Source organism: Pagrus major, chromosome 24 (genome assembly GCF_040436345.1).
Source record: "Pagrus major chromosome 24, Pma_NU_1.0".
NCBI lineage: Eukaryota > Metazoa > Chordata > Actinopteri > Spariformes > Sparidae > Pagrus > Pagrus major.
Window position 1 is genome coordinate 10,670,706 of NC_133238.1, and position 135,173 is coordinate 10,805,878.

At 40.8% G+C, this 135,173-nt stretch overlaps 3 protein-coding genes across 3 annotated transcripts; 2 read left to right on the top strand and 1 right to left on the bottom strand.

The window, feature by feature from the left end:
- The first annotated feature begins 17,026 nt into the window (after positions 1–17,026).
- On the top strand, positions 17,027–89,051 carry mgat5 (alpha-1,6-mannosylglycoprotein 6-beta-N-acetylglucosaminyltransferase). The gene is made up of 16 exons (XM_073462576.1): positions 17,027–17,456; positions 24,134–24,298; positions 40,195–40,271; positions 43,008–43,097; positions 46,468–46,539; positions 48,975–49,136; positions 50,966–51,135; positions 52,565–52,699; positions 59,166–59,299; positions 66,043–66,176; positions 77,749–77,898; positions 82,549–82,695; positions 82,783–82,899; positions 84,249–84,323; positions 84,976–85,133; positions 85,466–89,051. The coding sequence occupies exons 1-16, from the start codon at positions 17,216–17,218 to the stop codon at positions 85,662–85,664; spliced, it is 2,226 nt and encodes a 741-aa protein (XP_073318677.1). The 5' UTR covers positions 17,027–17,215; the 3' UTR covers positions 85,665–89,051.
- A 2,809-nt stretch (positions 89,052–91,860) lies between these two features.
- Positions 91,861–112,826, bottom strand: LOC140992276 (transmembrane protein 163a-like). Its single transcript, XM_073462575.1, has 8 exons — positions 112,579–112,826; positions 110,461–110,580; positions 103,625–103,668; positions 103,424–103,515; positions 99,281–99,377; positions 93,906–94,017; positions 93,312–93,453; positions 91,861–93,006 (listed from the first exon to the last, which is right to left on the bottom strand). The coding sequence occupies exons 1-8, from the start codon at positions 112,799–112,801 to the stop codon at positions 92,946–92,948; spliced, it is 891 nt and encodes a 296-aa protein (XP_073318676.1). The 5' UTR covers positions 112,802–112,826; the 3' UTR covers positions 91,861–92,945.
- Positions 112,827–115,826: 3,000 nt separating this feature from the next.
- LOC140992072 (cyclin-T2-like) lies at positions 115,827–124,136 on the top strand. The gene is made up of 9 exons (XM_073462310.1): positions 115,827–116,025; positions 116,600–116,681; positions 116,774–116,902; positions 118,115–118,175; positions 118,492–118,554; positions 118,736–118,781; positions 121,527–121,690; positions 121,926–121,996; positions 122,079–124,136. The coding sequence occupies exons 1-9, from the start codon at positions 115,868–115,870 to the stop codon at positions 123,141–123,143; spliced, it is 1,839 nt and encodes a 612-aa protein (XP_073318411.1). The 5' UTR covers positions 115,827–115,867; the 3' UTR covers positions 123,144–124,136.
- The last annotated feature ends 11,037 nt before the right edge of the window (positions 124,137–135,173 follow it).

Genomic DNA, 135,173 nt, shown 5'->3' on the forward strand with positions numbered 1-135,173 from the left:
TTTCTGCTCACAGTTAATCTGCTTATTAAACCCTGATAATTTCATGTCATGAATTTTCTTTTTACATATGTATTATTAATAATAGGAAGCATAAAGCAGGGTTTGATTGTTTCTTCTGTGGCTTTTGTTGTATTATATATATTGCAGGGTCGAATTAGACAAGAAAGGCTTGTTGGATTATACTGTTAAGAATGTGTTTCAGCCAAAGTAATTTGTCTTTTATTGGTGCAGTGTAGACTTTATAGACACAGCGCCCTCCATTTCTTAACGAGGCAATGACTGACCTGTTCAGCTTTGTGCTTATTCACCCGCTTCGGCTGCACAACGAAGATTACCAATCTTCTCCAAAATCACACTTTTACAACTTCACACCACAGTTTATGCCTCACGCTATCACACTCTCACAGTATTTTCCAGATTAACAGTCCACAGTTAAGTCATTCGGTTTGATGAGAAGAAAAAGCACCCAAACAACCCAGTTTCACCCCAGCTGTTGTGTCGTCATGTTATTTAATGAATGTAATTTTAATCACGAGTGCCTTAGTGGGAATCAAGCTCTCTCTCTCTCTCTGTCTCTTCTGCCTTCAGCTCTTTGTGTCTGTACAGTAAATTATGTTTGAATATAATATGAATGTGAATTATTGATGTCACCAGAGGGCTCCTCATGCCCCATGGAGCCGTGTGATTATAATATAAATTTAATATTTCTGTAAATGATTGTAGCTCGACTATATTAATATTCTTCCTGATGATTAGAACCATGAACCCACTTGTGTATATGCTTATTTGAATAATAAATCTATTTTCTCAGAGACTAAGCTTGGGATGTTGTGTTTTCCTACACTGGAAAGTGTCTCACTGATGTATGAATGTGGTTTATCCAGACAAGAAAATGGATATTGACTGTGTGTCTCCCAGCGAAGGCGTTATTGTGTCACATAGTGCAAAGAAACAGCAATATGAGAAACCCTTCTAACTGATTTGTTTATGGAAATGCATGCAAAGTTATCTAAGGCGTGTCGTGCTGATAAGTAAATCTCTCTCATCTATGAAATATGCTCATGCCGAGACACATGCATTTAGCAATTTCCTGCATGTGACCTCTCGCCATCACCGGTTCCCATAAACAGACACACACAAAGGGAAACCCTGAATGCAAAGACCTGAGGATGAACAATGCATTTCCCTGAAGGCGCTGCGGTGTACACAGCTTTTCCTCCACCTTTTGCTTTCAGTGTTTGTTATCTCCTCACAGCAGGTCCCTTCTCCTTCCTGCGGTGGTTGAAGCAGAAGCTTTCTTGTATTTGCACCTCACAGTTATCTATTTCTTATGGTCTGAATACAGCTTTATGTAGTGGCATCAGTGGACCATCTGTAAAACTTTAGATCTACTTTTCACAATAATTACCAGTGGAGGCAGAAGATGAAAAAGCATGCAGAGCAGGTGTTAAAAAGTCAAAAATGAACTGAAAGTGCCTGTAGCATCAGACAGCCAGCAGATGGCAGTAAACACAAAGCTTTTATTGGTCTGTGATGAACTGAATACATAGTTAGGGATCGTCCTGTTTTATGTCTCCTCTTTCTGTTTAACAACCTTGATGTGGCAAGTGTTAGTGAATCAGTCACTATGCCACACAGTTATATCCAGCACTCAGGCCTGGTAGTGATCAGAGGTTAAAGCAATCTTCAGATAACAAAATTAAAGAATAGCTCTGTTTCAACTGTCTCTAGTGTCTGATTTCCGTCCGTCCTTCAGTCGGATGATTTGCAAGTCATCTAAAATGTTGTGTTAGCCCTGCTGCTAAATCTTGTTGTGGGCTTATCATTATGAAGATGTAACATTACTAATATAATGTTTACCTTTCAATCAAAGTATTACAATGTAAACATTCAACCTCTTCGTTCTGCAAATACCAAAATTTTACAATTTGATATTCAGCTAACTGCTCATGCATTCTGTCCCAAAAAAAAGATTAGGATGTCAGGATGTGGTGAAAATAATTAAAAGGGCACCAGCTGTATGTGGTGGGACAACCGTGTGCAAAAAGGGCACCTGAGAGGGCACTTTATTGTGTTTTATCTACCATAGAGGCATCCAAGTGGGCACTTTATTGTGTTTTATCTACCATAGGGGCATACGAGAGGGCACTTTATTTTGTTTTATCTACCATAGAGGCATCCAAGTGGGCACTTTATTTTGTTTTATCTACCATAGGGGCATACGAGAGGGCACTTTATTTTGTTTTATCTACCATAGGGGCATACGAGAGGGCACTTTATTTTGTTTTATCTACCATAGGGGCATACGAGAGGGCACTTTATTGTGTTTTATCTACCATAGGGGCATCCGAGAGGGCACTTTATTTTGTTTTATCTACCATAGGGGCATCCGAGAGGGCACTTTATTGTGTTTTATCTACCATAGGGGCATCCGAGAGGGCACTTTATTGTGTTTTATCTACCATAGAGGCATCCGAGAGGGCACTTTCGCATTGTTTTTTGAACATGGGGGCACCAGGATGTGTAAATTCATCACCATACAAATGAAACCTTACTCTTAAGAATCCACCGCATGGATAAATATTGTTAATTGTTTTGAAATTGATGTCTTATTTTAGGTAACAAATAAAAAGACAGATATCAAGTTTATTTTAACTTTGATAGCGTCCAACCCATGAGCCCTTTAAAAAGATAAAACGTTTTTTGTAATTAGTGATTTAAAAAAAGTATTTATTATTTTAAATTTAAAGGCGCAATATGTAAGAATTGGCCATCTCTCGATTTCATACTCCAAACAAATAGGGGGCAGCATATCATCAAGTAACCGCTAACTGCTGCTAATTGTAGGTTCTGTTAGATGGGTTGCTCACTTAGATGTGCAGCTAGCGATCTGGACCCTAAAGTAAACAAATTCAAGTAAAATATCATCTAGTTTTGTGTGAAACTGCTCAGTGACCTACATCGTCTCGCTCAACAAAGGTCATCAACGCCAAGATGGCTGCCAACCTCTCATCCAAGAGGCTTCTTCAGTTCTAACTAACTGGAGGGGAGTTGCAGGCTTTTAAACTCTGTGTGGGAGTGTCCTTACAGAGTCGTTAGGGACATGCCTGAGCTCTGAGTTTCAGAGTCCTCAGGGCCACTTGTGTTTACCTCCGTGATAAAGTGTAAAAACTCCTATTTCTTCACATTCTGTTGATAATTTTGAGTATGTATTTAAAATGTTAAATGTTGCACCTTTGAGACATTAAAACTAAAACTGCTCTTTTCCAACTTATAAAAACGCAAATACACTGGTAGACAATAAATTAACTTAATGATTTCTAGCTTCAGAAAAACAAACAAACAAACAAACAGCACCTAAGAATATGCACATTTTTAAATATAAAAACCCCAAACTCATTTTATGTACACTGGTGTTCACACTTCTGTTTTCTATTCGTTAATCATCTTGTGTTTAAATATTTTTGTCTAATCTATTGTGTGTTTTACACAATATTAAATGCATTAATAAAAGCTGGTCAAGGTGAGGCTATTTTTATTTCAACGCTCTCCCTCGACGTTATTCTTCGTTTTTCTGCGGGCCGCGAACACGCACACGGTCCCTTCACTGTCACTCTCGCGCTGCAAGTGGGCAGAGCGAACACATACAGAGGGCTCGTGCGCTGTGCCTGGAATCTCATCTTTCCAGTCCGCCCGACACAAACGACGTCTCCTCTCGCCCTCTGCCCGGATTTTAACTCTCGTTCCCACTTTGTAGCACCACCGCGGGCTGCCGACGGGAACCGTTACAAAAGGTAAGCCCCTTTCTGTCAGCGTGACCGCTCCGGAGCTCGTTTTCTGCCCCATTGTCCAGGAAATAACGCTGGGAGAAGAGGCGCAGCATTTAGCTGTGCGTGCTCGGGGAGTGGGCGACTTGTCATTGCGGCGGTGTGTGTGTGTGTGTGTGTATGTGTGTGTGTGTGTGTTTTGTTGTGAAATGAGTGGTGGTCGACCGAGGCTGCTAGTTGAATTAGCCGTCTGGAGCCTCAAAACAAAGCTAATGCAGCCAGAAACTGCGGTAGCTGCCATGCGAGTGTGTTAGCCACAGTGGTCATGGAGCTGGATAGCTAACGTCAACGCTAGCTGATGTTTGTCTTTTAGGGAATCAGACATTAATCGCCGCAGCGAGCAAGGGGGTCCCATTGTTATTACACGGCAGGGTTAGCTAGCTTAGGAAAGAAGTGATAGTATCTCAGTGTGATAATGCAACAAAAAACCTGACTGATATTGATTATTATGTCCTCTGGCAGTATAGCATCATTCTAGCAGGAATATGTCTCGAACAGGTTGTTTAAGAATAAACTCCAAGTCATTGCCGGCTACTTGTGTCCAGGTGCGTGTTTACAGCAGTGTTAAGTTAATGATATACCTCAGAGCTATTATCTTTAATACACCACAAATATAGCTCCGAGATGTTTACCCCAACCATGTGGTTAATATTCAGCAAGGAGGAAGCAGGTATCAGCTGCAGACAGTCCCTTGACGGTGTTGCACTTATTTGAGTTTCAACGGAAACAACTGGTGAAACAGGAATGAGGCATTTCACTGGAACTGGGAAGGCTGGTTTTTTTTTCTCCCCTCTCAGCTCCCACAGATGATGTTGCGTTTAGGTGGCACAGTCTCAGATAACAGGCTGTGGAAGTTAATCGTGTTAATTTCATGTCCTGCAGGCCCACAGTGCTGGGGAAATGCTTAGCTGGAAAAATGGTAGATCTGTATTTTTGGCTAGAATTACATGAATTAACACCTGTTTTTTTAAAAAAAAAAGAATCTAGGTTGAATATGAAAGAAAACGCCTTTGGTACTTTGCTCTAACTTATGTAGTTTAATTATGTGCCTCACGTTTTCCAACTGGTTGTTTTAGGGCTGCAACTAAAAATGAATCTGCTGATTATTTTCACTATTAATCGATTCATCATTTGGTCACGTCGAAAAAATTGTGAAAAAGTCTCATCACATTTTCCTAGATCGCAGAGTGACATCCTTAAGATAGGGGCCAATACTGATACCAATTATTAGTAATCAATCGGAGACAAACAACTGATATTTAGAACAGATGTACATTCTTAGTAAAAAATAAAAATGTTAGTGTCACAATTTAGAATAACCAGTGATAGAAGTCCAGTTTACTCAAGTTTAATTTTGCAGGACTTTACTTTAGTTTAGTACTTTATTTCCATTTTCTGCTTCTTTATACTTCCACTCCGCTCCATTTATTTGATAACTTTAGTTACTAATTATTTTGCAGTTTCAGATTATTCAGTGTTGATAGGTTTTTACTTGTGACGTGTAACCAATTGAATAGTGTTCCCCGTCTGGTGACTACAGACAGCGAAAGGATGCTACATCAGAGCCAAAGTTGCACATCAAATTATAATCAGAGAAGAAATAAACAAACAACCTGACCTTGAATGACAACACAATTTCATATTGTTTTACTTTGTAGCTTTGAACAGTGTTCTGGACCTTACTTTCCTCTGAGAACAGCTTGTTTATTCAGTTATGAAAAAAAAAATATTTATGAGTTTGTATTATTACCTCATCAATATTGTAAATATTAAAATGTCATTGAATTTCTTCTCCAAAACTACATAGTGTCTCTTTAATCAGAAAAATGCTGAATATCTGCTCAGGCATTAATCTGTCTGACTCTACTTGAAATTGCATCTTTTGTCCAACCAACAGTCCAGCACCCAAAGACTCTTCATTTACTATCGTAAATGACAAAGAATAACAGCAAATCCTTACGTATAAGAAGCTGGAACCAGCAAATGTCTGACATTTTTGCTTGAAAAAATATCCAAAAACAATTAAACGATCATCAAATAGGAATGGCATCTTATTTTTTGTTGAACAACAAATCAACTAATTGTTGGAGCTCTGATGTAGATAATGAATTAAAAGGGGACTGAGGATGGGCCCCAGGGGGACCCCACAAAAAGCATCAATTATTCAACTAATCGTTGGAGCTCCAGTTTGTTGAGGACCAGCCAGATTAGTAAAAGTGTAATCAGTCAGTAACAAGGATAAAAGGAGAGTGAGACGCTTGATGTTCTGCTCCGGTGTGTATTAGGTCACTCTGGCTCATTGCTGAAACACTTAACTCACCAGTGCAGTCCAGTAATTTCCAGTCTGCGCCACAAGTAGTCTCATGTAATCAGGTTATGACATGCTGATTTGATTACATGAGATGTGGCCTATCCTGTGTCATTATCATGCAGGGTCCAAATGCGATTTTGTGGAATTTCAACAAGCAGCTTGTCAAAAGGTCCTAATGTCTTTTTAAAGTGGTTTTGGTGGGTGATCAAGAACACTGAGTTCAGGACTAATTTCCCTACAGTGCCAGTAAAGTCTATCGCATCTAATTCAATGTGAAAACTCCCTGCTTATGATCATCGACTGTAGGCTGCAAGCTAATGCTGAGTGTAGTGACCATCCCGAGGTGAGCCACCAACTGCCCCTGGCTTTATAAAGAGCTCTTTCAGCCACCTTTTTGCCGGAGCCCTTTGGGATTATAAATCCTGAGGAAAAGGAGCTTTGCTTCGGTGGCATGCTTCACTGGCAAGAAATCGTTTGGAGGTTGTGTGTGTGTATTTGAGGGGGGGTGTGTAGCCAGCAGAGGCAGTGGAGGGGTGAGGAAGGAGGGATTGAAGATGGAGGGATCGGGGGAGAACTGGACTGTGGTGATGGATGCCATGCAGAGAAGTGGAACACTTGGCCTTTCTGTGATTAAAGGGCCCCTGTTCTTTCAGCACAAACACACACATACACACTCACACACCTGTATTCTCTTACTTGAGGTCAGGCTGAGGTAAAAAAAATCAGCTTTTTGGGAAGAACATTGTGCCATGTTTGTTGCACTTTAGCCAGAAACCTCACTCCACCTTGGCACTCCGCTCTGAAGAGGCTCTCTTCCATCACGCAACACACATTCGCTCCTTTACAGTCGCTCTACTGTTTGCAGCTCTGCAGTGTGAAGCACTCATTTATTCGTGCTGCACATCTGAGCTGTAGAGAGATGTTCATTGGCAGGGCAAGTCACAAAGCCTACTGTAAATCCTCTTGAAAAGCTGTTTTTTCACATCCAGGGCAATGACTAAAAAACTGAAGAGGTAATAAAAGGAAGATTAGGGATTTTCAAAGGGCCTTTAGTGTAACCTCAAACATTAATCACATCCTCAATTTCATGCCTGTTTTTTTGTCTCCGAGACTGTTGAAAGATTCACTCATAGGTGGAATATTGAACCGTGAACTGCTGCTCAAAACTACATTAAAAAGGCAAAATGAGGGTGTGAGGCATTTAATATTGTAATGCTGTTGCCTAGTTAGCGACCTCTAAATTAGTTTGACAACCATGTTGTTAGGACAGATCCTGTTGTTGTGCTGATAAAGTGTGTAATAACTGTGTGATTCAGTTATTCTTCAGAACTGTGAAGCTGTTGTGTTGAAGCAATGTTTTGCCTGAAGTGTGTGATGTTATTTTTCATGCCACGAGGATATAATGTGATGACATTTAGCCACTCCTGACTCCTTTTTAAGGGTTTTAAAGGGTTGGGATTGCATGAAGAGTGAAGATCGGTATTAGGATTATTTTTATGTTTGGAGAGTGTTTTGAGTTCAGCAAGTCGTGCAGAGATTACAGTTTAAGATATGCTGCCTGATTTTTATTTCATCATAAGTGGTCATCTTCTACATCATGATAAGGCAGACTTGTGATATCAAAACAGGAGAGCTTTTATGTGGTGGTGACAGGAAAAAGGAAGCGCCACGTCTGCCGTCAGCACCTCATAAGCAATTCCCACCCACACTTGTTGCCCGGCTTGTCTTCAACATGCAGGTCATGTTCTCGGTGGTCTCGTCCTCTCCCTCTCATCTCATGGCATGTTGTGGCAGGTTTAACCTGTTGGAGCTCAGCCTGAGAGAAGTTATGCCTCAGCTTTGTCTTTGGCGATGACTTTAGAAAGTGTTTCCAACAAACATGTCTCAATCAGTGTCCTTAGGCCATAAAGACATCTCAAGTTTTACAGTTGGTAAAGAGCTTGAGTGTTGTTTATGCGTTTGCCAAATGTAAAAAGCAGTTCCTGTGGCGTGAGTGCTGCAGCTCATGAGTATTCACCAAGAAGTGTTGGTCATCAGTGTGTTTCAGAAATGGTGACTACCTGTCCGAGATGAGACCTACAGTAAATGGTTCCGCCTGTTGTTTCCTTTGTATTTTGGCTTTATGTCTTGCCAAAAACAAAAGGACTCTGAACTAAATTCTGCTCAGTTCAAACAAGGACTGTATGTCCACAAGAACAAGACAGCTACAGACACAGTACGAAAAATGAAAGAAGATTGTTGGATCACCTCCCACTTGGCTTCCTTTTCTTTGACAATAGAGTGAAATTCAGCATTTTTTGTTTCTCCCAACTCCCAAATGTGCTGAGCGGATTCCTTTTGTGAGAACAGTCATGAGTTCACTGGTTCTCACTGGTTTTTGCAGGTACTTTGAGTGTTAAAACTGTCCAGGGACTCAACCCTCCCCTGCAGTTAATATTGATAGGATTCAGGCTTCCAGGATGGAGCTGGACTTCTTGATGTTGAGGTCAAGGTTGTCAGGTGCTGTGGTCCACAGTGATGAGTGAAGTGAGGACGTGTTGCCACCTGTAAGGATAACCTGCATAGCAGTTCTCATTTACTTTTTTTGTGTGATCATGCTTAAAATGTTGTGGATTATGTAATTTAACTCTTTACAAATTTAACTAGAATTTTCACCAAACACATTTTTCTTTTTTGGACTTCTGAAGATGATACTTTGCAAACACCAAATCAACTGGGTTGAAATGAAGAGAACTATTCACCTAAATGTGTCCTCACAGTAAAAGAACAGGTTTTGTCAGCTGACAGCACGTATTCCTTTTGAGATCACATTTGTTTTGATGTCTCTTGTAAATGAGGGTGTGCTTGTGTTTATGGAAATGAGGGTTTTACATCCTGTAAAAAGCTTATCAATCGGTTGCTCTGGCACATCACCTTCCTCCATGATCTTATCACCTGATTTACTGAATAACTCACCAACCATAACTAGTATATATTTTTTTCCATTTCCTTCACCGTCCACCAAAGCCTTTTTGATGTTCATAGCACTCTCACGATCAGATGTATGTTTATTTATGAAGCTTATTTTGTCTCTGAAAAAATGTAATATGTGAACATTTCCATAACAAAACCTTGACATTGGTTGCCTTTAAAAACTATTTGAGCCCATCAATGACTCAATAAACTACACATTAACATTGATCTTGTTTTATCTTACATTTGAGATTAACTTCCTGGACTTAGCTGCAGGAAAAGCCTGCCACAAACCCCGGCATTTGCTCCTGATATCTAGTTACGAGCTGGATTCACACCAGTAAGGTGGTGAAGCTGCTGCAGCAGCAGTGCCTGTTCCTCTGGAGGGCCTAATGAATAATTAAGAGGCGGGGCATATGTGAAGAAGGCCATTAAGATGCAGAGTCACACTGGTCTCCATGGTAGCAGGGCCATATTATCAGGATCACGTCTCCTTTGGCCAGGCAACAGGCGAACTATCCCAGCCTTAGTGTGGGAGAGGTGGACGTCGACTGGAAGGAGGAATTTCACTTCTCCTGAATGAGTTTTTGAAGTGACGCTTGAAAATAATCCCAAAGCCTTAGCCTCTAAGTGCCAAATGGACGGTTATCACAGCATCATGAAGACAAACAATGTCTCAGGTGAAGTTGTGATAATGCAGAGCTTAGTAGAAATGATAGATTGATAGAAAATTACTCTGCAACAGTTTTGATAATTAATATTTAAGGCAATTTATGAGCAAAAATGTAAATTATTCACTGGTTCCAGCTTCTAAAATGTAAATATACTTAGTTTTTCTGTCCTCTGTGATTGTAAAGAGAATATCTTTGGGTTTTGTTTGCATGAACCCATTTAGAGCTGTTTAGGTTGGTGATGATCTAAACATCTGGACCAACATCAAACTTCTCAGGAGGCCTTGAACCTTGGTGCAGATCGTTTTTAACCTACTAAACTACTATTAAATCCGCATTCTGGCCGTCTGTTGCCATAGACGCTATCTGTATAAGAAAAAAATATATTTTATCAAATCATTGAGTAACCACGATGACAAGTGTGTCAGTATGCGAATTCAGAAAGGGAATAGGGGTTTAAACAGTTTGTGCTTTGATCCTTACTAAGAAGTGGCTGCAACGTAGCAACCATGCAGTGTTATTACAATACAACATGCCTCTTGTCATCATTGTTTGTGATACAAAAGGTCTATTTGCAGTTTAAACTAATAATACTTCAAACAAGTAATTTCTTCAATAGCTCTTTGTGACATCAAAGAAAATAGATGCACAAATAAATCTTTGAGATTAGCTTTCAGAGGTCCCATCTGGGCCCATGCAGCGCTGCTGATGCAGGTTGACAATGGGTTACTGTACATGTCAGTCCGTGTGACTTCATGCCCACAGCTGTAAAAAGCCAGTGTGAGCATGAGCAGGACTGAAGGGGAACAATGTATCATTTTCACCAAATGAACTGAACCACAGCAGATAACCACTGTCTTTATTGGTTAATCTGCTAATTATGTTTTCAATTAATCAATTAATTATTTGGTTCATCAAGCATTCAACAACGATCGAAAATACAAGGAATGAGTGAGTACACATTATCTATCTGGATAACCAACCAAGTTATTATCGTAGCCATATCTGCAATCAGAATGAGTGTGGCATAAACCAGAAGTGGGTGGTGTTTAAACTGGAAGTAGTTAATTTAAACCCAAAACTGATTTGGGTTGATTTGAAGTTGCTGTATTTATTTTTTTTATTGAAAAAGAAGGATTTACAGAACAGCCTCAGAACTGAGCTTCAGATCCATATTGTTGATCTTTAGAGCAAGATGGCTGTTTACAAAACCAGTTTTTATAAACTTGAATTGATGAACTTCAGCTAATAAAAAGGGACTCTCCTTCACGAGTACAGATATAGCAACATTTTCCTGGGATGTAGAGGTGTCAATAATTGTGATTAAAATACTAAAAAATACTAAAAATATATGATAATATCATGTAAATAAAGTTCATCTGGTTGCCTTTTCACTAGTAATTGAGCGTAATTGTCCTTTCTGTACACTTTTTTGAAAGTAATGGTTACAGACTCTCTCTCCCTCCGTACACTTTTATTTTTGAGTTATTTATTTGCTTAAAAAAGAGACAAAACACACAATAAACAAAATTAAAGAGAGATTTGATTGGCAGCAAAAATGGAGATAATTGTCTGTTGCAGAGTGTTTCATACAGACTGACAAGTAAGAGTGATGGTCATCACCAGCAGAGAAGTCTGAACTCACCTGAGTGTGGGAAGCTCAGCTCTATGAAAGCCTATTCATATTCAGGGGAAAAATGGATACTTTTTCCAGGCTAATCCATAATTGATAACTGAGGCTACATCTAGAGCTTATTTCACTGCTTTCTGTGGTTATGCAACAAGCTCTTAGTGTATGTTATTTCAGTTCAGTAGAACGCTCTCTCTTTTGGACCTGGAGTAATGCACTGGAATTAATCTGGACGTCTCAAAGCCTGCTTCACCTTTATAGAACATCTCCTAAACTGCACTTTTAAGGAAGTTATTTTCAGCTCCGATCACAGATGCAAAGCAAATGGACAGAGTCTTTACCTCGCTTCACCATCTGGCCCCGGTCTTAACAATTCAGCATATGACAGAATAAGGGCAAAGGTTGTGTGATTAGGACTCTGCTGGAGAGATATTAAAGCCTGAGATGATTATTTTGACAGTGATGCTATATCATTGTTGAGTCTAAATCCCTGCAACTTCACCGTAAACCAGTTTCATCTGCATACACAGGGAAGATAAACCAAGTGTCCCTGATAGCTGCAACATAGATGGATACCGCTTGTTGGGAACATTCATCCTAGATACTGCTACTGTCTCGAGCAGCAAGAAATTGACTTTACTTTGTCTGGAATTTTCAGCCAAATAATAAACTCTGTTTATTTTTGTTTCTTGGCCATCAATACGTCTTTCTCCCACTTTGCAGAGACTGTGAGTCACTTTTGAGTTATTGTATTATGAGTGCCATGGAAATCTTCATGCATCTGTCCCTTGAATTGTACGTTAAGCAACATTATCATGTATTTATTTCCAATTTTTGCATTCATAACGCAGCTCTTGACAGGAAAACGACCCACCAGCTGTTTGACCTTCCAGATCTGTGTACTTAATGTGTAAATCACTTGTCATACCTTGATAATAAACAGATGTTCTCCCTTTGACTTATTATGGGACCATTAAAAAGCAATCAGCCATAGCGGTAATGATTTATGTGTGTTTTAATATATGTATTTAATTTAGATTAATTTATTATTTCACTTTAGGTTTTTTTTTGCTGGTTGGCATTTCACCTAGGTTTCCACTCACAAACACAAAATTCAGAAAGAGCACAGCGTGAAAACTGCAAAACAGGACCCAGGACATCTTCCATCTTCCATCTCCACATTTCCATCTTTTCCTCATTATGGGTTTGAATTCCTTCTCCAAAACTACATAGTGCCCCTTTTTAAATGTGTTATGTGAACATTTTTTGTTATTTCTAAACAGATCAGAACCTCCTCTTTTCACGTCTGGTTGGTCGTATCCATACCACAGTGTAGTCGATACTAAACTGAACAGCAAGTGCAGTTTTAGAGCGGTAATTTCAGCTCTGTTGTCCCAAACAGGAACCAGACCTTTCTAGCAGAATTGGTAGGACAGTAATTTCTCCCAGGCCTGAATGATTCAATTGTTTCTGTCTTCACTACCTCTTGAACCTGCGGGCTTGTGTGTGCCGATACTTCTCCCAACAATGAAAAAAGCATTCAGCAGGTTGTTACGTTATCATCCCTGGTTGCAAAGGATCATATATTCTGCAACCTCAGCTGGCTGTCAACACACTGGGCTGTTGCTGCTGAGAGCCAGAGGGCTCCCTGCCAGACAAATTAAGATCCTGAATTAGAAACCAGAAGGTAACTGAGAGGATATGTGTGCACTGCTGGAGGGGCTGAAAAGCTGCATCGCCCCTTTCTCTCTGGATCTGGAAAGTTTCCTAACAAAGGAGTGATGTTGCATGATCGGTTACAGCGTTAACAGCGTTAAATAAGACGGATGGACACAGGAAATCAGGCCAGCTCCGACTGAGATTGTGTGTATTCAGAAGCTGAAGCGGCTTGAGTCAGTGTACTGTGTAGGTTTTGGCTCGTGCATCTTCCAGCGATGTACCACAGGGCAGTCTTAGCAGCGTTCCTCTCTGATAAACAGCCCCAGAACCTCCCGTCCTTGCCAGCCTGCTCCCGCTCTACTCCTAGCGAGCGATTCCCAAGCAATGAGAGACATCCGATGTTATCGGCGCTGCAGATTGCGCGGCGCTACTGCCAAGGGCTCGTCTCATGATTTGACAGTGCGGTGCAGAGATTTTTTTTTTTTCTCCTCAGCCTTGTTTTGCACACATCATAAAGCAAAATAGTGTGTTCAATGAAAAGAAAAGAAGCAAGAATCAGTGCTTTGTTAAAATGTATGATCTCTGTCCGATTTAGCTTTTGTCTTAAATGGCTGAACAATTATGGTGTCATAACCTGCTGTGAGATTCCAGCCCTGTTGGAAGCTGCTTGCAGCTGTCTCTGACCTATTTCTGAAGCTGATGGATGTAAGGTGAAAAGAGTCTTTTGTGTCGCTGCCTTTTGTGTTTCTTGGGAGAGCGCAGATGATTTTCTGATATGAACGTCTTTGCTATGCCTCGTTCTCAACACTGACCTCTGAGATCAATAAATACACTGATAGAAATAAGGACAGGTGAAAAAAGTCCATTGTAATCGTGGGTTTTTCACAGTATTGCATCCATGCAGGCGGCTGTGGTCTTGACCTGGTTAGAGCCGCTTTGAAAGAGCAGAAGAGAGCCGCAGTTCAAAAGCAAGGCTGCAGAAATCCCCTCCCCACACTTAGCCTCATTTACAGCGACAGCGGTTGAATGCAGATGAGAGAACATCTTTTCCTTTTGGCTCCATTGCGTGTCAGAAAGTTTTTTCTCTCTCTCTTTTTTTGTTTAATGCCTAAAGCCAGAAGCATTTATTTAACATTGCGTAGATTGCCTTCAGGTTGTCAGTTAAGGCTTGTTTAACTATTTAACAGCTGCGTGAGTGCTGCAGGGCTGTCGCAGTCTATGTTTGGGGCAAAAGTTTAGACGGCTGTCTTGTCATTGCCGTGGTTGTGTTCATTCAACATGTTTGGCTTTGTTCTCACATATCAGAAGCTGGCACACAGTTGAGAAATATGGACGTCTTTCTAGGAATATTTATCTATTTATAGGTATTTATGAACATCCTCTGGTCAAACATACAGATAAAGTTAATAATATGTTTCTGTTGCTCTAAATGTGTGTAAACGTACGCAGTCAAGCAGCCTTAAAAGTTTTAAGATTGTGTTGAGAAAAAAGGAAACCATTCACTGCCACCGCAGAGCAGACAAAAAGTTGCAGTCTCAGGAAATGAAGTAGAGACCTTGTGGTTTTGTCATTTTTTAAATGACTCAATTAGTAACTGCGTGGCTGTTTTGCAACTTTACACTTTTACACGCATTTCAAGCGTCTCGTATCTGCACAAATTCCGGATGATATTTACGACACCTTCATTTACACTGAACCCCAAGTAATGCTCAGGCTTCAAGAGTTTGCATGAGTGGCCACAATGTAAATTTTGTCATTCATGCAGGACCTTTCAAGTCTATATCTCTATGTACTACTGTTATGCTACCTCACCCATACAGATAACTCGATGGTTAAACTGATCAGGGATTAGAAAAATGGCACCACAGCCGGGTGCACCTCCTGTATGTGTTGAATTTGCCAAATGAAATGGGGGACAGACACCAACTTCAATGTTACTGCTGCTGATAGAGGGTATTTCCATAGACTGTTTACTGACAAAGTCAAAGTTTGGCTTCAGGGTAAAGGTGCCACATCCGATAGGTGTAAATGAGTCTGTCTTTCCAAGACACATTTGTAACCTTTACTCCAACCCTGTCAGCTTTATAACCGAGTAATAGTTTAGGTTATTTTTCAAGAAAATGCTAAATATTCTTTGGCTCTAGCTTGTATAATTTGAGTTTTCGACTATCAGTTGAACAAAACAAGCGATTTTTCAACATTACCATGGACTCATGAACAGTTTAATCGATAATTAAAAGAATTGTTGGTTTCAGTCCTAGTTTTACTTTGGCTTGTGCTGCTGCTGTGAAAAACAAATTAAGTAAAACTTAGTTTCACCTTGTTTGTGACCTTTTGCCTCCTACAGATTTATTTCCTTAAGTGGGAGTAAATGAGTCAAACTTTGACCTTTTGCCACATGCTCAACCACACAGTCCAAGAGGGACATCTTCCTTTGTTTATCTTGCAGAAAAGCCTGTTGAACATTTGTGCAAGAAACTAAAATGTAATAACAGAAAAGGCAGGCATTTAAAATTCTGTTTGTGTTCCCGCTTGTCAGTGAGGAAGACAAATGTGGGCTATCCAAATGTTTATATTTTGAGGGAACTCTAAACCCCCTTGCATAAACTCCATACAGCCCCATCAATCATGAAGATCACAGTGCGTGGGTGAGACGAGGCTGTTATGTGTAGCCTCTCTTTCTAGAGTAAGAGAAGCATTAAACTTGAAATTACTGATCTTGTTTTTAGCCAGTGTTCTCGCTTAAAGTCTGTATTGCTTCCACGCCAGATATATTCTACACCACCACACTCCATGCACTTATTTCTCCTTTTTAGAAAGAGAAGATTTAAGTTGGCCCTGTGCTGTATGTGTTATTAAAATCCAGATTCATACATTATAGAAAAAACAAGATGAGTTTTCACTCGTCTTGGCTCACTGCGTGCATACCGTAGGAGCTTCCACACACAGCGACCTCCAGTTCAGGTACACTGTGCCTCTGGAGATTTGAACCACACACCTTCCCCTTTAATATCTCCTCCACCCATCTATGGCTGGTTCCTCATTTTGTAAAAACTGGTTTAAATGAACTTCATGAAGCTTAACTGCAGCTGTAGTGTCATGCTTTATCTCCTCTAGTGCCTGGTCTTTGGCTGTGAAAGTGTTTGTCACCCATTTAAAAATCCACACCATGCATGCAGTACCTTGTATAGCAGGACATGAGGCTTTGTTTCTGTTTGAAAAAAATGTTTTGATTTCATATCAAGATATTCAGACTTTACTGCAGGAACAGTTAATAAATAATTAAGTGATTGACAGAAAATTGACCTTCACCAGTCAAGTGATTGTTGTAGTCAGTTTTGAAAGGGGTGCTATGTAGTTTTGAAGAAGAAATTCTAACTCAGAATTTTAATATTGACTATATAAACCACATTGTGCACCTATATATCATTGTAGATGTAATATTTTTTGTTATCATACAGTTTGTCAGAAAAAATAAACCATATGACGATGTTATTCTGAGGTCGTGGTGCTTGTACGCTACAAAAACTAAAAATCTTACTAACTTTATTTGTCCAGTTTCTAGTCAAAATGTCTTATATTTAATACAAGACACAATCACCTAACAGGTTATGTTTCAGTGAGATACAGGGACGTTTTCAGACACATTATCTACAATATTTAAAGAAATATTAACATGCGTATATTCATTCTTTTATATACTTATTTGTGATGCGGCATTTTTAAAGTGTAATACGCTTTTTTTTTTTTTTTACTTTTGTACTTTCTTCAGTGTACTCGGATTTATGACTAACACTGCTTACTCACTGTCTAATTATCAGTGTCTTTATTGTAATCATGTCCATGTGGGATTGGGTTGGGAGAGGGAACTCCCTCATTATCTCTAATTAGCAGACTAACCCCTCATCTGTCTTTGCTCTCTGTGCTTTCTTCGGCAGGATGCAACAGGTTGGACTCAGTCCACTGAGGACGAGGATGGGTCAAAGAAGGAAATCACGCCGGTGAGGCAGACGAGCCATACACCTTAACCCAAAACCCAAAGCAGCTACACCAACTGACACAGCCATGCCCCACCTGCCCTCCTGATTCTCCTCCCCCGACCCCTACGCCTTCCCTCGGTCAAATCCTAGTCACAGCAGCCCCAACATCCCCCTGTCAAGTCAGCATGGCTACACCCTTCCTGTGGAAGCTGTCATCCCAGAAGCTGGGCTTCTTCCTGGTCAGCTTTGGCTTCATCTGGGGCATGATGCTGCTGCATTTCACCATCCAGCAGCGAGCCAGCCATGAGAACAGCGCTGTACTGAGGCAGCAGATCCTGGACCTCAGCAAGCGCTACATCAAGGCCCTGGCTGAGGAAAACCAAAGTGTCATGGACGGGCCCTATGTGGGTACCATGACAGCTTACGGTGAGTAGTCTCTAGCTGCAGCGGTTTTCAAACTGTAGGGTGGGAGTGGCGTGAGGCAGAGACACTGCATGAGATGGAAAGAGTTGCATGAAGGTATTCTAAAAGATACAGGAAGTTAGTTATTCTACTGATTCAGTTCACTCATCTACATGGCAACAGTTGGAGCTGCAGCAGTGGCAGTGACACACAGCTCATGGAGGCTATTAAGATACACAATTGCTGCAATTTGAATCAACAATCGTTCTCCCTCTCTAAGTCATTCTCAAATCTGAACACAGAAGTGATACACAAATAATTTGTGTCTGTGTGACAAACACTTTCCGAAGATCATTATCTCCGTGAAAACTATTGATTTTTTTATGATTATATATTGATTCTGAATATTTGAAACGGCTTCAATACTCATTTTCTACAATATCGATATACCAATACCAGCTGCACTTTCTCTCGCTCACCTCCTCTCAGTCACTCAAGTTGCTTCTTCTCATCACTCACTATTCACTTTGTTTTGTGATGGTGTTCTCATCAAAGATGGCAAGTGCAGAGCCTCCGTGACTGGTCTTGGTTGACAAAGAAAACAGCGGAGTGCTGTTAGGAAATACTTTGCATTTGAGGCCAAGGAACAAGTAAAGGCAGAGGTTACAAGCCTGCCTACATGCAAACCATGCTACAGATCAGTGCTCACAGAAGGTGCTAATACAACAAATTCAGCAAAGCTAAGCTGCTCCCCTTCAGGGCTATCAGGCCAGAGGAATCTCAGACAGTAGCTTTTCAGTTGATTGGATAAAACTTTGGCTATGATGCGTAACACACAGCACACAACAACAGTACCTTGTTAAATTACATTCTTATAATTTAACATTCTTATGCCTTTTAATGTTGTGTCAACTTTTCCCTGTCCTATTGCAATTGGTATTGATTATTAATATTTTTCAAGCCATTGTATCGTCGTTAGAAATTCCAGTATTACTCTGTACTGCTCTGTTGTCCATTTCAAGTAAGAGTCCATAAATTCACTCAGAAATCAGAAAAAAGCTCCTTATGACTTCAACAGAACTTACCTTAGAATCCTCAAGACTTTTAAGTTTTCTTCTGTATTGAAGTAATCAAGTGATAGTGATGTGCAGTCATAAGTACACTGCAAACTGGAACTGCTAATAGCCAGTTCAGCATACTTTTAATATACTTATTTTAATTTAATATACATACTTTTTAATGGCTTCACATACGTTTTTACAGCCATAGAGGGTTCTGTGATCTGCTATATTTGACGTAGTCCAACTTGGGAAAGCTCATTAATTGCCCTGATGATACAAGCAAATAAGTAATAATTGCCTGACATATCTGGAAGGAGCTAGAGGCTGGTGAATGTGAAGTGTACAGGTTTCTTTCTTTTTTTTCTGCTATTATCATAGCAAAAAGTATTAATTGATGTTGCTAGGCCACAGCGTCTTGGTGTGGTCTTTCCCTCTCTTTTTACATCTTCTTTAAATCAAATCAAAATGGTTCCACTCGTCTACCTCCTGAGCAGGCACAGCATTACCTATATTCAAGAGAACGTGTCTGGGAATGTTAACGCTGATACAGCTGCATCGGAGCGTAATACTGTAATAGCACAGGTCCAGAAGAGCCATCAATAAGTTATTCATGCCATTAATAGACCTGTACGGCTCGATGGGAGGCTTCATTAGAAACCTGAGATTGGAATTGATTGTTCTCTAATGCTCAGAGAAACAACAGGATACAGTAAAGCTCCCGGAGATTAAATCAGCTCCCGCAGAACAGAAGGAAGAAGCTGAAGTACACAAAGTAACAAGGTACATGCAAACATGTGGGAAAGCCACTATGCAAAGTACCACCAGCAGACTGTACTTTTTCTATTTAACTCAATGGTAGTGCTCGAGCATCTTGAAGGACATCCAGCCTCAACATCTGTGCATATAAAATCAATTAAGTACTAATGTGTAATTCACTATGACCTGGTGTTAATAACTCAAGATGAGGAATACATGTACAGACATATAACAAAGAGGAGAAACTCTGCCTAAATACTACATTTACATATGAGTGTTCCTCCTCGTTAATCATGTGATTAATGTGATCCGAGCTCAGTCCATATAATCTCCTCTAACATCATCCACAGTTTCCAGGGACCAGCGTCCTGTCCAGTTAGTTTTGTCCCCTCATATGATGGATTGATTTTTCACAGTGCTGTCGGAGCAGCAGCTGACTGCCGTCCAATATCATATCAAAATCCATTTCATGTCCTTGATTAGATCGGGAGGCAGCAGGATACTTGGGCTTCCTGCGCTCACTCACTTGGCCGATGATTTGCCCTGATACGATTTGTAATGAGTTTAAGGGGAAACGGGGTTTCCTCCACTGCTACCCATAAAATCTTAATGGATCTGAATTTAATATTGTCTCCTGAAGAGACCAGTTGGAGCACAATTGGGACATTGCTTCATTAGTTAGGGCAGATTGTAAGGAAACCCACCTGTTGAAAAGCATGAAATAAATGTTTATACACAGTCCGTATGATGTGCATGAAGTGTGTCTCAAGCTAATTCCTTTCATTATCTTTATGTTAGACATTGTGTTATCACCTTTTTTATCTTTTTAAGTCTCACAGATCGTTATGACCCAAATGCATCTTATTGATAAATATTTTAATGCACTACGACTTCCTGCATCCTCTTCAGTCTTCTCTTTTTCAAGATTATAAATCTTAGGAAATCAAAACTGCCAAAAATGTGCCTATTTATTGTCATATTGTGCACAATTTAAGAAATATTGGGAGAGCAACCCAACAAGTCAACAGAAGTTAGCATGCAAATCAGCTAGCCCTAGCCCATCCTTTCTCATAATACCACTCTGAGTTTAGACCACTAACTGCACAGCTAACTGGGCTAAGTAACTGATATCAGCTACAGTTTGCAGCAGTGAGTGGTTACTCTGGTGATGCCCTCTGTTTGTTTTTGTCGGAGTATGAATTTGAGGTGGTCATTTCTAACATATTGCCCCTTAACCTTGATCCGTGACTCATACTATCCTGTACTGTAGTTGTGGAAATCTTGGTCATTGAGTCTTGAACCCAAGCTGACCTGGATGTATCAAAGTGCTGTCAGTTTCATCTCTTATCACAGTACATCATAATCATCACCTGAGGAGGAAATGTATTAGGGAATTTACACAGGAAAACAAATGCATGCTATCAATGGTTATTACTTTTTGGAATTTGATTCCGAATATTAAATTGGATAGAAAATCACCTTCCATCTTTCGGTCGCACAGTTAGCTACATAAGGTTTTATTGTCAATGCAGCAGGGAAAATAGGACTTTCAATTAGTCTTTGAAGCATGAAAACAAATTAATTTTGGAATTGGTTTGTCATTTTGTTCTCAGGACGTTGTTATTATATTGCTTCTCTTTTTGTCCACGGCTTCTTTTTAAGTGATAGCACATCATGCCGGTGATGATGTTGGTTTTCTCTCTATTAAAGCTTGCTAAGGATGACCACATTTTCGATTGGGCCTGATTATGCTCGGGTCCTTGTCAAATTGGGTCTCTTTTCTTTTTGAGATGATTTTGCATTCAGCATGTGCTCACAGTTTGAGGTGCTGGAGGACCATTGACTAATTCCATTGAATAGATTCCTGTCTGTGCTACATTTGCACCGCAGACATCCCTCTCCCTGAAGCCTCTCAGGGCGCTGTCATCCCATCTCCTTCGTTCTCGGAAAAGTCAGACGTGTCAAAGATATGATCTTTCCTGTCCCACCCCTCCTGAAACTGAGCCATGCAGCCGGGCGTAACCAGCCACCTGACACGGCGCCTTATTACCACACACTTCAGCGGCTATTGTGGATTTCTTTTGTGGAGTGGACACACAGTGCTCTTGTACTCTCTAGTACTAGGGCTTTTCTGTAGGGCCAATATCAGAATTCAGAAGAATCCAGCTGCCCACCGTGGGGTCTGGGTGTGGTGTGAGCTTATATTTCTGCTCTAATCCTCTCCGTCCTCTGTGGGGTGGAAGGTTATTGTGCGCTCCTTCTGCATCTGTCTCCTCTTTGTTATATTACGTTGGTGAGATATGGAGACAACTGCTAGGCCGGGTGGAAGCGTCACAGATGACAATAACCAAAAGGGATCAGTGATGAATGCCTTGGGCTTATTTTCCTCTGTAATCACTTCTTTCTCAAACTCAAGGGTTTAATAATAAATCCCAGGTCGTTGTGCGTCTAGATTATTATCTTTTATGACGTTATTATTATTAAAAGCAAAGTGAAGTTTGTGTGTTTTCCGCTCCAGGATTTGTTTTGTAACTGCATCACCTTGATAAGGTGTATTGAGACAGGCAGAAATGCGTCCCTAGGTGTGCTATTACTCATCTGGTTACCTGGCAGCACTGTTAGTAAAGCAGCCATAGCACTGTGAATAATGCCTCCACTTGTCCTTCTGTACACTAACACACAGACTAATGAAAAATGCTCAAAAACTCTCATTTGATTATAAGAGCTTTGTTGCTTTCAGTGTCACTTTGGGTGATATTTCTCATTCGTTGTCTTGATTTGGTTCTTGATTTTTATAGAAGCCTACTAAGACTTGACAGCCCACACATACTGATGTGTTTCCACCAACAAACACAGATTACAGATAAAATAATCTCAACCCTAAGGCCCTAAGACCATTTTGGAAGGCAAGAAAAGTAATATCCTGATGTCATTGTTTTGCAATGCACAACAATGGACAATTAGCCAGTCATCTCGGGAGCAGGCCTCATGTCTCCGCAGATGTTGGAGAAAATGTTCAAAAAGGCGTTAACCACCTATTCTAAAGCTGTTGTAGAACAAAAACAAGCTCATGAGCCAGATTTAAGTCCACCCAAGTCAACTGAATAAAACTAAAAAAAAGAAATATCTAGTCTGGGCTGGAATGTGGACTTTGAATTAGAACAGTACTTGTGCTTCGACTGAAGAAGTATAACAAAGCCATAAGAACCCAGGCTGATAAAGGCTTACTGTGTTTTATCAGAGAAAAATGTAGTGCCTTACAAGTCTTTAATACAAGATCAGTAGATCTGTTGCCTTCAAAAAGATTGTGTCACATCAAAAGATGGAAGAAAGAAATGAAGCCAATTATACATACAAGAAGAAGTTGACGTTGGCTAAGATATTAAACAAGCCGAATGAACCTCTCAGATGTACAGCCTGGAGTCAGCGGGCACAGGCCTATGTGCCAGAGGTGAACAGAGGGGGGCATTAACTCTGGGCTCACCCTTTTTTTTCCTAATTATGTTCAGCCCGATAGCTTGGCAAGGCCGCCGATCCAAAGCTTTCCGTTTGGTTTCTTCCCGGTCTCGCTCCTCCGCTCCCTGTACATCTGCTCCTCCCAGCACACACAGCTCGTCCAAATCAGACAAATGCTCTGGCGTTTTCTCTCTGCACGAAATCAGGCTGGTGCGCTCTGCCAGGCCTTGTTGTGCCCTTGCCAATCTCGCTGACGTGATGAAAGCTGGCGTGTCAAATGCAGCACGGTGAGGGAAAATGTGGCGCTTGTATGCGATAGACAAGCTGCAATTATCATCATCTGAGGAGAGCAAGCGTGATGCACGCGAAATCGATTCTGCACACATGAAAGCCAATGCATTGATACATCATACACTCTTGAGTTTCTAATATTAAGATATTAGATATTGTACTAACAGTTACAGCAGCTTAAACTTCACATTTCTCTGTAAATGTCATTACAATCGCTGCAGGCTACAGTATCGGACAAATACCACAATGCCATGCCTTAACATTTTGATGTATGCCCTATCCGTCTCTCCCTGTCCGTTCCACCATTAGCCGTGTCCTATGCAGCTAGATGCCCACGGAAATGCAAAGACCCAAATTGAACAGTGAGGTCACTCGCAAAGACGCCGAAGGCTCCAGTTTTGCATTTAAATGAGCCTCAAGCTGACTGCCTGGAATCCAGTGATTTGTTGTAGTGGAAGATGAAGAGTCCCCCTATTGTACATGTTCAGATGCTCGGTGATAATAAAAGAAGTGGACGCTTTGTCTTTGTCGGAATTAATTGCCCAGTTAATCAGACGCAGATAAGATTCTATTTAATAAGTCTCACATGCTCTCTTCAGAAGTATTACATGAACATCACGCTGATGCTTACATGGTGGAAGACTAAAACTTACTTTTGTGTATCTTATATTCCTTTTACCGCACATTTTATGTATAAAATATCAGACACTGTTGCCATGAATGCTGGGACTTACTAATATCATGGTAGTGAATGGGAAAGATCTAGAAAACAGTGATTTCTGTCAGGTAGGCTTTTAGCTTTTGGCTAATCAGAGGCTACCTGATGTCATGCTTATATTGTTTTATTTTATTGTACATATTGTTCAACTGTTTTAAAGATGTCTTATACAATGTAAATGTAAGGCAGCAGTGCACATAGTACGCCAGACATTTCTTTATGTGTATATTTGTTATGGATGGCTTGAGCTCACTAGTCGATAAATTCCCAAATCACATACCTGATATGTATGTGATTCTGGAATTTATCGACTAGTGAGCTAGCAAAACAGAACCAGGTGCAGAAATAGTGCTGCTGTCAGATGTTCCACTATTTTGGTGGAGAACTAAAAAAACATGATTCACATTCCTTTCTTGCAGACTTGAAGAAGACCCTTGCGGTGCTGCTGGATAACATCATGCTGAGGCTGGGCAAGCTAGAGTCCAAGGTGGAAAACATCTACAACGGGACGGGGGGCAACCTGACCAACGGCACCAGCACTGCCACACCCAGCGCCACCAACTCTGAAAAAGTTAACGTGGCAGGTATGTTTTGCATCCTTTTTGTTTTTGCTTTATGAAGTATTCATGTGCGTGTTGTGGTGAGAGGGTAGGTTAGGATTTGTACACATCTTTGGTGAAGGCAGAAATCTAGTCCTAAAGGATTGAAGCTCTAAGAGAAAAGGAACAAAAGAGCGGTCTCTCTCCAGTTCCTTAGAAGAAGTCAGGAAGCCTTTATTCCCATGAAATGTGACTCATGTTTGGGCAAGTTTCTACATTTTCTTCCTCCTGAAAAACCCTGTTATTTAGATATGAAAGTACACATTAAGCATATAGTAGCTGAGGCCAATTAAAGAAATTAAGATAAGCAGATTGTGGCTGCTTTCTACAAGCCTCGTTTCATTTCAAAAACTCCCTTAGTGAAAAACATTCCCAAGGCATACAACCAGCTAAAGTCTGCCAGTATTGCACACTGCACGCCAGGCACTTTATAGGACCAGACCGCATCCTTGGACATAATTCAAATAAGGCCTCCGTTCACGCTGCATGACCCTTTTATTAGTTTTCATTGATTTTCCTGCCAGCTTTCAGATGATGAATTCAGCCCAGTTGAGAGAGCGAGGTGTTGGTTTTTCTGGGATTCTGGGAGTTGCTCTCAGCTGTTTGAGCAGCATTAGACAGTAGGAATGTAGAGTCTGTGCTCTGAAGCAATATATGTAGACTTGGATTAGGCTGATTAAATTGTACAAAGTCGCATTTGAATGGATCTAATCCTAATGACAGCTGCTGTACTGCCATTTATTATCAGATATTTATGCTGCCTTTGTAACTTCTTCTCTTCAAAGACCTTGAGTTGAATAGCAATAAGTGTAATGAATGGATATGAAAAGTGATCGTTATTAAGAACATTTACGTTATACACTCATCCTTCTGACTCATATCAAGACTCGGTATGACAACCTGACTTCCTGTTTTCCTAGAAACGCTTTTCTATTACTGGCAAACCAATAGTACCACATCCTTTCACATTCTTTGTAGCACCGAGCGTAGTGCATATCTAGCTCTATCTCGTAGACGCTACAACACTTTTCTAGTCTACTGATCACTCAAGGTGCTTTACAACACGTCACATTCATGCATTCTTACACTGATGACGGAGGCTTCTCAGGAGCAATTTGGTGTTCAGTGTCTTGCCCAAGGATACTTCGCCATGCAGCCAGGTGTTCCAAGGACTGAATCACCAACTTTCCGATCAGTGGACAACCTGCTCTACCTCCTGAGCCACAGCCATCCCACTGCTTTTTTAGTTTGGGTTATTTTTTTGTTTTCTTCTATGCCACATTTTCGATGGTTAAGTCTTAATAAAGTGTCCCCGGTGCCTTTAAAACCAGATCATTTTCTGTAAAAACAAGTTATGACTGATAATCATTCTTCCAAACAGAAACACCAAAAATTCATTGATTCAAGTTTCTCAAACTTAAGTATTTGCTGGGTTTCTTGGTCTTCTATCGCAGTGAAAGGAATATATTCTAACTATTTTCTTGAGTGTAGTCTCCTCAGTGTGTTCTCTGCTCCTCATCTGGCAATTGTGGACACTAATCTAATATACCATTGTTGAGGCACTCTTGGCTTGAGCTCCTGTGTTGTGGACTGATAGCACCTGGACCTGTGACACATGTCAATAGACCTGCAGTGTCCTGCTCACTTAAATCTTCCAGCACTTCTCCTGAGAGACAACATTTGGATACTGAATGCAGGTCAAGCTGACAAAGCGGCAACCACATCTCTCTTGGCAATGAACTAAAGGCCCCATCACTCCGGAGTCTCTACTGGAGCATGTCTCCTGTCTTGGAGTGGGTGGCAGGCAGCGCCGTTGCCAGCTCCGCTATCCTCCTCCCTGACTGGAAGGCAATTACAGAGATAAGAATCGGGACAGTGAGGGGAACACGCCTGGCTTTCAGAGAGAGAGCTATCAAGATGGAGCTGAGCAGCAGCCCAGGAAATGCACTGTTTTCACCTCGATTGTATATATTTTCTGAGCCAAGGACTCTTGCACGGTAAACCACTGCAGAGGAGAGGGCGCAGTGAGATTTAAGAGCAGCGCTGAACAAAAAACACAAAGAAAACGTGATGAAAATATGGCATTTGATGTATTGATTTGAAGAAGGTTACATTCTTATCACTCCTCTCTGATCTGATGTTTTGTTTTGCTGCCATTTTTCATCTCTTCAAACTTGAGTGGATGTTCAGTTCTCACGTTGATAAAGACATGATATACCAGCTTTCCAGTATGGCCACGCATAATGACATTTTTGGGTGATGGCTTTTTGTGATTATTTGAATTAATGAGGTTTTTTTTAAATGCACATATCGAAGTGAACAAAAATCCATCTATCAGTGGTGATAGAAATGCTTTCACTATAGAGTACAATAACTTTTTTCGTTGGATTGACTTATTGTAAAACAAATGTCAGTAAGTTCACTTGAATACTTCTAGGATTAAACAATCTCTGTGGCAGAAATGCCATATACTGTACATGCACAGTTGGGTGACAATCCAGTGTATTTCTTTCTTAAGAAATGCAAAGTAAATTGTTGATACACCTCTTTATTTCCTCCCCCGTGCTAGCTCTCTGAAATCCCACATTGCACAAATATGGTTGAGGCTATTTTGAAAGAAAAACATTAATGAACGCTACAAATGTTCTGGGACTCTTCCCAGAACCTCTGATGATTTGCTTACAGTGCTGGAACGACAAAAATCAGAATGCATTTCAAACAAAAGTTTTAGATAATGCATTGAATATCCTTTCACTTCATTGTCTGAATATTACAGCTTGGTTCCCCATTTCATCAGAAGCTCAAGCTCCACACTTTCCCTCTGCTGATGTGAACTAACAGCTGTCCACACATTGTAGAACACTGCTTTTTTCTTACGACTGGTCATCTCACAAAAATGTGGCCCGCTCATATTGCTTTACAGTCAAGTTCAATTGTGTGTGCTGTAAAGTCTGCATACATGGTATCGACATGTGTTTATTGCTGCAACGTGAGCTCCGTCTCTGCACTGAATTATCTTCGGCCTTGTGTGTTGTTACATTTAGCCAGAGGACAACAGGCACTGAAACCCCTTTATAGGATGAAAACAAGTCGATCTGGTCTTGGTTGCTGCTCAGCAGGAGGCAGATGGGACTCGCTCCAACAGCAGTATGTGATGCCTTGTCTTGCCATGTCTCGCTGATGTGGCTAATCAACCTCCCCGGCAGTGTTTCATCTGTGGGCCGGCCCGTGCCATGGACATGTAATCTCCTCCTACACACACACACGCACAGGCGTAGAGACAGATGTAATGAATGGTCAGGTGGTGATTTGCAGCCACCCTCGCTTTCCTCTTTCTCCATTTTTGTACCATCTATGATGTATTTCTCCAGCCCTCGCGACTGTTTAAAGTTATCAACGTCTCTTACATCTCAGCCACGCCACCAGTGACATTTGGCTGATTTGCTGTGTCCAGTCTTTCTGACACGGTTTGCTTTTTTGGTAAACAGAGACCTGTGCTTTCACAGCTCAGGGCGTCTTCACTGCTTTGTCTCTTTCAGCTATTGATCCGCTCGCATCTCTGTTTGCCGTTCACAGTGAAAGATGAGATCCAAGGTCTCAGTGTCAACAAAGGAAAGGGACAAGGACGGGGTCTCCGCTGGGGATTGCAGTTGTCCTTTTTACCTTGTGATTTCAGTGGTGCTTGCCCTTCATTTTCATTTTAAACGTTCAGCTGATGTCCTTACAGTATCAAACATAAATTCTGTGTTATACTCAAGGATTCTTTTCCTTCAAAACCTGAACAATTTAATCACCATACAATTACCATTTTAATACTGAAAACATGTTGAGAGACTGTGGTCTCCATTATGTTCTGGAAGGCTTGTTTACTTCTTCAGTGTACAGATCAATACTAATAAAGTACACACAAACACACAAGCCCACTCAGTGCTAATAAGTTGCTGAGAGCTGCTGTCTGCTCCCACACATTTTCAAACACTCATCACTCTACAGGCCTAATGTACATTTTTTCAGCAACACAATTGGAAGCAGAATTAGAATTAGCTTTGTAGCAGTAGTGATTTATACTTTTATACCAGTGTTTTATTTTCACCTTTTGTTCACGTTGTTGTTTTGGCACTGCAGCGGCAAAGTTACTGAAGTATGAAGTTGATTAGAGGAATTATTTATATCTGTTTTTATTTTTCGTGCTGATTAAAGTTGAAATCTTGAAGCGTTTTAGTCCTGGTTGATCTGGCAGGGTCAGCTGTGACAAATGCAAAGCGTTTCCTGTGGCTGCTTCATAATTAATGCCACCTTGCATTTTGCTCGTCGAATGCTTAAATTTAAAGTGGTTCTTTTAATCAAAACGGTGAAAACAAAAGATGTAGTTTGATGATATCTTGGAGTAGGATGGAATTATGGGAATTGTTGTCTTCATTGTTTAAACAATCACCATTGCTGATGAAAATCTATCTGACATGATTCAGCCAGTGTTATGCATTAAATCTCTTTATTACTCACTCTGACGTAACACAAAATCAAACTCTTGGTAACCCTGAATAAAACAATGGATTACTGTGGGTTACTGTTGGAAACATTTGGGTTAATGTAATACACAACATGATATATAACATGTTTTTTTTTTGTCATTTTTAGGCATGTTAATTCAGAAATGTCACATATTATGTCTTGAAATCTAAATGGAAATGTTATGTTTCCTAAATCCCTTGTGTGTGAAAGCAGTTTGAATCCAGTATGCGAATGGCGGACCCTGCCACTACCTATAAAAATTACAATACAGAGAAGTAATATATTGAATTGCTGTTGCTGAAAAATGACCATAAATAATGTTCAAAAAAGGGGTTGAATATCATGAAAATCTTGAGCACAGTAAAGTGAGAACCTGTAATTAGATCAACCAGACCTGAATCTTGATGCCTTTGATTTCAAACTTTGGAGAGGAAGTGTTTCTCTTCTCCAGATCTTCCACATCTTGTGCTCACCTGCCTGTTTGATAGCTTGACGTGACGCAACAGGGAGGACAAGCACATACAAGCTATTCCACCGCGTCTGTCAGAGTGTGTGCATATTTTCTATTTGCGCATTGAATCCGCCGCAGAAAACCCAACCGTATATACAAGAGCGAATTGGTGCCTGAATCTTGTGTTGTGCTATCACAGGTCCCCAGAGACCCCTCCCATATGGAGAGTCTCTTATAGTTGAGTTGTAAACAAACGGCAAGAAAGTGCAGACAGCTTTGCTTTCATTAAGTTTCCTGCCTGGCGCTGCGTAGAGCCTGAGAATGCTTCCTGAGGCGCTGTTGACAGGGCTTGTGTTATTTTTCACACTTTAAAGCTTAAATCACACCCCTCCTGGAAGTAAAATTTAAAAACATTCCTTCATACCTCAAAAATGTTGGCACAAGAATCTCAGTATATACAACATATTTAAAATGTAGCTCTGCAGCCGTGTTAGGTGGTGTTGCTTATCTTGGAGACAGAAAGGTAAACTGAGAATACATACTATTACTGGCAGCCTCTCATTCATACAGTTCATACCAGATATACCGGTATGATTGCAGTTGAGCAGATTCACTCAGATTAAAGGTGTTGAAGTGATTACAGATTCTTGTTGCAATACTCAGTCACTCTCCAGAAATATACTTCCTGTCAGCCATTTGAATATAGACGTGGGTTTCACTTTGTGTAGGCCCTTATCTCGTTGCTTCACGGCTTCAAATCAGCAACTGGAAGTCTGGAAAAATAATAGTCCACGGAGCCATTTTCATGTTAAATCATATTTTATGCGTTTGAACAGCGGAAGAAAAATTCCACTGACCCATTGTTGCAGAGGACGCTGCTCCTTACCATAGACCAAATTTAACAGTTGAACCCAAAGAATTAAACAACACTAAAACATATTTCCTACTCAATAACACACACACTACAATAGATATTGCCTTTAGCCAGAGGTTATTAGAAATAGTATTTTTATTAGAACATTTTATTAAAGGAGCATTATGTAGTTTTGGGGAAGACATATTAATCACAAGAGAATGATCTTCATAGCGTAAAGACAGTAGTTTATTTAGTTTTAAACACACTAGATAAACAACTGTCTTTGTTTTCATGACTGAATAAACTGAAAAAAACAAACTTCAGACAGTGTGATTTTCCTCTGAGAACAGCTTGTTTATTCAGTTATGAAAAAAATAAATATTTCTCAGTTTGTATTATTACCTTACTCATATTGTAAATATTAAAAATCTGAGTTTGTATTTCTTCTCCAAAACTACATATTGCTCCTTCAACTTTTGCATTACATTTTGTACATAATACGCCCAGTGTGCTTGTGATTGTTGTTTGTGAACAGAAACACTGGCCCTAGACTCACCTTACCTGCTGTATTTTAGAAAATTTGAGGGTGTCTGAACTTGTTCCTTTGCGTGTGACATAATGATGTTAAGCCCTGACGCTGCGGTGTTTTGCACTGCAACAAAGGGCCGGAGCTAGCCGCAGGAAAAACAATGCTAATCATCTGAAAAAATCAATTTGAATCAGTCAAATCACAGGTGAGTTGAGGCCACTCCAGGAAAACACACACACATGCAATATGTCCATCTAGCAGGGCTCCTTGCCACCACATCCAAACACACACACATCCTCTCTCTTTCCCCACAGGCAGGCTCGTCCCTCTCGAGGTTGCGGCTGATTGAGGAGGCAGGGTTGGGATGGGAGGAACATCTGGGGTTAAGACACCATTGGCTGGGACACGTGCACCCCACTTTTTCACCGTGTCACTCTCGGCTTATGTTTTCCCTCCTTCCTAAGCTCAAGTCGGTGACTCTTTTGCAGGGAATTTCAGAAATATTGTGCAATTTCAGGGTGTGTTTTGGACACGGAACGTAAGGGAATCCACACTAATGTGTACCACTCTTCCCCTCATGCACTCTTTCTCATTGTATTCCCTGCCACCCTTCTCTGTCCTTGTTCTCTGCATACTGTATGGCTCTGCTTCTCTTTGTATGCTGCACTCAAACTCCCTCTGCATCCACTTTCCTCCATTGTCTCCTCTTTTCTCTGTGCCAGTATTGTTGTCGTGCTGGTTAAAGCCACAGCCTCGCTCCTGTCAGAATGTAATCTGCATTGCCTCCTTTTCCCAAATATCAGCCATTTCCCCAGGAGTTTTTTTTTCACTCGCACATGTGAACATAACATACACAAACATCCACAGCACCTCCAGCTTCATTTTTACATTCACTGCCGATGATTTTTCTCCAGGATCCTAAATTGAAGGATGGAGAGCAGCGGGTGAAGGTGCACTTGAACCGAGAGTGGAATGCAAAGACGCATTGATGCACAGACTGACAGCTGTGTACCAGCACATAGACGCATGGTTTTGTTATAAGCTCACACATGTGTTCACACTTCACAAGGAGCTTAAGGCTGAGAGTGAGATAATATTTTTGGTTCTGCATTATGCAGCTCTGTGTCTCCTGGGCTGCTTCGCTAATGACAACACGTGGAATATTTTGAGCTCCACTGCAGTGCCCGAGAGTTAAACTGAAGCAGGTTGAGCGTTTGCTTGTTTCGTTGTTTACAGGAAACACAAATGTCTCACAGGTGACCGAAAAGGTCTCTCTAATTTAAGCCCTTTAGGCTGGAAAATTTCTATAACACCTGCATGTAGCTGTTTTTAGTTTAGAAACGCTGTTCACTATTCTCAGTTTCACCCACTGCCCCTCTCATCACAACAACAAGTTCTGTGGCGACACAACACTCAAAAGTCCGGCATGTCTCACAGCTTAAAACCACAGCTCTCCACCATTTGTCACAAAGCAACAGTGGAACATTAGTCATAGCTCTGCAATGATGAGAGCTAATCAAGGTTCTCTGGCTGCCTCGTGTGTCCTTGCACCACTCTTGGTGCAAAAATTTGAATCTTCCCCTTCGGAGAGAACAGAGGGCCGATCAGATTGCATTGAGCACAAAAGAGGGATTGATTGCAGCCAGACAACAGACGTTGTGCTCTTTGCAGCAGAGGAAAGGAGAGAAAGAGGAAGCTCGATGTGGGCTGGAGAGCGAGACTACATGGGGAAATTTTGATTTTTCTTGCCTCCAGGATTTCACTGTTGAACACTTGTGTGGACCAGAGGCAGTGTGGAACATGTGTTTTGACTAGCTCCAAACACGTGCCCCTCATGCTGAGAAGCCCCTCTGGTGTGTGTAACACTGCTGTGTGCCTTCAGGTGGCAGAGCCTGGACCAGTGGTTTCCAGTGGGTTTTGGGTAAAATTAAGTCTGGCGGTTCCACCGAAATGTGAACAATAAAATCTCGGCACAGACACCCATGAGAGAAACAGTAAGGCTGCCGTGTGTTTTTGCACGAGCTATCTTCATGTTCCTCTCCCCTCTGACGAGGTGATAAAAGTGACAGGGAAGTTGAGAAGTCATCTAGTGTCTGTATGACAAAGGGAGATTAGTCTGTCAACTATCTTTGGAATTGGCTCAGGTTTTCGGCTAACCTGCTCCGAGGCAGCTTCAGTTCAGATAACAGGTTTTCAAGCTGTAAAAGCTTCCCTTATTTTCTGCCTGCCTCTTTCCTGTCATTCTGTCCAAAAAGGTGAAAATACAAATATAATAATCATAGAAAAAAGATGCTCCTTGCAAATCCAGAACTTGCCTGAGAATCGTCAAGTTTTCGTTGGTATCAAATTAAATCAGTAATGGTTGTCTGTAAATCGATGGGTACACAGGTGCAAAATTGCCAAATTGTAAACAAATATAGGCTAAAAAGAAGTTGTAGCTCAAAACTTGAATAACTGACTCAATGGCAACATTATACTTCTTGCTGGAAAAATGTAGTCATCATTCCTAAAGGACACCGACATGGACAAAAGCACTGAGCTTGCAATGAAAGGACAATTGAAGAGAAATAAAGACATTATTACACATCAGTAAAATCACTTATTGTGGTTATTACATCAGTGGTGGAAGAAGCAGTTTCTTGCACAGCCGTGTTTCCACTCGGGCTGCAACTAACAATTGTATTCATTAATTCTGTCGATAAAATATCAGAGAATAGTGAAAAATACCTACTATACTTATCCACAGTTGTGTTAAAATGTCTTGTTTTGTAACTACCAAGAGTCCAAACCTCAGTTTAGTATCGTGTATCACAAAGAAAAGCTGCAAATCCTCACTTTGGAGAAGCTGTTGTTGTTTGACTAATCCGTTAATTAACTAATCAGGGCGGCTCTGGGTTTAAAACAGGGCTTCTTACTCAAATTTGCCACACTAACAGTCTAATGATAATGAGTTTATTAGGGAAAAAATCCACTCATTATTAATAAGCACTGTACATTATAAAATATTAATGCAACATGTTGGTCACATGCACCTCGTCAAGCCTTGTTTGGACAGACTGTTGTTTCTTTTTGCTTCTGCAGCAGCAACTAATTTACTCATTGTGTCACAAGAAAGCACCAAAATGTCACCAGGGAAACCATTACTGCATGTGTTGAAAAAGACAGCTGTATGTAAGTGAAAAAAGGCCTATGTAATAGTTATTCCTATAGATTTTCTCATTCTGCGTCAGAAGCGTGACTATCTCCCCACCTCCTTCCACCTGCACAGCTGTTGATACCCTGTAGCTGAGAGGAGATCGTCCATCAGCCGGCCTGCTTTCAGTCTAATTGATGAGCTGCTGCAGAGATTCACACACACACACAAACTCACACTCTAATACACTGGCTTTGAAACGCTAATTTTGGATGCACTTTGCAAGAAGAGGCAGAGGTATCGGAGTACACAGAGCTGAGGAAAGCTGAACTTTTCACCTTCGATTTTTCCGTTTTCTCATTTGTTTGTTATTGCTGAGATTTCTCTGTTAAGAAAATTGTCACACTCATTTTGTTTCTGTGTCATCGAACCCGGCTTTGGCAGATTTCATGTTATTTGTGGGAATGTTTTTTTACTTCAGTGTACTTGAGAATAAAACCAATGAGAGCCAGAGAGAGACGAGGAAAAAAGGACGCCAGAGAACTACACAAGAGAGAATAACATAAACCAGATGTCCTCAATCTAATTCGGGAGTTGTCAAATGTCAGATTACCTCATGGACTTGGACAAACACACTCACATGGAGGGAGAGGGAAAAATTACCCTGTGTGTGTGTAGTATCACTTATTGTTCAGAGATCGTGCTATTTAAGGGCTATCAGATGGCCAACAGTGTGTGCTAGGAACTGGCTAATGGTGACCTCAGTACTGTGAGAGGCTCTTGGACGTCTTACGCAACTTTGAATGATCTCATCTGTTTTCTGCCTCTGGTTTTCTCTGTACATTTCAAGTCACTTTTTAATGCGCATTGTACCTCATTATTTTTCCTTTTATATGCTATTCACCCTCTGTTATAACATAACATATCATTCACCTTATGGTGGTGTCTTTTCTTTACAAACTGAGCACAAACTGTTATTAGAACTATTTGAAGACTTTAGCTGTAACTTCTGTTTGCACCTCCTTACCGTGATTTCTTTGCTCCCTTGTTTGCTAGAGCGAGGTGTGGTTTGGTCTCAGCTAATCACCTCCTATCATCCAGGAATGTGTTGGTCACACCTCACATCACCCTATTCAGTCACACTGTATGTCGATGTCTCGATGTGCTAATGCTGCTTGACGCTCTGCCAGGGTGTTTTACTTTAAACATAAAGCAAAGCAGCCAGTGATTGGACAAGCCACTGAATGTAAATGGATATGAAGGGAAAGAGGCAGGTGAAGGTATGGCCGGATTGATGTCCATCTGTGTCGTAGGTGAATGATGAGGAATCGTCTCCCTTTGAAACAGCACCACCTCTGCTGCGTTTGATTATGAAGGGAGCTATATTTAGCCGCTCCTTGGCAGCAGCTTCTTCTGCTTGATTAAAGCTAGGAGAAGATTTGCCTGGTGGCTTTGGCGCTTGCTGGACAACTGGCTGAACGACAGTGTGAATGACAGGCTGCCTGGTTTGGTTGGTTGGTCGGTTGGTGGACTGACTGGATGAATGTGTGTGTGTGAAGGATGACATAACAGCAACTCAGTCTTGCGTGCTACAAAGAACAGCCACTTTACCAAATAACGAATCGCAAGTCAGGTCTCTTTCAATAAATCACCACAATTTGATTTAAAGAAAAACAGACGACACGAAGGCAATAAAAACAAAGAACGACAAAAAGAACAGGTTGGGACAAAAAGAGCTAGAGTCCAATCCAATACTTCTATGTACCTAAATGTTGATTGAATATGACTTGATTAAACATGAGCGGTGGCTTTAAAGAGAACCTGCTTCCTGTTTTGTTCTTTGCTTACGAGAAAGACAGAGGACAGTTAACACAGTCGTCACCATCAAAGCTCAGAGAATTTTTGACACACCGGGTGTGAGAACAGAGACGGTAACAGATGCAACCAAATCATTTTCCACATTCATTCTCTCACACTGTCAATTTTCACTTTCATGGGCAGCAAAATGCTTGTTCGTCTTGTGACTGGCTGACTCCATTAGGAATGGCTTTACTGGCCTCCCACCTCTTCTCTTTTCAACCCCACCTCATTCAAATCATATTACTCACCAGGAGTGTTAACAGTAATGGAAAATATAAAACACTTTTCTTTTTACTCAGTTCAAAATTGGTGTTATTAGTTGGCTTGTTATAGCCCTCTGCTTGGACTGAATTTGAGATTAGTTTTCTATTGTCCCTCCAAACTTGGCTATCGTGCCCATCAGTAATGGAAACAAACAGTGTTGACGTCTGATGTACGTGTCAGCTTTTTGATAAAATCAAAGTAGTGGGAGTACTTCCACTTTTCTGTCATTTCCTCTTTCTAGCAGAGGGCGTATTCAAAGATAATAGACACAATTGATTTTCATTACGCAGCTGCTATAATACACAGCATTGAACAGTGTGTGGGCCAGGATTGTCTGGAAGGGGGTCCAGTGAACCTATTAGGACTTATCTGTGGGATTACTGATCCATCCCAGGGGGACAAAACACAATACCGTGAAAGCTGTACACCTGTTGAGTTCTATAAGTAGTACTGATAGTATTGATATTCTACATACTGTATTAGACAGATAACCATTGTAATTATTTGACTGCACAGACGAAATATGAATTCATATGAAAGTTATACAGACGAATCCCTTTGTTTAATATAAGCTTAATTATGCCACTTAACTGAACTTTAAACTTCATCTGTAGCAAGAATGCCAGACTAAATTACTGTAGCTTACGGTGATTGACAAATATTACATTTCCGTGATATGTAAAATTACTTTTAAATTACTATTATTCTTATTAATTACGAAATCATCATGGCCTTTCATAGAAAACATCAGAAAAAAGATCCGTCTTGTAACTCCAGAAATTGCCTTAGAATCATCACATTTTTCAGTTAGCCTCAGTATCAAACCAAATATAAACAAAGTATTAATTTCTTTCCCAGAACTACACATAATTTAAAGGTATATTATTTAGTGTTAACTACACTGCCACGTAGTTTTCTTCATTATGTAGGCAATGTTTTGTTGCTATGTAGTCTCCTCTGACAATGTTAGCTAAACATATCAGGTATCATGTAAATTGGTCCCATTAACAGCTCTCAATGTCCTCTGTGGCTGAGCTGTAAGCACAGACTGTAAGGACGAGTTGCTGCTACGTTGTGATTGCTCAACATATCCTGATTAAGGTGATTAAGATAGCAGTATGATGTGTTTAACGTTAGCTTTAATCAGTACTTTGCTCAAACTTCAAAAATTACCGGCAGGCAGCTAGCACTTGATTGTTTAATGACAGGAAGACACAATCCTCCCCATGTCAAGATGATGCAGGGTGGCATTTCATTCTTTAACAAATCATCTTGGCAGGGCGTACGCTCACGATATGTTTACTAGATAACAGCCACCAGTTTTATCAACTTTAGTTTTGTAGCCTGGCTAACCCACCAAATTAACTGTAATTGACTACAGATGAGGAAATCTAAACATGAGATGATTGCAAACATCATTCCCTGATCCTGCTCTAGATTTATGAACGCATAAAGGTCATAGTCAACACATTTACTGCTTGTTTTGGAGGACATAAAACCCTCATAGAACCAATAAATGGACTCAATATCCCCTCGTCTCCTTCCCTAGATCATGACCGAAGCAGAGGATGGAAATGTGTTGGTGGCTTTCCATCTAGCTGGTGACATTTTTAAGTTGCAGTACTCTGTGGCGTGTCATCACCACTTATTCTTCCCTGATACACACGGCTGAGGGAGCGAGCCAGAGAGTGCCAGTGAAATATGTTTTCCTCACTAATCTAGGTGATAGAGGCAAAACAGAAAGGGAGGCAGAGGAAAAAAAGTTTACCAGTAGATTATCTGTTTACTGCAGCAGCTTGTTGGTGCAAATAAACAGAATCACAGATGATCATCAAGTTGGAGCCTCCACCCTCCACCCCCCCGACAGAAGCCTGACCCAGTGCTGGATCCGCTGATTAGTTTCATACACACACCTCTAAAACACCACCCACCACCTAATTACATCAGTCTGGTGTTTGCCTCTAAGCTTTTATCTATTCACCGCACAGTCTACCATGATGCATTATTTATATTCTGGCTATAAAGGTCAGTGGTGATGACGTTAACGTCTCTGAATGGGGATATCAAAAAGGTGATTATATGGAAGGGAAGCCTGCGTGCAAGCCTTGAATGTTAATCTCTTGGTGATATTGAAAGCAGTGAGGAAAAGATACCCAAGTGACTCTCTCACTGTAGTTGTGTGAATTTTGTTTGTTGTAGAAATATCTTAATTGCTCCTCGACCTGTTTTTGCATCATTGCGGACTGGACTGGCCAAGCTCTCAGCTCTTTGTGGTTTCCGTTGTCATGGAGTTGAGATTGCCAAGCCAAAGGTGATTCTGTTTGCTGACAGTCATCCCTGACCACAGAGTAATGGGCAGTCTCCAGCTGTCAATCCCAGACTTACGTATGAGGACCGGCCTGACGTGCAGAGATTTTACCACATAGTAACAGCCATGCTAATAGCTCTGGAAGGCTGTACTTATCCATAGTGCTACTTTGAGCTAAATGCTAATGTCAACATGCTCACGATGACAATGCAACATGCCCGAGGTTATCAGGTGTAATGGTTACCACAAAAGTTTGTTTAGCTTGTTAGCATGCAAACATTTGCTGATTAGCACTAAACACAAAGTACAGCTGAGTAATTATTTACTGACAGGTTAGTCATAATATGATGCAGATATTGTGTCCTGAGGGGAACATGAATTTATGAATAAAATGTAAAAGCAACCTTTACAGTAGATACACTCAACTCAAAGCCAGAAATGTCTACCTCACAATGGTGCTTCATCATGAATATAATTATAAAACTTACTGGCAAACCATCCAATAGTTAGTGAGATATTTCAGTCAGGAACTGACATGGAATTGGTGGACCAACAGACTGACAAACATTGCTATACCTTAAGCCAATCTGCTAGCATTGCTAAAAACAACAATGTAGCCTCTGTGATGAAACCTACAAATCTAAAGATGTTTTGAAGCCTCAGTTTGGCTCTGGGGAGGTGCTCGTGCTAGAAAATCTGTCTTCGTGACTTTTTAAACAGAATTCTGTGCAGCCTGATTTTCTTTGTCTTTGTTATAAAACCAATATTTAGTAGCCATTAGATAAATGTAACTTTGTGGCACATCCTTATTAACCTCTCTCCATTGCTCAGTTGTATCCTATTCATGCGTTTGTATGTCTCTTTGTTATTTCACAAGAGGAAACACATGAGCAACTTCCAGCTTTCAAACCACAGTCATGAGAAGAAAATACTGAGTTATCAAGCAGAGGCTATCACCTTTGCTTTACACAAACAGCTTTAAAATACCATGTCCTCTATCTTCTGCTATATCTGTCTATTGAGCTGGACAGCAAATTGACACCATCGAACAGCCAAATGACCCTATATCTATGCCAGGGGATGGCAATTTTTTTCTACAAGCTGCTTATGTACAAGCTACTTTGGCAGGCAGCCACTCTGTATGTTTGGAGGTTCCTTTCAGTTCTAAAGAAAGCTATTTAGCTGATATACTACTAATACTGAAAATGGCAGGTGAAATTTGGATTTCTTTATCCCAATCGATCAGACAGCTGTTCAGACCAAACTGTGTGTTGGATCAATAAAGTCAGCTCCTCATATGAAAGCTCATTGTATCTGTTCCTTCTTGTCCCATTAAGCTTTACAAGACCAAAAAATTCACAAAATGGCCATTTGGTAGACACTTATACATTGAATGGCTATTGCTTTGATTTCATAAACTTTATAAGGGTTATAACATAAATGTGTTTCCCAGGAAAGCTTGGTCAGTTTAACAGCGAATTAGTCAACAAAGTGAATAAAGGAATTTTTCTTGGGAAAATGGTGGAAGCTGGAAGTAAATATGTGACACAGCTGCAGTGGCTGCAGTTCGGTCCAGTGCATTTTCATCTGTTGGGAATTATTCTTCAGCACACTCGCATAGAGCAGCTTGAAGTTTTTTACTGGTTGATGGCCTCATTGGCTTGAAGTGGTCCCTAACTCTAACCTCAACACTCATAAGTGCAGAGATGTTATGCACACATAATATTTAGAAAGCCAGTCACTGGACTCTCCCCACATCCACACAAAGATTCTTTAAACCTCTGAAGGGTAAGACTCTGTGAACTGCAGAGTAGAAATGTGTGTTCCTGAAATGTTAAAGTTGCATCTGCCTCACTACTGTGTGAGGCTCATACATCCTGTAAAAGCTACAGACAGTTAAAGAATTTTGCAGCCGACTGACTTAACCTTATTGATTTTCTCTCTCTCTCTCTCCCCGTCTTTGTCCAGACCTCCTAAATGGAGCCCAGGAGAAGTGCGAGCTGCCGCCTTTGGAAGGTTTCCCTCACTGCGAGGGCAAGCTCAAGGTGAATCACATACTGTGCAAACACACATAAAGACAGCCTCTCCATCTCACTCCGTGTCTGCCTTTCACACTGCTTTCATATCCGCGAAGAGGTCAGCTCGGAGTAAGTCAAAGAAGAACTAGGTAGGCAGCCTGAGCAAGAAAAGAGCACCAGCTACAGCAAACTACTTGAATAGAAATTGTACCTAGACGCCCACACAGTTTGACTGACAAATGATCTTCTGGGATGAGAAGAGCAAAAACAGCACAAGTATAAACTAGGATTGTGTTTTTTACCACCATATCACTCGAGCATCAGGAGTGTAGCCTCTGCACAGAGCGGTAATAAATGGTGTTGATGTGATATGCAGGAGTTTTCAGGAAAGTGGTGCAGACTGTGGGTTTGTAAATAATGCTGCAGTTTGATATTTATCAAAATGGAAGGCAGAATTCTGCGTAGATCTGAAACAATCGGGTAGCATGCCAGTTCTGATCATATAGCAGAAATGCAGGTGTTTGGAATAAATTTCAGAAGCTGACAAGTTCAATTAAAGTGGTATTGAGATCTTTTGGACCACTTGGAGGAAGAGATATTGAAAAAATAGGGAGACTTAACAATAAGACAAGTATTAAAAATGTAAAAAAGAAGTTACATAAGCTTGTTTTTGTGATGGTGGTTTCATTTATTTATCTACAATTTATGTAAATAATTTTAATGAATATTTCATTAGGGTCTAATTTTCATTTTTAGGACGCCTGTCCTACTTAAAGGTACGCTGTTGAGTTTTCATATAAACAAACACATTTTTGTTTACATTCATCACTCACCAAAACACATTGTGTGTATCCTTGAGATTTAAATGGATTTCAATCCTCATTAAACATTTTCAAATCCGATACATTCATTATTGCTAGCTAGCTGTCTTCTTCTTCTGTGCCTGCTATGTTTTTACATGTCGATCAGTGTAATAGTAATCTTTTTGTAGAGCCCTAAAGCGCATGTACAGCGTGCCTCCCTGTGTTTGTTCATGAAACAAACAAATCTGGAACCAACTGACAAAAATATTGTTCCATAGCGCTAACAGTGGTCAAAAACTCCACATGGCACCTTTAATATTTATCATATTTACTCCCTCGCCTCAAGAAATGAAAATGTAATTCATCTGATTAGCAAATTATTACCCATTTACTCATCCAATGTATTACTGCAGTTAATTTTCTGGTCACCTGACTGATATGTGACCCATATTCACTCACTTTTTAGCTCCTGAGTCACCGCACAAGTACAAACAGCCCTGTAAAAGCAGTTAATGTGCGGAAAGTCTAATGTCAGGCGGATTTAATTTCACTTGTCGGGACAATGGGGCCCTAGCGAGCCTACAACAGATACAGGTGCACACTCACAAATCACACCCACGCTCACAGATGTATGCACAATTTCAGTCCAATGTTTCTGTTTTTCTGTGTGCGGCGGGTCTCCCTGGAGCTGATAGGGCCCTATCATACACACCATCTGCTCAGCCAGTCCCAATCCTCCACTGATACTGTCAGCATTTCCAACTGGGCGCCAGCCGATGCCAAAGCTCACTCTCCTCACACACCAGCACACACACAAAACTGTACATGAGCCGGTTTCAGAAAGGCCTTATAATTCAGTTAACTGGTTTTCCACAGCAGTTTAACTATGTGTACACAGTTTGTAACATCTGACGAATCCATTTCCCAGTTTAAAGAGCTCTTCGCTTGTCGTTTAAACAAATAAAGGACAATCTTCATGCCTTAGCCATCCAAGCGACTCCGATCCAAGCCCATCTGCCAGGTCTCCCTTCTGTGAACAGTTTGAAAAACTCGACATTTCACATTCCCCTGGGTGCTGCTCCCTTAGGTTACTGTAAGTCAGCATGCATGATGTACTCGAGTCTATGAACTAAGCAGGATAGCTGTCAGTCCACATCTTAGCTCAGCAGCGCTTCCACTTTGCATGTCTCCCAGCATGTCATTCATGGCAGTGTCACGGAAATCTGTCATGTTAGGGATCAAATTGGAAGAGAAAACATAGAGGGACACTTTTCCTTTCAGGGTCCATGTCCAAATGCACCGTCTTCTTCTATCCTTTTTGATGTTTTTGAGTAAATTTATTGAGGATGCATGTTCTTCCTTCTCAGTCAAGAAGGCCATTTTCACATTGATATATTCCCACACAGTCACACTTGAGTGCTACTCCAGAACAAACTCCCTCTCTTCCTGTTGGCCGCTGAGCAGCTTCACTGGATGACTTGCACATGTGTTTGATGAAAGGGAAATTATCTCTTTTATTTTTAAAGCCCAGATTTTCCATTTGATTCTCGAGAATGAAGCTAATGATTTATAATCCTGCTTCTCTAAAATCTGAGGCACTAAAACAGAGTATTTTCATGAGGATAGTGAAAACTAGACAGGTAGCTAGTGCTTTAAATTTTACAACTGTGCATTATGTATTCTCCTTGCATCTCAACCTGCTCACACACCACAGTGTCTGGAATCAACCAGACTTTTTTTTGTATCCTCAGAAAGAGCTCCATTATTAGAATGAAAAAAGCTCCAAATGGCAGTTGTTTGGCTGTCAATGTGATTGCCTGAGTAGAGTTACTTTATGGTCACTGATAAAACTCACAGTGGGCTCGTATATTTTACTGATATTAAAGTTTGGGTGAGCTGAGGGGGTGATTTGGGTGAGAAGTGGATTTAATCTTGCCTTTTCCTCTTTTTTTTCCCTCAGTGGATGAAAGAGATGTGGCGCTCTGATTCGTGCTACGGCAACTACGGCGTGGATGGATCCACCTGCTCCTTCTTCATCTACCTCAGTGAGGTGAGCCCCGAGTGTGTGTTCATTGAAGTTAATGAGCGTCTAATTTACATGTGTACAGTATGTCCCCAGAAAATACTCATAGGAAATCAACCAGTGTCTGCATTTTCCCTCATTGTCCCAATATTCTGAGCCATCACAGCATCAATAAGCACTTCTTACAAAGACTGCATACATATGTTTAATAGTAACACTTGTGTATTAAAGTTTTCAACATTACATTAATAATTCAATTCAGTTCAAACCTTTACGTAAGCCTCGAAAATCATTGAGGTTTCTTACATTTGTAATGATGCCGAGATACAACAAAACATTTCAAAAATTCTCAGTGAAAACAATTGAAGAGCGCATGAAAACATGAAGTGAGCGGAAGTGTTTTGAGATCATCATCTTGAAATATCCGGGGGTAGTGAGAGTGTCGATCTTGAGAGTGTTTTGTAGATAATTCCATGTGTAAAGATTTTCCAAGGTCTGAATAAAAAGCAGCAGGTGTTTGTCACACAGTACATAGACATCTTTGAGATAACGTCAAAAAAGTTTCTTTACGGTCTGTTTATGATGATTGTTAATTTTTGAATGTTATAAACTAAAATTCATACATATTGTACCTTTAACGTCATTCTGAAATGTCTCAACCTATCAGTGGAACATTTGCATTTGGAAACATTTCCATTTAACATTTTAATAATTTACCCCGTTATGGTGGTAACAGTACAATGCGTACAAAATCAGAGGATGCTGGGATTTCTGCAAGTTACTGGCACAGACAACCCAGAAAAATGGATGGTTCAGAGGCAGAGCGCCTTGACAATGCTGCTGTAACCTGAGAATGATCACATAAGAACAGAGCGCTAAAAATAAGATAATAAGAGAGGTAGAGGGGATTTCATTTTTAATGAGAGCAAATTAGAGTGTGTTGAGGAGGACGGTGTGGGAGAAGAGGAGATGATTCAGTGGGAAGGGAGGGGGTGTGAGGTGCTTCTTGAAGAGATGAGTTTACAGCCTCCGAGGGAAGACATGGAATGACTTTGCTTCCCTGTCTTAGTCTCCACACATCCTCTGCAAAGAGGGGAAAACAGCCAGACCAGCAGGGAGGAGTGGTGCATTATTGACAAGCACTAACATATAGAAGCTTGTGTTCCTTCAAGGGACGTTTTGAGAGTCTCAATTTTGCATGATTTTTCTCTTCCAACATGGCCAGAATTCATTTGTAACGATGAAATGAATCTTATGGAAATGGATCACGTTGGGGGGAAAGGTTTTAATATTGTCCTTTAAGCTTCTCTGTAACGGCTTTCATTCTTCCCTGAATCTAAATGAAAAAAAAAATCTGATAACGATCTGACATCACACATTATCCATCACCATGTGAATACAAAACACATGCTCATGAGACTCTTTAAACACTCATATTCTCAGATGTGTAAAAACAGCTCTGCTTCCCACTGTGATTTATCATTTCAAAGATCCTCCATAGATCATAGCCTTGATTACTCTGCTGCTCGAGTTTGATTCGTTAGCGTGTTCCTCTCTTCTTGCGGGAAAAAATGTTAATAAGTTGTTCCATCAAGTACTGATTTAAGTGAGAATATTCAGTTGGAGAGCTTCTTGTTGTTTTTGTTAAAAGTTAAATTTCTGTCATGGCTTAAGCTCTGGAGAGGTCAGTAGCCTGTTATGAATATTGTATTCGAGCTGAAAGCTTTGAGGTGAACTAAGAAGAAGCTCAGAAAGCCTGGCCGGTGCTGTATGAAAATAGAATTGAGATGGACAACAGAAAAATCCATTAGGAGGAGAGAAACTTGTCTATCTAGTGCTCAGGAAACAAACACAAACACATTTACTGTAAAGACTCGAGACAAATGCATTTTCTATCTAACAGTTCTCTGCCTCCACTCCCGGTCATGTGATCTCACAGTTGCCATGGCAATAAGCATGCATTTCCATTTAGTAACAGCTGCGATCGGACTTGTCTGTTAAGAGCGCAGACACACATGCACAGGCGCTCAAATACGCACGTTTTTCCATGTATAATTCATACTTGTCGACCACTGCATTAACCTTGCAGAGGGGCAAACTGGAGGGGGCAGCATATCATGATGGATGTCAGCTGTAGAAGGTCAGGGCTCAACTAGCATGGCGTGAGTGTGAAGGAGAATAAACACACGCACCTTGTCTGTGGTAGCTTTTCTTTTAGTCTCTTGTTGCTGAGATAGGCGAAACACACACTTCTCCTTGACGCTCTCTGTGGTCAAACTGCAGGAAGGGTGAGGTTTAGGCAGAAGTTGAGGAAGAGAGGGACACGCAATTTACATGGATTAAGTAAGATGTCAGGAATGAGTGGTATTAAACAAATGAGCAACCTGGGATTGGATGTCTTCCACCTTTTGTCTTGTGTGGGTGTTTATAATGGTCATACTGGCACTGAGCCACGCTGACGAAGCATTTACGTATTTATTTACCTATTATTTACCTGCTGTTGTGTTGACATTTCCTTTAAAAAATAAATTTAATCCACTGGGTCTTTACTTCCTGAGATGGTGGGAGTAGATGAAGACTATTGTGTTTGTTCCTGCAGACAACAACATAGAAATTAGGGTGCTTTGTTTACGTTACCAAGGTGCCATGAGCAAGGCAACAGAAGTTGCTAGATGTAACTCCAGTTCTATATGTACAAGTTAAGCCATTTAATTGCATTTTGTCTTTTATTTTGCTAAAACAGTTATGATGGCAATGATGGTATTGAAGAATCCATGTCATAGCAGAGCGACTGGTGACAGAGATGAAACCGGCATACTGCTGGTATCCAGAAACAGAAAAATGCCTAAGTGACTAAATAGCTCTCATTTCACAACAACAGGAACCTCTTTTCCCTCAGCGGCCTCCTGCTTAATAGTTGTGTTTTTGTCTTGACTTTTAATGGATGGCAGCAGGTCCAGTCCAGTAAGATCTGACTGCTGCAGCCTGTACAATGCTTTCCTGTTTCCAGAATTAATCAAGGCTTTGATTTTTCACATCATTCAATCTTTGGGCTATATAGCTAATATTTCCTCACATATTGCTGCCTTCTTGCAGTTCCATAGGTGTTTCCTCTTCAACTCTTTTTCCGAATTCAGCAGCAGAAAACAATTACACACACCAAAACATCCTGAAGTCAGATCTTATTTAGCAGCACTTCATATAAACCGCAGCTCAGCAAATATTTGCACCTCTGGCAGTAATTTGCAGCAGGCTTACTAAATATCCTCTCATGACTCTAAGAAGGCTGGTTACTAAACGTGCATTAGCAGAGTTAGTCCTGTGTGAATGTTTGTGTTGTGTTTTCAGTTTTGCCTCGAGTAAACTAAATAGGTTGGCTTTTTCTTCTGTTGTTTAGGTGGAGAACTGGTGTCCCCGTCTGCCCTGGAGGACAAAGACCCTGAATGAAGAAATAGACAGGAGGGGACAGGTGAGAAATACAGCAAACGGCTCCTGTTAACTGTAAACTACAAAACACAATGGAGTCTTTGGCTGCTCTTTCAAACAGCAAATGTTGTTTTCACACGCTGCTGTTACATAAACAGGTTTGTTCTGATACTTGCAGTTGCTGCTTTTGTGAAACTGTACCTACTGTAATGTCCAAAATCAATGCTTAGCAGCAAAACTCCTATTGACAACGAAGCTTTATTTCAAAAGGTGTCAGATTACATTTCAAGTGTCACAGTTGCCGTCCAAGTGGCTTGAATGTATTAATTTCAATTCAAGAGACGCTTGTATGTGTGTGTGTGACAACTCCAGACTTTGTGACAGCAAGTTTGCCATTAGCATAAATTTTTAAACTTGAGTCCCTCTCGACGTTAAGTCCCACTCCATCATCCTGTTTAATGTGCAGACACCACAGCCGAAAATGACATGTAATGGGATATTTAATTTCAAGCAACACTCGTGCTAATATGAGTATAGTTTTTAATATTTAATTGTTTAAAATATCCTCAAATGGCAGTAAAGTGTGAGTGGTAATTTCCCCTGCAGTGTATATGATATTTTAAAAGAGCAAACGAGCGAGCAGGCTGAGGCTGATCCACACTGTCAACGTGCCTCGACGGCATAAAAAAGAGGCGAGCACTTCTCGCAGACCAAAGCCGGAGTGACGGGACCTTGGGACAAATCTGGAATAATGATCTTCTATCCCTGCCAATGCGGCAGCTCACTCAAATCCCACTTTAGAGCGCATCTCCAGGCCGATAGGCTCGCGCACAGTCCTCGAAAACACACCCCCTTCCCTCTGCTGCGGGTGAATCAATATTAAGCACTCTTCATCCCCCTCTCTGGATGCATCAACAGCGCTGAGCCCTCGCTGGTGGGGAGATGCCATTTGACAGGCTTTGGAGATTTTAATTCAGGCCCAGATTTTAATAGGTTCAGTCTGTGGAAGTGATTTCCTGTCGTGATGAGGGATGCTAATGCCCTGCAACAGCCTTGTTTCAGCCACCTTAGAAGCTGGTAATGGCACTGTGGTTTCTCCTTCGCTCGCTCTGTCTTGTTCTCACTGGCTCTGTCCCATTCACTGCCTCCCTTTCAATATCTGAAATGAACAAATCAAAACTTCTCATATTTTCACCTTAAATAGTCTTTGCTGCTCTCATAGCGTGACCCAACCAATCCAGCTTTAACCTCAGTTTCATTTCTGTATTTTGACTTCCAGTTAGTCACCAGTGTTACAACACAGGATGGGTTTGGTACAACACACAGTTGGATGTTTTACAGCTTAATTTGTTTTCCATCACATCTCATTGAATAAACATTTGGACCTAATGTCCATTGAAGTATCCCAATGTTACTCATAAAAACCTTTTTCATTTGGCTCTCTATAAAATAAGAATCTCCTCTCCTCTCCTCTCCTCTCCTCTCCTCTCCTCTCCTCTCCTCTCCTCTCCTCTCCTCTCCTCTCCTCTCCTCTCCTCTCCTCTCCTCTCCTCTCCTCTCCTCTCCTCCATAAAGCCTCCTATTGAAAACTGTTACTGATGTATTCACTCCTTTCAGGCCATACAGCTTGAGCTCACGCTGGCTCGTAACTTCGAGACGTTCCGAATGCTTCAGTATTTGTTGTTTCTGTCACCATAAATACAAAACCCTTCTGAATTCACTAGTTTTTACTCTACAGATTTATGCTAAGGTGGCTTTGATGTCTCGCTCTCAGGAGACATCTCAAACATTCGTTGTCGGTACAAAGACACATTTTTGTGTGCCCTCAGCGTATAATTTCCTCTGCAGATGCCTCTGACAGTTTATGATGGTTATTATCACCTCAACGGAATCACTTCAGTGATTATAGAGAGAAAAATGGGACACACATAGGTTGACAAATGGTGCGACATATTTAATGCTGAACATTCATTCATCCGTTCACGTATCTGTAAGCCATTCCTGCTTTCCTTTCTCTATCCATTTAATCCATCTGCCAATCTAAGGTGGTAAGATCGAGGATTTAGGCAGTTTTATTATGAAGCATGAACTGTTGACTTGGACAGGCCTTTTGGTTTCATTACAACAACTCCTCTAGTGGGGTCTTTATCCAAGAAAACAGCCCTTTAGCCATTTAGGAAGTGCAGACGTCAATATTACAAATTAAAATGAGATGATTAGATACATTTTTAAAGATCCGGATGGGAATACATCATAGCAGCAGCAGAAAGGAGGATACAAGCAGAGTTATTTATGATAATAGAGCAAGCAACAGGATAATAAAGTGAAAATGATGTGACAGTGTCTCACAGCTTTGAAATAAATGGCCTAACATTATCTGATGCACAGATGTAGGAACATACTGTTCTTTAGCAGCATGTATACATTTACTGTTCGGGGTCACACTGACTGACTGCGTCACTGTTGCATGGCGTGCAGGCGGAGTTCCGAACCAGCTTTGAGGAGCTTTACCGTGTGATGTCACAACGCGAGGAGTTCCGCTGGATGATGCTGAGGATCAAACGCATGGCTGAGCCGTGGGTCAGCGCCATCCGCTCGCTGGCTGGCAAGCAGAACCTGGCCAGGCGTCGGAGGAAGAAGGTGGGCGCAATACATACGATACATCGCAGTGTACTTGAGAGAGCAACAAGATAGTCTGCTCGCTGCATTTGGGTGGCATTTTGTTGACATTCTTTCATATTTTGCATTTATTCCAAACAAACTATTGTTGCTTCCCGAAACATTGAATGTGTCATTTCCAAAACTTTTTAATAAAATAAATAAAAGGCTTCTGTGAGCTGAAAGTTCATGCTAACCAGCGAACCCCAGGCCTGAAAACCTCTCTCTCCCAGCAGTCCAAAGCTCCTGTGCTGGTGGTGTAAACACTAACACCCCCCTGCTAGTCTGGCTAGCTGTAAGATGACTGAGAAAACTAGCTAGCTGTAGTTATATTCCTGATGGTATAAATAGAATATAGTTAGCAGGTAATCTGGTGATATGCTACCCCTGTTTGTTGGGAGTATGAATTCAAGGAGGACAATTTTTACGTATTGCACCTTTTTAACCCTCCAACAGGCACACTGCCAGCCATAAAATCAGGTGCAAGTAGATACATTGAGCGAAATCCGAATTTAAATAACTCCTACTGTCACGCAAAATATCACAAGTGAATATTAATAAAGCTTTAGCTTAAATTTTTAATGTTTATCCTGCTTAAAGTGAGAGGAATATGGACTTTCTGAAAACACATCCCCTTAGCTTTCAGCCTGTTGAAATCCATGCACCCACACTCATCCACACATTCCTTCACACTTGTAGACTGCTGCTAGGGGAAGAAATGGTGGTGAGAAAGGACTGACATGGATATTCCATTGTGTCCCAAGCTGGTAGCAGCTCCTAGCTCTGAATAATGTACTCCACACTTTCCACTGGCCTTGTGAATAATTCACATCACATTCCCACGATACCTTGGTGCTGATGCAAAGCAGCATCCCCTTTAGCAAAGCAAAGGATACAAGAAACAAGAACCCTCATCTGTTCATCTGTCCATGGTATCTTATGTATCCTTGTTGATGAAGGTTCTCAGTCATCCAGGTCATGGTAATTACCATGACTTACCTATCCTTGTTTCTTAGTTTAATCTATCCAGTCTATAATTAAACAAAAAGCGTTTTTCTGTCTAAGTCCAGATACTTTCAAAGCCAGCTCTTTATTTCAGCCGCTAATCTCTTTTGGATATTAATCCGCACATATTAATCCTTGACTAGCGTGCTCTGGGACTGGGGCTGGCTGTCAACAATGAGAAATGTGTCGGTCACTTCAAACAAAGCCTACTATTACTTCCTACGCCTGCTGTGGAACACTGTGTTCCCCCTAGCCACTGAAAATCATCTGGCATTTGTGTGTTCATGTTTTAGTTAACTTGCATGAGGTTTTCTCAGCATGTGCACTGTGCACCTGAGAGTATACAGGGGAAACAGTGGAACCGCTTTAACAGTCCTCTACTAGGACAAACATGTTTTTTATACTCCCTATTAGTCTTTTCAAATACGAAACCAGTGGAGTGTCTTTGAATTATTGGTCAACATTTTTGATTCATCTGTTAAGGAAAGTAAAGATGACCAGATGTCAGAGGACCCTGCCCCCTTTCTAGATTCAAACAGTGTTCTGGGGGCCTTATTTTCCTCTGAACAGCTTGTTTATTCAGTTATGGAAACAATAAATATTACCTGATTTATATTGTAAATATTAACTACATATTGCTGCTTTAACTCTAACTTTAGCTGCTTTCAAGCTAGCTTCTGTTGCTCCAGCCTTGACCAGGCATGTATTTTCCCATAGGAACCCTTCCAGTGAGCAGCGTTCTCATCTCTGTTTTGTTTCCCACAGTAGTATCACTGATTTATGTCCATATTGTTCCCTTCTAACAGATCCTGGTGCACTTGGGCCTGCTTACCAAGGAGTCAGGCTTCAAAATAGCAGAAAACGCCTTCAGCGGTGGCCCATTGGGCGAGTTGGTCCAATGGAGTGACCTCATAACCACGCTGTACCTACTGGGCCATGATGTTCGCATCTCAGCCTCCCTGGCTGAGCTAAAAGAGTCAGTACCAAACACACTGAGTACCATGATATGCCTTAAGTGCACTCTGTATTTTCTATTGAGAGTGCATTTAGTATACTGTATATGTTTTGTTGTTAAAAGTGCAGTGTGTAAGAATTTAAGTTTAAAACATTTGAGAATTTTCTGAAATTATAAGATTTTTTTACGTAATTTTAAAGACCTTGATGTATTGTGTTGGAGAAATACTTAGCATAGTTGGCATGCTTACAAGGTAGCCACAGCCTGTCCTCCAGACCGCAAGCTGTATGGCTAACTGAGCTAACTAGCTAACAGCAGCTACAGTTAGCAGCAGTTAGCACTTATTCTGGTGATATGAGTTGGAGAGATGGCCAATTCCTCCATATTGCACCTTTTTAAGAAAACGTTTAGTGTCTGATTAATTGCCTCAAGTGATATAATTTGAGTCTGTTGGGGCTGTAAATCTGGGCTGTAGAGTTGGAAAGAAATTAGCTCAACTATTCTCTTCTTGAGGCTATCATCTTGAACACTACATTAGCTACTACTAGCATTACAAACCCCAAACCTCTGATTGAGCTGTTGGTGTTTACGTTGCATTGTGGGTAATGTAGGCACAGACTTCATGCAGTGAGTAGAACACGCGATGTCTTTGGTCCTTGGGGCTGACAGTATTCTACTTTTTCAACACTCGATTCCAAACAACCGTTTTGCATCATTTTCCTGCACTCGTGCTGTAAAATCCAAATGTAACCACAAGTGAACATAGCCCCCAGTCAAAGCACATTTTGTTTACCACCTTTCCGACTCAGGTAAACCACCTCTCAGTATTTGCTGACGGTTATTTGACTGAACAAATACAGCTCCCATGTTATTTGTCTAATATGCATTGTTGGCTTTGGGCTGTTTGACATGGCCTCTAACGCTCCTTGACTGTCCTCACTGTGTCAGAGATGATATTTGTCTTTGGCTCCCTGTTGAGGCACAAATGTGCAGTCAGGCAGGAAGTAAATACGTTTTGTAAGTTCAAAAGTCATGGCTGGGGTTTAGTTGGATATCAACACATATCCTATTACATTATTATTTTTCCACCGCTTTAGCTGTACTGTATGTATGATCACAAGGCCAAATTTCAGCACTTTCCCTGAGGTGTGTGCTTAGAAATACCAGTAAATATTAAAAATTGCATCAGACAAAGAAGATACTACTGGCCTTGAGTTTTTTTTATCTGTTTAAGTTTTTAAATATTTAGACACAAAAGTCTGAATTTTTCATGTAAGATTAGAATGAACAAAATGCTCTGTACAACAGGGGTAGACAAGTGAAAAGTTACTGTATGCGACTGTGCTTTAACTCCTGAGCTTTTGTTGAAAACTGACCATGTCAAGTGAAATAAAATGCAGAAAACATTTGTTGATTTAAAGTCGATTTTAATTCTAAACTTTCTCCCCAGGATCATGCGCAAGGTCATGGGGAACAAGTCCAGCTGCCCGACCCAGGGTGACAAAGTGGTTGAGCTCATCTATATTGACATTGTTGGCCTCACCCAGTTTAAGAAGACGCTGGGACCATCCTGGGTCCACTACCAGTAAGTAGAATTATTTTATCCTACCTGAAAAGTTTCAATCAGCTTCCGACTATGAGTAATGGGTGCCTTACACAACTTTTCAGTAATCAAATTGGGTCAAACTACACCCACACAGTTCTGATGAAGCTAATTAGCTTCTTTTTGTAACTGTTAATAACTACATTAGATTGGTGCTTACTTAATCATGACTTTTTGATGTTCTAGAGAATTTGAGACCAAGGTGCTTTCATTCGTTTTCTCCACAGTAGACGGCCATCAGTAAATCACTCCTACAATGCCAAAACAAGTACAGAGATCTTTAATTATCTGATATGGGAAGCAATTAACTGTTCTTGATACTGTGCGGTAATTTCAGTCAAACACTCCTCAAGGTCTGCGTGGTTAGAAGCATTTTCAGTCCGTAAGTTCTGCTGATTTGATCAGGGACAAAACCCACTTGCTGCAAGACAGCTGTGGACCCTGCCAAATCAACACAATGTGAAATTGGTGACTGCTGTAATTTGATTTTTATCTGTAACTTTATGTATCGAGGGAGTTTTTGCTGAGCGTGCACTGTCTTTCAAAACCCCCCGGCTTCCCAGTGCAACCACAGTTTACCAAAAGTGGCTGTTGACAGTTAATTTTCTTTCCCTGTAACTTTTGTGTTTGAGCAAGAACCTCCTTCAAATTAGCATGTCAGCACTGTAGTGAATTCAATAATTTGTACAGTTCTCTGACCTTGTGATGCCACTGCCAACTGTGGTTTAACAGCTATCTCTCAAAGGGCATTGGGTTGTGGTTTGTCTGGCTATTGGCGGGAGATTGAGTCTATTTTCTGCACATACTTTACCACAGTTTCCCAAAAGGCCGCAGCAGCGTCTGTTGATTGTGATATTTTCACCCGCTGAGTCTATTCTGCCTCCGATTGCTCCGCTGAGGGCTATAGATGAGGCCCTCCGGGTTTGTTTTGAAGAAGCTTTCATCAGCTCCGACTGACAGGAAAAGAGAAGGAACAATAAGTCTCGGCGCACTAATGGCCCCGCTGGTTCCTCCTGCTTGTCACCAGGTTTTGTTTGTCTGCGACATAACACCTTAAACTGCATCCGCTCCCTTTGTGCCCTGAGGAAATTGATTCAGCCTCGGGTGTAATGTAAGGGCCAGATGCTATTTTCTGCATTATTTTTCCTACCATTATCTAACACTTATGTCAGTGCACGTTAGGTCACTGTGTGCGTTGTGAAAGAGGACCTGTACTGCAGGGCTTTCTCTCCTCTTTATTCTGTCACTGGATGTAACCCAGTCAGTTTCCCTGCGTCGCCTTTCTGCCAAAGTGTCTTCTACTCTGCTGTCTCCTGTAAGTGAATGACTCGCCTTTGTGGCCTGAGAATCCCTTTGTGAAACCTTCTCATTCTTCTCTTGACTTTATTTGTCATACAGGAAAGCAGGTCATGCCAGACTTGTTTGTATATCAGACCCAAAATTCTTGCAAACAATAAACTGTGTCATTATTGTTCCTTTTTTCTGTGTTTGGGGACAACGCAGCCAAGTCTGTCAGGCCTGCTGGTGATTAATGTGTTTTGTTATTGCCCCAGTCTTCTGGCTATCTGTCTTACAGCGCTGTGTCACTGTGTTTCATACTACTCCGGAGGAATTGCAAGGCTCTGAGCTGTTGTTTTCTGGGTATAAACTAGAGCCAATGTTGCCCTATTGTTCCGTTTCATTTAATCCTTTCATCCAATAATGTAATCGGGCACAGCACTGTCATCTGCATGAGCTGGGCTGCAGAAAATGTGCTAGTGTGAACCAGTTCTACATTTGGTGTCGACAACAAAAATGCAGAAATGAAACCAGACAAATGCAAAGTTAGTCACCAACGGTGTTCCACAAGTTTGATTTCATCATTCTGCCTCATGCCTTTTATCTTTTTGTCTCTTCTGGGTTTTTTAAAGAAAAAAACATGTTTTCACCACAAACTTTGTTTTGACACAACACTGTTCTCTATATATTGCTTGTGTGTGGGTGTGTGTGTGTGATTCATGTCACAGACTTTGTTTTCTCTACAGTGGTGTTGATGTTTGTGCTGCTGTCAGGACAAACACTTGCTTTGGCAATTGTGTGACTGCATCATATAGTGGTAACATGTAAAAGTCAATATTTCAAGACGTACCATTTTCAAATTGTGTCTATAACTGAAGACAGGAGTAGAAAGAAGCAGACTTTTTACTTCTGGTAAGGTAACATCAATTTTTCTGGCTGAAATGACTGCTATCGCCAACCGCTTTTATTAGCTTAAGCTAGTTGACTTTTTAATCTCGTATGAAAATGAGAAGATTGTAAAAGGATCTTCTTCAAGCATGTGATGGCTACAATCATGATACCATGCTAACTCAGTCCCGTGTGATGCTGCTACAAAACTGAAGCTAATGCTGCATTTCATTCCCGGGCAAAGAGATAGCATTCTTTCTAGGTGATGATCTGTTTTGAAGACATGGAAATAACGAAACAGCATTATTCTTCTTTTTGTATCGCAGTGTAACTAGTTAGCCCTAATGTAATAGTATAATCTTAAAAGAAAGATGTAACATCAAAACATAACATTCATTTGATTACCAGAGAAATACATAATAAGTTACTTGGACAAAGAAGAAGAGGTTAGATTAATTGCAACAGTACATTGTTTCCCTTTGAATTAAGAAAAACACTTGAAATTGAGAATAATCTTACAATACTTGTAAAATTGTTTCAGATGAACTTTCTCAGGACAGAGCTGCTAAAGTTAGCCTAAACTCTACCGTTAATATAGCAGTTAGTCACATGTGGGACCTTAAACTTAACATAAATCCTAGAAGGGTTCTGTCTAATGTAACCTGTAGCACTGCAAAATGATTAAACTAATAATGTAGCTGGCTAATCATATGCTAACTCTTGGCCTTGGAAGTAACCCAAGGTTACTGCTGTAGCTAATATATACAAGCCAGCCACGCCAAGTTTTATAGGTGAGGTAAAAAGGCTGACAACACGTTTCAGGCTAAAGTCTGTTAGCTAGAACACATTGTCAGTGACATCGAGGAGGAATTATAATCCAAAAGTAGCTGACAATAATCCAGTGTTAATAGCGATGAGGCAACACCAGTAAAATAATCATAACATAACACAATAAAGTTTATCTTGTCCAGCTCTAAACTGAACCCTGATGGTGGGCAGTAATTCAGCTTAATGCTTTTATGAGACAGATCATTAACACATATGTCAGTTTATCCAGCTGTTGTTGTTGGCCTCAGGGATGTGCAGGCATGTAGCAGAGCCTCAGGTAGTTTCATATAAAAAAAATTCCCATCTGAGATTGCTTGTATCCTAACGACCCATATGGAGCCATTTTATTTATTGATGATCTCACGCGGGAGATAATCACAACAGGAGAGAAGCCCCTCGTTTATAATAGCCATTGTTACACATTATCCATTTGGGATCTCTTCAGGTGGATTACGTTATAGTGAAATTACTTTGACAACAACGTCCCCACTCAGCGCAGCTCGATTGTGATATTACAGCTACTAAGTGCATACTTGTTTAGTTGGACAGCCTCACCTCCTGCCACATTATGACGCCCACTGTCAACTCACCGGACTCCGAATATGTGCTGAAAGCTATGGAGCTATATTAACAACATGTTATGGAACCAACAGGACTTCACCCATCTGTTGAAGATGCATCTACTGGAGACAGATGAAGGTTGTTTTTCTCCGGAGTGGTTGGAGATGGCATGTGGGCATGTTGTTGTTGTTGTTGTTCTGCTTTCAGTCTAAAGTTTCCTCACGGTGAAAGTGTTTCCCAGTTCTGCGCTCTCCCAGGGCCTTTCACAGTTCACACAGCAAGCTGTGTAGCATCTGCCGGGGCGGAGAGATGATCACTGAGAGAGAGGGAGAATTTTTAGGTGCAGATGTCTGTGTATGTGTGTGAGGCTGCATGTACTGCTAGAAAGCAGGTGTAAACAGACGGTATGTGATTAATGCTGGCCATTCTACCTTGACCCAAAGTGGGAGTCACTTAATTTTACTTAGCGACAAGAAAATAAAGTCTTGGGCTCAAGATGGCCGATAAAAGAGGCTCATCATTTTAGAATTTTGTTGCACAAGACAGATTTTTTTATAAGAAAAACACATCAGTGAAAAACATTAGATTGATAGTTTAAGAGGGAGAGATAGATTTAGTCTTTTCTAGCCAGACTACAGATTTCTGTTATTGTCCTTTTGCCCTCCTAATTGAAGAAGGTAGATGGTGAAGGACAGGGCAGGCCGGACAGCATCTTGAAAAGAGAAGTGAGTAAGAATGAGCGAGTTAGTGAATGCAGCTCATGAAGTTAAAGGTCACATGTGAGTGCTTCTCTGCATTTACAACATTCCCTCTCCTGGTTGTGGTCTAATTAATCCTCTGCTGTGACCTTTCAGTCAGCCATGATGTCCTTTCACGGTCTCCACAGGACAGGATTTGACTCTGTCTGAGAATGGGGGCTTTATCTGTGTGGTTCCGTCATCCCATATGGAGCTGCTTGAAAACTGTATAAAAAGACATTTCATAATGCCGCATATACATATATTATATTGTATGTGTTACTGCATAAGAAATTACTAAAGATGTTAGTACAGTGTGGTTTTTTTCCCCATTTCAAACCATTGTAATGATCCATACACTACATGGGATTACATGACACACAATAATACCACATTTAAATAAAGACCAAGTAATAGTTGTAATAGTTGTTGACATTGTTTTGTAAAAGAACTCAAATGGCACTCAGTAGAACGTATTCCTGAGCCCGACAGTCCTCTTTAATGCAATCAAGCCTAATCAATATTGGTATCTGTCTGAAGTCCCATTATCTCAAATGCATTGGTCGGTGGTAGCTGGAGATTTCTATCTCTATTTGTTATTGTATAGTGGCTGAAAAAAACCTACCTGCTAGGAAAACTTATTTAGATCCCTTAGATCTCGATTTTTATTAGGATCCGTACCAAAGTGTACCCATTGGTATGCTTTCATGCATCAAAAACCATGCATTAAAAAAAATCCTGGATCCATCCCTTTATCCGGTTCCACATCAAAAGTTAATAGGGGCTATTCTGGGCCGAGAGCCATGCTCCTTCCAAGTTTGGTAGAAATCCATTAAGTAGTTTTGTTTAATCTTGCTGACAAACCAAACAACAAACAAAGAAACAGACACAGGTGAAAGCATGACCTCTTTGGTGAAGGTAGGAAATCATTGCTGCAGAACTGTACATGATTCCTAAACCAAAGAAAATAAGATAAAACATAATTTATACAGGAACAAAGTATCAAAAAAACACAATACCAATGATGCAAGCCTCTTTATTAGATCATGATATAAACACTCACAATTTTCTATTTCATTGACCTGTAACAGACCCTATCTTGTTTGTCAATACCAACAACGCCCTGTTTTTTGATGTAGTGGAACCAAACCTCAGATAATAAACACAATATTACATCTTCTTCAGAATTAAAATACATGTATAACTCACCTTAAGCTGCATCCAAAATATCCAAAAACCTCAATGTTTGTTTCTTTATCTAAAGCCTGGTCTAACCCTATCTTCTTAGGAACAGGTTACAACAAATTTTCTAGTAGCGATGCACTTACTGAGAAATTCTGGGATGACGCTGGTGTTTTGCTGTTGTTTGTTTTGTTTTTGATGTTATTTATTCTCCTTTTCTTGCCAGGGAAACAAATAAATCCCCATTGTTAGAAAAAAATGTCGTAGTCATTCAGCCCTTCATTACACTGTCTTTGAAAGTGCAGTTCAGTCATAAAATAGATCTATAGCAACCCTAAATATAACTTTATTCTTCCAATTTAAAAATATTCTTCTTTATTTTTGACTGCTATACAACTACCTACTCATTGATAAGTGTTTCAGTACCTATACAGCCTTACAAACTGATGGCAGTTATGTCACGGGCCATAACTCATACATATGCTCGCGCAAAATTGATGTGACACAACAGATAAACATCAGTCACCGTCATTGGTGAATGTCATCTTATTTGCTTTCTTGATGGATGGCAGTCAACAAGGCAAATATTGGCCGATGCATTGTTCAGTATCCATGTTCTTGGTCTTCAGGCTTACAGGTGTGATTAAAATGGGTGTAAAATTAAGTAACCTTTCGGCTTATTTCTTGTTCTTATCTACTCACAATTTTGTGTAAAGTGCAGTGTACAGAGGTTCACTTCACTTTCTCTCTTTAACTGTAATTGTGTGCACAAAGTGTGAGCAATTTTTCTTGCAGCACATATAATAACAACTGTGTGTCTGTTTGTGTAGAGGTGATTTATTATGGTGTTTTAAGGTTTTATTGATTTTGCAAGATACAATGCAAACTTAATTGAAATGTACAGTTTGGTGTTCTTGTTGTGCTTCTGGCATGAAGCAGCCATTAACCCTCTCGTCTTTGTGTGATTGTTACAGGTGCATGTTGCGGGTGCTGGACTCTTTCGGGACGGAGCCGGAGTTCAACCACGCCCACTACGCCCAGTCCAAGGGGCACAAGACGCCCTGGGGGAAGTGGAACCTCAACCCGCAGCAGTTCAACACCATGTTCCGTAAGTCGCACAACACACTCTCTTTCCAAAAGCCCCAACTGGCAGCCATTATTAAAGGACTAGTGAGCTTTGGCTTAAAACCAAAGCATTTGGCTCAATCATGTCTGCCTGTGTGCAGGGTTTAAAAACAAGTCGCCACAGTTTATGTAGTTAAAACCAGCACAGAGAACTTTGCTGGTTGACAAAAGTTCTTCAGGTATGTTGGTGCTGAGCAGTTGAGAATAACACATCTTCTCCACGATTCTCACAGATTTCATCTGCTCACCAAGTTTCCCCACTGTGTTGTAAAAATAAGATCAAGTCGCCAAACATGGCTACTTGCAGTATGAATCAGTTTTTGTGATGATAACACCCTAGGCTCTTTCCAGTCCATGGTTCCGTCACAAATGTGATTTTTTTGGGTTGGAAAAGAGGCATAAAAGAGGCTCTGAAAATCCATCACGCTGCTCGCTAATGGAACATCATCAAGCAGATTAAAGCAAAGTAAGAGGTCAGACACTCGGCTCTCCATTTTACTGTGATTATGAATGTAGGACGTAGGGGTTTTATTGCTCCATGTGTGAGCCCATCACTCCTACTGTGAGATCACTCTGTAACTGGAGTCAAACACATTTGCTGAGGTGGATGAGTGGTGGCGGTGCAGCAGAGGAGAGGTTGGAGCCAGCCCCCCTGGTGTATTGACCTTTTTCCCCGTGGCTAAGAGAAAGTGAAATGTTACCCCTGCAGTCCCCATTTGTGAGGTGATGCCCGGAGCTATCCAAAATACCACTGCACCTGAATAGGCCCTTTGTCGGCTGAATAGGGTATGTCTTTCTCATAACACACTGGGGCCTTTGCACGAAATCCAGTTAAGAGTCGCTAGGTTAGATGATATCGCTGGTGAAACAAGTGCACAGTGGCTTGGCTGAGTGTTAAAACCACAGAATGGCATCACTTCCAGGCACAAGAGACCTGTTTTTTTGTACTGCGCAACACATTAGCTTCAGCTTTAAATAGCTGTATGTGTCCCATGCAACTCAAACGGCATATAACACTAACACCTCCGAAGATAATTAAATAAATACGTCTGGTTTCATACCGTTATCAGATAAGGCACAAATGTTTGCGCATTGAACTAGTTGAACTAGTGTATTTCTGAGCAGCTGTGTCTGCCAGCTTGGATTTACAATGGGTGCGACTGACTGCTTGAGGACATTTTAGGGATCTTGTCAGGACCTGCAAAGCTGGTCCTACAAGAAATATAAAAGTATTTTTCCATTCCTACCTATAGCCTCCTCCATCCTCCTGAATCCTACCCACTGCACCTTTAAATAAAATGTCATATTTGGATTTCTTGGTCCGTATATTGCACAGCTCACCTATTGAATGTAGACGTAACAATGGACAAATCAGGTGCTGCTGGGTAATTCATCCTTCCTTTGGATTGGTCCATTTGTTACGATTAGGCACAGCTCCATAAATCATTGGTTGGGGAAAAAGGGAGCATGTGGCCTCTGGCCAATAAGACAAGACAAGGCCAAATTGACCTCATTAATCAATATCAGAGTCTGGATAGCAGGGAGTGTTTTCTTGTGTACAATTTGTGTTTGAATGGGCTGCCCGTCGTATTTAAGTTGGCTCAGTTTCCAAGAGAGCCAACTTTCGATGTAGGTCAGAATGATATGAAAGGATTCAAGTCCTGTCAAGTTTGAGTTATTTAGCCACGCACTTCATCAGCCCAAAAACAAGTTTGTTACAGAAGCATGTAAACCTGAAGTGAGCTATACCGAGCACAGAATAAGATATTCAGACTTCTTATCTAATTATTTTGTAAACAAGGAAGACTATGAAAAGTGATAATTTATTTAATCCTTCTGCATTACTGCCACAGAGGTACTTAACCCGTCTGACGTCTCTGTCGTGCACTTGTGGTCTTTTAAAAACCCATTTAGAATTGTTTTAACAATTTGATTATATATTAAAATAATATTTGTAGACAGCCCTAAAGTAAAGACACCATTTCACTCACAAGGTTTGAGATAAAAAGCTTATTGCAGAAATCTGACTGTAACTTATGGGTGTATTCTATGTCCGGCCTATCAGCGTCATTACTGAAGTCATACTGCACTGAAGTGGTTGCTACCATACGTCTGCTCATGTACATTTTCCCTTTGTGTATACCTGCTGATGAATGTTTAATCCATCTTGAAGCGATGAGTAATACTGGTCAAAGGTTGAACATAGCAGCAGATAGTATTTATCTTTGAAGCATTGCCAACTACGTAATTGACCCTGAGATCTGCCTGGCTGATAGTGTCTATGAAGCTTTGATTGATAGTATCCCTGGCACACCTACTCACTGAAGGTTATCTTTTTTTTTTTCTCCATCTGTGTGGGATCAATAGACTTCAGTTGTGTGCTCTCTGACTGTATCTCTAACACAGCTTGCACAAAAATGTGGTCTTGGAATTGATATCACTAGAATTACTCAGAAAAGGAAGAATCTGTTGAAAATGAGATAAATACCATTTGACACTTTCCTGTAGAAAGTTCTTGAAATGGCTCTTAAGATGTCATCCTGCCGTTACATCACAGATCTGTCCATCTGTTTGTTGTATCAGAATTTGACTGTTGCATTGTAGCCAGTTAGCATAATGAGACCGTTACGAAATTTCTGAATATACTTTACCTACTAATATATCGTTTTTTTGCAAGTATTTTCATGCTAATGATCAAATTGGAAAGCAAATTAAATACATAAAAGCTGGCCAAGTCTTTGTCTGAAAAAGATCAATAACTCTACCAGTGCTAATCATTTATTATCTCATTTAATCTTGAATGTGTTTTCAGACTAGTGTAGCTCAACATTTTGAGAAATACGTTTATTCGCTTTGTTGCTGGGAGTTAGATGAGAAGATAAGTACCATTCTTATCTATGTAAGCTAAATACAAAGATAAAGTTAGCAAGCAATTAGCATGTTTGAGCTTTAGAGGTTCTGGTAGGCGTATACGTTAGCCTTTGGACAGAGCCATGCTGTTTCCCCTGTTTCCAGTCTGCATACTAAGCTAAGCTAACCGCTGCTAGCCCTAGCTTTACAGTTGGTGTAGAGACATGTGAGTGATCTCAATCTTTTCATCATAACTGTTGGCAAGACTACAAACTATTCCTTTGATTTCATTTCTCAGATAGAGTTCAAGACCAAGCTGCTGCTGCTGCTGCTGCTGCGGCTGCTGAATTGAATCCTAAATGCAAAGCTCAGCAGTATTGAAGGACATGCTGGCGTAATAGACATACATCATCAATCATTAGTTCTTTGGCAGATGGTAATGTTTATATTCTAATTGCTAAAGAGATGGAAATAAGTACTCATCAGAGAGAATTACTTTGAGATTAAACACACTTCATTTTCATAATTGTAATGAGGGACTGCCTGGTAGATCCAATGCTTCAGTTCACCACACACTCAATCTTTAAAAAATAAAGAAGCTAAACAGTTAAAAGTTTATTTATTCTCGCCCTTCAGGCCCTACAGATAAGTCATATAAACACAGTCTTTGATGTAAAATGTTGGAGATTTTAGTGCTGATGATGCATTTGGCAGTTTGAAGACTTTTTTTTCTGTCTGGCCAGCAGTATAGAAGTTTCTTGTCGAATTAATCCACACCCTCAAGTGTTTGGCCAACGATAATCACATAATCCTTAGTCTATGACTTTGGCTTACTTTTTCCTGGTGCATTTTCTTGTGCAGGTGCCATTGTGTGATAATGTAGTATAGTCTGCCTCTAGCACTGACTCAGTGATACTTTACTGCTGCCACAATTGAAAGGAAGCAACTGAGCAGTCTCACTCACGCTGTCAGACAGGATATCCTGCCCTCAAGAGTATAACCGGCATTTCTTCACCCTGTTCCCCGACTAATCTTGACCACTTTGCTTTGTAAAGGAATCCTGGATTCACTCTGTTAGATTGGGAGTCAATTTTTTGTGCAAACTTGTTCCCCCACTTGTAAGTTTCTCAAGAGCAACAAAGCAGCTGCTTCTCAGGCACCGCTGTCCTCCCAGGCTGTTTGTTAGTTAATAGCGGATGAAGCTGTGGCAAGTTGAGTGACATTTTGAGTGGCGGCTCTAGTGGGAGAGGAGGCATCTGTTGCCAAACGCATCGAGAGGGCTGAACACTAATTAACAGCCTGTCCTGTTTACACAGTCAGTTTGGTACATGAGTGCTAGTGCTGCCTCCTCCCAGTGCCTAGGACCTTCTCTGCCTCTTTGCCATCAGAAACACATCGCAGTTATTAGTTACCACCTGAGGTGTTGTGCTGGCATGTGTTTGCTTAAAAATGCTCTTAAAATGTGCTTTCCTCTTAATCCTAATTCTTTGAGGTGTAACCAATTCCCATAATCATTGAATGAGCACTTTGTAGCCCCATGTAACAATTACTAACATCAAGTCTAAGTACATTAATCGTCTAATAACAGCAGACATGATGCTGGGCGATAAATATCCTCAAAAATGTAAATTACAAAGAGAGCAGTCTTTAGCCTCGGCAGACCAAACGGATGACAAAGGTCATTCATCTAAAATTTGTACTTGTTCAACGACCTTTCCAGTTGGACTTGGAAGTTAAAGACTTGTAATATAACCTGATAGTTATTTCCTCAAACTTGACAAAAGAGCCACAGAGCCACAGAAGATATTGTTTACCAGTACGAAAATGTTCAAGGCTCGGTAGTACTAACCATGACCAGTGAATTGACATCCTTTTAATTTAGCTGTTTTTTGGGGGGAGTTATGCTTGAAAGAAGTGTAATCAGCTGTGTTATTGAGCTGTTAATATACTTATTTTTAATGTTATTGTTTAGCAGCCATTATTAGAGAGACGCTGAAGGTAATTTCAGAACATTAGGCTCCTGCCCACACTGACGCCTCACACAGATCTGGTGAGATCTTCATAACATCTACTCCCACATTCCTGTGCTCTCCTACACACAAATAACACTGAGTGAACGAATAGCATTCAGCTGATAATTGGTTCCTCTGTGCATTGTAATGCTGGGAAAGTGCAGAACAGGAACAGAATTTGAATAAACTAGATTAGTGGTCTGACAAAATTTGCAACCCCGACTCATGTAAACACATGCAGTGTCTGGTTCTTATTAGACACTACTGTATGTCAGCTTACATGTTACTTAACATGTCCAGTCAGGACGCTCAGAGGAAAGTACGTCAGTTTGCTCTTTTAAAGTGTCAAGCAACCTGTGATAAGCATCCAAAAAACATTCCACCAGTGTAGTGGAAACCATTTATTGTTATTTAAGACCAGTACAAGGTAGTTTTTACTTTGGTCATGCCCCTCCATTAAATCCTTTCAAAAAAAAAAAAAAGACACATTTTTGTCATTGTTTGATAAATGCCCAGTCTGGTGCTGGGCTCATTGACTCTGCACAACACATTTCCTGCTCGTTTTTTCCTCTCTGTGTTTGCCGAAAGACTCTTTATCAGAGCCAATATGTAAACTGCCTGAAGAGACCAGATGAACAAACATTGCCTTTTGTCAAGAAAAAGTCACATTCGAGCCAACACCCCGATAAAAACACATCAACTGTATTTGCGAAACTCCTTGTGTTAAACTTTTACGGTACGTACATACTGTTATCTACTGCAGCTAAATCATGATACAACAGCTGTATCCCATCCATGTCATGTTTTAAAAGCCATGATTTATCCCCTGTTATCACATAAGGTGTGATTAGACCAGTGGTTGCAGGAGTTGAATCTAACTCGTTTTAATGGTGGTAGGTGCCTTAATTTGCAGCTGTGGTGTGGAAATTCCTTGTACAAATGGTCCCAATAAATCCTTTTATTTACTGTACTGGAGTGAATTCCATCTCCCCCGACTGGCTGACCTTAATTTACCTCTGTAGTAATGGCGTTGTGGTAAAAAACGAGCTCTGACCACAGCAGCTCCCTCGGGTCTCTGAGACAAACCACAACTGTGCACCAAACACCTCCTTTGCAGCCTGTTTCATTCCATTCAAAAGGGGATGAGGTCTGCATTGCAGTGTGCTTATACTATTCCCTTTTTGTTTTTAATTAGGTTCAAAAGCATATTCATTTTTGACTAAATCTTTTCTCTGCACACTCAAAAGCCTTGTCTCCACATTGGTTTTACAAGGCAGATGGCAGTAAGGTAAAGTGCTGCCAAATCCGGGCTTCAGTAACTAGTCATCACTGGGCAGTAAGGAGCGGATGGAGCAAAAATCCAGAGTGCTTGTCGAGATGTCAAGTCAATTTTATTCATGTAGCCCAATATCACAAATCACAAATGCGCCTCAAGGAGATTTACGATCTCTACAGCATTGAAAAGCCCAGTTATGTTGTGCAACTGTCCCGTCTGTCTCTGGAATTATGATCTGTGCTAAACGCTGAGATTGAAATGGGCTTATTTATTTAGCTGAATAGTAGCGACTCTGAAAAGCAGACACTTGTGAAAGATTTATTTGAGGTGTTTTTGTTTTTGCCTCATTGATGCATAAATTAAGGCGAGAAAATGGCCTGAAGTCATTCGTCGTTTTATTCCCAAAGAGCTGATCACCGACTTTTTTTCTCACCTCTTTCTTTCTCTTAATATTTCTATCTTTCTTTTAGTTTGTATTTAAATGCAGCATACTGAAAGTGAAATGACGCCTTTGAGAACACCGATGTTCATTAGAGTTTTGAGTATTTGTATGTGTTTATGTATTTGTATTCATTTATTTTGCCGCAGCTCACACCCCAGACAACAGTTTCCTGGGCTTCGTGGTGGAGCAGCACCTCAACGCCAGCGACATCAAGCACATTGATGACATCAAGAGACAGAACCAATCGCTGGTTTACGGCAAGGTCGACAACTTCTGGAAGGTAATACAGTCTTTTCTGCACTATTACACACACTTTACACATTTTTACACCCTGAAACATTTACATTTGACACCTAGACATGATTATAATTGATTCTTGAATGTATTTAGTAATTGACATTTTTGAAAAAGGTAAGCACTTTATTAGCTAGATATTAATCACATAGGTGCACAACAAAAAACTTAAACACCACCGTATACTGTACAGATATATCTGCAGACACCTTTGCACATCTTTTTAAACACTTAAATGTTCTGACACGCACTAATGGACTCCCAGATGTGTGTCTGTGTATATATATGGATTCCTTCTGAAGATGAAAGTGACACACGAGGCATGCCAAAGAACACCAGTGCACCAAGGATAACCCATTTTCAGACCTCTGAGAGCTGTGCAGTGAGTGCAACTCTTTGAACAACCTTGGGTAAAACTTTCGCAGGAAACTTAATAACAGTCTGGTTTAGAAGCTCAAATTCAGCTTATCGCCCTCTCCGTGGAGTTTTAATATATTCAAATGCATGCTCACACTGCGGCACGGAGACCAAGGGATTACTGTATCCTAGACAAAAACGACTTAGAGACTTGGAGAGATTTGCACATTGTTTGGCATGCCATTGATGGTTGGATTACTGCCCGCGCCTTGATGAGCTTTCAGCAGACCGACACCATGTATGTTTCAGACTGCGTTGCTCCGAATCCGACTGACTCTTTAGATGTCTGAAAGTGTAACTCGGTGGAATGATAATAGAAGTTAAGGAGAGCGGTGTCTTCATGTAACACGCCTGTAGTGCAAATGTGTTCTTACATCAGAGGGATGTGAGATGAAGATGCATAGAATTTAATAATAAGTCAAACCCAACTGGCTAATTATCTTATCCTGCAAATGTGGTTGCGTCATCCAATCATGGTTTGTCCCACTTGAGCTCTCTTGGATTGAGACTGTTTCATAATGAGCATAAAGCTTATCGCTACATTAGTACCACCCATCATGATCCAAATGTGCTCATTTGAATTGATTTTAAAGTGGAATTTATTGAAAGCTTCAATCAGTTATATAAAGCAATAATGTTTTACAGTTTAACTAACATTTAAGCCTTTATCACTATTTTTTCTTATTAGTCGAGCAACTCGGTACCACTGGTTGGAAATCTTTTGTATAGAGGTTAAGGCCCTGACCATGAATGCTACGTTTTTAGTCTCCTATCACCCTGATATGTAGTTTGCATTTTGAAGTTCTCGTATAGTAGTTTAGTTTTTTAGCAGCTGTGGTCCTGTACTTCCTGGAACATAAAAGTTTAGTAGTTTCATACATTTACGTTTGGAGCTGCCCATTGCCCATTTCTGATTTACCACTTGGGCATTCTGTTGGAGCAGATGGGTGTTAAGTGTCTTGATCAAGGGCCCTTAAACATTATGTTCAAAGGCTCGGATGAGTGTTCACACTGGTAACCATATCAGCCTGCCTCTTTAACGCTCTGCTGCACCCTATAACAGATATGACATCAACATGTTGAACTTTGACACAGCCAACATGGATAATCAAAAGGTCTTTAAGTGATCTGAAAAGTGATACCAAAAGTAGCTAGCATGCCATACGTGTTACCAATCACAGATCAGTGTACAGTAGTTTGTCCCGAGAGAGAGATGTGAACAAAATCCAACAAGAGACCATTGAACCGGCACAAGGAAGTGTTGTGTTTAGAAAATAATTGACAGCAACCAAACACAGTCCGAGCATACCTAATCTAAAATATATTCATTATGAACAATACGTGTACAGTTTGAACTTCAAAGCCTCATTGTAAGGCTCTCAATCCCAAGGTGTTAGTGTTTTAATCCAGAGGTAGCAGGCAAGCTGCTATGGTTTGCGGCTTCTAGTACTACTGAGTCAGAACCGTTCAGTCTAGCTTTAAAAGGGCAGACGGGGGAGCCCATCAGCTCACAGCAAGGGGCATTAGCTACTAATCAGACTCCCAAGCGTGTTCATTACCTCCTGCTTTTAATTAAAGGGCCATTTTGGAGCCGGCTGATAACGAGCAGACTGCCGTACTCCATTTCCCTCCCTCTTCCTTTCAAATTGCGCTGTCCTTCGATCTCTTTCTCTACACTTGAGAGGGTTCATTTCAAATGATATGTCCGCTATTTAAAATAGAAAGTGAGGCCTACTGTAAGAAAACTATTTCTTGAGTGGAGGTAAAAATTCACAATGGAATTAAAGGAGATTAATGATCTGAAGACTCAACAGATAGCACTTCAGGAAGGTGCAGTCAGTTTTTTAATTTGTAGAAATTGAGTTAAATCTTATTTCAGCACTGATTACCAAAGTTCAGTGTCCTCCTTTCCCTCCACGTTTCCCATTTCAAGGCGTCTTTACCTATGTTGTTGCGCAAGGATCTGTGTCTTGATAACTGCCATCTAAAACCGCAGATTAAAAAAAAAGTCTTATCTTCTTTAACACCATCCAATTGCAATGTTTATAATTCCACGTGAGCCTTTTTATTGGCTGCCTTACAGGCCTCATAAAACAAATGAAAACAAATGTGGCTTGATAAAAGAAACTGAAGTCAATCATGTGCAGTATTTCCAGGTAATTCTTATCTCCATTTTGTGCCTTTTATTGAGCTACAAAACAGAATCGATGCAGAGAAAATCTGTACAGACCACATTATAGTGCCTGAGACAGCGTTGTAACAGAAGAGTCCTCCTGTCGAACTCCGTCTCCTTCCTGCACATTAATTTGTCGGGGTTAATGTGGGTTAGGCAAGTAATAGTCTTCACACAAAATACAGCCTATTGAAAGGCTCTCTCCCTGCCTGATCAGTATGCAAAGGTGCTCAGGTCACAGTCATCCCACAGGTGTACGAAGTGAACCAATGCAAGAGGCAGATTGAGCAATCACCCAGACACACATACGCACAGTCTCTCATTCACACACTTTATTCTGAACGTCTTTTCATTTTGCTTTTTTATCTACACCACCAACTATGAGTCAAAAAAAGCTTGAGATCACGCCTGAAACCTCATAGTCCATACACCTTCAATACTTTGGAATATGTGTCTGTTGGCCGACACTCATTTGAACATTAGTGTCAGCTGTGCTAGCCTGTATCTTGAAACATTAATGCCTAAAAAAGCATTTATTTACTAGCTTGAGCTGTACATTCACTGCCTGCATAGCAACAATATCGGTCTCTGGCTCATTAAACTATTTCTGAATGGAGCTCGGGTAATTGGACCATATTTCAATATACTTTCTGTCAGATTTTTCTGAATGGACATTGCATCGATTTTCAGAACCAGGTCCTGAAATTCATTTGTTTTCATTTTTGTTTCAGAATTGGAAAATAAAGGTGCACTTTGTAGAAGAGAAAAATCTTCAGACTCATTTTTCTTTATGCCTAAACAAACTAAATGAACAAAGTTTCTTTGTGTGACTGAATAACCAAACTGCCAAATATAAACAAAGTAAAACAATATGAAATTGTGTTGCCAATTTCATTCTGTTTTACTTTGTTTATATGTGGCGGACCCTGCCACCTTTCTACCTTCAAACAGTGTTCTGGGGACCTTATTTTCCTCTGAGAACAGCTTGTTTATTCACTTATGGAAAAAATAAATATTTCTTCTCCAAAACTACACAGTGCCCCTTTAAATAAATGGGAGCTACAATAATTTTTAGAAAGGCAGCAGCACAAAAACAGACAGATTTAATGTTATTTTTAGGGGATATGTTCATGCACGGTTGAGAGAAGTCTGCACTACACAATAGCGGTGAAGGTCAAACCTGTAATTAAAGCTAGGATCATTTTTTGGGAATCGGTTTGTAGTGAAATGACATTATTCCTCACTTTTCTCTGGGCTCACTGAAAACCTGATGAAGGCTAGTCGCTCCTCTGACCTGAAGGACTTAAAGGAGATCCTGGGGATTAAAGAACCAGGATGGCGAGTAATTATTTTGTTGTGGAAGAGGCAGCATTGATGGTGAGACCCGAAATGAAATGGCCAGACCACCTCAGAGGGAGCCGTCTCCATAGCAACCCAGTGAGAGGAGTGGAAAGGCAGAGCGAGGGAGCCGAGAGTGACTGCCTGTCTTTTCTCTCTATTCCCATACAAACACACATGATGGAAACCAGCTAATGTTAACTGTGTGTTGGCGGATGGTCTGCACTACCATTTCAAGTTGAGACATATTGTCAGCCTGTTAACGTAGAGTTTAAAGGCTTTAACCCAGTCCTCACCCCATCAGTGTGCTATCTCTATATAAAATCAGTCAGTATCCATGTTTTTCAGCGTTCAGTCTGTCAGAAAGCATTTGATGAGGCAGAAGGGAACGTGGAGAAAGGTGAGAATGAGTAGGATGTACGGAGAGGGAAAAGCTGCAGGCCCTTGGCAGCAGATCAGAGGACATGGTGAAGAAAGACACACTGAGCTGACAGGGACACACACAGAGACAAACACACATATATATGCACAGTGCTGACATATGCAGAGTAGGAAGGGCAACCATCCCACACTCTTACCCTTTCACACTCATAAACAGACACCAGCGTGATCCTTCCCCCTTTTCACGATGGATAACCGAGTTGAGTTGAACATTAAACCTTCTTTAGTTTTACAGTGCCTGTCTGATCTGATGAAGCAATCCCCGGTGCCATTAAACCGGCGTGAGTGCCAGCGTAGAAACCTGAATTGGACATTTGAGGAAAGAGCTGGGTTGGAGTGGGAAATGTTATTGCGGTTATTAAATCGACTCCTTCTGTCACAGATGCTTTATTGAATTAGGCCCAAGACATTTTCATAAGGTGCTGTTTGTTATTGGTTTACTTTATAACTCAGTTTCTAAAGTGTAAGATATTAGGGCTGCACAATTAATCGCAATATGGCTAAGTGCAATAGCCAGTACTGAAAACAGCTTAATTGGAAATGGAAGATCAGGACCTTTCCTTTGAAATTTAAGATTTGAAATCAGTTATATATTTTGAGTGTGAACAATATGGATGTTAGAAATGTACGGATGTCCCACATGACCTGAACATTTTGAAATTTGGTCTAACTTAGTCATTTGCTTTCCTAGAGTGGGGACACGCTGACCTCGCCTCGACTCCGAATGACCTGAAATGTGTTGTGTTCCATCTACTTTGATTTGATTGAGCGAAAGGAGGGCGAGCACTTTAAAGGCCAGCCGCTTGCTTCCTTGATCAGTCACCGAAGCAATAATGACTTTTTCAGATTTATGAGTAAAGACGGAATGCAATCAACGTGCAACAAGAAAAATAGTGTAATTAACGGTGAAATAAATTATAGTAGCTGCAGTCGAGGAAAATAATAACATTAATATTAGAAAAACAAGTAATTATTCTTGTTTTAATTGAACATGCTGCCCAACTCTGGTTATACAACATCGACCAAGGGCAGAAAATTTTGTGATAATTAGGTTTTAAATAATATGACTCCCTGCTGATGGCACCTGTTTTGTTCACTGCATGCTTCACTAAGAAGTAGCTTGAACGTATGGAAATGGTGTTAAGATCCCCCCTGGGGTCGTTAGCTTCTTTATACAAGGTGCAAAGCTTTTAATTGCACCCAATGAAGCATATGACGTTACAGGTGTTTCCATAGCTGTAGGACATGCAGGAGTATTACAGTTGCTGTGTTTATTTCATTTATTTTTTCAAATTGTTGCACTCGGATGATTGTGCAGCCAACGTATACATCGCAGGGACTTCACACAGCACCTCCTTTGCTGTCTGACAGTCAGAAACATGGCCAGCTACCAAACTCCAATCGGTTCTACACTGTTATGTCTAATGGGGCGTGGCAAGGCATTGAAGTAAATAACACCTCCTGAATGCACTCCAAGCCCTTCTGGAGACGATTTTACAAGCCATGTCCCTCCGGGGATTTCTTAAGTATCTGTCAAAGTATCTACTGGGTTTTGCACTACATTCGTTAAGCTCTTTATTTACAAGTACATCTGTTAGATATTTATCTGTTAGACCTGGTGTCTTTTTATCTGTAGTGGTGTGCAACACTTTCTGTCTATCAGATGTAAAGAGCCACATTGACGTCATGCAATACTTTGAATAATGGCAATCGCACGTATTTCCTGAAGGAAGTGCGTGTGATTGCTATGTGATTGTTGATCGGCATGATTTTTGATTACTTTCTAGTTAAATGAAAACTCATTGAACTTAATGTTTTGGTTGAGTAAGAGATGCAATAGAAGTGTAGAGTGTTGTGTGTGTGTGTATAATGCACTCTGCATGTAAGTGTGTGTGTGTGATATGCGGGAAAATGATTTTTCCTCCTTCTCTGAAGAATGGTTGAAGTTATTTTTTGTCCTGACTGACAAGCTTCCAGTCTCGGGGCCCCAGAGTCTGTCATTTGGAAATAATTTTAGATGGGAAGATTATCACAGGTGCGTTTGATGTTTGATGTCGACGGCAGTTTGAGGGTCGAGTAAGTCGAACCAAGTGCACCTGTCTGCATTCTGATTAGGCAAAAGTTCTTCCTGCATCTTAACGTTGCTGCAGTGGTGTCAGAAACTATTGCACGGATGATGCTTTGCTCATAAGCACTGGGCACAATCACAGAACATTAAAGCTCAAGAATGACAACAAACAGCGATGTACATCAAAATACAATAAAATTAATTTCAAAGAAAGAACATAAGGAGTTAACAAAAGGAAGACGATGCCTGGATCAAAAACAGTGTCTCAGGTGGAGGAAGCAGTTGATTGTTTCAGTTGAAATGTGCTGTAAGGCAAAATTTATCTGCTACATCCCCAGTGTCTCGACACTACTACCTGTCATGATAAAGCGCTGAAACATCAAAATCTGCTCCCAGTGCTGCAGCTATGCTTCTATACGAACACACAGAGAGGAGAAGTTTAATGCCAAAATGGAAGAAAGTGCTGTACACTTGCATAACAAGTTAGTTTACTTCCATCAGAACCACAGATCAGAAAGTTGATGCTTCTTTTCCTCATTTTTGTCATCCATTATTAAAAAGATTATAAACATCCCTTTGGCCCCGTAACAGGAAGTTTGAATATTATTTACTTTCACTTAGCAACCAGAGCATATGCTGTTTAAAGTTATATTATTTGGCTGAAGTAACATTTGGTTGTTATTATTTTATGTCTTTCATTCATGCTCACTTCTGCTCCACAGTTACATTTGGGGTCGAAGGAAGTTGTAGTTGAAATTAATGTGCTGAGAAGGTCTGGAAGTAGTTTGTATTTTGTCCTTATTAGCAAATGTTAGCATGCTAATAAGACAAACTAAGATGGTGAACACGGTCATTTGTATACGTGCTAAACATCAGCATGTTAACATTCTCATTGTGAGCATATTAGCATGAGGCTAGCTTTGACCTCAAAGCACTACTCTGCCCAAGTACAGCCTCACAGAGCTGTTAGCATGACTATTGAGTGTTAGTCGTGTTAACTTGAAGCACAATAAACATGTAAAAGCCTTCATTAACTGGATATGCACACTATTGCAATCCTGTGATGTCAGCTGGTTACAAATAGTCAACCTAACATGTATTTGTGGGAAAATGTTGCATCTTATTCCTTGTGAGTGCTGTAATGCTAGCAGTCTTTAATGGGAATCAGTCAACTGTGCATCTCAACCTTTTTTGCCTAGACTTCCTCAAAGGTTGTGTCTCTCAGCCAGTAAGCTTTCCTCCCCGAACACTCATCCCTCAGCCCTCCCCTCCGCCGACAGAAAGCTGCAGCCGCCGCCTCTCCTGTTTCCTCTCCGAGCCAGGGTTTACAAATTCCCTCTGATTTACAAGGTCATAAAACTCACCTCCTCCTCCGTCTCTCCTGCTTCAATCAACCTCTCCAGCTAAAGCAGTTATTTTATAACTCCCTAAGCACATGCTCCCGTACAAGGCTGCTGCAATCGATCTGCTTCCTGGTTTCAGATTGCATATTGCACGCGCTCTGAGATATATACATCCACATACAGTACAGATGAATACACGTGCTCCTCTCGCTGAACGCCACATGGGCTGTCCAAGGACATGGAAGGGAAAACTCTGTAATATTATCACTCAGTCTTCACGCCTGTTAGTGTTACAAAGTCATAACTTCTTTCTACTTCACTGTGTGCTGACAGCTGGGGCAGGATTATGAAGTGAAGTTGACACAGTATCATTATGTGAAGGAAAAGCAAAGGAAATCCACAATGCATCTAAAAATGGCGAAACATGCCTCTCTTACATTTCCATCGCTCTTTGTCAGGAATTTTCAACCTGTTTCCACATTGTTGGTTTATTTAAAACACTTTCCCCTTTATTCAAAGAGTGTACATTTGTATGAGAGAGAATCCAGACATGCTCCAGAGCGCATCTGGCAACCAATGTCCTCTGACCGTAAAAGCTTTGTGGGGCGACTGCCTCGAAGGGTCATGGCAATATATGCTGTTCTTCTGCACACACACGGTCACTCGAGCGGTCACAATAAACACACATCACACAGATCCAGCTGCCTTTAGAGACCATAGGACGTCTTTCCTTTAGTAGTGTTTTCTGTCCTTCCGCTTCAAGCAAGTACACGTGCTCCCTCTCATACTGTATCAGTACAGACAGTATTTTACAAACGCCTTGGCTCAGTTTTTACATCTCTGCATTGAAGCAAATGTAAAAAAAAGTATTATATTAATAGTATTTTCATCATTGATTCATCTACCGAATGTTTTCATAATTAATCTTTTAGTCTATAAAATAGTGAAAAATGTTGTTACAACTTCACAAAGTGATGTGCTATCTCACTATCTTTTACTTTCATAAATGACGAACAAAAACAGCAAATCCTTACATATAAGAAGCCTGAACCAGAAAATATTGAATGTGTTATTCATGTAACATGTCTTGAATGTTCGTTTGCACCTCAGATTCTGTCAGATTTTGTATGTTAAGCTGATGTAAAAGTGCAAATCAAACTATACACCAGACCGCATTGAAATTTTTGCATTTTTTAGCCTCGTAACTAGAAAACCGTTCCTAAAGGAGAATAAAGGCCCCCAGAACATATAAAAAAATATCTCATGCAATTCACACAACTGTATATACATGAATTACCAGACTGCATTTAATAGTATTTCGTGATTAGTTCCCCGTACAAAGTGTTTACGGCTCAGCTCTTATGAGCTTTTTCCGATCTCATGCACAACCTTCTGTAGAGTTTAAAAAGTGTGTATGTGTGTGTGTGAGCCTCTTCTCCAGGTATCCACCAGCAACCTTCATTTTTAAATCCCTTCATACACACACATAAATCCTCACTCTGCTCTCCTGAGTGAAAAGATTACAGGATAGTGATTTCAACCTCTAATTAGGACTTCATCTCTCTCACTCACACACACACACACACACACACACACACACACACACACACACACACACACACACACACACACCAGGCTGCTTTAGTTACAGCAGGCTGGCTGGAGGCATCTGATAGCCAGGCCTCCAGAGACCCTGACGAGCGGCTACCTGAAATTTAAACCCGAAAAGGAAGCACTGAGGCAGACACACATACACACTTACACACACACACACACACACACATTGAGAGTGAGAGCAGGGAAATGTCCTGGAGGCAGAACACTTTCAAAGGCAGGCTTGTACGTAGGAGTTGTGAGTAAATTTGAAACAGGTAACTTTTAACAGTAATGAGGCTTTGCTTCCCCGTGAGTGTTGAAACAATAGGTGATCAATAATATTCCAGTTTGTGAGTGTGTGTGTGCGTGCGTGCGTGTGTGTGCGCGCGTGTGTGTGTGTGAACATAACCGGTGAATGTGCCTCTGAGACATCCTGTCATTATGGAGAAAAAGGCTTTCATCTATACTGCCTCCCTGAAGGGCTCAGCTTTAAGAGCGTTCAGCTGTACTGTACGTTGCTCCCTGATGACTCCGTTTTGGAAAGCGCAGGACAAACTGAAAAAGACACATTTTGCATTTCAACAGGAGAAACATGGAGAATATTTCGACTGGGTTATACCGCAGTCATGTCCTCGTTTTTGAAAATCAAAGACCTGCTGCGACAATCTCAGCGTGGGGACGATCAAAGGCCTTGTATTGTGTTTCCATCCAAACAGATTAAGAAGCTTGTATTCAGCTGCTATAAAAGATGGTAAAAGTAAACACATTATAGGACAGTTCAAGAAACGGTTTTGTCAAAAAGTCCATTGAGAAAATTTACCAGATCACATCTTGCGAGTCCACTTAGCCCCAGCTCACACATGCACTTCTTACAGAATCTTTGATATCATTTGTGATTCTGTTTCAAGACACGCTGGACTGTTTTCACAAACCTCCAAACACATGAAAGAAGGCAGAGGCAAAGTGAAATCACTGCGGTAAATTCAGACAACCTTAAAGGTGCCCTTGAAGATGAAAGCACACTTTTAGGCTGAGAAGAATTAATATTAAAACATCCTCTTTTGGGGGGCATATAATTGGTTTAAAAGGATGAAAGGTTTCGGCCTCACACCGTCTTTGTCAGGGTAGATGTTATATAACGGGCTGATTATACCTGCTACGCTGTATAGGCAGTACACTGGACGTTAACATTATTCTTTTACCTTATAAAATGACTTTGACATGGAGTTAGCACTCCAATAGCTCACCTGCCACAAGAGAGTCACACATTTTTCTCACAGGTGATTTCCTGTGTGGAGCACAAAACTAAAACCCCAAATTCGGGAAGCAAGGGTTACTCCACCAATTTAGCGTCCCCCATTATAAAGTTGGCAAACTCACAAAAGTTGCTTTTAAAATAGAATGTCCAGGTAAACCAGGTCGTCTGGAAATCTTTGTGAACAGGAAGAGGGCCAGACAGATCAACCAGAGCGACTGAAACATGAGCTCACAGATTTGTCTGGTTCCCAGGCTAGAGATGAGTTATGATCCTGATGACAAGTGAACTTATCTTGATATGAAACATTAGGTTGACAATTAAATAAAAATATGTATTTAAATGTCTTCATTTCCTAGTTTGACGTTTGACCTGGTCCACTATAAAATCAGCTGGGCAGCATTCCAGTGTGATGGGAGTAGGCTGGACACGGCTTTTGGTATAAAGGAAGCAGGTTTCATTGGCATGCTTTGAATGCGTCAGTGTCTTTTTCATCAAGGACATCCCGGATCAGGTAGACTTTAATAACAATAGCAGGGTATTGTGCGCACTGATGCTTTTCGCACAATGCTATTTTTAGCTTGGTCTTCCATTGTGGCCAGATGGTCAGTCAGGTAGCTTGAACAAAGGTTCATCAGGCCACATAACAGAGTAATGATACTGATCCCTTCGCAAAAAACAATGTAAATCGGAATGGTTCATTCAAGGAGGTTTTTTTCTGGATTACACCAGCTTAACCTAGATAACGTAAACCATTATTCGTACATGATAAATATCAATTTGTGTCAGTATTTTGCAAAAAAGGTGACGTGTTTTTCATCTTCCTCTGTCGGAAAAAAAGGTTTTCCGGAGGATTTTGGTTGTGGACATCTCTGAAGGAAGAATAATCAGTGAAAAAAACTAAATGTATCGCCCTGTTTGTTCCAGGACAAAAAGAAATACCTGGACACCATCCACAGCTACATGGAGGTCCACGGCACGGTGCACGGCACCAGCACCGTGCACCTCCCCAGCTACGTCAAGAACCACGGCATCCTGAGCGGCCGAGACCTGCAGTTCCTCCTCAGAGAAACCAAGGTGAGTCCACCCGGCTGTAAATTGCCTCAGTTGAAAAAATTACCCTGCAGGGAAATAAAAGTGTGAGGGTACGGGGCTTTTTAGACGACTGTGAAAGCAACATACCACCTCCCACGCTTTTCCCTCTGACATTTTTTAAATGACCAAGAAACTGTGGCCCGGCTAACCTGCAGAGTATTGAGGACAGTGTGGTTGTATTAAACCGTGGCCTGTTTGTATGCGGCGAGGCTTTGAAACCTGCTCTGAATGTTCCTGTAATAGTGATCGCTGTGTGAGACACCTGCTTTTAGCCTAAATCCACTTCACCTAAAAGATTTCTCATGTGCATGCTTTTATTTTTAAACACAATTTCAGCTCTAAAATGTAACTTACAGTAAAAGACAAGTTAGAGAGCAACGACGTGATTCTTAAAGGAGATGTTGGATGATAAAATGAAAAAGTGTCTGTGTGAACAGAGGCCTTTTTATGTAAAGGGCCTTGATCTAAGTGACTCTACTTTGTCCGAGTCCGTCCTCAGTCCAGCGGTCCACAGAAGCACTTCTCCATTCACGTCATGGCTTGTCCCTTCCTCTCACCACTCAGCCCACTCTCAGTCACAAAGACAAGGACACAGCCACCGAGGCTGCAGCCAGACTGGATCATACCGCGTGGAGTCGCAGCTCTCAGCTAAACACACTTTACACGTTCAAAGATTGTGAGCTGATAAACAAAAATAGCTTTGTTTTGTGTACTGAAAGCTGCAGTGAGAGCCTGTTATCTCAAATTGATATAATAAACATTAATAAACACATTTAGTTATCAATAATGTCTGAGACTGACAGACTGTGTGATACATTATAAAGTCAGCCACATAACAGTTTCAAACTACAGCCATGTTTAAGGGTTTTTTTATTTGCTTTATAATATTGTGCTAAAAGACCGAAGCTAAACCTAAAAAGTTAGCATCCTGACAAGATGATGATCCATGAAGAAGACATGGAAATAATCTCTTATATTGTACAGTGTTTTCCACAGTGAGGAAATACAACACATTGTATGTGCTAGTTGTAAACTTCAGCTTTTTTTAACCTAACCTGTAACCTACAAATACATTAGTTAGTTAATGATGTGCTTCTTGTCCCTTGAAGTATGTTACTGCTGGATATAGTAAGCTTGTTATCCAGACATGCTACCATTTGCAGATGTTAGAGCAGATAAACACACTGTTAAATCCATTCCTTACATTCTTACACTCGTGTGTTTTTGGTTTTGGAAAGGCTAAAAACAAATCACCACCCTCCAAACTCTTCAAATCGCTCTTATTAAAACCTCATGCACATTATTTCTGTGTGGTTCCTAAGCTATGATTGGACAATCAGGGAAGGAGTCAAGCTATCAATTAAATTACACGATCTACTTTTCTTTTACGTTCACGACATGGGGGAAAGCAGTGAATTTCCACTAAATTTGATGGAGTTGCCCATCGCCATAGGGGAACGTAATTAAAATTACATGGTCCTTAAAAACCTGACAACAATGTCTGCTGAAGGTGAAAACAATCATTAGTGCTGGCACTGAAAGATGGAGTCTGTCTTTTTGGCTCCAGTCGTCATCCTTTTCAGAAGAATAAGGTGGAAGAGAGCTTCGATTCCTTCAACCTCTGAAACCAGACGCTTTCCCATCAGCCCAGGGAGGGAGGGAGGAGAAGCAGACAGAGCGAGGAGAGAGACATCAGACAAGAGCTGGGGCAGGGATAAAAAGGGAGCGAGGGAGCCACAGATCATGATTCAGACTTTTATAGAAAAAAAAGATGGATTGAGATTTAAACCCCCTTTTGTGCTGAAAAGATTCTGAGCGCAGCTTCAGCCAAAAACGATTTTTGGCCGGCAAATCCGGCTCTGTACTGCGCACCTAAAACCAAAAACCCAGTGATGTTGGAGGCATTTGGAGAGAAAAGTGAAGGTGTATTCGGCAGTGGAGCAGATCATTAAAGTGTTGAAAAACAACACTAAAAAAAAACGGTGCCAGAGTGAGCTTTAGTTCGCTGGATTAAAGTAGCCTTGCAGGATAACTCTCACCAGAGATGCAGTACGATAGAAACTTCCACACCCGGCCCATGAAGCCCACAAAACCCCAACAGTTTAGCCGCAGTGTTGTTAAACACTTACAAGGAAAACAAGGAGGTGTTGTTGCAGTTTTCCAACAACACATTCACCTTTAACCTGCAATCAGGCTGCCTCAGCTAACCATCCTTGTGGGGGTTTAACTATTGACAGAGTGAGTTGTAAAAATACTTGACATTTGATTTTTCTCTCAAACAAAATATCCTGAAATAAACTCTGACGTGCTGTTCTGTGTCAGTGATCTAAGCGCTGAGGTGAGGTGAGCTTTACTGCGTCACGTCGCAGACTGAAGGGTTTTGATTTTTCTGACTTTGCTTCTCTTCCATCTCATACGTCTAACTCTGTTTAATTGCCTCCTACTGTCTGCCTCTGGCTTGTCTTACACGTGTTTCTTATTTTCTTACTCTTTCCCACTCCACCACACACCCATCACGTTATATATCAACCACAGAACTCTATATGAAAAAGAAAAGAAGTTCTGTTTTAGATTTATAACACCAGTTTTATCCCTTCGCTCATCTCGTACATCTGGTTTGTCATCATATTCCGCATAGTAGAAAACAAACACATCCCCTGGCAGGTGCTGGAATTAGACAATACCAATATAAAACAGCCTAATTAACTCGCTGGCTCATTAAACTCAGCGACCGCATTGTTTAATTGATGTGGCACGGGCTGCTGCAGCGCCACGAGACTCCAAACATGTTGTGTGGGAGCACAATGGTGAGATGGTTCTCCATCATTTCAGTCTGGTCAGCTCATCAACTTAAATACGCATGTGAGTCAAAGATAAAGATAGCAGAGTAATATTTATAAGCATATATGCTCTCGATAACTACACGTTTACACCTTTATGACATCTGTCTGTTATGTCCTGTCACATGTAATTGTTCGTATGTCTTCCTTCTCATTGGGTGTTGTTGCATGTGGCAGTGTGTTTAGATCGGGATATTAATGAACACAAAGGCAGCCACGCTTCAACAAACCAATAGAACAGCAGCTCTGAAGTGCAGCGTTGGATCTTAGAACCAGAACGTCCTTGAACACGAGTACGCAAAACTGCTTCAATGCAGGGAAACAGTCACAGGAGACGCAGAGATCGTTCATTCATTTCTACCATTGAGTCGTTCAGTGTGTATGGATTCAGTGCCTCTCTCTCTCTCTCTCTGTCTCCCCTCTTCACCCCCTCCCCTCATTGCTCCCTATAAATAGTGGGTGACTGTTTCTCAGCATTGAGGAGCTTTTGCATGCACACACACAGAGAGGAGAATGAATGTGCTTTGCTGCCACCTGTTGGCAGAAGTTTGTCGCTAACAACACTTTGGTTCTGTTCACATGTAAGAAGAGTGGAGCGTGTGCTGACATGCTTCATGGTACAGCTCTGCATTGTGCGTTAAAGACACTGTGTTGACTTTCTGCTGTGTTCCTCCAATACAACTCACACAGACTGGTCATTGTAGCTCCAGTAAATGAGCCACTAGCCTTTTACCACCACCACCACCACCAACTCCTCCACCTCCTCCACCCTCCTCTCTGTGTTTCTGGAAAACTGTCTCTTTCTCATGTGGACACGCAGCGTCTGCAAATATTTGCTCTTCCCATCCAGGAGGAGTGAACTTGTTATTAGAGCCTCCTCCAGCTCCCTATAGGTACAGTGTTTACTTTAAAGTGTGTGAGCACGACTGTGGGCTGTGTCTGAACACCCACAGAGGAGACAGTATGTAAACTTTAACTTTCTCCACTGAACTATGAGCCCTCAGTTCACCTTACATCACACCGTTACCTATATGTCTCTAAGGTTTTGAATGTTTAATTAGCTTTTTACCCACATTACCTCACATACATTCAAAAGTACCTCAAAATTGTACCAAGTACAGTACTTTGGTACAAAAATGATCAATTAAAGCAACATAAAGGTATGGTGATGTTTAATACAGTTAGTACTGCACTCACAGTATGAGTAAGACCAGGATATTACTCTTTGTGTGAACAGGAAGGAGTTTGTGACCACTGATCTAAGTCATTGGAAAATATTTGCTCAAGTGGAGCAGATCACGCTCATCCTGAGACTGAGTGATAGAGCTCTGGTGGTGTATAAATACTGGTTTAAATGAGTCATACAGTGGTCTAATTGTGAGCATCTTAAGAGTTAGTTAATAGTTCTTCCTAATTGTCTGCTACTGTTGTGTTTCCATCTGCAAAATCTCCACAGAACTCCCTCTGTACCAAACTACAGTAGCCTGTGGGGAGGAATAAACATTAGAGGGATGTCTCCACATTATTCAGCTTGTTTTTCCTCCCTTGTTTCATTGAGAAAAAGTGCTGCCTCGACTGTATTTTGTGCTGATAACATGGGAGGTTTCCATCAACACGGGCTAACTGCTGTTATCAGCAAACAACAGAAACTCCTCGACACGGCCAATGAACTTATGTACACCTCTACGCTTCCCACCTTCTTTGTTAGTCTGGTTATTTCAGTAGCTGCAAGTACTCCTGTTAAAGTTATGCTTGAATTAATCTAGATATCTTGGTTTTCTCTCCCCTGCAGTTGTTTGTGGGTCTGTCCTTCCCCTACGAGGGTCCAGCCCCCCTGGAGGCCATCGCCAACGGCTGCGCCTTCCTCAACCCCAAATTCAACCCGCCAAAGAGCAGCAAGAACACCGACTTCTTCAAGGGCAAACCCACGCTGAGAGAGGTGAGAGGAGGAGGCTGTTTCTCCTCTGCTCGACATACAACTTTTAAAAGCTGGGTTTGTTTTTCCTAACCTCCGCTCTCTCTGCAGCTGACCTCTCAACATCCCTACGCTGAGGTGTACATCGGTCAACCCCACGTGTGGACGGTGGATATAGAGAACTCTGCAGAGGTGGAGAGGGCCATCCGGTCTATTCTCAGCCAGAAGGTAAACACAGATTTATTCAGTCGGTTATGAGTGTTCAATATGGTTGAATGCTGTGATTTCAGTTCCAATTTCTTATTTAGTATCCTCTGTGTTTCATTGTGCTTTATAACTAGTGCAGCTGCAAACAACAAATATTTTGTAAGTGAAGAAATACACTTTCCAATTTGTTGGAGCTCGAGTAATCAAAGTCCTTGTTTGGTGCAAAACCCAAAAGATATTCAATTTACTCATGAAAAACAAAGAAAAGAAGCAATTTTTCCACATTTAAGGTGCAACAAGGGATTTATTTTCAATTTGTTACTTGAGAAATGGCTTCAGCAACTATTTTATCATAAAAATTCTGTGTTTCATCGACCAAGGAGAACAAAAAGGGGAGTACTGTGTTGGAAATGCAAGAAAAACAATCAAAGGTGCATTGTGTAGTTTTGGGGAAGAATTTTTAGTTGTTCAGTAGTTGTTTATTCAGTTATGGAGAAAAATAACTATTTCTGAGTTTGTAAATTACCTCATTAATATTGTAAATATTTAAATTCTGAGTTTGAATTTATTTTCCAAAACTACACAGTGCCCCTTTTAAGGTACAATTTAAAAACAAGGGATATCAATCATTTAAACTGTGGTAGACTAATTACACAATACAGAAGTTAATGGACATGAAATCGTTGTGGGCATCCAGATATAAAAATCATTTACATTTACAAATAAATACAAACATGTGCTGCTTGGAGCTGCAGCTAATGACCTTCACTCTTGACTAATCTGCTGATTACGTCATCATTTAGTCTTTAAAATGTCAGAAAGCAGCACGAAATGGTCACAAATTCCCTCAAACCTAATGATATTTAGGCTACACTCGCATAAGACAAACAAAAGCTACATATCAATGATCTAAATCAGATGCCTGACTGACAGAAATGCTTAGATTGAGGATGGGTGACAGCAGAAAAGACGGATCGTGTTCCGTCTTCTCGTCCGGGCCCATGCATATTTAACAGCCGGGTTCTGGACCTCTTGTTTGTTGTGCTCCGCCGAGCGATTTGGAACAATGGCTTTGTTTAGCAGACAAGCCTGCGGAGCCTCATATGCTTCGTGATCCGTGGCGAGCTGCAGCCTACCAGGCTCCAGCTTGGCTCGTGCTCCCTCCCTCCCCTTTCGTCCTCCTCCTCGTCTTTCTCCCTTCACACACAGTCACTTAGTGGCACAACAAAGCCTCAGTTGTTGGTCCTCTCTGCTTGAAGTTTCAGACTCTGTGGACAGAACTCAACAGATGACATACAGTGAAACAAGCTCATGCAGAGTGTCCTCTCCTGACACTTGTTCTTTGACCTGTTGTATGTTTGTGTGATCAGATTGAGCCCTACCTGCCCTATGAGTTCACCTGTGAGGGGATGCTGCAGAGAGTCAACGCCTTCATTGAGAACCAGGTACTGTCTCCACACCTGTCAGCTCTGCATAAACTTAGCTGGGTCATTCAGGGGCTGTAAAGACATTTAAAAACACAAAAGTCAGCTACTGTTGAGTCACTGGGTTTGGATTGGGCCTGGAAAGTCCTTGAATTTGGTGTGTAAGAAGGTGTGGGAGCCCTGGTTATGGTTTTGTTGGTCAGTGTTGATTGAAACTGTAAACTAATGTGCAACAATAAGACACTATAGGCAAATTACATGACAATTTACAATACACATTAAAAACAAACATGACAAAAATTATAATATTAAAATAAGATGAATATAAAGAATATGAGCTAATAATCAATAAGTAAATACATGGACAATACTGAAGGATTTGATGGCCTGTGTATGTGGAATTTGCCTGATAGCGTCATCGTATTATCTTCTTTATATTACTAAGTAGGGTTGCAATTAACTGTTATTTTTATTGTTTTGTCAGTAACTTGATTTCTTACCCTGTTAACACACTTTTGGATTTGTAATTTTAACGCCTTTAATTGTTAAAATAGGTGTTGAATGATTATTAATGATCCGTCACACCTGATATAAAACTTGGACCTGACTTGTGTTTGTATGAGCTGTTGTTGAGACGCTCTTCAGTACTGATGTGTTTCTGTTGCGTGGTCAGGACTTCTGTCACGGTCAGGTGATGTGGCCGCCGCTCAACGCCCTGCAGGTCAAACTGGCCGAGGCGGGACGCTCCTGTAAGCAGGTGTGTCAGGAGGAGCAGCTCATCTGTGAGCCGTCCTTCTTCCAACACCTCAACAAGGACAAGGACCTGGCCAGGTGAGACAGAGACAGAGACAGACACGCACGCACACGCGCACACACACGCTTTCCATAAGTTTAAGCTGTTATTTTAAAGTGTCCATTAGGTGGCAGCACACAACAGGTTTAATTCATTTGTCATCCAGAGTAATGAATTATGATGAAGTGCTGTAAACTGCAGTGCCACATTATCACCACTAGAGGGAGCAGTTGGCTTACTACATGAAATAGGTCAAGGCTCATGACTGATGCAGAGGAACAGGACTGTAGATTAATGTGTTCCTACCTTGCAGCTGAAGACTTTTTACAGTAGCAGTGTAGTAAATTTGACCCTTCTGTCTTGCCGTCAGGTTCGGAGTGGACTGTCAGACGGTGGAGTCGAGCGCCGACACTGTGGTCCCGGCCTACAGCCCGACCCGCCACCACTGCATCTTCCAGTCGGACCTGCTGCTGTTCAGCTGCGCGGGCGCCCACCCGTCGCTGCAGCGCATCTGCCCCTGCCGCGACTACATGAAGGGCCAGGTGGCGCTGTGCAAGAACTGCCTATAGCAGAAGCAGCACACAGGCTGACAGGAGGAGGGGGAGCTGACGGATGATTGGCTGAGGGGGCTTAAATGACGTCGGAGCAGCTTATTGAGACTTTTTTTGTGGGAAGCTGTCTGGACAGAAACATTCACAGGACCGCTTCTGTTCATCATATTTATTGTTTTCAGCTCCTGGATGTGAAAGCAGCCGACCTGAACATCCGTCACCCCTCTGATTCACCAGCGGCGGCGCTGCGAGTCCTGGAAGCGATGTAAAATTACTTGAATCAACAAAGGGAGTGGTCTTAGACTTTAAACTCGCAGCTGATGAGCTCTCCTGGCAGACTGCGCACATCAGTGACTGCCTGGAGGAGGAGACTCACCCCCCTGACTGTCTGACAGCCGCCCGGCCCCGCCCCCCCAACATGCACCTGAAACTGTTTATTCTTTAGGTAGGTTTGCACTGGACTGGCATGCCTGAAGGCCCACACACACATACACATACACATACACATACACATACACACACACACACACACAGGCTAACAGACAAGCTAAAGAAGAACCCAGTTTTACACTGTAACGACTCGTTTCCTCACTTCTGGACTAAAGTGAGGAGCGGACATGTAACGTAGATATTTTTATCATCTCCTGACACGACTTAAAGCGGTCCTCATCCCCCCCTTTAAAGACAGGAAGTGCAGTTGTGATTTTCATACGTTTAAGTTGCACATTTAAATGATAGACGTTTTTATTTAAAGATGATCAAGCGTGTGCGTTTCTACAAAAGGCCAGTAGAGAAATTGTTTCAGCACACCATCCGGTACTACGCACACACTGAGAGGTAGCTAAAGCTGTCGTGTACGGAGTCGCTGTGTCGTAGGATGTCGTGACGTTGTGACGTAGATAATAGGCCGTCGTCAGTAGCCGTGGTAACACCTAGATGCATCGCAAGCCGAGGCCAAGAAGCCCGCGGAGACACATGAAACCTTCCGAGATGTTTGTCTTTTCATACACAACGTTAGAAACTACAAAATCATCTCCCACCCTCCTGACAACGGCTGTAAATCCTTTCAAGCAACAAAAACATGCCAACGAAGCGTTCTGCAAACGCAAAAAACCTCGCATCTCCTTGTTTTCTTTGGATAATCATTAGGATTTTAATTTGCCTGGGAAAAAAAATGAAAATAAATTCTTGTGGTGAATGAAAAAAGTGCACTACGTTAATCTATTTGCAGAGGTTTAACAAGATATTAGTAACACTGTATATTGTTCATATGGGTTTAAAGTTTCTTTTTTATTTATTTTGTATACAGATCTTTATCGCTGTGTTTTGCTGGAAATCTTTGTTTTTTATTTATAGAAGGGGTCTTTTTTCTTTTTTTCTTTTTATAGATTTTTATTTATGGAGAGTAATTTAAAAAAAAACAAAAAGTACGCGTGCTTATCTTCAAGTGTGTGAGCGAGAGAGGGAGGCTTTGTCTGCTTCTGTTCAGCTTCCAGCAGTGATGCGAGGAGAAAATGTAGGAGCGAGTTACTCCCTGATATGGAGCTGTATCTGAGCTCGAGTTGGGACAGAGAGTTGTTTTGTAAGCACATAAATTAAATTTTGTTGAGGAATTATTATCATTCAAATAATATTTTACAGCTGGAGTTTACAGATTAGAGTCTATCTGTTTTTATAGAAAACGTTTTAACAATAAAACCCTGATTTGATATTCTAAAAATGATCATAGGGTTTGGTTTTAAACTGGATGTAAGCTACAGATTTTTAACCTCAGAAGAAGAATCACTTCCTCCTCCTCTTCCTCTCATCACTGCCTCTGGAGGACGGACAGCAGTGGACAGACAGACAGCCAGCAGCAGCCTCATACACTTTGTGCTTTGATTTCTAATCTCAGTTTCTTTGTTTGCACAAATACAGCGACAGTGTACACCTGTACTCTCACTGTGTCATCTCAGACTGGTTTATGTTTGCTTTTAAAACAGGTCAGTGATCTGCTGCCAAGTTAGTGTTTTAAAGAACATGATGTGCCTTTTCATGGTTAAGTTTGGTTCTGTTTAGTTATCAGCGTTCAGTCCCAAATTTAACTCCACTGATCAGATAAAGTCTAAATCAGTTTAAATCATTTAAATCTTTAATCTAATTTTATTTTTAAATCTGTTAATTTATTCAGTCCAAGTCTTGTGATTTGTTTAAATTTGGTTGGAGTTGCTCAGGAAAAGTACTCTGATTGGTTAAGGTTTAGAAAGAAAAACCACCAGACTCCTGATTTACATGTTCTACAGTAATCAGATTACCTGCTTCAGAAACATCAATGTAAACACAACATTTGGTGTCCTTTTTAATAAACTCTTTCTAGTAGAAACTCTGTATAAGCTGATGTGGTAGCACATGTACTGTATGTGGTTTTATCGCCTTAAACTGATCGACTGAAGCCGACTTAGACTTAGACAGTGATAGAAGGAAACAACAGTGGTGTTATCCCTTCATCTAAATGATAAGGCTCAAGATATTCTATCATTTTGTTTTTGTCAACAAACTTTAGTCTGTTAACTGGCTCAAAAGTATAACGTTTGTTCCACTGGGTTCTGTAGATTTAAGCTAAATGTTACTCAATTGGAAGGAAATGGCGCATTTGTTGGGGACTATTTTCAGCTGCGGATGAATACACACAAGCTCTAGAGAATATTTAAGCCCAGTCAAGCCAGCGCAACAATGGGTCACTTTATTTTTTCCTCTTTTCATGAGATTTGTTGACAATAACAAACAAAGACAGAATATCACCACACTCGTACATGTCAGAGTTGGGAATGGTTCAGTCGAGTTCACACTAGAAATCTAAACAAATAGTGAAACTTAACTTCTGTTTCTTTTCCATAAAAAGGCAAAAAACATTTTGACCTCCAATGACGCATCTTATAGATAGACCAGTGACGTGTTTCTCTTTGATCAGCTGTTAAATCTGTTTTTTGTTGCAGTAAAAGCCTTATTTTCTTTATGTTCGTCGGTCGTATTTCAAAGCATGCTGTCGGTCTGATTATCAACTGTTTGGGCTCAAGAGAAAATCAGCTGCGACTGGATCTTCGAGCCATCAGCTAAGGTTGTGTTTTTTTGTTCACCATATCTGTCTTTGTTAACCTCAGCATCGAATGTCTCCATTGTACAAAGAAAACATGCTACTTACAGTCGTACGAACATGTATCGAGCTGTCTTTCAACCTCAACCTTGTTTGAAGCTGTCAGTCAACATCTAGTGTCTGAAACGAGAGCGAGAGGTGACGATTGTGGTCCGAGCAGCAGAAAAGGTGAAGAACGCAATGACAACATTCTTTTGTTTGTTTTTCACAGTCCTTGACGAGTAAGAGGGATATAACTTTATTTTTAAATAAACATTTTTTCTGTGACAAAAGGCTCCGACTCTGGTTTAATATTTGTTTTACATCACAGCAATACAGATTCAGTATTTACATCAGCACAGAGAACAGCTGAGTCCCACAGAGTGTGTGAGTGTGCGTATACACATGTCCAACTTGTCGTACAGATACGGAGGTACATTTGCGCCACGATGTTGAGCACAGATTTGCCTGTAGAAGCACATAAATGATCCTTTTTGGAGAAATTATAACCACACAGAGAATCAGTTAGTCGGAGAACGTCCTGAGGGTTTTAGAGGGAACAACAGGGAATCTGAGGACAAATGAGTTGAACTGAGTGAGCTCATCGTGTTCTTATGTGGATAATAGCCATCAGATACTTTGAGCACAGAACGGCAGTGTTTTGACATGATAATAGAGCTGAACTGATTAAGATTGGAAGTCGATCAAAGGAAAATTAATCAGCAACTATTATGATCATTGTGATCATTAGTATTTTTTTTTAACCCACACTGCCATGTTTTATTCAAACTGAATGTACTGTTAAGATGCAGTAAGTAAATTCATTCTCAAGTGTCACTCTGCCTGCTGTGCTCACATTATAAATAACTAGCAAATACATATTAAAAGTAATACAAATAAAACAGTGACTTATATTCTCGTTGTTTTTATGTTTTCACTAGAAACATCTGGCAGATTAACTTTGGTCCACAGTTGAACAGCCTTGTTTTAGATTAAACGGTTAACAGATAATGATCAATGACAACAGACCTACATGACAATAACTAAACCAGTGATGGAAAAAAAAAACAAAGTACAATTATTTGATAACTGTACTTTCACTAGTTACTTTTGTAGATTACATAAATTAATTTAATCGGCAATTGGATTTACAAAACAAAAACACATTCAGATTATGCGAAAAATGCTAAATATCTGATTCAAGAATCATCCAGGTGGGTAATCGTCTGATTCATAGTATACAGTATCTACATACATGTAAACATATTATTTATGTTTACATGTTCACATCTATGTTTATGTATTATTTATTTTTACTTTTGATACTTAAGTACATTTAATATCAGATACTTAAGACTTTTACTTAAGACATTTTAACACCATATCTTTACCATAAGTACGACTTTTGGGTACTGAAATTTAACTACAATAACAATTTATGTGCTTCCAGAAGTATTTCTGTGCTCAATGTGTTGCATGCTTCCACATTTTCGACGCAAAATTGTACTCCATAAAGTGACAGTTGCCTAAAAACACCACTTTTGTATTGAAATCTTTAAATGTAACACAAATCAACACAGTAACACAATAGTGTGCTGTATAAACTGGTCTCACATCACAGTGTGTACATTCAGTTACAGTCACTGCAGCAAACACAGACTTGAGGAAAACCTATGAATACCGATTCCCCTCCCGCCCCTCGAATCAATGACGACCCAAACTGCACCTGATTGTTACATTCACGTTCCACAGTCAAACACTGATCAGTAAGATTAAGGCTTTGGAGCTAAAGATGAGCACAGAAACAGTTTGGTGAGTGATTTTAACATGTTATTCCATACTGATGACGTACTTCAGTAATTAACAGCTTCCTTCTCGATGCTGTGCTTCAGTAAACTCTCAGTTTGTGCTTTGTACATATTCACATGTCAGGCTGCAGCTCCAACTGGCAGCAGGAGAGTAAAGGAAAGCCAAGCTGACGATCTGCTAACATCAGAACTAAAATACAATATCTCATAAAAACGCTTGTTGTCTTTTGTTATAAATTATCCAGTAAATCATTAACATCCACCTGCCTTATTACTCCTTTTTACTGCACAAGTCAACAAAGTTAATTCAGCAAAAAGATCAGCAGTCGTCCTTTTGAATCCCAAAACAAACAGCAGCTCCAGATAAGAGAGGACACATGTTGATCCTGGATACAATACCAAGAAGACAAATATTGACTTGCGTGTTATCCGAAACAATCACTGCAGTGTGGCCGTGATGTGGGAGCAGCCATCAGGCATCAAGTACAGAAACAAAGTCAGAGCAGCGTTTGAGTGTCACGGCTCAAAACTGTAGTGTTTGTAATGAACATCAACACGATCCTACTCGACATCAACAGATGTAAACAGACTGGGCTCAGTCTCACTATCTGACATGTTTTCTACAAAGCAGTGGAAATCCTTCACAGTATGATAATTAAATATTTCATTGGACGCACTGAAATTTGAAGAGTTTTCTAAATCACAACAGATGCACACTGTCAGCACTGACTTCTTTATAGATGTGTTTCGGCCGTGGTCCGTTTTCAGGCATTAATACGAGAGGACAGTATTTTAATCACTATAAGGTTACAAACCCAAGACACAAATACTTAAACATGTACTGGGAACATGTGCAACGGTGGAAACAAAAGGACACCACAGAGGCCAAGCTAAAAACTAGCTAACAACTCATGCACTGATTACTCGGAAACAAAAAGCAACCAGAAACTAAAGCTGTGGTCCAATACCATGAGGTCAAGGAAAGATGAGAAGGACCCAGAAAAATAGCTCTGCCTCGCTAAGACAATCACTTAAATGCTCCTTTCCTTTTGTAAAGGATGGGCCAGTGTCCCCTCTGCTGAAGGAGAGAAGAAAGGAAGCATTTAAGCACCTTTCTTTAGCATTTAGAGAGTTCCAGCTCTTAACTTGGCTGCCACCTAAATGCTTCTGGGTCACTCAGAAGCATCTCAGAAGTCACCTTCCTGAACAAAAAGACTATTCAACTACAGACTCAAGATGTTGTCTCGTGTCACACTGAACTGAACGACTGCTCCAGTCTGTAGACAAAGTCACCAATCACATGAACAGTGCTTACCTTTCAATGAGGATGACAGCAGCTGCTCTTCCAGGATTCAAACACAAAACAAAACACAAAAATAATGTCCATCTAGGCTCTAATCTTTAAAGAACTCAGTGCTGACAGTGTGCAGTATTAGATGACATTCATATATATTCACGCATGTGTGGCAAGTACCTCTTCTGGTCAGCAGATGGCGCAAGATGTTCATGTACAAATGATATTTTTGGGTTTGTCATTTAAATGCAATAAAAAGTGTCAACCTGAAGTAACGTGAGCTAATTTCGATGATGCTTTTCCTCCCGCAGGACTGTAAGCTAGCGTTGGCATTATGTTGAGACGCTGCCCAATCAGGCTTCACTGTGTGTGTGCTTATAAACCTGCTTCATGCCAAATGGACCTCGTATTGATACATCCTGTCTAGTCATAAAAAAGGTAAAACACCATTAATACTCCACTGCTACATCAGCTACATCAATCAGTTTGCACGGCGACATTTTATAGCACAGCTGAGCAAAGGCCTCTAGGAACCATGGGAAAAATAAACTGCTGTGTTTTGACAGGGTGATGAGGTGGAACTGAGGTATTGTACATCAACTCGCTGTACAGAAATCTGTTGCTTTAAGGAGTTATGGACGCTCAGGGTCCATATTTCTCCTGCACACTGTGGTCCAAGCTCGTCTCTGTCCTGTTTGGTCATTTCTGTCTCTTTTAACTCCCTTTCACTCCCTCTATCTGTTTAACCCTCAAGTTTAAATATGGAGGCATGAAAAACAGACTGCCCCATCACTGTTAAAAGACAGATAAAGATATTATATGTACACCAAATTGTAAAACACTTAAAAGGTGCCAAGAATTGTTTCATCCCCGTTCTGTCATCACTGGCCTGGATCCACAGTTCACATCTCTGAATGGGAGGACTGTAAAGACACTGAAGCCTCCGCTGGCACTTCGAGGACTCAGTGTGATTGTCTGTGTGGAGACTGCAGGGACTGTAATCCCCGTCCCTCTCCTGTCAGCCAGTCAGTCCATCCCTCCCAAAACCCTCGTCTTCTCCCTCTCGTCTTTTCCTCTGTGGTCCGTCACTCAAAGCGCTCGTAGTTCCTGGTTTGACGGACCCGTGGGACCATGTCCAGCAGCAGCCTGCAGGAGAAGAAGAGGAGGCTTTTTGGAAAGCAAAGGAAAATATGTGCATCCCGTTCAGACTCACTGAGACATTATTAATTTTAAGTTTTGGGTGTTGCTGAAGGCAGAACCTCTCACTGCATCAGCACCGATGATTGAAAACTGCACAGTGAAAATAAAAACTTTCCTCCGAGAGCTCAGGAGGAAGACGGATTTAAAAAAACTTTTCTAGGGCAAAAACATCTTGTTGGAAGAGTAATGTTTGTACAGAGTGGAAGTCAGACATCTCCATGCATTCAAGATTAAAGGGTAACTCCACTTACTTGACTCCATAGGCGAGGATGGTAAGACCTATGAGGACGCCTATTGTCCCGTCCAGGTACCACACCTTGGGTTCATGCTTGAACACTTCAGCACTGATGAGGATGGAGAACCCCATGATTCCCCCCACCAGAGAGTTGAATCCTGGAAAGAGAACGCGAACAATCTCTAAACTCTCTCGTACAAAGTCAGCCGATGAGGATTCTGTAGGTTCAGTGTTGGAATTCAGCCCTCGGTGTGTTCAGGCTTCCCTCAGACACGTGCTAAGAGTCCAGCCGACATGTGATATCGTCTGCTGTGGCATTCACAGTGTATAGTGACATGACAGATTCTTGAAATGTCTCATATCTGTTGTATAGTGAAAGGTCATCGCGTTAAACCTAAATGCAACTGGCCACAGCCCTGCTCAGGTGATGACTGCCAGTACCTCTTACTCCATGTAGGACCAGGCATTGAGTGTTTGACAGTGATGTTACTGTGCTTCATGAGGAGGAAACCCTCCTTACACACAGTAGATGTGAGGGGAATTGTTAAAAACTTTTGAAGACTATAGTCTTGTCTGCCAGTCTGCTGTGTTTAAGCATGTGTGTACCCACCGTCGGTGATGAGGGCTCGGCTCGTGAGCACCTTGCCGAGCATAAACTTGATCACAGCCAGGGCGATGCACACCAAGCCGCTGACGATGGACACGCTGAACAGGAATCCATCCTGAGAGAGACACACAGAAGGACACAGAGAGATATCTTCACCACCTGGGTATGAACACTGTTTCGAGTTAGTTTTATTGAAAGTAACATTATTAAGGAAAGTAAGTGTATTTTTTCAGGGTTATTTTGTTCATTGGTGTCTTTTTGTAATTAAAGCAGAACCACAGTGCTTAAGGGGCTACGCCTTTACTCATAACACCTGGGGTTATCAAGAGTAACCAACACTTCATTGTGTCTCCTCTTGAACCAAACCTGCACATTTGTATCAGTTATATTATAAAGTTTTATTTTGGCATATCCTCCCATCTATAGACTCTCTATTAAGACCAGAGTGACTTCTCAATAAAGCTGCATCCTCAGCTCAATACTGCAGGTCCCAGCTGTGCAGCACTACACCCCCATACGACCTGCTTATTTATCATCATACCTCCCATCTCGACCATTCAGCCAAACTATTCCACAAAAATGTTTTCCCTCCAAAGCTCTAATTTAATTGCTTTTCCAGGCTATTATCTCTATCTTATCCAATGCTCTGCCTCTTCCTGACTTTTGGTTTTAAAAGAGTATTAATACGACTTTCTGGTTGCACCTACTGGGCGTCTCACCGGAACGAGTATCAGCTAAATGTCTAAAATGTAAATGCACAAAGAAGGGGATTGAGGAGAGGGAGCGATGGATAAGAGAAGAGAAAGGGAGCTGCAGAGCACTCGGTGCCTCTGCGGCAGCATTAATATTGCACTATGGCCTTGGAGCCATGAAAAGCTACTTTGGCGAGCTCACAGACATCAAAGAGGAGATGGAGAGAAAACCTCAGCGTGCTGCATAAAAACCCGAGTCAGTGCTGTGACTCAGCTGTGAAAATAAAATCTAAATAGCATATTATCCTCAGAATATTGAACACATTCTTCAGCAGCAAGGACAAATCTCCCATCTCATTTATTTCAATACAAACACTTCTTTTGCAAATGGGAGCTATTCAATTCAAATCGTTGAGTTTTATAGTAGTAATCATACTTAAGTTTCTACTGAGTACGTAGATATTAATGGAGATCCAGCAGTGGTCACAGGTGGCGTGCCACAGGGATCAATCCTAGCACTACGTATAGTACTCGACATGATAAAATTCAAATCATTTCAGTGTTTTGGGGCCAAAATCTGATTCGTTTTTACAAACAGGTGTAAAAGCATTTGAATGAAGGAAATAGGAGGAGGGGAGATGTTGAGAACTGATTGTATTTAGTCTTTTAGAAGAAATGTACTTTTTGTCTGATGAGTAATAATAACATCTCATGTCACAAGTCAGCACACTGTTTTTATTCATGATTTGGGCTGGTCAGTACCACTACAGACATGAGTTATATTCACTTCTTATTTGTTTGAATTACTTTTCTTTTAAGTAAACTACACATTTCCTGTAGCTGCTTCACAGTAAAAGCCTTCAGGCTACTTTGTATTAATCACTTAACTTTAATGTAGAGCAGCTGAAGGAGGTGAAAATTATCATTACATGCCAATGTAAAAGAAGACTATCAGAATTAATTAAAGATATAAATATTTAACGACTTACAGTGCATCACGCTGCATGATATCTGGATATTACATTCCTTAAAATGCAATATTCACAGACCAACAAAACCTCTCTGGACCTTTATTGAGGACCACAGTTATTTGGTTATTCTGGAAAGTTGTGCTGAAATGAAGATGGCGGGGAAATCCCACCATGCATGTGACCTCCTAATCAACATTCAAAGTGGCTGAGCTAGCATTTTGGCCCATGGGAGAGGGAACACACACACACACACACACACACACACACACACACACACACACACACACACACACACACACACACACACACACACACACACACACACACACACACACACACACACACACACACACACACACACACAAGAATTAGAGGTAGAGCTCATGACAAACAGTCCCTGCCCAGAATGTGAACACAGTGCTTGACATTTACATCTGACAACCAGAGATCCTTGTGTAGAATATGAAAATGGTTTCAGCTGTTCCTTTGAGGGGATAAATTAGGCAGGCCGACATGTGTATCAGTTATAATGATGTGGATGTGGTGAATATTTTTATGGGTTATGATTGGGGAAAAAATAAGATTACAGTGGTATTTTTCAAGTCTGAATGAACGTCTGGTGGTGCAGAGCTCCACAGAACACAGCTGTGTTTCTGCTGGTTTTTAAGTGAATTTCACACGGCCCAGATGTAAAACTGTCTGATCTCTCAGAGGTTAGTCTGGTTCACCTAGTCGCTTCCTTACTTTCTGACTCCTGTGGAAGTTAAAGTAAGAGCCGACCCAATCAAACGCTCCGCTGCCTTGAGTAAATGTATAGATTATTCTGGGTTTAAACATGCTGGAAACATTTAGGATAATCTAAGTACACAACTTAAACAAAGTCTAGTCCGGCATTTCAGACATTTTTATGCAGAAAAATGAAATATTATATCTTTAAATGATTTCATACACCCGTGTTGAAATGCCTAACCGATGACTACATCTTCGTTTTGGATGCTTACTGACATTAATTGGGCTCAGAGGACTAGCACAGTGGGAACAGTCAGTTGTCAAAAACCAAACATCCTCCCACTCCACTCTCCTTACTCTCTGCTCCATCCTCCTCTGCCGCTCGTTCTCACCACTGCATACCTAAGCAGCTGCTTACCTTATTAACATTTCAGAGCAAGGAGGAAGAGAGAGGGAGGCGGTGAAAATAAACCTTTCCAATATCGGCATACTGAGGAGGCCTATGAGGCATACACAAGCTATATTTAGGTCCGACTGTGATGCACCAGAAACCAGCCTGGTAGAACCAGAATGTGTGACAGAAGAGATGCAGGTCGACTCAGAATAACACAATCTGTCTGCCTCGTCGCTCCCACAGTCTGCCTTTGTTTATGCTTTGGTGCTCACTGTCTGTCAGACCCATCTCCTTCCCTCGCTGCAGCCATGTTAGACGGAAAACACAGTTGGTCCAATAAATCGATAAAGGATTTGAAAAAGTAATTGAATTTTGAGCCTTGGTGAGTTGCAAAGGGCTATCTGAAACTCTACATTTCTCATCTTGGTTGGTTTTTTGCTCTGCAGCTGATCCAAGAATATGAAAACATGATTAAGGTGCATCCAGCGATGAGGATGCTCTGTGTGCCAATCCCCAAATCCAACATTCACAGCGTGTGCAGTAGCTAACAAGACAGTTAGTGAATAATTAAGTTGGAGAAGGAAACTTAATTAAAATCAGTACTCAAATTAACAATGGTATGCACTCGAATAATCAGCTAAATCATGCAGTCTGTCAGTCTACAAAGCAGAGTTTTGGTCTTTCTTCAAACAGACTACTAAAAAAAACATATCCGAAATCTATTTAATGGATACAAAACTTACATTAACCTTGTTACAAATCTACATTACAGTTATTGGCCTATTATTTTAGCATTTTGTTTGCATTTTTAGCATTATATTAGCATCATTATTATCACCATTAGTAATGATAACAATACAAAATAATAACTTTAGAAATGTTTTAGCTAGTAACTATTTTAGTAAATGAGTTCAAACTTGCAAAATATGAAACATGAAGAAATGTGTGTATTTTGGAGTTTGCAGTATTTATTATGTTGTTGTTCTTGTTGTGCAATGAGTAAAACAACCTACTCTGTTTTTTAATGAAAAAGAACTTTTTCGAATGTGTTTCTGTTTAATTGTACTTTTTCTCTGGGATTAGTTTTACGTGTCGCATCCTGTGGTGTGATACAGTTCAGATATTCATCTTAAGATCTTGTATTCTGACATCAGCTCTTTTGAGAGTCTTAAAACAGTTGTTAGTAATTAGATGACTTCACACAACTTATTAAAACAGCCCAGCAGTCGTACAGTGGATACAGCTCATTCTATAAAGCACGTAATCATTCATTTGAGGCCAAAACAGAAAACGGTTATTTTCTCCAAACTACACCGAGGTGAATTACATCACGGAGCTGAAGGCAGCGAGGTCTGAGCAACAATAATCTCTCTACAGTAATTCACAAAAGAATAATGTTCTCATATTGACTCATCATCATCATCATCATTACGTTCAGATCGTCAGCAACGTTTCTACGGAGATGAGTACTGCCTGGCAACAGGGTGAGGAAGTTATTTCAGGAAGTGTGAAGTCTTCACACCTGAGATTTGTGACATTCTTTATCTGGCAGCAACAACGACACGGTCACACACATATTCACACAGGTTAATGGAAAAAAACAAACCTAATCTGCTGTTGAGTCTGAAAGTCATGTTTTTCTGGGAACAAATCAAAGCTGCTGCTCAATGATTTCACTTTTTTTCAGTCCAATTTGTCTTGTCTTGTCTTTTTCCAAACTGGATTGTGAGGTTAGGAAATTTTAACAACTTACTTTCTGAGGCTTTATAATCAAATTATTCTGTAAAAAACAAAAAGTTTGAGCTGTAGCTCTGCAGCCTCGACAAAATTAAATTAAAACCAAATCATCTCAGTCAGGCCTGAACCACCAACCCTCCAGTGACTAGCACGGCTTAACAGCCAAGCTGAAAATATGCCGTCTTACTAGATACACTGCCAGTCCAAATGGCAAGACGGGACAGAATCAGCCATATTTCATCTGCAGCTTCATGCAAATCACGTAAATAACTGCCTGCATGTTGTTTGTCTTGGACTCTGAGAAGTACGCTCACAGTTTGAGAAGATATTATTAGATACAGACACAAAGTCAACAGGCCTGTTTTTGGATTCTGAGTGAAATCCTCGTCTCTGGCAGACGGCTGGTATTACTGCAGACAAGCCCTGGCTGGACAAAATGGTTGTTAATATCTGGCCAAGCTATAAAAACAGCCACAAATTCGACCAAATCTGATTATAAACCAAACTTTTGGCTTAAATTGTGCATCATGACTCCAGTGAGAGGGTCAGAAACCTTAAAATGACCCTGCTTGACTCTGCAGCTGACATTAATACAGCTGTCACGAGGTATGACTGAATGTTAATGTGTTTAGGGTTGTTCCCTCAGTGTTAAATGGATAATATAATCTGTCCCATATGGTGGATGCTTTAATCCAAAAGCTCTCCTTCATATCCAGTCTGAATCAAATCTGACCCAGCCCTCCATTCAGAGACACTTCCTGCACACTGTGGTAATAAACATGTGATAGTAAACTTTTATCTACTCTTATTCTTCATGTAATAGGCTCAGTTTAAAGCCGTGTTTTGTGTTCTTACCACTTCAGGTAGCAGCTTGGTGGCCAGGTCGTGGATGGCCTTACCCATAATGCACAGGGACGACAAGATGAAAATCACACCCAGAATAACACAGGCTCTGAGGAGGACAAGAGACAGAAGAAAACTGAATAATCAGACACAAATTACACTGCCTGTTCCAACTTGGATTATGAGAACCAATCAACAGTGTTGATACTCATTAGCTGTCTCGTTATCTTTCTGTGTTGTGTTGCTGAAAGCCAGCAGTAACCACCTGCTGTCTTTTAGCACCAATAAGTGTCACCAGAGAAAATGACAACGATCTCATTAAGACAAGGTTTGCTCTTTTAGGCTTATTCTTTCCTGGATGAATTCTGATACATCACTCTACACCGACACTGGAAACACAGATCAATAATCATAGTGGTGAAAGCGGTACACAGATGCTACCTGCTGTTATTTCAGCTTTAACTTTTAGAAAACAGCCTGTCTTACAAGATAGAGGAGGATGTGGTGTTGCATTATGGGGAATGTAGGGTCCAGTGCAATTAAAAGTTGGGATATCTGGGCCTCTTCTGCAATGAGTTTAACAACTCTTCATGAAAGTGCAATCTTATATTTAAATACCATTACGGAGCCCGTCCAGTGACATTGGGGAAAAAACATATTACGCAGCCACAAATGAACAGCACATGAGAAAGAGATCCTATTCCGTGGCCACAGGACTTTGTTAATGCATGGCATCGAGATCATTAGCCTGTGGCTTTTTTCAATACATGGGAACAAGATAATTCAATTTTCAGATCGTGGTGAGTTGTTATACTTTTATATCTGAGATTATAAACCTGTAAATCAAGGTTTCAGAAGCGTAATTTCTGTTATTCAGCAGGAACAATAATAAAATAGTTTAGACCTTTCTGTCATCACTCATTTTAAACATCAACGTAGGGGATCTTACAGCACAGATGTCAGCTGTCTCACAACAGAAAGCAGATGTTAGAAAAATAGGACCTTAAATCAACAACATGTCAATTTGCTGGGATAATTATTATAATATTATTATGTAACCTCTGAGCTCAATGAATTATAGTAGGTAATTTGAAGTGAAATTCTTACACTACAGATGACCTCTGCAATTATTACAAATTACTCAAGGTCTCCAGATACTAGTATTTCCATGTGAATAGGGATTTTAGTTATTGTGCCCCTATAATAATCCTGAATGACAGATAACTGTGTTACGCTGATGTGCAGAGAAAAGACTTATTTGGAAGCAGCAGCTGTCTCTAAAAACCTTTAGCCAATTAACAAAGTCTAGAGGGAGACAGAAAACAACCGGAGCATATGCCCTGGTCATGCATGGCTACCAGTGTGTATTCATCTCTGAAGGTTGCTCTCAAACCACACTCGGTGTCCTGGGTTTTGACCAGATGAGGTAACCAAGGCAACACCCAACATCCCCCTAGGAAGTCCACAGCAGGACACACACATACACACACACACAAATGGGAGCGCTTATTCCTCGCTAACAGGCCCCCTGTTGTTTCTTGCACACAGTGGATGTAAAAATGACAGCGTATCTCTGCGCTGCTGTTTACTCCACAACTTACACAACAAAAAGACCGGTGGAGGTTTTCAGCAAAATACAGCTTCTGTGTCAATACATCCATCACATCACAGTTGGAGGAAATTACTTTTTAATGTCAATAGCGGCACAACAGCAGCATCTCGTTCTGACCTTTGCAACAGTCATGTGAATAAAAAGGTTTTTGTTTCAAAAGGCTCCACGTTTCATTTGGGAACAAATCTCGCCAATACGTCTTGTTTTGACATCTCAAGCTAGTTACCTTGGCAACCGATCTGTACCTGGGCATCACTATTCAGCCGCATATCCTCTATCTAACACAGTCGGATAAAAAAAATTAAGAAGAAGAAGAGCGATTTTCTGGTTGTGCATCAGTAGTTTTCTCACTCATTCTGCAAAATGCCGCTAGCTGTTAAACTTATAATGGGCACATATAGAACATGTCTATTTAAGTACTTGTATACTTGTGCATCCATGTGTGTGGGTGTTTTAGTTGCTGTCAGATGGTTTTCACTTTTCTGTGTGTTTCTAATGCATGAATATATCTGTGTGTTTATGGTTCTGTGTGTCCGCGTCTGTGTTTGTGTGTGATCCAGGAGGAAGCCTGATCTCTCAGTGAAGCCAATTACTGGCTGAGCAGCTTCCTGAACTTTGTCCAAATTCTCCAATTAGCTGCTGAAGTGACATAACTGTTTTAATGTGAAGATTAAACACTCACGTATAACTATCAACGATACAGTTGACCAACAGACTGAAGTTAACTGACTGACAAGATAAGATAATATGTTACATAATCTGTCACTCAACGCATTTCCATGTCGTTAGTAGATACAGCAGCTCTTTCTGGTGCACATGCATGTGTAGGAGTAGGAAATTTACATTTCTGCTTGAAAAACATTTTTAGTCAAATAAGTTAGCCCACAACGTGTTGATTATAATGAGTTGTTGCATTTGTCAAATCACAATAAATATGGAAAATGCTATATATTTTTCCAATCTAAAATTCCATGTTCATCTGTCTTTTTCAGCCCTCTCTGTCAGGCCAGTTTGTTCCTCTGCATCCAGTTTTTAATGCTAAGCTAGGCTAGTACCCCTGGCTCTAGATCTCTGAAGGACAGACACATTTGAGAGTTGTATCAATCTTCTCATCTCAGTCGTGCCAAAAAAGAGAAATATTGCCCAAAAAAGTCAATCTGTTCTTTCTATATAATGGGTCAAACTCCCAGAACAGTTGGTGTAGTCTATTAAAGTCTCACCCTCGTCATGGACGTGTTTCCAAAACTGGTCTGAATGTTTTCATGTTCTTCAGGAAATTCTACGAATTAACTGGTAATTCATAGTTTGCAGAATGTGACATATTTGAATCGATAGTTGAATTAATGTGTTTTTCCGTCTGTGTTTCTGTCTCATCTGCAGGGAACATGATCTCAGTAGTCGTCCCCACAGCAATTAGCACTAGTCACTCCGCTGTGTGTGTGTGTTCGTGTGTGTATGTGTGTATGTGCATGTTGGGACTGACAGATTCACTGTATGTATCTAGCAGATGCTCCGACAGTAAGGGCAGAGATAGTGAAGAGTTTCTTTCATCTGATTCATTCAGTAACAGATGTTTTTGTTTTGGTTGAATCTCATTTGCTGTTTACTTCGTCTGCTAATGTTAAGACTCATCTGAACCGAACAGAAAGAAAGTGACAGACAGCTGTGTTGCCCTCAATTTTCCTTTTTCGCTCTCCCTCTTTCAGTCGCCTGCTTGCTGCCAACACCGTGACCATTCAACAGGCTCTGAAAAGCCCACCTGACCCCCACACACACATACACACAAACACACACACACTCCATTCTCAGCCAGGTACAGATAAGATGTGAGGCGCTCGCCTGTGATGGTCCCAGTGGGCCGAGGCTGACAGAGCTGAAGAGACCCGCTGTTTGACACACTCCTCCTCAGGACAAAGGGGACCACACACACACACACACACACACACACACATTAGACACTTTGGACACACTGAAATGGATTTCATCAATTTTCTGTTTTTTTTGGTCCTCATAGATGGAATTAAACCATCTGGGCAATACTAAACAAAGGCTCACACAACTACAGGATGTCTGCAAGTAGTCTTACAACAATATTTCTATTGTTTAAAAAATACCAAAAACTATGAAAACACTAAACCATGAAAATATTAAAACTCATATCACTTTATGGTGATAACTAACACTAGTTTGGTCTTTTGTCCTCAATAGAGTGCCATAAAAAAAAACTGGTAATAAGTTAGCCCGAACTTTTGGTTCCCTCGTCTCAAAGTCGATGGGTTTTTTGAACGGGTTTACGGTTAAATGCCTGAAATAAGGTCTGTGGTTGCCACAGGCTTGAGAGACTTTAACGTTTTGTTGTACTACATAAAATATGTCACTAAATACCCCACATTTGAATTACAAAGCGCCAAATGTGAATTTTTAAGGTATATCTATGCAATCATTTAATTTCATATTTAGCATTTAGTGCTTCCAACGCTTCAAATTTATGTCATTTTAAATCATTTTTGTTTGTGTGAACACCCAAAACTGATTGTACTTACATGTATTCGCGGTGGGCTGAGTGGACGGCTGCAGCGTTGCTGTACCGCCACAATACAATAACAGAGGACAGCACATCCAGCGTGGCATCAAACTGCAGAGTAAAAACAAAAAAATGAAACACATTTTACATTCTCTTCTCTACAACATACAGTGCTAGCCATTGTAGCTTTAGCTAAATGGAGGCTTTACAGTCGACTTACGGCAAATCCAAAAGCTGAAGCACTGTGGCGCATGATGGAAACAGCTAGAGAGAAACAGAGAGAGGAACATTCATAAGAGAAAAATCAATACATACTTCCAATCATCTTTGACACACATCACACTTCTTCCCTTGTATAGTCATAAGTTATTCTGCATATGTTACATAAATGTTATGTCCAAATTCCCTGCTTTAATGCTGCTCCACATACTCTGTTTTTTAGATCCCATCCTCACAGCAAAACAGTAAAACAACAAGATGACAGTCTTTTTTTGCAGAATACTAACTGACAGCGGGATGAAGATTTCCTGCCACTGCCTGTGAACACGAACAAATAAAGGGTGCTGCTGCCAAATAAAAAATGTCAGTCAGGAGAATCCCTCATTGACTGGGATTAACTGCACTGATGGATGGTTATCATTTGTATCCAGGGCTGCATTTTTGTGAGGAATTGCTTTTGTAGCTTTTATTAGTTTGTGCAGCAAACCTGCAACCTGTAATTTAGTTATCAGCATATGACGTCCCTGTTGTTGATAGTGAGCTGCAGATGTGTTGAAAACAAACAGTGAGCCAGAACCGCTGTGCGTTTTCATCTGCCTGCGATGGGAGGGATTGAGGAGTGAAGGAAAGAGAGACAAAGGAGAGAAGATGCAGATAGATAGAGGGGAGGAATCCTCTCCTCTCCTCCCAGGTTTATTTTTAGCAAGTCTCACTGGGGGCCAGCAACTCGCCTCAGCCCTGCATGCAGAGACACAGCATTGTGTGCAATCTCTTTCTCCTTTAGTCGCTCATTTTAATTCTGCTGCAAGAAAAGCAAAATCACAATTTCACCTTTCTTCTTTCCCCCTTTTCTCTCCTCCTCCAGTCTCCAAAGCTCTCTCTTTCTTCATCTTCGTTCTCCTCCCTGTTTCATCTACAGTCAGTCACTTTCTCTGGGCTGAAGGAGTGAAGTGAAGGTGCAATCATCCACTTCCCCAAACCAGAAACAAAAACTGGAATGAACGCTGGTTTTGCAAACACTAAACCACATATGTAGACAACTCTGGAATACAAATGAGGAGGTGGGATTTTTATGATACCAGAGATCTGCAGAGATGCAGCAGAGTGGTGTCACACAGTTGATTGTAAAAATGATCTTTAAACATGTTTTGGTCAATTTCACAAAAAGTGTACAACTCTTGTTAAAAAGTTCCTCTTCCTCACTCTTGCTCTTTCTGCTGTTTGATTTTGAAGATAAAGCAAGACCACAAACACCTGTTTTGTTACAGGATCCATCTCTACTTCCGACCAGATTTTGTACATGTAATATGTGATATCAATTGCAAAAAAGCTTTGTTTAAAAGTTTAACAGGCCACAGTTGCTCCCATTTGTGCTGCATTATATAAAGGGGAAATCACAAGGCAGGTGCTGTCAATTTAAAGGGGCTCTTTGAAACAATTTGTAGCAATTCACATGTGTTAATCTCTTTTTTATTGGCCATATGTGAGCAGATTGTAACGTGATGTGAAAAATGAGACCTTCCCCATCTCTCCCGTATGCTTTTTATAAAAATCCACAGAGCCCCTTCAAATTCAGTCATTCGCCATCACATTGTCCTGAGTACTTAATAATAACAATAATAATACATTGTTGTTGTTTTCTGTTAAGGACTGCAAAACTAGTGGCTACCAGACAGTTGAACTTATGTATTTTAACTATACATTGTATGTACTACATGAAATGAAAACAGATCAAGAGATGTACGGTATGTTTACTCTTCTCTTTAAATACAGATATTCGTCTTCTCAAAATAAAGATGTCATACTCTGTGTGCCTCATTGCTGCGTGTGGTAACAGATTGATGATACAGCAAATAGAAGCTGGCAGCAGTTCAAATGAAAGTAAATAGAGAGGGAGGGACTGTGTGGACACACCTTCTGCCAGGGTTGACTTAACAAGTAGAAAGTAGCAGACGGCTTCTTTTTGTTCATTACATGTGAAGGTGTGTCAGACATATGTTGAGATGAGCATGTATACATGAGCACAAGAAAGACACGACAATGCTTTTACATAACCTACATAATCATCTACTATACCATCAGGGTGTGGATTTGTGCCTACAAGTCAAACAGAGCAGTTCTTTAAATAGCTGAAAAAACCTGATCATGTGCCACTGTGAATTTTGCTTTCATCACTATTTTAGTCGATTTTTCACTTGGTAAAGGTCTTTTGGGATGGAAACCCCACTGATCTCCCCTAACATCATGAGTTGGTGGTCCAAATCCAGGAATGGTTGCTCCTCCTCCTTCATCCCCTCTTTCCTTCCTTCTTCTCCTCCTACCTCCTTCATTAAGAGCAGAAAGAAGGAGAAGAAATTGTGTGTAAATGAATCTGCTGCGGCTCTGCGGACATAAAAGCTGAGCCCAGCGACGGCTAATTGGCTCCCAAGAAAGCTGGGTGGGTGTCAGCAGGGACGGAGCTCCAGCATCACATCACATCACACACACACACACAGACACACACAGACACACACACACACACGGTCTCTTGGCTCCCTGTCTCCCCCTTCCTCCTTGTCACATCTGACAGGAGAAGCAAGAGAACAGAAGATGAAACACCGTCCAAGCTCTGCCGCTTTATTGGCTGTTGCTGGAGCTGCATTATGCATATCAGTGAAACACTTTGCTGTCAAGGTTGTTTTTACAGTTGGTGGACTGATGCCGTTTGTCTCACCGTGCTGTTGTAGCAACGCACACGGCTTGTAATTAAAGTAGCAGTGTGGGGCTTGATTACATTTTCATTCACTCATTTAACTCAGTTCTACTCTACTACTGCGGACAAGAAAACATGAGCTGGAGGTGAAATATTGGGTCGCTGGAAGCCGAACTCTCGCAAGAATTCTGTTTCGGTTTGAACAAAACAGAGCAGTTCAGACCAAAACCACCCCGTGTGTTTGCTGAGTGAAAGGACAAAGATGATCCTTTTCTTGTATTGATACTATTTCAAGAGTAAGTCTGAAAATAAGCTGTACAGCAGCTCAAAGGAAAGTTAGATGAGAAGATTGACACCACTTTTATGTCTATATTTTAAATATGTCACTGTCATGTATGTATTTTTAGATATGTAGCTATGTAGCAGATAGTTAGTATATCTTCATCTTCATCTTCATAATTAATGTTATTTCCTTGATGAAGAGTAAAAAGAGTAAATAAAAAAATATGTGCTGTTACGTGGGAGTTACGAGCTGGAATAGATGCTAAGCTAATTGTATGTTGGCTCTAGCTCCATATTTCATAAAAAGACATGAGAGTGGTATCGATCTTCTCATCCAACTCTTGGCAACAAATCGAAGAAGCATATTTGCCATATTTTCTTTGCGTAAAGGAGAGCCAATTGAAAAGGAATCTCTATCAATGAGCTTAACTGTTGTTAAAAGCCACTTTTTCCCAGTTTACAGTCATGTCCTTTCTCTATAGATAAACTGGCACAGGCCGATGGGAGTCACTCTCATATTTATTACTTTACCATAAACTCAAAGCTGCACCTGCCCACCTGTAATAAAATTCACACAGACTCTCAGATATGTAGGAGTAGGAGTCTTTGTCATGTTTGAGTAATGCTAATGTTTTACAGGATATGTAACCCCGCAGCTATCATTCTGTCAACATATAGGCTGATGGGGAACAGCAGCAGGTGGTGATGACTGGACTGACTCCCTGCAGAGCTCTGAAGGGGTGGCCATGCATCCTTCAAGGCCCGTATGATGACAGGGAATACAGTACCAAGGTGATTTTCAGCTGCTCCGACCAGGACTCTGACTCAGGGGACAACAACAAAATCTTTTAGGCGAGCCTTGCTACTCTGTGGCCACCTGGCGCTGCCTCCGGGCAGTTATTTCAAGCTAACTCCAGGCCCCTATCTAAATGAATAGTCAAATCTGATTTAAAGAAAAAAAACACTTAAAAAGTTCTGTGACTTTGCCCCAGAGTAAGGTTTAAAACATGTTAATTCACAGGTTATACTTCTACCATGCATGTGCACACAAAGGACGGGCCAACACTGGTTAGCACATTAACTTCAGTAGATATCTCCACAAAACAATACATACACTTCTTTTATGTAACATCAAAACTGATATTCTTTTACATTCTGTTGATAACTGTAATTAATTTTTTAAAGTTTTTAACAAAAACATATATTGGACCTTTAATAAGAAAAAGTACAGATTAAATATTTATGTGGACGTCACTGTTTAATAAATCAGCCTCCTCTGTTGTGTAGATCTCTAATTTTCAGCTTGTTCTCTGTAATATCTTACTTTAAAGGCAATACTTTCATTTCATATTCTCTTTAACACATATATAGACACTAAAAGCGACCAAATTAGACTTAATTTATTCTTTATCTCTTAATAATTCAGTTTTTTTTTCTATTTGCCTTCTCTCTGTGTTCTTCCTGCCTCCAGAGTCCATTAGTTTCTTCCTTTGAACTATGTCTTGTTTGGTGTGGCTTACTGTATGATGTTACCTTATGCAGTAAGCTAAGTATAGAAACAGACATGTAAAGAGACGGTGCAAGTTCAGAGCTAACAGACGTAAAGGAGGATGTGGTGTGTCGTGACAGCTGGTTAGTAACAGAATTTTTCACACAGTCTTGGCACATTTAAAATGTTCCTATTTACAATGGGACTTGCTGCTAAGGACATACCTTACATTCAGTACACATTGGCTTATTTCTAAAGAGGCAGTGACATGTTTACAGAGGGTTTAACGAGAGTTTGGCGAGTTGGCACACAACTGGTGCAGTGGATTGTTTGCAAATAAATGTTAATGTTAATGACAGTGTCACTTATACAAGATGCTGTAGATAGAGAGAAGGAGACTTTGCACGGCAATGATAAAATCATAGTGAATCTAATTTATGCTGCTGGAAACTGTTGGATAATAAAATGAAACGGTTTAGACGGATAATCAACTGCAGTTATATAAAATGTTAAGCTCGGACTGTTCACAAATCTCACAAAAATTCAAATAAATCCAGATATCATCAGTCTGATATCTTCCAATGATATGATATTTTATTGCATTAAAAGATAAAATAGTTACCAAACCAATAAATAATTACAATTTTTTTTCACTACAACACAAACTGAACCATGTGGGACCGGATTCTCCAGTTTGCAGTGAATAAACCTCTTTCAGAGTGAAACATATTGAACACATGGCTTAAACATAACACACAGGACGAAGAAGGAAGTTGTGAGACAGGTCTGTCCTGTGCTGCTGCTCTACCCTCGTTTCCTTATCAGATCAGGAAGTAAGCAAAATGTTTGAAAAAACACAGACTGAACTCAGGAAGAGGGTCTGATTACCAAAACAAAATGTCTCCATTCTTCAACCCCTTCACTCCAACAACCTTCACTAACTCTGACCCAACTTCTCTCTCACTGCAACAAATCGAATTCCAATTTTCAATCTCGTCCTCAAACAAGATTAATTATTGAACCACTGGATTTTCTTGAGTCCGGTCGGTTTTTCTCTAGAGAATTCTCCAAAATCGAAATAAAACAATTATGCTTGTGCAATGACACTGGTCCGGAGTGCTAACACTTCTGCTTCATCAGCTTCATTCAGCTTTTCCTCTGCTCATTTCTGCAGCTGATTTGCAAGCAGTGCCATGTTTCATTTATGAGTGAGAGCAGGCAAGATGTGACAAGTGAGGTGGGACTACAGAGATGTGATAAAAATGTCTAATAAAGAAAACATCGCAAAAAAATATGTTCGGATTTATCCTCAAAAACATCAAAAATGAGTCATGAAGAAGAAGAATAACAAGCTCTCTTTCTTTCTGTCTGTCTTCAGTTGTAGTCTTCAGCACCACAGGAAGCTCTCATATCTCTGTACATCTGCAAACCACCGTTGAGGTGATCAGCCACACTGCAGCAGAGCTTGTCCTCTTTACTTATGCATCTGTCAAGCACTAATCTGCATTTACTGCAGAGGAGTAGGAAGCATCAGCTGAAGTTGCAGTATGTGATGGTGTCAGATCTCTAAGACAAGACTGACATAGTGTGGGATATTTCCATCATCTATTATCATCATCTCAAGCACCTCTTGTCAAATTGTCCTTCATGTTTCTAAAGATTTCTGACACATATTCATCTCTACATCTCTCCACATCTGTCAAATGTCTAAATAATCAGAAGGACTTTCTAAAATGGGCCTCCTAAACCAATTTTACAAAAAAACACAATGAAACATTCACTGATTCAATCTACAATGTGAATCACTTCCAGCCCAAACTCAAAGAGATAAACCTCTGACATGCAGAGAAATGTAAAAGAAGTAGATAGAGAGGTCTGAGAGTAACCACCCCCACCTTCAAACCAAGAATGAATCATCATATCCACCACGCAGAGGTGTTAACCTTGACACACTGAGGCTCGAGGAAAAGCAAAACCAGAGTGCTTACGACAAAGACAGGTGCTCAAACTTGTTTCTTCAAACTTCCGTAACAGCGAGAAGACTCAAGGTCGAGTTCTAACTCTTGACAGCAAAATGTTCCATGCTGCTTTCTTATCTGAAAGTAATTTGAAGTGGAAGTAGTGTGAGGCTGAAGGTTTAGGGAGAAATGAAAAGGATCTTGGCATGAAGTGTGGCGTGTTCACACATCAATTGCTTGTCCTTCATGTTGTACTGTTGTTTAATCAGGCTGTTGGATGTAACATTGATCAGCAGGGTGTCACAGTAATTAAAAAACCTGTCCTTCAACTGAAGGACCAGACAGCAGGCATCGACATTTCTTTGGATTTTGTTCGAGGGTTCATGAAAGGAAACACCTCAAGGGGCGTTACTCACTGAAAGCGACGATGGCCAGGACGATGGTGACCGCTATGGACACCCAAGACACCCACAGAGCTTTCTTGCGGTAACTCTGTGCTTCGTGAGGCTTCAGACGCATACTGCTTTCCAGAAGACCTGCAGACAGGAACACAGGGCAAAGTGAGCCACCATGCACAGATATGACTCAGAGAAAGCAGAGGTTAAACAGACGAACTCTGCTTTCACTTGTTTTAAGTAAAGTTTCCACAGCTAATATGGCGGCTAGCTGCACGGTTAACTGAGCTAACTAGCTAACAACAGTGACAGCAGCAGTTAGCGGCCACTCTGGTGATATGCTGCCCCCTGTTTGAATTCAACAGGTGGCCAATTCCTACATATTGCACCTTTAAACTGACTTGCATTATATGATTCAGCACAGCACAACAAACAGAGAAGAAAGGGAACACTTGTGACTGCACTATAGGGAAATAACTTGTTCCCCTTTAGTCACTCAACTAGTAACAATACATAAATGCTAATGTCAGAACGGTTATATGCTCACAATGACAATGCTGATGTCTAGCAGTTAATGTTTAATTAGGAGTTTCATTAAGTTACATCATAAATCAAATCATTGGACGCAAACCAATTTTAACCTGATGATGGCACTAGAGTAAAGTTATAGGGTCATAAAACTGATTGCAATTCATCCTGAGAGGGAACAAATGTCTGAAGCAAAACTCATCCATCCAAAGATTGTCGAGACATTTCACTCAAAATCACAAACATGACCTCAAGGTAGAAATAAAAGAACAGTCAGAGGATCCCCAAAGTCAGGAGGATTCATCCTCTGGACAACATCTGTGTTTGTACAAAATTTCAGGGCAATCCATCCAAAAGCTGATGAGATAATTCAGTCTGGACGACAGTGGTGGTCTGCCTGACTGATCAGTATAGCCATTCAAAGAGAGATATCGCTAGCATAACTAAAACAGGTATTTACCAGTAAATATATGATTATGTTGTTCCTTTCTGGATGTTACTATGCATCTGTGGACTGGGAGAATGGTTCATTAACCTAAAAGTAACGGATATATACGTATAATCAGCTAAATGTATCAAAACTAAAAATATGTGTTCTGTGGAAAAATAGCAACTATTATTACATCATTTGATAAGGACTTGAGAGGTGATTGATTGTAGAAAAAGAACAAAACCAAAGTTCTGACACACAGATTTGTATTTATTTTGTTGGACATCCTTCTAATCTTTGTTTTTTCTGTGAATAATATTGGATTTTTATCTCTTTGCTCTTTGGGAGTCCAACGCCTTACCAAATAAAACCATCTAAGAGGTTTAGTGGCGAATGTCTCATTGGTGGCACTGCTTACGATTAGTAGAACTCCCACTTGTATCTGCTTTTGCACTGGTCAGAGGTGCAGGATTGTTATGCAGTAATACTGTGAGGGTGCTCTGATAAGTCTGAAACATTCAGAACCAATCCTCTGTTACAAAAACCAGGGCTGGGATTTAAAAAATACATCCATTCCTTCACCTTGACCAGTAAACTCACTTGTATTTAAAGATATGTGCCAACAATGACAGAATGCATTTATATTTTCAGTTCACATCTGATTTATTTGTGTACTTGCACACAAAAGAGTAAAAGTACAAACACACTTGCTGCTGAGCCATATTCAAGATATGGGACACCTGTCACTGTTTAAATGGCTGCCTGTGGCTTTCACTGTTTCCCAAAGGTAATCTAATTTATTCACAAAAACCTGTAATCACAGCACAGTGCTTCACGTAACATACATGGATGTCTAACAGAATGAGGAAGTGCATACTCTATGTTCCACTTCCATCCAGCTCTGTAAATAATTCATCACATTGATCATTACATTAAGGTGTCACTCATCAGTTGTCTTCCCTCCAGGAATGAAGTCTCATTAGTGGGAAGTTTGGAGCATTTGAGAGCAAATTAAAGGACACAGAAGGGCAATATGTTTCAGTATGGCTGAATGAACACGAATGTAAACAGATTTCTTTATACATGTAGTTCAGTTTTAGACACACAGAGATGCTCTCCGTGGCATTACGCACAGTTTGCGCCCTGAAATCGAAACTTTGAACATATTTCACACCGCCTACCTTTGTCATCTATGCTGTCTGTTATCTTCATCTCCTGGTCCATCTTGAAACCCTCTCCCTGACTTTCTGTGTTAGGCTGCTGCTGCTGCTGCTGCTGCTGCTGCTGCTGCTGCTGCTGCTGCTGGGGGTCCGCCTGCTCGCACTGCCCGTTCACCGCCGTGGGGTCCACTGCTGCAGCCGGGTCCGGGACGGTGGTGGAGTCTGGCGGTGTGGAGTCCGTCATCTTGTCGGCGGGTTACGGTTCCAATGAGGCACTCCGAAAATGTCTCACCTGGGCGAGAAGTGCTGGCTTTCAGCTGGGGAGAGACCCGGAGACAGAGAGGGAGGGAGGGAGGGAGGGAGGGAGACTGCTTGCAGGGCTGCAGGTCCAGTTGCGCCAAATTACACACTGTAAAGCGAAACAGTACCGGAAATTAAGAGATAAGGACTTCAAAACAAACGTATCTTTCTCACTGGGAAAATGTAATGCCAACATTTCTTTATCGTTCATATAGACAATAGATTTGAGCCTTTTGGATGTTATTATTATTAATAATATTATATTATTTACATCTATTTTCTATGATTAAGTTATCAGTTTAGACTCAAAAATGACCATTATTACCTTCTGTTAGCCAAAATGTTGTAAGAACAAACTCAAATTCGAGTAATTTACGTTTAACTAAGAACATTTATCCCAGGAATAGACTTAAATACACTTACTTTATTTAATTATGCTACTTTATACAACTATTAACTGCATTTGAGAGAAAACATTAGCATAGCCTACTTCTTACTTGACTACGTTTAATTGACAGCTAGCTGAATTGTATTTCGGATTAAATTCATCATTCATAACACATGATACACTTATAAAATATCATACATTGTTGTTAACTACTAAACTGTATCTTAAAATTGACACTACCTCGACCAGTAAAGACATTAAAGCTTCTTACACATTATATTACTGAAGGCTAATAATCGACCTTATTTAGCCTAGCATGTTAACAAGTTTGCTAACATTACAAACTGTACCGGCCCCACCAGAGTAAAACCCTTTATTACTTTTTAGAGCCTTCAACCAATTATTTGTGCTTTAACTCAGGTAAAGTTCAAAATAAATAAATAAATAAAATCTTTTACTACCAATTAAGTTGTTTTCAAGTTAAAGTTTTCATAGTTCCCTTTAAAGAACTAAGCTAGCTATTTATTTTGAAGGAGGTAACCGGTACTAGCGTGTCTGTCAATGACAATCAATCAATACACCAGCAGGCTTCACTTCGCGGCGTCGTGAAAACGCCACACCTGGACTCTAATTACTGAGGTCACGAGACCTGTGCGCTCGCGCTGGAGCTCGAGTCCACCGGAACTGCTGCTGCTGCGCCGCGCGCTCTGAGCTCACGCGACAGAAAACATCCCAGTCCCATGTGGCTGACTCACCTGTTACACTGCGTGAAAGACAACCTAATGGAAATAAGTCAGATTGATTTCTTACTAAGGCGAATTATTGTTTTTGACTGATATAATTATTATATTACATCGGGGGAAAGTAACGAGATTCCTGTAACGGGTTGCTAAGATACAGCACTACTTGATAAGCATGTAGACTGACAGGCTATCCTGCCTGTTAATAGATTAAAACAAATTATATGGTATTTACAGATGATAACGCGTCCATTCTGAGTCTGAAAATCAATATAGGGTGATTTCATTGAAATGTAATGGGGGAGAAAACACACACAGATACACATTTCACACAATATATCACAGCCAGACACTGAAAGAGAAATGTTATGTGCACACCTCAGTGGTAAAAAGATTGATCTGGAGCATTTAACTCAAGGCTTCCTGGTGCATAGTCAGTGAACATGAGAAATAAGGGAAGCAGGAATAATATTTTTGAAGGTTTTGTTACAACAGCACAGCCTCACACACATGATATTTACATTAAAAGGTGGCATGTCCCTTTACATTGGCACAATTTAATATATATGACATAAACTATAATAAAAAATATTGTATCTCTATGGACAATTAAAGCAAACAGATCGATTCATCATTACTTTTCTTCCTCTGAGGCTTAATGCCCTCAACATTTTGACATTTTATGAACAGACTCCACACTCAGACAATTAAAAGGTTACATTATCCAGGGTACATGGTTATATAGTGATGATTGAGAAGATTTTTAGTCAGTAGCTTCACATTATCTAATCCTGTGTCAGTTTACAGTCACTAAGCTCGACTTTCGTTCTTGGTCTCTGCCTCCATTCAGTGGTAGACAGAGAGTAATGCAGGCCAGAGGACGCTCCACCATGTGGTGTCTCATTGCACGTGTTGATCTCTCATGGAAGTGTCTGATGCTCGCACCACCTCAGCTTATCACGATCTTAGGTTTTATATTATGATATTAAAGAATTTCATGAGGAAGCCAAATGTAAAGCCACATTTTTATGAATAAGATTCTCAGCTGTGGCCTGGTTTTCTTATCATATTGACCAAATATTGATGTACTGACTCTTGAGTCCTATTCAAGAGTGTCATGACGCTTATTTCTCATTTTATTTACTATTATATTAAACTGTACAAAGTCCTAAATGTTCTATGGTTTATTTTTTTGCTGCAACACATCAATTCATGACATTCTTGTACTTGAAAAGACATACATGAATCAGTCCCATCTCTCATTTTGACATCCTTTATTCAAAATGAGGCAACCGTGCCTACCTGAATAACCTACTCATGACAAGATGGTTCATCTGGAGTCTTGCAGCAGCCCTTAAAAAAACCCTGCCTCCTAACCATTAATGTAAGTCTGGACCGGAAAGTTTAATGGTACGCTAAAATGAATGCGTCAAATAGAATAAACTATAGGCTACATTTAAGAATTAAAATCAAAATTATAACTTAAAAAACATTAGATGTCTGAGGACTCTTCAAGGCTTTACAGTAAGTAAGGGCCCAAACTACAGCGGTGACCCCTAATGGTTACTAAGTGCTGTATTTTAACCCTGACTGCTGTATTTTTATGAATCAACAAGGAAAGACAGCTGTCTAAAGGGCGAAAAACATCCACGTAATCCATTTGAATTAACGTATTTTCTTGTGAATAAAATGTTATCCGACACAGCATCAGTGAGGAGTAGCAGCAACATGGCCCATGTGCACCACCGACCACTGGCGGCGCTGTTCACAGAACGGACACCGGTTTTAAATCAGCCTCAGCTGCTAATTTCGTCCTTCCGGTGCCCCCATAGCCCCGCTCCCTCCCGATGCTAGCACCGTCGGGCTTGGCTGTGGGAGCGTAATGGCGGTGCACCGGGGACCCTCTACGAAATGGCTCTTCACCCGGGAGCAGCTCGAAAACACACCGTCTCGACGCGGCGGGATAGAGGCCGACAGGGAGCTCTCTTACCGGCAGCAGGCCGCCAACTTAATCCAAGATATAGGCCAGAGACTCAACGTGTATCCTTTCTGAGACGTAAAGGCTAGCTGGCCCACAGACAGACGGGTTAGCTCGAGTTAGCGTTAGCTTACAGAAAGGCCGGAATGGCGAGGCTTGTTACTGTTCACATTTTAACCCTCAAAACACACTGAAAATCTTTCGTTATCATATTCACAGTCCTGTCCGACAAGAAGGGCTTTTGTATTCGCTAATATTGTGTTTATATCTAGCCAACTGTTAGCTGGAAGTGTTGAGGCCTGCTTGCTAGCTTAGCTATTGTTTTGTCTCTTCATACTGCAGATTCTATTGTTAGCTTTGTGTCTAATGATACCAGTGACAGATGATTCTTGCTACTAGATGTACGTGTAACTTTAAGCCAATACTACTATACAACTTGATTAATACATCGTTGGACAGATTGAAGCATGACTTGAATTTGCGCTTGGTTTTTACTTACATGGTGCACGTTTTGCTAGCTGTCCACTAAACGCTAGCTCGATGCTAATGTGTCAGGATTTCTACACTGAAGCTGTTGCAGTCATTTTAATTTTTTATTTTACTGTACATCTGTATATGCCTTAACTGTTTCCCCAGTTCTCAATTAATTATCAACACTGCTATAGTATATATGCACAGGTTTTATATGATCCACTCCTTCACCAAATTCCATAGAAATGTAAGTACCACTGCAGTGTTGGCTGATACCATAATTACTGGTGCTTCCAGCTATGAAAAACTGACTGAGGTTTTTTTTTTCCCCCTCTCTAGATAATTTCCCAGACTACGTTGTTCCTGGCAGCTAAAGTAGAGGAGCAGCCCAGAAAGCTGGAGCATGTCATTAAAATAGCCCATGCCTGCATTAGCCCACAAGAGCCTGCCCTAGACACTAAGAGCAACGTAAGTAAACTATGACTAAGGAGTGACTTTGGTTTAAATGAAATTACAATGACACATTGTGTGATAGTCTTCTCTGTGTGGACACCACGTTATGTTATCACCTTTGGCTTTACGATGTGGCCAAAAATACCTAGAGAATATAATATTATACTCTTAACTTATGGTGACTGTGAGGTCAGTTTGTATGAAACTGATCCAACCTTGACTTTTCAGCTGATCCTTTTTTGTGGAAGATGTGAGGCCTTCTGTGTCTACATTTGCAACGCCCTGAGACTTGAGAGAAAACACATTTGTACATGTAGTAGCGCTGCAGTGGCATAACTATTTTGTTAGTTGTTTAGCAATTTTTAAAAAGCTGTAAGGCCAGTTTTGTCACAACAAGGACTGGAGGCTTTTCTTTGTCCTCTCTGACAGTCCATTTAAAATGTGGAGGTTATGGATTCCTTGGACAAAGCAAGAATTTAGAAGTCGTCACCTTTTGGCTCAAGGAAATTGTTTGCTCTGTTAAACCTCAGAAAATCGACTAAAAAGGTCAAATGATAAATTAATTAATCGAAACACAGTGAGCCACAGCTACAATTTGAGGGATAGAAAGTTTATCTGATGATCTTGCAGCTAAGATTTAGGTATGAAAGACGGTTGTCTACTCACATGTTTTGTCTGCCTTATTAATCATGTTGACAAAATTTGCCTTTGGTAGGTTTGGTTAACTTAAAATCTAGTGGTCTTTTTGTCACAGCGTGCATTCTCCCTTTGTTGAGAAGAAATCTCACAAATCTCGATCCTCAGTGGGGTGTGTTTTGCATTATGATTTGAATCCGATCCCTACAGACTGTAGTCTTACAGTTGCAGATTTTCATACAGTTGCTAACCTCTGCTTAGTCCAAGCCGTGATGTTAAGGCGATACAGCACTGATATCGTGGACTGTTCAACCTACGTTAATTCAAACTTCATGGATGTTGTACTACACAAGATGAACATCACATATTCAGTCCAAAACATTCTTCCCAGTCACAAAGAACTAGAAAACACTTAAGATTTTTCGCAATCTGTTAGAAGTCCTTTGATTAAAAAGGCTGTATTAGGCCCATACTGTAAAGCTTTTATATCAGAATGGTTCTCCACTCCTTCACAGTTTTGTCTGCAGGAATGCTGATAAGAAGTTGAATCATCGGTATATGGTTGTGTGTTAATTGATCGATCTTTTTCAGGCATTCCAGCAGCAGGCACAAGAGCTTGTAGCACTGGAAACAATTGTGCTGCAAACGCTGGGTGAGTGTTTCTAAAGCTTCAGTACTCCACATACTGTATTGTTTTCCCTGCAAGTTAAATTTCTTTCCCGACTTCTACTGTCGGCCATTTAAGCAGCATTATTCTTGTGGAAGGAATAAGTGCAAACAAGAAAGTTACACAGGTACCACATGGGCATGTTGACTTCGGATATATGAAGTTTTCAAATATTTAACAGACAACGCTTGAGGTTTTTCTTTTAGTTCCTGTGTAAACCACAATATCACACTGAAGTCCTGCCTTTGCTGACATTGTTCTCGCACCAGTGGCTGATCATCATCTAACATCCTGATTGCAGGTTTTGAAATAACAGTTGATCATCCACACACAGATGTTGTGAGGTGTTCCCAGCTAGTGAGAGGTATAACCTTCTTTCTCAGCTTTTCTCACTTTTACATCCAAAGAAAGTCGTCTTTTTTTTGACAGCTTAGTTGTAAAAGTGCTAAAGTGCTAGCTTTTCATCTGTACTGCTACATTAATGCTAACTTTAAAATGATATTTCATTACACAGTTCTAAAATGGACTTTCTTCTTCTTTTGCAGCGAGCAAGGATTTGGCACAGACTTCCTATTTCATGGCTACCAACAGGTTATTATCCTGTTCCCATTATTGCACTGTAATGGCACACTATAGCTTCCTGTCCTGCAGGGCCCCCCTTCCTGTGTCCAACGCCCTGTTTGCGCCCGGATCCTGGGAACCCCCAGTGTGGGGAAGTACCGGCCGGGCTGCTGTGTGCGGTGTATTGTACAAGGGCTCTGTGTTGGCACATAGGGGTTGAATGCACAATGTGGAGTGTAGTGGTGCTGTTTACCTCTCACGGTTGTTTGGTGCGGAGTGCATATGTCTAAACAAAAAAACTCAAGCGGTAGCCTGAATATAGATTGCCACTAAAGATTCTTATACTTATAAAGTACTTTGGTAAGTATAGTTTACAGTTCTTTTTTTAAGTTGTAATTTTTTTGCACATTTTCACCCCAAAAGAGCTAACAATGAAACACCAAACTATACTGCAAACTGAATATAGGTTGTGCCTGTAGTTTTCAGAGTTTTTATGAACATATTTTATTGTCTTTAAAAGAAGAAATGTGGCAGAAATGTCTTGAAGATTTAAATTTAGTGAGACCATTACTTAGCTCTTAATGTGCTAGCAGTGTGTATTTCAGTAACTGACTTTTGAGGTGTTGATTTCACTTGTTTTACAGAGAGTGCTTGTTTGATATTCAAATCTGGGAGATTGATGTTCCCAGCAGATGGTGGTAGACCTGATCTTTACGGTGACTTTTCTTAATTTGAAGAATGACTTCTAGATTAAAGTGTAGTGACTGTAATAAAATCTGAGAGATGTGTTGATCGTGTTTGGCTGTATCTCTAAGACTAGGCGACATTAAAGTCGTACCTGTAAGGGCGAGTAACGTATTAAAGATATAAGATGTGGTACTAGTACAGGTGTTAGAAAAACATTTGAGGATATCAAGCTGAGTCACAGCTGAATCAAGTTACCTAATATATTAAATTTTTTTGCACTTTTAGTTTTTTTGAATTCTTAAATTTGAATTTTAAATACTTAAAATCTAGATGCCAGTAATTTAGTGACATGTTTTTACACATACGTTTTTTTAATTATACCACATGCAACTGCCAAACACATCAACATAACTTCTGCTTGGATGTTGTTGCCAATATTAAGAGAAAGAAACTTAAGACTATTTCTAGTCCTGGTTTAACTTTTAGTGTGATTTCTCGCTGTGATTCTGAGATAAATACGGACCCCGTTTTTTTTTACTTTCATCACCATGTTGCTCTTACCTGTGCTCTAGTTTCAATCCATAAGAGCCAGTTTGCAGTGTAGTTTGGGATTCAGAGTGCAGAGAAAATTAACCGTAGTAAAGATAAAGGTGCAATGTGTAAGATATGGCCAGAATTTTAGTCTAAACCATTTTCAAAAATTAACATTATCAACAGAATATGAAGTCTGTCTCGTAATACCACTTTTTTTACCGCAAGAGGTGGTAGTCTGATAGCCCCTGTAGTTTCAGCTGGTAGATGTATGTGAGTAGCGGGTTTGCTTCTTAGTCTAAATAGTAAACAAAATATTAATAAAACTAATAAAATGTCAAGAAAGGAAATTTTTGTGCACCCATTTTCCTTACTAAACAGATCAATGCAACCGTACAACATCTGAAATCAAGTTCCTCTATTGTACTGAACAAAGTGGAGCTTAATTGCTGAAATTGAAGAGTTTGCTCATCATAAAACATAAAACAAACTTCATTCAAACTCAAGACATTTAATAAAATTCACCAAAACGGTCTTGGTTTGTCTTTACATACCTCTGGTTTGGTCGAAATAAATCCTCAATTTGCCCACCCCTACAGCCTCTCTCTGTCTCTCTTTATCACTTCATGCCCTGCCTGGCGAATCATCTCGTCCCTGGAGTCATAGTCATGATTGGATCTGCTGTAAATCGCCTCCATACTTTTTCCCCCTGGCTTCAAACTGATCTGTCAGTCTTTGAGGCTCCGTCTAGCCGCATTCACTGGGAGGTTGCTGAGACCCGTTGACTGCGTCGACTCCCCCTGTGATTTGAGGTCGCAGTCCAGGCTGACTCCAGTCAGCTAATAACACCACGAGCTCTGCGGCTAATTGGGCCAATTAGCTAACGGCAGCTAGCTAACGCCAAAGATGGCTAACAAGTAGAATATTTAGATGCAGCTGTCAGTTACTCTAATGTGCTGCCCCAACATTTTTGGATTCTGGCCATATCTTAAAAATGATACCTTTTTTAAAGCCTAATAATTTGTCTTGGCCACCAACACCAGTGTTTCTCAGTCTTAAAGTTCCAATGATTGACTCATTTTGAAGTAGTGTAGTAGTGTGTAACTTTTATTTGATTTTGATTGTGTAGGAGTAGAGATTTCCTGAGATTAGAGATTGAGAAACACTGTTATTGTTTCAGAAGTTCCCTTTTTTTTTTTTACCTTAAAATCCAAACACAACAATATGGCCTAATACAGCTTTAGAACATTTACAATTATATATAATCATTTGAAACTGTACAGTGTGTTTCACTCAAACATTTAGGAACATGTCCTAACAAACATAGGTTTTCTTAGATGTTCCAGGTCTGTAAGGTAAGGCTGTGTGTATGTGATGTGAAGATAATATTTAATATTGTCACTATTGCTTCCGAGTCATTTGATTGAATGTTAATGCTGCCTTGCTCTTAGCTGTTTTAAATGTAATTTAAAATGTATAGTATATACGTACATTGGTTGGAAAGCCCTTTGGTTCACAGTTGTATCTTTCTCTTTTGTTTCTTGTCTCCTCCTACAGTTTGCACCTCACCACCTTCTGCCTGCAGTACAGGCCCACAGTCGTCGCATGTGTCTGCATCCACCTGGCCTGTAAGTGGTCCAACTGGGAGATCCCTGTATCGACAGATGGCAAACACTGGTGGGAGTACGTGGACCGCACCGTAACGTTACAGCTGCTGGACGGTAAGAGCGTCTGTTGCTACTGTTTTTCGTATAATAATGTTCAAACTCGACATAGGGTAGACACTGTATGGTTTTATTTTCCAAAACCAATCCTGAACTGCTGTCCCTGTTGTCTCGCCTAAACAAATGTCTCATCCATGATCCTTGGCTAAATAATATCAGAATTATGCATTAGAAAGGAGTCCAGAGTGTGAAGGAGCTAATCAAAGACATTGTTCTCTTTCTCTGTTTTCAGAGCTCACACATGAGTTCCTTCAGATCCTGGAGAAGACGCCCAGCAGGCTGAAGAGGATACGAAACTGGAGGGTATGTCAGAAATACATGTCAAGACATAAAGTGTGACTGGTAGGTGTCAGAATTTCATGTTGAGTCCTGTGTTGTTTTGTAGGCCATTCAAGCAGCAAAGAAGCCAAAGACGGAGGGCCCAACAGTGGACAGTGCCTTCCAGGGGACGTCCTTAGACGGCCTTCCTGGTGTCACCAACTCCTTCTTCCCCTCCACCTCCTCATCAGACTCTTCAGACATGCCCTCCCTGAGCAGCATCGCAGTCCCCTTTGGCTCCTACCAGCCGCTGAGCGACCAGTCAAAGTCCTGCGAATACGACGATTTCTCCGAGCCCCACCCTTCAGACTTCACACTGGTGAAACACGAACCCAAACCTGCAGGTGGGTCGAGTAGTAAAAACCAGCAGCTCAGTACAAACGCCGCAGCTTTTTCACGGCCGCAGAAAGTCTTGACTCTGGAAAAGTACAGAGAGAAACATGCGGCGGAGCTGGCCTTGCAGAACGGTATAAAAGATGAGGCGAGCACAGACATGTACGTGCCTCCTCCAGCTCTGTCCTCGCACCACCACAAGAAACGCTCTCAGCCACAGCAGGCCGGCCAGTCAGGTGATGGCAGGAGAGAAAAGTCCAGCTCTAAAAAGGCTCGGCTGCCTGCGTCTTTCGCTGAGAACGGCTCCGCCACTAGCGAGGAGCTCAAGATGAGAATCAAAGTTTCATCAGAGCGTCACGGGGGCTCAGAGCAGGGCGGGACTCTGCCTGGAAAAGACAAGCACAAAGAGCACAGCAGCCACCGCCACTCTAAACACGGCCACTCGCACGCTTATTCCCTCAGCGGGAATGGCAGAGGGACAATAGACAACCCTTCTTTATCTATACGAGCTCCCAGCAGCCACTGCAACGATGTGAGCTCCTCTGGCTCGTCTCGTAAGAGGGCTCACACCGACGCTGGAAACCACAATCACAACCACCACCACCACTCGTCCAAGAGGAGCTCCAAAGGAGGCCTCAACTCGTCCCACTACTCGTCAGAGAGCGGCCAGAGGATGATGGAGCACCACGGCCACGACGGAACCAACGGCCTGCTGACCTCCAACGGCCAACACACTGACTACAAAGACACTTTTGACATGCTGGACTCTTTACTAAGTGCCCAAGGAATGAACTTGTAACCCTCGGAGAGTTGACAGTGTTGTCTAGAATAAGGTATTACCGTGTTTAATAGAATTTTAAAAAATGAATTTATTTGTCTTAAGTTATCTCGCATCGCCCTCAGTCGTGTCTACACACTGATCATTGATGATTCTCGTTAAGCTGTCAATGTAAAATTATATGCATAGAGCTGTGTACTACTAGCTTGCAACAATGAAAAAAACAACCACAAAATGTTTTGAGAATGCGGCTAGAAAAATGGGATTTTAAACGTTCTTTTATCGCGAGCTGACATGATTTTAACGTGCATGTTTTCGGTCACAAAAGGGAAGACATAGCTAGTATTCGCAGCCATCGTGACAGTTTACAGACAGTTAATGTTTTTTTTTTTTGTATGTTAAGACATTTTGTTCCACTAAAAATCTCAGGTCTTGAACTTTTTTGATATAAGAACGAATCTTCCTCTGTTTGGGTTTAGTACCTGTATCTGTGGAGATGTATCACCTCGTCCATTTGCTGACGAAGAGGGCAGAACTTTGGCGTCTGTCTTAGAAAATCATGGTCTGCTTATATTTCAAAGAGTGCATCAATAGTTCCTAAAAACAATACAAATGCGAGGCCGACTCCATTTGCTGTCTATTTGCTGTCTATTGGGACTTCCAAGGCCGCACCTGAACTTAATGTGCAGACTCATTATAGAGCTACAAATGAAGTTTACCTTACATCTGCTGTGAAAGTGCATTTAAGATATATCGGCTAAAATTGCAAAAAGGCCTTGTGATTGTACTCTGTCAATCGCTATCAGTATGATAAATGTTATTAACTATCATAAAATACAGATTTCTAAAATAAGATTGTGTATATAGGACTGTAGGTCAGATTTAAATCTGTTGGTTTATTGCATCAGTCCAAACCTTCCGCCATTCAGTGTATCATGAGATCTAAAGCAGACTGTATTGATGAACATATCCTCGATTTGTGTATTGGGAGCCCAAATAAAGGTGTAAAAGTGATCTTTTTCTTTTTTCCCCTGTTATACATCACAGTGATTATCTCTTCTCTGGTGTCTTGAAGTGAAACTAGAAACATTGATTTACCTTTTGGGTTTTTGATTACATTAAGTTGGGGAGGGCCAACTTGTGTAAAGTGTTAAACATGACAAAAAGCAAACCTCTTGAACAATTCAAAGAGTTACTCATCGAGGCTTTGAAGAGTTTCTTTAAAAGGCATCGTCATGTTCCTTCTTTCACAATTGAAAAGCTACGTATTGGAAGTTGTAGGGCTGCAACTAAAGACTTCATTATCAAAGAATTAAAGGTGCAATATGTAAGAAATTTTACTTCAGAACAATCTAAAATTAACTAATTGTGAAGAGACTGAACAGTTTTGATTCCTATGTATTGTTAGTTAGTTAGCATGCTAAACAGCTAGCCCTGGCTGTACATGTCTAGTTAGACCACTCTATACCTCAGGAAGCGAGGGTCTGATAGTAAAGCTAAGGCCTCCAGAGGTGGGTGCTGACAGATTCCCTTTTTCTTGCTCCTCGCCCGAACCTGCCGTGCTGTCATCTTCCCCTGAGTCATGGTCCTGGCTTAAGCCGCTGTAAATCATCTCCTCCTGGAGGCCTAAAGTTTTGGTGCTGGTGGTTTAAATAAAGCCTACACTACCAGTCACGAACAACACTAGCTACATGGCTAACTAGCTAATGGCAGCTACAATTAGCAGCAGTTAGCAGTTACTCTGATACATTGCCAATTGATTAATTCATTAACTATCAGCTCAAGGGAGAACAGTGAGATAATAAAAAACTGAGATGACACCTGCACCATGTCCCGATACATGAAAGCAAAACCCATCTGCTGAGGAAGGCAATGAGTTGTGGTTGAAGGTGATCTTTTTTGTTTTCTTTTTGAGGGAGTGGGCACTCTTCTACGGAGTCCCCCATGTGGCACCACCATGTTTCTACGGTAGCCCACAATGGACAAACCAAACAAAAACCTTAAATTCAATAGTGATCATAAAGAGCGCATCCCAAAAAATAAAATACTGTGGATTGTTTTTATTTATTTAAGGTGTGAAGTGTATGTAAGGTCCTGTTCCTTCCCAATCCGAACAGCCCTGGCACCTCGTCTGACGGGAAGAACTTGGGATCACCTTGACTTAAGTTCGCCTCTCGAGTTTAAAAAACGCCATCCTCGGTGCAAAAAAAAAAATAAAAAAATCTTAAGCCCCTAATTTTGGCCTGGAAAGCACATATAGCATGCAAAAATGAAAAGAACTGCCAAATCATGCAGATGGTTTAATCCCAGCCTCATAACATTGGATTTATTCCCCATTGAATATAAGCCCTCGCTGCGTTTGAAGATAAAACAGTCATTTGTCAAATGCCGCCAAGGACGATTCTCGTCAAAACTGTATATACAATGGTCACCTCCTGCTGTTTGGTTCCTTATATATGGTAGATTGATTAATTGATTATGTAACAGGCTACTTACTGAACAATAGTGATTACATTAAATGACCAAAACATCAGCTTTTGGTGACTAAAAAGGCCATATTGCACCTCAAATCGAGCGCTGGCATGTTGTCGTGTTGCTGAATTAGTAATGCTAATGGGAGGCATTATTGGAAATACACGTTGAGGTACTGTATGAGCAGAAAATTTAAGCAAGTTTGTGCGTTTAGATGATTGCATTTTGCATGATTTTGTCTCTTAACCACTGTAGAAGCTATGGCAGAATAATGTCATCTTTTTTCTTCCGTAGATAATTTACCTTGAGGGCACTATTTCTTTTGTTCTTGCCAAAGGAACAAGCAGGAAAGACGGTGAAACCTGCCATTTATCCCCTCCAACAACACTCAAGAGGGTTTCAAGGTTCAGCATTGGACTTTACACTCTCGCACAATGCAGCGTTGATGCTTCATTTGTGGGTGGAACATAAAATCCAGTTCCTGATAATTAACTAGCACCCTCAGAGCAGACGCAGCGTTTTCACCAAGTATTACCTTCTAATTTTAGCGTGGAAGACAATGGGGAAATTCAGCGGGAAGACGTCAGTGAAAATTCAACCATCTGGACGTTCTCGCATGCTGGTGGGAGGGTGATGATTTATTTTCAGCAACCTCTCGAGCTGAATAAGAGACGCCTACTGCTCGAAAATCCGCAGAGAGGAAGAGATATGAGAGCGGCTTTTGTGAGCAACAAATCCCAGAATTAAGAGCCATCTGAAAGGAAAACACTGTCCAAGCTCTAATTACAACTCAAAAGACAGGAACGTTGTAGAGCTGTGTGCAGGTCCCAGAGGTCCCAGACACAAATGCTATTACAGTCATGATTGTTTCAGCAGGTAAGACGGCAAATTAAATGTTTACGGTTGATTTACTTACACTTTAAATACATTTTCACATTTAATTTAAAGGTGCACTATATAGAATTTTTAATCTGAAGAGAATGATCTTCACCGACTGATTTCTTTTTATGCCTAAATGAATTAAAACAAACTCTTTATTCTTTTTATCCGTCATGAAAACAGTTTATATGTGGCGGACCCTGCCACCTTTCTAGCTTCAAACAGTGTTCTGGGACCTTATTTACCTCTGAGAACAGCTTGTTTATTCACCTATGGATAAAGTAGATATTTCTCTGTGTATTATTACCTCATTAGTAATTGGAAATAGTAAGAGTTTGAATTTCTTCTGCAAAAACTACACAGTGCCCCTTTAAGTCGCCAAGCTGCTGGATGAATGGATGCAAAAAGATGACAAGAAAATAGATTTGTTTGGGAGATGAATAATACAAGCAGAACTGCAGGTTCTGATGTACAGCAAAGACCTCTCTTCATGTCATAATGTGTCTGATTCATATCCGCTTTATCGCCTCTTGCACACTAGATGGCAGTGTTACCTTTGGCCTTTAGCGCCAGCATCAGCAACACAAACAGCCGGCATCATTTTCTCTGTTTTTTAGAGGATTTTTTTTTAAAAAGCAAACAAGACGCAGTGTTGAATAACCTTGAAAAAAAAAAAAAAAAAAAAAAGGACGCAGCTTTTCATGCCATAAATCCAAGGTGCCTCTCAGCACACTTTGTGATCCTCAGTCGCAACCATCACACACACGTGTCGCCTCGCTACCGTCACAAACTTTGGACTTGATCCATCTAATTAACAGATTCAGATAACTGTCGGACGGCGGCGGCTCAGAGGCATTCCAGGAAATGTCACGACACTTGGTAATTTCGGCGGTGGAGTTGATCAAAAGGCCTTTGCAGAGTAGCATATGGTGCACTTATACCCATATGAGTCTTAATGCAAATGATGCCCAGGAAATTGTGCAGGAAAAGTGGCATAATTATAAGCCATTGAAAGTCCATTGTCATTCCTGTCTGAGAGGTCTCTCTTGAAAAATCAGGAGCTGATGGAAACCCCTCTAAGTACCTGAGATAGAGCCGGAGGGGGAAAATGACTGGGCCTGGGCTGCCATTATGCCATGGTAGCGCAATTATATCCAATGATTGGCAGGAGCATAAATTAGCCTCTGTCTTCATGGTGTGGTTTACTTTTTGTTTCCGACCGGTGCTAAGTTATCCCTTTTTCACCCCCCCTCCAAAAAAAATAAAAAATCTGCAGCGCTCTCTTTAGCCAGCTGTTCTCAGTGAAAAACAAGACATTATTTCACAGTTTTCCTCTGTAATTATTCCCTTTACTACCCCAGTTTATTTCTCCGCCCGATGCAAATGCATCCTCTCGTGGCCTGAACACCAGAGATTCATGTTTGTGGTGGGAACCGCAGAGCACCAGCTGTCCTTTAAAAAGAGACAGCTTTAAAAAAAATAACACACACACATACACACAGTTGATGTGAAATGTCTTCCTCCCTGCTCGCCCCCAATCATCAATAATTCACCGGCTTCGACATTTGAACTAATTATGGTGCACCAATGGCCTATTTGAGCAGGGTCCTGTCAGATGAAAGCTGCTAGGTCCTTCCTGTCAGCGGTGGAGGCAGCAGAATGAAGCGACAGCAAGTGGAGGCTGAAGCCATTAAAATGAATGGGAAGCACCTCTAACAATCATACACCTCTGACACACACACACACACACACAAACAGGAAGTGCTGCCTCAAACACACACACACAAATTTTTACATCGTCCTTTGCTGCCTCACACAAACACACACAAATAAAAGGAAAAAAAAAATAATACATGAATTGCTGCCTCACACACACCCACACTCATACAGACACATACAGACATGCATAAACATGATGTGCTACAGTAGCTCACACACGCAGAAACACACACACGGTGACGTGCCCGCCACCTGTGTGGGTTGTTTGGCCTCCTCATCCAGACCTCTCTGGTTTTAATTAGCCTGCTGCTGAAGTGTTTTCCTTTTTATACTCTCTGAAGGGCGATGATAACGGCTACAGCCGAGATGGAGGCTCTCTGCTGGTTTGTTTCATTAGGGAGAGCATAATGACCCTGCAATCACAACACCAAGAAAATACCTACCCTAATAATTATTTTCCTCCTAATGGTTCAGTTTATACTCTGCTATGGCTTTTGTCATCAGAGCCACAACAACTGAAAGGATTTCTTATAATAGTGCACGAGGAAACAGCAAAACTGGCTCCGTCAGTGAAAAAGATCCGCCTACCTGCACCTCTGAAGCTCACAAATTAACATGTTATATAACATTTAACCCCTGTAACACAACAACCGCTGGCTGATTCCCCCTGCTAAGTTAAGCTAATCGCCTGCTGGGTCTAGTTTCATACGTAGCATACAGACACAACACTAGTACAGGGCACAATGCCTCAATGAATGGTTTGATGAGTGTGAAAATTATATGAATAATTGGCTATGCCTTTAGTCACCAAATCTAAAATTAAATGTACACACATAGGAGACAAAACACTGAATAAGGCAAGTATCAGAGACCTGGATTATCTATACAAAGGAGCCGTTGGTATCCCAACATCTCATGAAGATATTTTCTATTTTTATTTCTTTTAATTTGATTTTGTCCATCGATGTCTGGCCTCCTTGCAAAAAGATACGTTAGACTGCTCTAAACCAGTCTGATTTTGGTTTCTATCATATTGTAATGTGAGTCAAACAGTGAAAAGAGTTGTTAAAAGTGATGAATCCACAAAGAATTATCACTCAACTCTGCAGTTCCCCTCAGCTCTATGGAGCACTTTAGCGTTTACTACTTTTGGTTTACTTTTACACTTCTCATCAACCTCATTTAAAGCAACAGCAGGAAGCTGATTTCAATGGAAAAAGCTCTACTAAATCAATAAGAAGCAACCTGTTCAGTAAAAAAGGGCAGAAAGACAAATTAGCGACAAGCTAGGGAACACAGTGAAGCATTTAGCAGCTAAAGAGAGGTTTCTCAGGAGATGTTGGAACCGGAACAGCTAAAAGGAGAGTGAATATTGGACTTACATTAATCAGGTGGACACAAACACAACTTCAAATAAATGCTAATATTGCTAAAGTCTGAAGAGTTAGCCTCCTTATCCCTATCAAAGGACAGAGTTTCCATTATAACAATCAATGAGTAATGACAAAAAATAGGCCAACCTGGCTTATAGATTCAGAATATTATAAAGTCAACAAAGACGAGACAAGAAGGAGTTTTTTAAGAGACAGCAGTGACCTTGCAAAAATATGCAATTCATTAATTTTGTTTGCTTGCTTTGGAGGAAGCTCCTCAGTAAAAAAGGGGGTTTTCCTTTACCCAGAATACATAGCAAATAGAGAAGTAGACTTTGTGCAACTAAATGAGCTCTGGTGTCTAACTGAAGTCTGTTTATATGTTGGACCTAAGCCTCAGTCAGCCTCAAGTAGCACCAAGACTCAGCACAGAAATATACGGAGGTCAGTACTTTCAGATATTTGAAAATGATCAATACAAATTTGAAACTGGCTTGACCAGCTTTGGTGTAAAAGGAGTTACTGTAGACCAAACAAAGTTATATACAAACAAGAATAAACATCTAAAACTCTGCAGAGGTTTATTCTGTTTAGAACATTCTCACGACCTTTTTGACATTTAATCTGACATTTTGATTGGCCAGTTTGCTTACAATGATTATTTGACGGAGGGATTGCCAACTAAAATAACCCACGATCATCAAGCTGTTACAAGTTTCGAGGACGTCCTGGACTTAACACGACAGAAGCGGCTACTCCAGGTTTGATGATCCAGGTTTCCGTGGGAGATACAGCTGGGTGTCATCGGCGTAGCTGCGCAACAAAATGTTATGGATTATGCGGCGGAGTGGGAGTATGAGGAGGAGGATGAGTTGGGTTATTGAGAAAGCTGAATTGGAAAGGTAGGAGTCGAGGCTTTCCAAAGCTGGATTTGGGTCGACAGAGCATAGAAATCTGGTTTTCTGTGTGTGCAGTGGCAGGGTGAAGCGGTGGGGGTGCTGCCAAGGGTTTATTGATATTTTAAGGTGAAGCAGCGCTGATGAAAATAGTGACTCTGGTTTCAGCTTTGAGTTATGATAATGGTATCTTGCTTCTATAACTGCTGCAGTTTCATAAAATATATTGCACAATAATGACAAGCAATAAAAACTATATGTTTTTCTACCTGCTGAGCCAGACAAGCACAGCAGGTAGAAAAAGCAGTAATATGGAAATGTTTTGCATTTGTGTCCATACTTAACATTTTTCTCTTTGTTCACCTAATGTCAAGTATTACAGCACTGACATTGAGATAATGACGCCAAAAGATTGGAAACATCTGTAATCTTCTATCAACGTGTCCTCAACAACAGACGTGTTTGTGTGTGTGTGTGTGTGTGTGTGTGTGTGTGTGCGAGGCAGCGATTTGTGCTTTTGTGTGTGCATTTGTGGGCGTAACAAAGCTAATCCTCTGTGTGTGTGTCTGAGAGAAATATCCAAAAGACGAGATGCACCTGCTGCCGGGTAATTCCTCCAGTGTGTGTGTTCATGCCCTCTTATTGTCTTGCTTTTCTTCCTTTTGAATCAACCTCTCAGTAATTTGACGAAAGCTCAATCACTCGATCAGTCCGACACTATCAATAGCTTCGGCATTTTTGTATCTTTGGACAGTGCACTCACTGTAAACCGACATATTCATAAAAATGCTGCATCTTTATTTGCTCTATTTTGCTGAGTATGTTTGATTGTTGTATTTACTGCTCATTTTATTGCTCTCTATCCGCCTCTTTTGCTCTGTAGCCAAAGCAAGCAAAGTTCCCCACAGACATTATTAAAATTTCATCTGAATTTAACTGATCTATTAAGGAGCCACAACCATGATGCTGCATGTTATGTAAAGAAATGCACTGCAGTCGAATATGAATGGATACATGGATCAAATAATTAGACGGTACCGTTGGGACTAACAAGGACTCAGTTGAGGTTGAAAGAAGATGGAAGGATCTTTCAGTGAAGACGATCTTGAAAGATGTGAAGGTCAGAGGACTCTTAAGTCGTTAGTATGCCTCAAACAAAGTGCTTGTTGGATCGTTCAGCAGCGTCTGAAACCCCCTCCTACCTTTCCAACGGTGGAATCCACAGGGGCCGACGGTCCAACGATCAATTGAATGCCCTCAAGGAAAAGCTGTTCAAAACTGAGTGACATTATCCCCATTTGTAGATTGATTGTGTCTTTTCCCTCTCTGTGACATACCCGATCGCCAGGCAAGGACATTATAATTGGATAATTTTACACTTACATGATATGGTTGATGTGAGGGAAAGATTGTGGTTGAGGCAAATAAACGACAGTAAAAGGAATAGTTCCAACATTTTAAGGAACGTATTTGCGTTTTTGCAGACTGTTTGAAAAGAAAATTAATACCACCTAAATGTCACGCTACAGTCACGAGATGATTAGCCTAGCTTAGCATACCAGATTGGAAGCAAGGGGAAACAGTGAGCATGGCTCAGTCCAAAAGTAAACACAATCCACCTACCTGGACCTCTAAAGGTCATGACTGTACATGTTATATTGTATATAATCCATGGATAATGTGGCCCATGTGCTATAGCCAAGGTTAAAGCCACCATGATGTCACCCATTCGTATGTGGACTACCATTTTAAAGGGCGTTTGGCGTTATGGTCTTCACCCTCTTCGTTTTTGGGACCAGAAGTGACCATAGGAACAAGCTAAGGAGGATATCTTGATTGGATCTGACTGAGAACCAGAGGACACGCCATAGTAGCGACTTTTGCCCTTGCCCCGCAAACATCCTTAGTCCGCCACTGGTGTCTACGTCTATTACTGGCCACATCCTGTTATTTCATCATGGTTACAATTATGTCTGGGAACAATAGGTTAAATAACCAGGAGCAGAGCAAACACTGTAATATTTATCCCGTTCAAATAGGATTTATATCTCAGCCGGGTGCAGCGACCTCTTCGAGTGTCCGCTGGTTGGCTGGTAACCTCACGGTGACAACAAGGCTTTTATGCATCCTGCATTGGCACTGGATTTAAATGATAAGATGACAAAACAGATCGTAACATTTGCCATCCAGCTGCTGTCACTGACCACCTGATTTTCTGTTAGTAATTTGCTGCTAGCAGTGTTGCATTTTCACTAACACACCTGATATGAATCTAGGACATCATGTGTTCAAAACTGCCTAAAAAAATAAAAGTTATCCGACGCTATGAACTTATATAAACACTGGCACGACGTTAACTCAATTATTACACTCTCAGGAATAACCACGGATGCTTCTGCCTTGTGTTAAATGGTCCAACTCGCTTCTCCAGGTATATCCGAACACCTCGCTCCTTTCATCGCGGCTGGCAAACCTGCCCGCTATCACATAATTAAATAAGATTTATATCATCACATAGAATAATTCTGTGTGGGCTGATGATGGTGAATGTCTATAGCCAACCCCCCTCCCCACCTCCTTTTTTTTTTTTTTTTTTTGCACCAGCCCACTCACACAGTAATTGAGAAACTGGCATAACTGAATATACAGGGAAAAAAAGGGAAAAAAAGTGGTGTGGGTGTGAAGATGTCCACGGTTGAGTGGCCAAATGCAACCCACTCAAACAGCCAATTGTGAGAGTACTTATCAATAAATTTCAATGGACGTTTGTGACACAGGTATAATTGACTTTGCATCAGAATGAAGTCAGATTTACATATATGATGAAAGATTGATGATAGCATTTCACTACACATTTTCATTCACTTGGATTTCATTTAGCAGCATCAAGGGAAATCATTTTCACTCTAATCTGAGGATGACCTTCATATTTTTTTGGATCTTTTGCCACGAAACATTCATGATATCATAAACAAAGAAGGCAAGGTGGTCACGGTGATTAAACTATCTGCTCTTCAGTGGATTAATAGGCTTAGCTCTTTGCTAATGATGGAGGGGAGGCCTCGCAGTAGCTTACATCACAGCTTCAAACAGCCCTAAAGGAAAAAGTACATTTAAATGCAAATATAACTTCACAGAATGTTAATAACTGTGCTGAGAAAAGGTGTTTCCTTCCTTCCTGATTTCATCGGACTAATTTGGTAACTCAAAAAGCCTCCGCCAACGCTGAACAACTCTCCAACTTACACCCGAAAAAATCGCTCCTAACACTTCCGACTCGAGTTAAACTCGTTTCTTGGCCTTTGCAAACTTATCCCAAACTTTTGGAATCGACTTGCTAGTTTTATAATTACAGCTACAAGGTGATAATCATCTAGTGGCAGAAATCCCGGATCTGGACCACCACCAAAGGCGAATCAATTGTTGCCGAGACCAAAGCCAATCTGTCCACCGATATTCACTGAAAGGCGTTCATACAGTTTGAGAAATAACAACCTTTCAATGCGGACAGAAGAGCTAATCTTGCTGTTGATTCCCAGTTTAATATACGATAAAATCTGCAAACCTGTAGCTACGTTTTAGGTGCATGATGATGTGCAATAAGGTGAGCTGCGTGCAGGTGAATTGGGCCGAGGTTCCCTTCTGGCATCCATAAAGCATCACACACTCCAATCTGAAATGCAAAGAGGCTGAGAACAGATGAACCGAAGTTAAGTTTGAGGTGCCAGGAATCCACAAAATGTTTGACTGGAAACTAAAAAAAGACTGCTTTAGTAGACGTGATCCAAACATGTTTCGCCAGCTGGAAAGAAGCGACCACAAAGAGGACAGGCGGTTGATATTTTCCCCGCAATGACTGAAAAGTGCCTCAATTTGTGCTTTCACATGACTGTGTGGAAGTGTTGGTAAATATGAAGACAAACTAAAGAAACGATAGGGACATTTTGGCAGATTCCTTTCCCCTGACTCCGTCGCCCCTGCATTGATCTGTGACAAGATATCCGCCGTTGTTCGGTTGCTCATGCCGCGTGTTCAAGGCATTATGGGGATGTTGTACGGATGGAGCACAGGGCTGATGGAAGACAGTCGCAATCGCCCTCTTCTCATTAGACGCAGGGCTGTCTGTGCTCATTAGGCCGGCAGCAGCGCAGCGGGGATCTATTCTCCTGAGGTGACCAAAGGTGCTTACACAGACCTTCCAAGTCTCAGTAATGATGCCCCAGACCTGTCACTCTTGTCACACGACTGACATGACCTTTTTCTGGCTCGCGCGCTGAAAGGTAAAAAAAAAAATAAAAAAATCCTAATTTCACACGATGAGGCAAGAGAAGTCCTCTTTTGCCCCCCGAAATTTGAAAATATGCCCGTTTTTTTTTAACACCGTGGAACTTTCCGCTGAAGTCAACAAAGATTATTTCCTGCGAATTTATCGGCAAATTTAAGTGATTGCGATTCAGGGTTTTAATCCGAGCACAAAAGCCAGACCTTGCCATTAAGACCTATGAAATGCAGGCATGCTGAGCCGCGACGGAGCGGCTGAATAGATGTCTGGGAGCAATCAATGAAAGATGGCTGATCAATGGCCGCAAAATGAAATGGGAGATGAAAAGATGTCTTTTAAGGCTCATGAAAGGGGAACTTGTCGGAGGGCGTTTTGTTCTGCTTTCCATTTCTAACCTCAATCTTCTGAACACGGCACACATGAAAGGGAG

What these genes read in the sequence shown, in the direction of transcription:
- mgat5 (XM_073462576.1), top strand. Translation starts at nt 17,216, where the DNA reads ATGGCTACACCCTTCCTGTGGAAGCTGTCATCCCAGAAGCTGGGCTTC. An exon ending in ACTGCGAGGGCAAGCTCAAG is followed by an intron (nt 40,272 to 43,007) that starts GTGAATCACATA and finishes TTTTTCCCTCAG; the next exon opens with TGGATGAAAGAGATGTGGCG. An exon ending in GCAAACCCACGCTGAGAGAG is followed by an intron (nt 82,696 to 82,782) that starts GTGAGAGGAGGA and finishes CTCTCTCTGCAG; the next exon opens with CTGACCTCTCAACATCCCTA.
- LOC140992276 (XM_073462575.1), bottom strand. Translation starts at nt 112,801, where the DNA reads ATGACGGACTCCACACCGCCAGACTCCACCACCGTCCCGGACCCGGCT. An exon ending in AGACAGCATAGATGACAAAG is followed by an intron (nt 110,581 to 112,578) that starts GTAGGCGGTGTG and finishes TCCTGTCTGCAG; the next exon opens with GTCTTCTGGAAAGCAGTATG. An exon ending in TCAGCCCACCGCGAATACAT is followed by an intron (nt 99,378 to 103,423) that starts GTAAGTACAATC and finishes TGTCCTCCTCAG; the next exon opens with AGCCTGTGTTATTCTGGGTG.
- LOC140992072 (XM_073462310.1), top strand. Translation starts at nt 115,868, where the DNA reads ATGGCGGTGCACCGGGGACCCTCTACGAAATGGCTCTTCACCCGGGAG. An exon ending in GTGTTCCCAGCTAGTGAGAG is followed by an intron (nt 118,555 to 118,735) that starts GTATAACCTTCT and finishes CTTCTTTTGCAG; the next exon opens with CGAGCAAGGATTTGGCACAG. An exon ending in AGAGGATACGAAACTGGAGG is followed by an intron (nt 121,997 to 122,078) that starts GTATGTCAGAAA and finishes GTTGTTTTGTAG; the next exon opens with GCCATTCAAGCAGCAAAGAA.